Source organism: Aethalodelphis obliquidens, unplaced genomic scaffold (genome assembly GCF_003676395.1).
Source record: "Aethalodelphis obliquidens isolate GAN/ISIS:26980383/991018 unplaced genomic scaffold, ASM367639v1 scaffold2, whole genome shotgun sequence".
Taxonomy (NCBI): Eukaryota; Metazoa; Chordata; class Mammalia; order Artiodactyla; family Delphinidae; genus Aethalodelphis; species Aethalodelphis obliquidens.
Genome location: NW_020837946.1, coordinates 29,141,870 through 29,286,048, shown reverse-complemented (window position 1 = coordinate 29,286,048; position 144,179 = coordinate 29,141,870). Strand labels below are relative to the sequence as shown.

The 144,179-nt window shown below is 38.4% G+C and overlaps 3 protein-coding genes across 3 annotated transcripts in view; 2 read left to right on the top strand and 1 right to left on the bottom strand.

Annotated features, from left to right (window-relative positions):
• The window catches only part of ADAM23 (ADAM metallopeptidase domain 23), a 165,997-nt gene extending 103,790 nt beyond the window's left edge, over nucleotides 1–62,207 (top strand). The window contains exons 7-26 of the mRNA XM_027123202.1: nucleotides 1,289–1,361; nucleotides 2,167–2,243; nucleotides 3,932–3,997; nucleotides 10,994–11,065; nucleotides 13,223–13,386; nucleotides 14,406–14,490; nucleotides 15,256–15,346; nucleotides 17,679–17,727; nucleotides 20,035–20,134; nucleotides 23,450–23,521; nucleotides 24,116–24,205; nucleotides 25,517–25,597; nucleotides 30,524–30,574; nucleotides 31,264–31,327; nucleotides 32,602–32,707; nucleotides 35,616–35,735; nucleotides 37,297–37,465; nucleotides 39,459–39,570; nucleotides 51,267–51,357; nucleotides 58,530–62,207. Of these exons, the coding sequence (XP_026979003.1) occupies nucleotides 1,289–1,361; nucleotides 2,167–2,243; nucleotides 3,932–3,997; nucleotides 10,994–11,065; nucleotides 13,223–13,386; nucleotides 14,406–14,490; nucleotides 15,256–15,346; nucleotides 17,679–17,727; nucleotides 20,035–20,134; nucleotides 23,450–23,521; nucleotides 24,116–24,205; nucleotides 25,517–25,597; nucleotides 30,524–30,574; nucleotides 31,264–31,327; nucleotides 32,602–32,707; nucleotides 35,616–35,735; nucleotides 37,297–37,465; nucleotides 39,459–39,570; nucleotides 51,267–51,357; nucleotides 58,530–58,578 (1,782 nt within the window). The 3' untranslated portion in view covers nucleotides 58,579–62,207. The remainder of the gene's footprint in view (nucleotides 1–1,288; nucleotides 1,362–2,166; nucleotides 2,244–3,931; nucleotides 3,998–10,993; nucleotides 11,066–13,222; nucleotides 13,387–14,405; nucleotides 14,491–15,255; nucleotides 15,347–17,678; nucleotides 17,728–20,034; nucleotides 20,135–23,449; nucleotides 23,522–24,115; nucleotides 24,206–25,516; nucleotides 25,598–30,523; nucleotides 30,575–31,263; nucleotides 31,328–32,601; nucleotides 32,708–35,615; nucleotides 35,736–37,296; nucleotides 37,466–39,458; nucleotides 39,571–51,266; nucleotides 51,358–58,529) is intronic.
• A 22,256-nt stretch (nucleotides 62,208–84,463) lies between these two features.
• Nucleotides 84,464–88,840, top strand: FAM237A (family with sequence similarity 237 member A). Its single transcript, XM_027114758.1, has 2 exons — nucleotides 84,464–84,879; nucleotides 88,701–88,840. The coding sequence occupies exons 1-2, from the start codon at nucleotides 84,468–84,470 to the stop codon at nucleotides 88,838–88,840; spliced, it is 552 nt and encodes a 183-aa protein (XP_026970559.1). The 5' UTR covers nucleotides 84,464–84,467.
• Nucleotides 88,841–91,807: 2,967 nt separating this feature from the next.
• Nucleotides 91,808–142,577, bottom strand: DYTN (dystrotelin). The gene is made up of 12 exons (XM_027114746.1): nucleotides 142,559–142,577; nucleotides 133,702–133,776; nucleotides 130,724–130,925; nucleotides 128,804–128,889; nucleotides 128,193–128,293; nucleotides 123,810–123,881; nucleotides 123,367–123,530; nucleotides 119,092–119,203; nucleotides 117,517–117,665; nucleotides 101,242–101,401; nucleotides 98,221–98,728; nucleotides 91,808–91,911 (listed from the first exon to the last, which is right to left on the bottom strand). The coding sequence occupies exons 1-12, from the start codon at nucleotides 142,575–142,577 to the stop codon at nucleotides 91,808–91,810; spliced, it is 1,752 nt and encodes a 583-aa protein (XP_026970547.1).
• Nucleotides 142,578–144,179: the final 1,602 nt, after the last annotated feature.

The window sequence follows — 144,179 nt, the reverse complement described above, 5'->3', positions numbered from 1 at the left end:
ACTCTTCGTTTTGGTGCGCGGGCTTCTCATTGTGGTGGCTTCTCTTGTTGCGGAGCACGGGCTCCAGGTGCACAGGCTTCAGTAGTTGTGGCGCACGGGGTTAGTTGCTCTACGGCATGTGGAATCTTCCTGGTCTAGGGCTCGAACCTGTGTCTCCTGCATTGGCAGGCGGATTCTTAACCACTGTGTCACCAGGGAAGTCTGAATTTAGATGTTTGATGTTTAGTTTATTATTAATTTTAGTATGCTTTATAATAAGTCCAGTAATATGGATCAAGTATTTATAGTAAGAATTCATGTTATTTCTCAAGTAATAAATAAAGAGCAAAACTTTTCATTATTGTAAGTCTTTTATGTAATCTATTAAGAACACTTTTAAAAATAACTTTTCTGATTATAAAACACTGTAAGGAATTTGGAAAAGCAAATTAAGCAAATACTTAACCAAATAGTAATTATCCATTATCCCATCCCCCAGAGATAACTTCTCCTCACCTTTCAGTGTACATTCTTCCAGTTTTTCAATGTTATGTTCCCATATTTTCAAAAATAAATTAGATCATTATTTTGTAATATAATTTTAACTCAACAATGTATCTCTCTGAGCCTCAATATTTTAATTTGTAAAATGGGGATAAAATATGCACTGTATGGAGTTCTCGTGAGGATTAAATTGGATGGCACACACTATGCACTCAGTAATGGAAGCTAATAGTAGTGATGGAAATAAGACTTTTCTAAAAGTATAGTATCTAGGGCAAAGGATATGAATATTGTCAAGATTGTTGATAGAATTGCTAAATTTCTCTCTGAACTATGCTACCAATTTACTCCTACCAGCAGCGTGAAAGTGTTTTGCCTTGCAACTATAATTGACTAGAGTTATCATAATTTTTAAACCTTTGCCAACTTGATGTCAGTAATTGGTATATCTTTTTATTTGCATTTTGAAGGAGCGTTCAAGTAGTATTTACCTTTTAAAAAATATATTCATTGCCCATTTGTATTTTTGTCTTGTGAATTTCCTATTCATGGCTTTGAAGAAAGCCAAAGTTTAAGAGTAGCTAATGAAACTATGCTTTTATCTAAACTGGGGCAACTGGATGATGCTCTATTTTATTTAAAATTCAAGTTTCAATAAACCATCTACTTTTCATTTTTGATAACTAACACATCAGCATATAAGTGTTTCCATTTTAGGAAAGATGTTATAGAAAGTGCTAACACTGTGCCGTAGAGGTGTGATCACATCTTGCTTTTTAATTGACTACAATTGTTTTTGTTTCAGAAAAGCACAGGTCGACCACACATCATTGAGAAAACCTTGGCAGGACAATATTCTAAGCAAATGAAGAATCTCAGTAAGTTTTAATTAAAGAAGCCACTCTATTTTATGTACTAGGAGCCTTGACTTGGAGCTCAGTGGCACATGCAGGCTTGTTGGGAAATGGAGTAGGTTTCAGATCTGGAGTGAGCAGTGTGGGTGGGCAGTGGCGTGAACTGTGGCTTTAATGTAATGAAGCATGGAGAGTCATTTCTGATGGAAAGACTGAAATATGAAGCCCAGAAGTAAAGCTGTGTTAGGAACTGGAGAGTGTGGCCAGATTTAACAGAGTGATTTACAGGGAGGTCCATCCTTAGATTTTCCTGGAAGTTTGCTGCTCTTTAACCAGCTTGGAGTGTCTTATGCTCTTGTCCTGTGGCATCTCAAGCATGCTGATGTGGCAAAACCTTCTTCTGGATGATTGGAGTACGTGATGTTACTTCTGTATATTAATACCCAAAATCTTTAGTAATTTATGCAAAAGCTTATGCCAGACATTATTTTTAATTCTAAAATGAATTAAGCATAGTAGAATTCTTCTAAATTTTCAGATATCCAGGGTCAGGTGGTTGTAGATGAAATACGCATACTCCAAGGAGTCTTGAATAGCTCGTAAAGTTTTTCATGAGGTTCGGAAGAAAATTATACCTTTGAATTATATTAATATTTGTGACTAAACATGTGAAATATTTAATGATTGGTGTGCTTTTTTCACCTTAGTTTATTTTGATTTTGAGATGACAAATGCTATCAGTGCTACTTTTCCTTCATATATTTTTAAAACATTCTCCCATCGAAATGCAGTCAAACATAAATTTGGGTATTTTTTTTCTTTTGCACAGGTATGGAAAGCAGTGACCGGTGGCCCTTCCTATCTGAATTACAGTGGTTGAAAAGGAGAAGGAAGAGAGCAATGAATGTGAGTGTGGCGTTGAGTCGTAGGCCGGGCTCTTTCACTCAAATTGTGTGCCTGTCATCACACTGTGGCTAAGTGTACCTAAAACGGTTTAGATTTGGGCAATTTCCTCTTACAAACAAAACCCAAAACAAAAATACCCTATGACTTGAGTCTTATGGGCATGGTGCTTTTTATTCAGCTTTCCCTGTAAGTGATACAAACTGATTTTGATGTTCTATGAACCCTGAAGGCATCTGAAGAATGTATTGTTTTCAAAGCATTTTTCTTATGAAAATTGCAGTGCATTTTTTCTGTTGAAAGTAGAGCAGGCTTTTTATTTGTTTATTTTTTTCTGGTATGACTTATCATATAAAATGATCTACTAACAAAAAAGTAGGGGAAGAGTTAGATTTTGAAATGTTGACTAATCATGCCTATTTGTATTTCTTTTCAAATTAAAAACAGTTATACCACACTTTGAAGCTGGATGTGTTTTTCTGAACAGAATAAATCTCTTTGACCATTAGTATCATGATAGTTACTAAATAAGAATCATGTAATTATATAATCAACAACTGTCATAGAGCTCCCATGTATTGATAAATGTATAGGGGCTTTGTAACTGAAATTATCTTCCTAGTCTATTTCATAATAGATTAGAAAGCTGTAATGATGGGGACTGTTTAGTAATTACATGGTGAATGCTATGTAACCGAAAATTAATTCCATGGCATATAGATTACATGGTAATTTGCTAGATAACTTAATGAGTAATTATTCTGAAAATTGCACACTTTAGATAATGTTTTGCTGAATGTACTTTTGTGAAAAAATTAGACCACCAGCCATCAAAAACTTGGTTGTAGGTCAAATCATCCTCTTTTATGAGCCTGTCTTTGTATTATGGTGATTATGGAAACAACTTTTTTTAACTTAGAGATCTCTTTTTGCTTACTCTTGAAGATGCAGTTGGTAATAAGTTTTATATAGGCTATTGATGTTTCACTACAGCCCGCCCCTATCAAATACAACTGATCAATGCTCATGTACTCTTCCAACTATGAAAAAGAAATAGAAGTCCAAACGACAGCTAAAATCCTTAGCCCTTGCTCTTAAAGGATTATCTAGTAGTAATCAAAATTTAGAAGAATTCAGAATATTGTAACTGTCAACATTTGTTCCTTTGAGAAGTTGTGTGGTTAAGAATTAATACATTATTATGAGAACTTCACTCCACTGAATTAAGGTTTCTATATGATTACATTGGTACCTGTTCCAGATGTACTGTGCTATTCTAATTAAAGTTTTGTGCAGTTTTTCTTTGAAGTTTTGAGTAGATGTGAATATTTTTATCGTATCCTAATGCCAAAGAAATTGAGATTTATTTATTTTAACAGAATTACACTGAAAATTTTTCTCTAGAATATTTTTACATATAAAAATCAAATAAAAACAACATGAGCTCTCTCTATCTGGATGAATACTTTAATGATAATTAAATACAGTTCTTTTCTGAATACTTGTATGTTTACCCACACTTTACAGTCACTATTTTTTTCATTTCCCTGACCAAGTTTCTTTGAGGATGTTCATAAAGTGAGCAGCAAAGAGTTCTTCTGAAATTCAAAGTCAGTCTACCGCTGAACAGTCAGCATCAGAGATATTTTCTATCAACCACCATTCTGACCACATATTTTTATTTTCCACAGCCATCCCGTGGTGTGTTTGAAGAAATGAAATATTTGGAACTTATGATTGTTAATGATCACAAAACGGTAAGAATATAGAATCAATGAATTTTAGACCTGACAGCTTACTTAAGAAAGAATAATAATCTTTTGTTAACTTTGGTCAAAATAAAATGTGATTCAGTGCTTAAAAGACATATGAAAACAATTACTGTCCTCCATTGGCCCTTCTTGAAGATAAAGTAGGAACTTTCTTAACCATACTCTGCTTAACCATTTCCCTTATAAAATATCTTGGTTGATACCATATGACCCAGCAATCCCACTACTGAGCATATACCCAGAGAAACCATAATTCAAAAAAACACTGCACCCCAATGTTCATAGCAGCACTATTTACAATAGCCAGGACATGGAAGCAACCTAAATGTCCATTGATAGAGGAATGGATAAAGAAGATGTGGTACATATACACAATGGAATATTAATCAGCCATAAAAAGGAATGAAATTGGGTCATTTGTAGAGATGTGGATGGACCTAGAGAGTGTCATAAAGAGTGAAGTAAGTCAGAAAGAGAAAAGCAAATATCGTATAATAACGCATTTATGTGGAATCTAGAAAAATGGTATAGATGATCTTAGTTGCAAAGCAGAAATAGAGACACAGACGTAGAGAACAAATGTATGGATACCACGGGGGAAAGGGGTGGGGTGGGAGGAATTGGGAGACTGGGATTGACACATATACATTATTGATACCATGTATAAAATGGACAACTGATGGGAACATGCTGTATAGCACAGGGAACTCACCTAGAGCACTGTGGTAACCTAAATGGGAGGGAAGTCCAAAAGGGTGGGGATATCTGTATGTGTATGGCTGATACATTTTGTTGTGCAGTGGAGGCGAACACAACATTCTAAAGCAATCATACTCCAATAAAAATTAATTAAAAAATAATAGAGTTAAAAAAAATATCTTGGTTGAAGCCTAGAGCATTCTGAAGGGTCTTGGTCAGTACGCTATTTGCTAATATAGTTGTATCCACAGAGGCAGATGGCCGACTGAATCCATTGTAATGTACTGCACCAGATTATATAAGGCTCTTGAGCGTCAGTGGATTTTGGCATCTTTGGGGCTCCTGAAACTAATCCCCCTCGGATACTGAGGGACAGCTGTATACTCAGTACTTGTGCTGTGCTGGTAAATGTTTAATACCTGGCTCTCTGAAAAAAAACCCCTTGATTTATAATGTTTGTTTATATCCATGGTGTAAATACTCCCACCATGGCTGATTTCAAGCTACCAAAGTGAGGTCGTTAAATGAGGACCTGGGAAAAGATGCATCCAGTTGAATCCTGAACTGGTGGGAGCTGGCTCCAGCAACCCACTGCCCCACTTTCCAAACTGTTTAGGCCACTTGTAATTTTTGTTGTAATTACATAATTTAATTTTTTAAATTGTATAAACTAAGACAAAGAGTAATTTGCTTTATGAAAACTAAGTTACATTTCTGGAGAGACTTTATAAAGGTGAGACTCTTAAGACATACCCAAGAGTCAGGTATAGGTGAAAAACTTGTGAAAGATTGCAGCAAAAATTCTGATTGCTTTGCAAATATCTTGAAGTTCTTGTTTTTCTTTAAGGAAATCAAAATTAGATTAGTAGACTATAGAATAAGGTTGTGTTTCATACAAAAATGAAAAAGTGAAATTCTAATCAGTAGAAAAGACCTTGAAACCATACATTTTTTAAAATGATGATTTAATTTATATTTAAACTTTTGTCTCTACTTTAGCAGGTGTTTTCTCTTAATTACCAAGCACTGGCTCAATTATGCTGAACATGAAGTTATGCAATAGCATACCTCTTAGTATGGTATGCAGATTTATTTTCTGTACCAGTAGCTTTTAAGTACATTGCTTGAGATATGTCAGTAAGAACCAGAATTATTGGAATTACATACAATTTAAAAAAAAAAGAATTACATACAATTTAGGACAGATCTTCCCTGATAGGAAGGAAAACCAAATGGGTAGGTAGCCGTTTTAGATAATGAAGGCTAAACTATGAGTTTCTGATGGACATTAATTTCCTTGAAACCCCAAGATAACTTTTTCATCTGAATTATTTTTGGTGATTGGGACATTGAGATTTTGTCCAGCTACTTCTCAGTCCTTAACATTGTGGCATGTTGTGAAATTATGGCTTTAGAAGGTTAAACTTTTTCCAACATCCAATATATACTTTTAAAGTAGTGAAAATAATTAAGATATATACAGTGCCTTTAAATTCACAAAGTGCATTCACATACAGCTGGTAATTGTTAGAAGAATTCTCCAACCCATGACTTGTAATTCCAAATCTCTTGTTCTACCAAATCTCTATTAGGAAAATACATGAAGCCATTAATCAGAGAGCAGATTTCAGTAACTATACAAATAGGAAACGATAATTTTTTAAACATTATATATATTTTGAATTTATTTGTAAATCTTTTAAAATGGGAAGCATTTAAATAATCTTGTCTTTATCTTATGAATAGTAAAATAATGCCCTCCTTTAAAATATTGTTTTTGTAAATAGAAAATTTCTAATATTATACCGTATAGTCTGTGATAAAGTTACATTATTTAGGCTACCAGATCTTTTAATGGTAAATTTTGGTAATTTGTTTTATTATTATTATTAAAATGAGTGAGAACTAGGAATGTATACATTTATCTTTGAAACCAGAAAAAAACCCTGTAATTTGTACTGATAAATCTGGAGGGAATACATGTTAGGAAATGAAAAAAAATGAAAGCCTTTATTATTGAGTGATAATAATGCCTAAAGTAGAAGGAAATTACCTAAGAAGACTTCTATTTTTTTTTTAATTGAAGTGTAGTTGATTTACAGTATTTCAGGTGTACAGCAAATTGATACAGTTACACAGATTCTTTTCCATTATAGGTTATTACAAGGTATTAAATAGAGTTCCCTGTGCTATACAGTAAGTCCTTGTTAGATTTCTACTATTTTAATACATATTGCATCAATGCAATAGAACTAAATAGATTCCTTTTCCTTTAAGACCAGGTTATACTCTAGTCCATAATAGTCCCAAATAAGTGTGTCATTTTATAAGAATTTTTTTTTCTTTTGAGAGTTGAGAAAAGTTCATTTTTAAAGGTGTGCTTTATATGAGATGAAGATTGTTTCTGAATTTGAATGCTTCAAAGAAGGGATGGATCAGAGTACTTAAATTCATGTGTTGAAAGTAAAACTAAACTAGAATAATTGACATCTATTCTTTAATAACTGGAGATTTGCTGTTGGATTTTAAAATGTCATCCCACTGACAGTACTCATTTTATAATCTTTGTGCTAGATGAGGCAGCACACTTATTTTGATAACTATCACCCTCAGGTTGAAAGTCAAGCTCTAATTTTAATTTTTTTCAAAAAGCAAATACCTTAAGGATTGTGTTTATTCAGATAGGAAAGGCAAATTTGGCACTTTAAATGTAAATTACTTTCAGTGATCGGAAAATGTGGAAATAAATTCTATCATAAATGGAGATTTCACGTTTTTCTTTGTAAAATTAATTCTCATTCATGAAGACAGTAGAAACATTTTGCCTACGTTTACATTCACACTTACCTCTTTAATTCAGAGTAACCTTTCTGAAAAAATGCAGATATCTTATTTTGAACAAGCATCATATATCATCAGTAGCTTTCAATTAGAAAAGAAAAATCCCTCAATTTTGTATAAAGCATTTTAGTAGCAGGCTGGCAGAGTCCAATTTGTGAGCCAATTAAAGCCTTATAGCGGTCTGCCAAACATTTCTTTGAGCCATTTCGCCTCAATATAAATATTAAAAACCTTATTCTATTAGAAAATTAGTTGAAATATTTTAAAGTGCATGAAAAACAAATGTTTTTCTTACATTGTTGCTATATCCTTATGTATATAGGTGCAAATAGGAAAGGATAGCTCATATATTTTTAAATTTAAACCTCATTTGGTTTTCCTTATTTGAAAGCCACTATATTTTATAGGAACCCAACATATTATGATTTCTCATCAATAATCATGATTTACTAGGAGCATACATAAACTATTTTATATGACTTGTTAACTGAACAAGTTTATCTCCTGTGTCAACCCAGGGTAAGCATTGAATTCCAGCTTTGTGATCTTGGATAAGTTATTTGTCCTCTCTGAGCCTCACTTTCCACATTTATAAAAATGGGGATAGTAAAATCTACCTCACTGAGTTGTGAGGAGCAAATATTTGTTGTAGGAGAAACACTAATGACAGACCCTAGTAAATCCTAGGTACTCAATTATATGGAATTTCAAGTGAATAAATCTAGTGGTTATTCTTTGCCCTTATCGTACTTGCCTTCTCAGTAGCATGGGACACAGCTGATTACTCTTTCCTGTTTGAAACATTTTCTTAATCTTTTAGCTTCTATGACACAATAGTTTTCTCACCTCACTGGCCATTTCTTCTTAGTCTTTTATGTCTGGCCTCTAGAGTTACGGGAGTGCCCCATAGTTTGATTTGGGGCTCTCTTTTCTTTCTATAACTCTTCCTCAAGTGATCACTTCCAGTCTTAAGTCTTTAAAGTATATCATGTCTTAAATTCATCACTCTCAACTTTATACTCTAGCCTTCTGTGTTCCATAGTTCTATATTCAACTGCCTACTTGACATCTTTACTTCAGTATTGAATAGGCAACCCACATTTAACATTTCTGAATCAGAACTCTTGGTTCCCTAGTTCTAAAGTGCCCTCCCCCAGTCTTTCTCATTATTTTAAATGGCACCTCCCCCACCCCCAGCTATTCAAGTTCAAAACCTAGGAGTCATGTTTTTTTCTTCTCTTTCCTTACCTTCCAACATCCCATAATGATGTCCAGCCTTCATTATTTTTTAACCTGGACTCTTGCAGCAGTTTCCCAACAGGTCTCTCTGCATGCATTCTTGACCCTTTCTAATTCACTCACCTCACAGCAGGCAGAGTGATCTGTCTAAAAAGAAAACCAGAGGGAATTCTCTGGCGGTCCAGTGGTTAGGACTCTGCGCTTCCACTGCAGTGGGCACGGGTTCGATCCCTGGTCAGGGAACTAAAAAATCTCGCAAGCCACGTGGCCAAAAATAAAGAAAATCAGAGAATTGGAAGTTATAAATATGAAATAAATGGAAAACATCACATTTTAATAGACTTTTAAAGTCCTCATTGTTTTTAACTTACATGTCATGTTTTCCATGACCCTTATACTACAAAAAGACATATCCCAAAAGGACAAATAAATGTTCAGAAGCAAAATAAGATTCATTTGAATAGATATGTAACACCACTGCATTAGAATAGGTGTCAGCTAATATTTTCCCTTTCTTTTTGTGATAAGCGCTTCTTCATGTCAGGACTTTTTTTTTTTTTTAAAGTGTACAATTCAGTGACATTTAGTACCTTCACTATGTGGTGCAATCATTACCTCTGTCTAGTTTCAAAACATTTCATCACCCCAAAGAGACTTAATGTGGAGACTTTTGCGTTTACTGTGTTGGCCAAAAAGTAAGATGTTACAGAAAGACCCGAACGAACTTTTTGGCCAACCCAATATTTTAAAGGATAGCTTTGAAGTTTTTCAGCTTGTGGAGTTTGCTAGGCAACTTAAAATGCTGAGCTCTTTACAACAACTTCTTTATGCTAAGTTTCAAAAAAGCTGTTAAAAGGTCTCACTGTGTCCTCACATGGTGGAAGGGACTAGGGATCTCTCTGGAACCTCTTTTATAAGGCACTAATCCCATTCATGATGGCTCCACCCTCATAACCTAAGTACCGCTCAAAGGTCCCACGTCCTAATACCATCATTTTGAGGGTTGGGATTTCAGTATGAATTTTGGGGGCACACAAACATTCACACCATTGCAAATATTATAAATATTCATAAATTAATGAATGCTACTAATAACACAATACTAAGTTATTGCACATTTATCATAGGTTGTCAGTAGGCTCAGCATTATTAAAAAATATACATCAGATCTATAAACATTAAGACATATTCTTCATTTAAAAAACAGAGTAACAGGGTTAAAGAGAGAATGAAATGAAGGGGGTCTGACAAATTTATAATGTGAAAATGGGCAAAGGAGAAGAAAAGAATATCATGATATTCTAACGTGGAAGTAGTTTTAATCTTTATGAAGACGCATTATTTTTATAATTATAAATGAAGTCAAGTTTTAAAGACATGGTGCAAACCTGATTCAGTAGTTTTGAGGATGTTTTTCTTTTTCCTCAGCAGAGGGCATTATCCCCCTGTGGTAAACTTTAGTTTTTCAATGTCCTCTCAAAGCCATATTCATTGCAGTACTCCTTGCTAAAACTGTAGCCCTTCAGATGTTATGTAATTATTCTATTAATTTACTTTATTTTCCTAAGTGATCATAAATAACCATAAGCAACTATACACTATCGGCACACTTCAGTTCTACTTTTTGTCTCTTCTTTGTTTTGACTTCTGAGCCGTCAAAAGCAAAAGGCTTCATTTGGAGAAGGCATTCTTCTGAAAGAATATTCTAAACTGTACGACAGACGCGTTCCACATCATGGACTGAATCTGAAGTGTTGCCTAAGAAATTTTCTTGATCTTTGTATGCACTTGAATTCAAGTGAGGAGGGTGTCCAGTTGGGATTAAATTTCTTGATCTAAGCTCTTTATAAACTGGTAAAGTTCATTTCCGTGAAACAAACAAATAATAAAAAAAAAGGATTGCATTTGTTAGACATTGAGACTGAATTAACAGCTTACTTCTCAAGTGTAAAGTTTCTCACTCAGAATCACTAGGCCGTCTCCGTTACCTGGAACATCATGGGTATTTTAGACAGCTATAGTTTTCCTGCCTAACAGAGAAATAAATAAGAACATCACTATATCCAAACACAGCACAAACTAAATTCTGTATTTTTAATCCCTATTTCTACGATTGCTGTCAGATTTCTGTTTTTACAGAATTTTGAAATTTATCATTAAATTATGGTTTGACAGTGACTGGTATATCTTTCCCCCTCCCAGTATAAGAAGTGTCGCTCTTCTCATGCGCATACAAACAACTTTGCGAAGTCTGTGGTCAACCTTGTGGATTCTGTAAGTATCCTGGTTTTCTTTTTTTTTTTTTTTTTTTTTTTTATCCTGGTTTTCTTGAATCTCTTTTTCCAAAGTGGAATGGTTTATATCTCTATTTGCTTACTCGCTGCTTTAGTTCTTTCTGAGACAAAAGTAAAAATGCTATCCTTATCTCATCTGGCTAATAAGAAATTATAGAGTGGTCTGCTTCATAAAGGGCAGTGTTATCAGAGTTTCAGGGGACTGTTGAGTTATTCTTGGGATCCCAAAGATGCATTGATATTGCTTCTAAGTGATGTCTAGATATTATTGTCACAAGAGTTTAGTTAGGACAAAAATACTGGAGAAAATTAGCTACCGAAAAGAGTGTAAATGAAACTTGGCAAATGAGATTTCATGAATAATAATCAGTTGAGCTTATCTTCTTAAATATAAGGTAGAAGAACAAATAGATTGAGGTGGATTATGTTTGGAGGATATAGGCAATACAAAAAAATTTTTTGTAAAAGAACCCAAATTTACTTTCTTCGTGTCCCCATAAGAATGCTTCAGACTTTATTTTTAGATGACAGAATTAAGTGCAGTCCCAAAATAAAGCTAATTTAAAACAGTAAAATGTATATCTTCTTAAAAAGACTTCTATAAATCTTTCTTATTGAGTCTTTTTCCTCCTCTCCTTCTGTCAGTTACAGAGAATGATGGTTAAGATTTTCTTCCTTTTTCCTTTAGATAGGAAATCCGTAAATGTGAATATTATTCATTACGTTCCAATAAATAATTCAATTTGACTAGTCATAAATATAGCATAGTATTTTGTGTATTCTAATGTAAAGTGCTGTTTTGCTCAGCTAAATGTATGTTTATCTGATATTTATTGTATGTTCCCTCTTAACTGGGAAAAAAACCCTTTATAAATTGCTTAATATCTAAATGATACTTATTTTCTCTAAAGAACTGCCTTCTTTTTTGCCTTTTAAACAGTCCAAAAGTCTCCAATCATGTAAACACTCATAACATATAATATGTGGTAGGCACAGCTGAGCAGTATAAAATGGGTGCAGGGTAATAGAATAGCATGTAGCGTTAGGGTTGAATTTCTGAAAGCCAGTTATCACCTCCTTTATTAATTTTCTTTAATTTCAGCCCTTGTCAGTCTTCTCAGAGGAAAACTATAAATGGATATGAAAAAGAGAATATTAAACACACCTTTCCCTCTGCCCCAGCTGTTTACTTGGTAGAATCTCTGTGTTTGTCATTTCACCATGATTGAACAGAATCACATCTTGCAAAGTGTCTTTTTTATTTTGATTTACCATACAAGGTTCTGAAGCTGACCAACTAATTTTTTTTTTAAAGACATTACACTTAACTCACTCCCTATTGTAAAATCATTATAGCTTCACGGTGATTTAGGCATGATAATCTTTCCTTTCCTCAGTGTGTTCTAAGATCATCCATTCTTTTCTTAATTAGCTTGAAAATAGGACAAAATGACAACATTCATCAAAATTGCTTACATGTGTGAATTATTTAGCTACTGGGCCAAAAGCAGAAAAAGAGAGCAGAAAATTACAATTTAAATATTGTGAGTGATGTCACCCTGTGGTGAGGGTGACATAGGTCATGTAAGTCTGCTTTTCCCTCCTTTGGCCTCAGATCGTGATTCTCTTCCACTGTTATTTTACTTTTCATACAGCAAGGCTTCCAAGGGCAAAAGCCAGCCATGGTGTTAGTGCTTGTCCAAGGATTTAGTGATCTGTCCCAATCCTGCAGGAGTAACTGGTCATATCACACTTACTCAGAACCAGTATATCAGGCTCCAACCTGTTACCTCCTATGAGGTTTGGAAGGGTGATTTTACTAAACCCTGTTTTGAACTTACATCCAGACTTTAGAATCGTGATACTCCTAGTATAGATCCCCCAGTGAAATGCCTGGCTGCTAAAGATGCTGATTTGGGATTGAAGTAACTTTATAGGAGAGGCTGAGTTGTATGATTGTTCTTTCTTTTTGCTCTTGGAAAAGAGAAAGGAAAGAAGATTCTCTCTGATGAGCTGATTCTGACGTCGTGTTCTCCTCTCACCTCCCCTTCCTGTCCTTCCGCTGACTCTGAAACACTGATTGTGCATGTTTGACCCAGTGTTTTCCTCCTGCGCCTGTCCTGTTGTATACCCTCAGATTTACAAGGAGCAGCTTAATACCAGGGTTGTCCTGGTGGCTGTAGAGACCTGGACTGAGAAGGATCATATTGACATCACCACCAACCCTGTGCAGATGCTCCACGAATTCTCCAAATACCGGCAGCGTATCAGGCAGCATGCTGACGCTGTGCATCTCATCTCGTACGTATCCCCAGCCCTTGGCCTGACGTTGATCTTTATCCCTTTATTGTATCAGTTAGGTTATATATCAATAAATCAATCCTGAACAAGTTTGAGGTTGATTCCTCTGTTACATAAGAAGCACAGAAGTAGGCTGCCCAGTGCTGGAATGGTGGTTCCACAGTCATGAGATTTACTTTCAGAGTACATCTGTACCTTCAGACCTTCCATCCTCAGGGTCAACTCATGATTCAAGACAGCTGCTGACACTCCAGCCTTCACCACAGGCAGCAGGCATGCCAGGGAGGGAGGATTGCGAAAGGGCCCTCCTTCCAGCTGAGTTAGCTCCTTTAAAGCAGATTTCCTGAAAGCCTGCACACATCACTTTCACCAACAAATCATTTGCTAGATCTTTTTTTTAAAAATTTTTATTGGGGTATAGTTGGTTTACAATGTTGTGTTAGTTTCAGGTGTACAGCAAAGTGAAAATGAACTATTGACTGAAATTGACGTTTCATCTCTAAGGAAAAGGGGTGCTTTGCTCACTTTTGATATCATAAATTGCTCCCTTCCCCCCCTGGTGGCTAAGCTGTTTTCAGACAGTCCTCTAAGGTTCTGTCCTGGGATCAAACCAACCAAAGTCCTCCTTCCTTTCTTCTCACCTGTTACTCTTTGCTTTTCTCTCAGTGTTTAATCACCAATTTACAATCATCAATATTTTGTGTAACTACTATATAGTCTCTACTAGAAAAAAGTCAAGGGCTGTGGTCTGTTTATCTTTGTGTCCTCAGTTCCTGTGCCAGTACATGATGCTTAGTTAGGTGATCAATTGATGTTTGCTCAACTGAGATTATTTAACAGAACATCAATCTAAAGGTATTTATGATAACATACATTTAAAGGTATTTAAAATACAGTTTTTGATTTTCTAAAGGAGGGTTGGTTTGGGGTATTCAGTGTAGGACAATAGACATATTTGCAGAGAGTTGAAATACAATGGTCACTACGTTGGTTTCCTAATAGCACTTATTTTTCCTAAGGCGTGTGACATTCCACTATAAGAGAAGCAGCCTGAGTTACTTTGGAGGTGTCTGTTCTCGCACAAGGGGAGTTGGTGTGAATGAGGTAAATGTTATCAATTGTCCTAAAGTAGAGCTTTATCTGTGCATCTAGTCTCTTTCTTCCCCATGGCCTAGCTTACTTCCCTTTTCAGGCCTGTTTTAGAATGATAATGACATTGAGACTATAGTATGAGTGGTTCCTATTAGTAAATAGAACCCGAAGTGGTCTTTGGGTTTAGAAAAGAGGTAATTGTTTCATATCATAATGATAGTTTTTCATATTTATCAGGCAGATGCAAGCCAAAGATTGGCCCAGAAATTTCTTGGCCTCTATAGATACGTTTTTATAATATAAGCTTGTTTATCCTTCTTTTATGACTTTTTAAAAAAGTTATTTGCTCTTCTGCCTATGTTAGGTTTAACACATCCCAAAAGTCGAACCAACCAAATCTAAACCTTGGTCAATACCTGAATCTAGTATACCAGGTTATCCCAGTAGCCATCATTCAGTGGAGACCTCTCTTGACAGATTTGTAGTAAGTTGAATTTATTCTTGGTTTGGTATGAACTGAAATGGGGCACAGCCTTTTATGATTTTATGTTTCCATGTGAGAACATCAAGTTCTGAGAGATGCCACATAGTAAGAGAAGTTTTCTGCTTCTTGGGCCCAGTTGCAAGGAAGAAGTGATAAGGAGCATAAGCTGTCTTTTGATGCTGTGAGGCTCTACTTAGGGGACTGAGATGAAATGTGGTGATGATTAAGAAATAATAACTAGCTTTGTGCCCTCTCTCAAATGTTTCCCACACACTTTCAACTCTGAAAAACAGTATGGTCTTCCAATGGCAGTGGCACAAGTATTATCGCAGAGCCTGGCTCAAAACCTTGGAATCCAATGGGAACCTTCTAGCAGAAAGCCAAGTATGTACATTGACCTTCTTACTTTCATGTGCCATTCTGTCTGTATAATGCATGTCCGGTCAATAAAGAAATATTTTTCATTTCTAAGTCATAATACCTTAACTGTAGTGTGTTCCTCCCTCTAAACAATGATAAGATGAGCAATTTAAGGTAATTCTTAATCTGTATGGGTTGGAGAAATGTCCCTTTCAAAGTCCATAAAATCATACTTTCTCAGGGCGTGATCAGCTCTTTCTGACACTGCAGGGTGTTGGGGTGGGTGGTGGTGAATACTCGCCCTCTGGATTCTAACCAGTTGAATGTAGCCACAAGATGTCAGTGAAGCTCCACCGCAAGTACAGTTGGATCAGAAAATAGCTTAGGCCTAGAGTTAAAAGGAGCTAAACTCTAATTAAACGTACCCGTCTACTTACCTCAAATTAAACTTACCCACCTAGTACCATCAGAAACATTGGAGAAGCTTCCTGTACAGGCAGTCCCATCCTGGAACTTGTAAACATGGGGACAGATGATAGAGGATAACTCTCCTCTACTGGGCAGGCAGGCCAAGAGAAGCAGCCACAAATCCCATCCAGCAGGAAAACACAGCTGGTGACTGCTGGGTGTCACTCTCCTCTTTGACCAGAGGAGATGCAGATGGAAAGACAGGGCTGAGATTCTAGTGGCGAAGTGTTGAAGGCCCACAATAATTTTAGGGGGCCCTTGAACATTTTTAACTTCCTTTAAAATCGATATAAAATCCAACTTGGATTCGATTCCTCTTTATATCAATACACTAGCAAAATAGAATTTCTAACACACTTTTGTGGCAGAAGGCAAAAGGGCCTAGGACACACACAACGAGATCCTGTGGAAAGAAAAACCTGAGGTATTCACTCCTAATCTGTTACCTAGGGATTAAGTGGAAATCTACTCCCCTCTGTGAAAATATCAGATGCTAGGAATAAAGGTCCCCCTCTCCACCACAGCCTCCCTAAAGAAGAAGAGGACAAAAATCTACCTTAACATTATCCTGTATTTTATACTTTTTGACTACTATCAAATAATTATCATTAATACATAGTGTTATGGAAACTTGAAGCAAAAATATATATCCAGGGTGTCTTGATTCCCTTTAAGGGCATATTAAGTCATCACTTTATGGGTACATTAAGTCTGGTGGCATTGAGCAAATCTCCACAAACTTTCATCTATTAATTTCTTGCTCAGAGTATTTGCTTTCCCAGGGAAACACATGGTACACATTAAAGGAAGTGATTCACGTTTCACTGGCTGGCATCAATACCTGAAAACCAGGAAGGAGTAGAACCAGGTTTATGTCCTTGTTTGAAAAGCCTGGAGCCAGGAAGAGGCCAGTGCTGGGGGCAGCTGAGAGATATCGCTGAGTCAGGTGACGGAGTAGGGTGAGCGATAGGCTTCATTACTAATGCCGGGCATAATTCCTTCCTAAAATTCTTTATTCCTTTGTGAATTGTTTGTTTAGGTAGATTCATTCTGTACTTTGAATTTTTAAAGATCCATTTGGAAGTCTTTCTTTAAAAATATCTTTGTCTATCGTAGGAAAGAGAATAGGAAAAAATAAATGAAAAGGACAGCCCGTCACAATACCCATATGTCCATCTGTCGTATCTATGTTAAGTTTATGGTTGTTATTTAATTTAGATGATTTTACATTTCTATTTTAGATTTCTCTCTTTTGCTGAACCTTTTCGCTTAGTGTTCTTCAAGTCTCTGGCTGATTCTTGCTTTGACTCCAGCAAATTGAATTCTCTCCTCTAACGTCCGGTGTGGTCTGTTAGCAGGACTTCAGTGAGGGCTCATTGCATTTGTGCAGTAGAGCTTTGTAGTTCCCAGAGAGCACACAGACTACCATCTCATGTGAGCCCCAGAACCACTCTGGGAGACAGAGAGATGCATTCACATTTTAGAGGTGGAAACACTGAGACCCAAGAAATGCTAAGTCACTTGCCTATGAAACTCTCTCATCACACAGAACTTGGACTAAAACTCAGGCTTTACAGTCTCTAGACCAGGTACTTTTCATTAAACATTGGCACTAGGAACTTAATTGAATTCTCTGAGTTACAAAAATGGAGAGGCGCAATTTTATTTCTTGTAGCTGTTGTCTTAGGAAGCAAGCTATAGTGTTGGAAAGGGAAAAGAAATCTTGATTTAAAGGAAATAGGTTTTGTTTGGTGAGACTTCACATTCTGTACCTGTCTGACATGGAATTGGTAATAAGGAACTATTTCAAGAGCTGTGATGCAAATTAAAGATGTAACTTTTGTTGTTTCCCTTTCTTTTGTTGCTTTTTATTGTTTCATTGGACTAGAATGTGACTGCACAGAATCCTGGGGCGGCTGCATCATGGAGGAGACGGGGTAAATTTTCATTGTAAACACATTTGTTATATACCTTTTACTGAAATTGTTACCTATAATTAGATACACAGTCTCTCAGGTACTGGTCTTTTAGGCTAAGCCTTAGAATAAATTCAATAATTCATTGTCTGATACTTTAAAAAATGAAATGGCTAGTTTACTTTATACTTTAATTTTTTATTCAAAGTTGGTAATAAAAGTAAAATAAAGTAACCACTTCTACATCTATTAACCCTTAAAGGAAGCACATGATTAAATGCTTCTAAGTTTAGTGGATGCATTAATTTTTTAGTACAGTTAGGATAAAAGCTGGTTGTCTAAACTGTCAGTGAAAACCAATTTAGTCCACAATTTATATTTTAAGGAACTCGTAAGTAGACATGTTTACTGTAATAAAATTGTACTGCATTCCTTATATAATCAATAAAGCTTTTTTAAACAAATTAAGACAGATTTATCGTGTCTAGGTGGTCTTCTACTGCTAGACATTTGAATAGTTGCTCACCTAACTCCTGTCTCCTATTGTAGATCATTTGGAAACTAGAGGGTTGCTGTTGCATCTGTGAACCAAGGCCTAGAAACATTGCCCTCTTCCCCAGGGACCCCTGCCTCATGGGAGCCACTGCCGCAAGGCCTCCTAAGCTAGAGCCCACTCCTAATAGATAGAAGAGGTTTCCTCATTCATGTGTCTCTCCCACTTCCTTTGCCCATGCCAGACATCTGCTCAACACATCACCGTTTCTGGTCCTGCCCCCTCCCTGTGATCCCCAGTTGCCAGAAGCCCTGACCTACTTTTACAGAGTCCCTTCCTTATTTGTGCACCAGGAGTCCAGGGAACAAGAGGTGTGTGAGCATGAAGGCTTGAGGAGAGAGTCAGCCTTTATGCTTGCTACCTTAGAACACATATTTCTAGAAAAGTAATTTAAACTTGAAACCGTTAGCTTTCGTGCTCCCCCTCCCCTGAGGCTTCCTACAGACGGTAACACCATTCATAATACAGGTTTTATCCGGAGAGGCCTTCTGTCTTCTAAACTTCCAGTTTCTAAATAGATTTTTAGACTGACTACCCATAGGATATAATAAAATTATTTAAGCTTAATTTGTATTTTCTCAAGTATATGTTTCTACATAGTTCTTGTAAGAGATCGCTGTCAACAATGGTAGATTCTACCTTCCATACACTACCCTCATACATAAGGAAATATAAATCTATTGGATCACATCCTAGAATAAGTGACCTAGTACTCTCAAATCAAGTACTATGACAAATATGTCCAAGGAATCAATGTGTATGACTCAGTTTAACCTTGACCATACATATAATATTCCCCTATGTACTGACACAGTGATAGTAATTTGATTAACTCACAAAGAGGTTCACTGTATTCCTGCAAAATCATGAATATTACCAAATAGTATTTGAATTTGAGAATAAGGAGCTATTACCTAATTCTAATTCAGAAGGCGCTTACCCTAATTCTGTTTTGACTGTGTGTATATACACATAAAAACATATATAGTCTAACACATCTCTTTAGGGTTTCCTTGTTTACCTCAGTTGTGTCGCTGAAGCCTGCAATACATAATCTTTAATCAGTTGACCCTCACAACTTCCTTCTCCAAAGTAAAATCTAGTAGGTTCCCAAGTTCCTTTTATTCAGGACAGAGGCAAAAAATCCCCCCAAAAAACCCTGCTTATCTTTACTGAGACAGAGCGAATAAAAGTGACTACATTTTTTTTTTACATCTTTATTGGAGTATAATTGCTTTACAATGTTGTGTTAGTTTCTGCTGTATAACAAAGTGAATCAGCTATATGTATACCTATGTCCCCATATCTCCTCCCTCTTGCATCTCCCTCCCCCCCCCCCCATCCCACCCCTCTAGGTGGTCACAAAGCACTGAGCTGATCTCCCTGTGCTATGCGGCTTCTTCCCACTAGCTACCTATTTTACATTTGGTAGTGTATATATGTCAGTGCTAGTAACCACATTTTAATATACAGCCTAGATGAAGTTTGGGGATGAACTTTTCAAAAACTCTTTCAAGCCTGAGCACAAAGGGGCTTGACTGCTAAGGAGATTGTAACCTAGCCCCCCAAATCTGTGATTTTCTTTGAATTTCTATTTTTACAGAGTCTACCACACATACTTACTTAGCAGTTTGAACATAAGTGCCTTGTCAAAGTTTGTGTAGAATCATCTGGATCCACAGTGATGATTTTATTCTAATTCAAGGGTTTTAATTTTCTTCTCTGATGACTGCTTTTGGTAAATTTTTTACATAATTGATTCTTTATTTCCTCAGGGTATCCCATTCCAGAAAGTTCTCAAAGTGCAGCATTTTGGAGTATAGAGACTTTTTACACAGAGGGGGTGGAGCCTGTCTTTTCAACAGGCCAACAAAGGTTAGTAATTTAGAAAGTGTAATTATTTCTCCAATTTTTTTACAATGGAATTATGCCAAATATCAGATACTTGGCTTGGAAAGCAGGTTTCTTTCCAATCAGATTAATATTTAGTTATAAAAGTCTTTATCACGTTAAAGATCAAGTCTCGTTTAAATGAATTACAAGACCATAGTTTCACTGTTCTGAAACTCTGGTGTTTCAGTGCCAGCTGTACCTCCTCTTGGCCCTCCCCTCCAAAAAACAAACAGATAGTCCTTCAATTAAAATATCTTTGAAATGTTCTTGTTGGTGTCTTCATTTGCTGCTAAGAGATAGTGGGTTAGATTAAGATACATTACTTTAGCCCATTTCTCTGACAAAAATTCTATTTCCCCTTGACATTTTCTCTAGGGGTATAACTAATTTCTAGGCTTTTCTTACTTTCTTTTTTATTTGGCAGGGGGCGGTATGTGTGGTCCATTCTCCCAGATAGAAAGCATTACTAATATCAGCCAGCCAAAGTATTTATGGACCCCATAAATACAGGCATATATATATACATATATGTATATATATATGCATATATGTATATATATATGAAGAGATATATATATCTTTACTTGGGAAGGTCCACATTGTCAATTGACATTTCATTAAAATTTATATACACAGTGTCATATTCTCTTATCAACAATTCCTTAATTCAAAAATTCTGAAAATTGGAAGTATATTTTATGAGTTTGCAGAAAACATAGTGGACGGTACAACTTATCCTGAACTGAAAATCTTTATTTATCCCTCATAGTGTAAGTATTCTTAAGTCTTACTGCACAAATGTTACTGCACGTGTTTGATTATAGGGTGTATACCAGACCCCTCAGGGCTGTTATATAGAACAGGGTAAATGCATCATACTTTTCTAAAATCCAGCAAAGCCAGAATTCTTAAACTCACAGGCTATAGAGCTTTTGGATATGGGACTGTCGACCAATAACATGTTTAGAAACGAAGTTGCTTAACAGGCAAACGGACAGGATTGATGAGAATTAGAAGATGGCATAGACATTCTAACATTGCACATTTCATATTTCTTTTTAAGATACTACATCATAAGTCAAATATAATCCGTTGCTGTACAAAATGTTTAATAACTCTGCAAATTGAGAGAGCAGTGAAATCATGTTAGCCTTTTTTTAAAACAAATCAGTGTCTGATGTCGATAACTGTCAGAATAATTTATTCCTATCCCCATAATTAAGTGATACTGCTAAGTTAGGGATGATACTTTGATGCCTGACAGCTGTATAAAATTTCAGTAAGGCTGCAGAAAAAGCAACAGGAATTTTAAAGTGATCTTGCATCATTAAACTCAGCTCCCTGCTTTTCATGGCATCGATCTCAATGCAACAGAAATCTGAAAGCTTCAGAGTGTTTAAAATGGGTGCAGTGAGTAATAATGAATTAATGTGAGCTGTTGACATTTCTGAACTGCAAAGTACATGGCTAATTTTACCTGCCTTGCAGCTCACCAGCTAATTATAAGCATCATACCTGAGGAAACAACACTGAGTTGTTTGAAACTACTAAGATCTCTAGTGTGTGTATAAGGATCCATCATTAGATTTCTGAAATTGCCTGTGAGTAGAAAGCAAATTATTCGGATAATGTGGAAACTAAATAAAAATACACATACATCTTCAATTTTAAAAATTAGTAAATATGGAATTCTTTCTTTCTTTTTTTTTTTTTTGTGGTACGCGGGCCTCTCACTGTTTTGGCCTCTCCCGTTGGGGAGCACAGGCTCTGGACGCGCAGGCTCAGTGGCCATGGCTCACGGGCCCAGCCGCTCCGCGGCATGTGGGATCTTCCCGGACCGGGGCACGAACCCGTGTCCCCTGAATCGGCAGGCGGACTCTCAACCACTGCGCCACCAGGGAAGCCCTGAAATTCTTTCTTTTTAAACAACATATATAGAAAAATTTTTTAAAAGCTGCTATGGATTACAGTGGAATAATTTATATGTATGTGTGAAAGAACTGACTTTCTTCCAAGTGTTGTAGTCAGTGGATGTATGTTTGCAGGTTTTATGTGTTATTTTCACATTATCTAAGTGCATCTTTTCTGTGCTCTGGGAACCTTCTCAACTGCCATGTTTGCCATATGGTTTGTGATAGTGACCTGTCTCGGGATGGAAGAAGAGTCCTAAGAATGAAATCGAACAGTGGGTTACATGGGAGTCCTGATAGAAAGCACTACTCATGTTCCAGTCTGTCTTTCCCTTTTCCATTTTCTCCTCCCTCTTGATCAAAATACCACAGAGATGAGGACTGTTGATTTTAGTCATTGGATATTCCCATGGGGAAGTCCCACCCAAGTATCGTGGAAAACTTCCTTGCTCCTTATAACAATTTTCCTTTCCTGGAAGTGGAAGGAGGATCAGCTCTTTCTTTGGTGGACTCAGTGGAGGGCAGCTGTTCCTTGGGTGTGTGCTGCTGTCCCTCATATATATGGCTCTGAGCATTTGGGTTGGGATGTCCTGTTCTAATCTTCACCTGAGTATAGTAGATATACACAGAAAAATCTTGCCCCAGGTGATGGGAAATAGGAATGTTTCTTATAAATAATCAGCTGCCTCAACAACTGGTCTGTAATACAGTTTATTTGGCAAGCAAGTTCATAGCACCAGTAGGGTGGGTTATTCTAGAAATTTGACTCTACCATTGCTCCAGGAATGATTGAGAAATTTCTATACATATGTGCATATGTCTGCACATTTACTTAATATGATTCAGCCAGTGCAGATTTCTTTTCACTGAGAATGATGGGCATGGATTTCCAGCAACAGTTTTTTCCCCTAAGTTTATTTGCATTTACTTGATGGCATATATCAGATTTAGCTGTGAATGAAGCATTTTTATCTTCTTGACAGTTTTTATATCTTCTCAGCTGCCTGGTTATAAGTCAACAAATTAGGTATCTGTGAGTCTTATTAGCGTGCATTTTTAGCTCCATTAGCAAATACGAAAGTGATCTATTCCTCCTGACAGCTTATTTCTCTGAAAAGTAGCTCTAATGGTAAAGGTCATCTCTGGAACCCACTACCGGAGAATCCTCCAAGAGATAATACCCCATTTAAAATATGTTTTTTAGAAGTGTTATTAATAAATTAACAGTGATTCTCACACAGACACATTTGTAAGATGCCATAACAACAGATCACAGAAGAATACCACATGATGGCTGATTACAAGGCCATGTGTGTAGCCTGATTGGAGTGTTGATTTTCTGTGATGAATTAAAATGGTTCCCCTTTATCTTTCTAATCTCTTTCAGCTATTTGAGCCCACAGAATGTGGAAATGGATATGTGGAAGCTGGGGAGGAGTGTGATTGTGGAATCCATGTGGTAGGTATAAGAGATCTTTTCTACCTTCAGCACATCTACCCAGAGTGCAGAAGAATAGCGTTAGTGGGAAGTCTGCCCCATCATTCATTGTGGTCTTAGTGCCTTTATTCTGAGCTCTCTCATCAATGCTTAATCCTAGCTCAGACACGTTAGAATTAATCATTGGCTCTGTCTGAAGAAACCTAATGGATTCTTCTAATCAAATTCGTATCTCTTAAAAATTCATAGCTCATATTCATCTCAGACAAATTTTACTAACTCATGAAAATTCTTTCTGTGTTGTATATTAGTTTTGTCTTTGTAAAACTAGATTGAGTATTAAGAATACAACAGAGCTAACCTAGGGTTGGGTGCCTGCTAAAAAATAAGCTTACTTTTTGGTAGAGAAGCCCCTTCTTAGAAGATCGTACTTTGCTGAGAAGTATAGCCGGAAGGAATCTATCATTGCTTAAAGTGGTTCATTCTTTCCTAAAAGATTTGCTTACTATTATATACATCTCCTCACATGGATTACGCATAAGTTACATGTGGAGAGCATGTTGAATGACCAGTGGGTAGGTTTCCTCACTTACTCACGTGAAGTGTTTTCTCCAGGAATGCTATGGACTGTGCTGTAAGAAATGCTCTCTCTCCAATGGGGCCCACTGCAGCGACGGGCCCTGCTGTAATAATACCTCATGTCTTGTGAGTTCTCTGACGGTTTCATCTTTCTTACCGTTGACATATTAGCCAAATATCTCAGTGTGTACATTGAGTATTTGTACAACTTGTCACAGACTTGTTGATCGACACTGTGCATATTAGCCTGGCAATTTTGTAGAATCAATAAATCTATCCAGATTCTGTGGGTTACAACGATTATCTTTACTATGATTCACTACCAACCATTCTATTCTCTGGTACCTCCCTAAGAAAATATATCTATAATCCTTCCAAAATAAACATTGAGAATTGCTCTACTATCATGAGTGAAAACCAAATTAAATAGTTGAATAGAAGAGGGACAATTCTTGTGGTCTTTTTCTAATAAGCCCTACTTATAACCTTTTTCTTTAAAACTCATCCTAATTTATTTTAGACCCTGAGCAGAAAACCTAGTGCTCATGTTTTTACATTTGATATTTAAAATCACTTATAAAGGCAAGAAAGCTAGATAAGGAGGTAATATATGTATGTATGTATGTATGTTTCTATATGTATATGCACAACTTGTGTATGTGTGGACACACAGTTACTTCCATCTTTAGAGACCTCTGGTTAATTTTTTAAAAAAACATTTTTAAAATTTTCCTTTTTCTCATCTATAAAATCTCTAATATCCTTTAAAACCATAAAAGTATATGATTTAATTTTATCCAACACCAAAGGGATATTATGCATGTGGTAATCTAGGCGATTCTAGCTTAGTTTGTACTTGCTTATGTCCCCAACCAGATTAGAAATTGCTTGAAGATGATGGACTCTTTCCTTCGTCTTTTACCCACCCACCACCCAGAGAAACAAAATGCCTTGTATTCAGTAGGCATTCACTGGCATCACTAAAGGAAATTCATATGAATTAATTGAAATCTGCCTGTGTATATTTAGGTAAAGCAAGACTAATATCCAAGCTAGTTGGTAAATCAGTGCAGGTTGGGTGTGCATATCAGCCTTCAGAGAGATCCTAAATGTTTATATTTTAGTGTTCTGTTCTTTTGTCTTAAGCCACACCGGTGTTTCTTCTTTGCATGATTGTCATCGCAATGTTTCCCAAAAATAATACTCTGAGATAGTGGGTTTTGAAATCTGAACATGTAATGCCTTGGTTAATGATTCATATTTACTACACAGAGTGGTATTTGGGTCTTATCTTTATCCTGGAACTATCTTGCTGATTCATAAAAAGAGTTTGGCGGTGGTTATGAAAGGATGTCATGATTGTTGGTGAATATAAGAACGTTAACTCTTTGAAATATTAATTAATACTGGTTCCTAACATTGAGTTTTGATTTGCAGTTTCAGCCGCGAGGGTATGAATGTCGGGATGCTGTGAATGGGTGTGATATTACCGAATACTGTACTGGAGACTCTGGCCAGGTATGGCAAACTGAGTTTTAGGTAATGCATCTTACTTGCAAATACATATTGTAAAGCTTTCAGTTTGGATTACGTGTGTGAATATGATTTGGTTCTTTTGTTTTTGTTTTGTTTTGCTCTGTTTTCTAGTAATTTCTAGCTCCTCCCATGCCTTTATTTTAGGAACGTTTATTGTGGTTTTTTGGACCTAAAAAATCTCTTTTCTTCCAAATTTCCCCTTCGTAATTAGTTCCCTTTATATTGCTCATATCCAACGAATTGATTTTTCTTTCCTGGTCCCCACATCTAAAACAGTACCCTCACACTGATAAAGCTATTTTCAAGCATTTTTAAGCCACAAAACCCTTCCTTTTTTTTCTTACATCTTTATTGGAGTATACTTGCTTTACAATGGTGCGTTAGTTTCTGCTGTATAACAAAGTGAATCAGCTGTACGTGTGAATATATCCCCATATCCCCTCCCTCTTGCGTCCCCCTCCCACCCTCCCTATCCCACTCCTCTAGGTGGTCACAAAGCACCGAGCGGATCTCCCTGTGCTATGCGGCTGTTTCCCACTAGCTATCTGTTTTACATTTGGTAGTGTATATATGTCCATGCCACTCTCTCACTTCGTCCCAGCTTACCAACAAAATTTTGGATGGAAGCCCAATGTAGAAATCTGGGAAGAGTAGCACTGCTGTGGTTGAAATGGGATTGGGAGCAGAAGTCTCCCTTCCTGAGCTCTGTCACCGTCTCGCTCCACTTATGAAGCCCTGGCTTCATGGCCCACACACTTTGGCATGATCTTCTTCACATTAAAATTCACATTATCATTAAGGTTGCCTTCTGGCATTCCTTCTTTAATTTTTACATTTTTAAACATTTATATTGTGTTGTTTTATGTCTTTATTTGTCATTCAAATGATCATTTGTGGAGCCCCTGCTCTGTGACAAGCACTGCTGTGAATGCTGGGGTATGGGAGGAATTGAAATAGAAAAGTCCTTGCTCTTACGGGGCTTGCATTCTGCTGGATGGAGAAAGGCAAATAAATGAACAAAACCCCAGTGAGTACAGAAGCATGGCTTCTTCAAGAGATGGAATGAAAGCAGGGATAGCTGGGGAATAGTGGAAACAATTCAGAGAGGAAATCAGGAATCAGGCAGGGAGGGGCTTGGTAAGAATTTTTGACTTCATTCTACCTTCATTTCTTTCTAACGTTATTTCAAGAGCATTTTCTCATGCTGTGACACAGTTTTTATAGATATCCTCTTTACAGTTGCATGAAAGTCTGCCATGTGGATTTACCAGTCACTTCTCCATCCGGTGGTGGTAGATATTTAGATTGTTGGCAGTATTTCATTATTATGATTAATATGGTCGTGAATCTCTATGCAGTTTTAAGAGTGTTTCTTGTTTGGAGTTAGCACCTTAGGACAAGTTCTCAGGAGTGGAGTTACCTATTGCCAGGTAGGGCTTCTGGTAGAGTACAGTTAGAAGCCAAAATATCATCTTTGCTATTGCAAATAGCCAAGTTGAAAGCCATAGCTTAGTGTGAGGGCTAAATGGGCCTCTTTATAGATCCCAGACTCAGGCTATAGCAACACGTTATTGACAAAATTGGGCCTGGAATGACCTGTCGGTGCAGAGCCAGCCCTTGCCTTGTATGCCACGGAGGAGCAATAGAGAGAGGATGATTTATGTGAGTAGGCAGGAGAAGGATGGCAGGACCAGGCCAGAATGCCAAGTTACTCTTCTCAAGTTTATCAAATCAGCCAGCCAACCAACCCAACCGTTCACTCTACCTGCCTGGAGAATCGAGTACAGGAGCAGAGAGTAACTGGAGTTACACTGAGTTCCCCTCCCTGGAAGGAAACATGACGAGAGGAAAACGAAGGTTCCTAATTAACCTTTTTGAAAGGTTTTGATATGTATCATCTGAGGCTCGATTCAAGTGGATATGGTACAAAGGAATGGTACAGTGAACTCTATTCAGGCTGTTATTCTTCTGTGATTTTTATGCGTATCTGTTCTTATATATAAATATGTAAATAGGTTTCTCTGCAATTTTTAAATAATATAGTGGCAGAATGTAAGAATTGTGGATTCGGTGTTTTATGACAAGTGTACTGACATTCTTGATATACTGTTTCACTGAGTTATATTTTTAGTTTTGTAGAATAATGCTATTTTTATACCCATCATATATGGTTTTGGTTCTGTGTGTTCAGTTCTTTTAAAAGTACAGTTTTTTCATTTCAACCTTTAACTCTTGAATTGCCATAGACTTTACAATAAAGATATTTTTTTAAAGATGTGGGGAATGTGTTTTGTTAGTACTATGAAATACGTCATCAAAATGGGAGTATAGCACAATTTAAAATAAGTACATTTAAAGGCTATTGCACTGTGAAAGCCGGCCTCAACTGGACCTTCCTGCACAGCATAAAACTGGGGGTCAAATGGCATTTAGAGACCGAATCCAGAGCTCTGCTCACAGGCAGAATAAAGTACACAGATTTATGGTCCCTCTGCTTTAAATATCTCCAGACAACGAGAGACATCCATAATTTCCTTTGTTAAACATTTCAGTGATAAGCAAGTGGCTTTTATTAGCCTAAACGAAAAATAGATTGATTAGAAATCTTCTTCCATGTAGCTGTGACAGTTTATAACAAGAGCTTTTTTTGTCTAATCAGTGACTCCTACTAGTTTTTTCCTCTTGAAACATCGCAAAAGTCAAATATGAAAATTGTTTAGCCCCTGATGTACCTATTCTAGTAGCAACATTTCTTTTGCATTTTTGTCCAGCGTGGTTGTGTTCATCTTGGAGTAAGTGAATAATTAATGTTAGTTGATTAATAAGAAAATGATGGTGTTTTGAGTGGATTTGGATGAAAGAGGCCCAGGGATCTCTGTTTCTGGGCACTTGGTCCAGTAAACCAGCTTCTCATGCTGATAATTACATCTTTTGAAGAGTTACCATTAGGTTGAATGAAAGCTTGTATGAGAGTCAGTTGTTCTTTAGAAAGGTGTAGAACCAAAGCATTTAATCTCAATGTGTTCCTTAATAAGTTACTGCTTCTTCGCACTTCTAAATTAGTTCTGTTACCTTTCTGTAGTGGCGATGATAAACACCTTGGTGTTGCAGAATAGAATAACTTAATTGTGTCTGTGTGGGTCATTTATTTATTTTCTCAGTCAGCCAATAGTCATTGAGCACCATCTCAATAATAATTGAGCCAGTTTTGTTCTAGGTGCTGGGGAGGCAGCAGGGACAGAAAATCCCTGCCTGCATGGTGCTCGCATTAGGATGCAGACAAAAGACAAGCAAATATGTAAAATACACGGATCCTCAGTTGGTGATACATGTTATGGAGAAGAAAAAAAATAGGGAATGGGGAACAGAGGATGCCAGCATGGGGAAGGAGGTTATGGTTTTGAAGAGCACGGTTAGAGAAGGCTTCTCTGAGATGCTGATAGTTGAGCAACGTCCTAAAAAAGGTGAGAGAGCAAACCAGGCAGAAATCTGGGGGAAAGATTGGAGGAAGAGCAAGGACAAAGGCCGTGGGGTGGCAACATGGCTGGTACATTCACGTAGAGTCAGGTATTTATGGCAGAGAGTAGGAATGAGGTCAGAGAGATGAAGGTGAGGTGGGGGCCGGCATAGGAGCAGATCATGATGAACTTGGAAGGCCAGTGAGTAGATGGGGAAGCCATCAACAGAGGAGCAACATGAGGTGGTTTAGGTTTTTCAAAGGACACTCTGGTGGCTCTATAGCCTATAAGGAGAGTAGAGTGGAAGTAGGGGAATCAGTTGGAGGCTGTTGCATAATCAGAGAGATGAGAGATGGTGGTGAGAGATGGTGGTGGTGTGGACCCGGCATTAGCGGTGGAAATGGAGAAAAGTCACATTGCAATTATATTTTAAAGGTAGAAGCTACCAAGATTTGTTAATGGCATAGAAGGAGAGTGTGAGAAAAAGAGAGGAACATAGGATGACTCCATGGTTTTGGCCTTGAACAGTTGGAAGAGTGGGACTGTCATCTACTGAGAAGGTGAAAACTAAGGGAGGACCTCAGTGGGCATTGCTATGTTTCTTATTCACTTGCCACACCCATGTATTTTTTTTTCCTTTTGGTATTTGTTTTGAATGCTGTAGCAGAGCCTTGACTTAATTTTTTTAGCTCTCTTAAATGTGGTAAATGAGATGCACAGAAAGTAAAAATTTTAATTTACTCAGGGTAATGTTGGGGGAAAATGAAATTTTCCTTATTTTTCCTTATAGAAAATGATTTGATAAATAGACCTGGAAAAAGAAAGAACTGTCACATCATGATTGCTCTAGTAACAGATCTGTAGTTCAAGAGGTCAGAAATGTAATGGAGACACAGCACTTATATTGAGTTGAAGGGCCGTGTCTTTCTTCTTTCTCAGTCATGTGGCCTAGAGGTGAGCGTCATGGGTGCCACATGCAAATCTGACATTTTCACAGGGCTGAGCGAAGTCTTGTAAATGAGTTCCTGAACGTGTCCACTCCTGCATAACAGGCTGATTTGTTCCCTTCATTATCCGTTTTAATCCCTTCTACTTTTAACTCCACGGGCAAGTGAACGTAAATTATTATTTTAGCCCATCTCATGGAAAACGGAGAAACATAAAAAGCACCCACTGTATGGACCTAATTGATTGATTCATTTTTACCAATAATTGCAGAATAAATTTGGATAACCTACTCAAAGAGTTGCTCATGTTTTCCTAATTATAGAGTCACCATGCTTGCATTTTTAAAATACTTACTATAACTTTTACTGATATGAATGGTCCGTAGCACACAATTCACAATAATAAAATCATGCTTACCTTTTTTTGCATTTTAATATATTGTACACATAATCCGAAGATACTTCACGTGCTGAATGTTAACTAAAAAGGTTATATTTTTCAGTGCCCACCAAATCTTCATAAGCAAGATGGATATGCGTGCAATCAAAATCAGGTATGCTGGGCTCTAGGTTTTAAATGGGATTTTATAAAAAGATTAGATTTCAAGGTTTTTTTTTTGATAAATGTAATTTTGATAGGGAATTGCCATTCAAACAACAGTAAATTATTGCAGTGGTCTTCTAATTCAGAGTTGCTTAATGTCATGTAAAATACAAATATGTTATATTTATCTCTGGGTACAAACTGTCCAGATTGAGGGTGAGGAAAAAAATGTAATGGCTGAAGAATTAGAAATCTAATTTATGGAGTTGTGACTATCTTTTAATCATTTCAGCCTGTCTCTGATGGGAAAATATGGTAATCTGTTGTAATGTGGGTTTTTTTTTTTTTCCTGAAGCTATGTTATAACCTAACCATTCACATGCAAAAAAAGCTAAAAATCATATTGGTATCACCCAAAGAAATGTCTCAATTTTTTTCCATAAAATTAAAAAATTTAGATAGTTAGTTGGATTTAAAGAGCTGTACTATGAGGTATGTTTTTTGTTTTAAATTTTAACTGTCATTCTTATGCTTCTCTTAAGATGTTTATGTTTTTTATTTTCACTGTGAAAGTATTAGGGTACCGAATGAAAAAGAAAACAATTTTGTTTGAAACAATGAAAAGGAGACCTTGCAGTGAGAGTTTGGGGGGAAATGGAACTGGCTGCATGTGCCTCATGACATATGTTCTGTCCTCAGGGCCGCTGCTACAACGGGGAGTGCAAGACACGGGATAACCAGTGTCAGTACATCTGGGGAACAAGTAGGTCATGTTTCCTGCTTGCTGGTCACACACAGGTTTCTCTTAATATTCTTCACTGCCTGTCTTGCTGAAAGAGATGTACAGCTTGGGGTGATTAAAAAACAAACAAACAAACAAACAACTAGAAAAGGCTGAAGAGAACGGTGAATCTTAGTCACAAAACCACAGCAAACAACTGCTAATGTTGGGGACTTGTCATCTGAACCAAAAAGTGCCAATCAGTGATTGTGGCTGTGACAGAAGGGATGCTACACCCACCTGCAAAGACTGGGTTGAGTGCAGTGGTCATGCTTATTATCCAGCCACTGGCTGATTTTCTTTGTACCTTGGATTTAACATTCACCCCCTCAAGTTAGCTTTCTGTTCTTTTACCCTAGGATAGAACCAGACTTTTGTTGTTTTTTTTTTAATTCTATAATTGATTATCTCAGTTTGAAGTGAAGAAACACAAGTACTTTGTGAGACGCAGACAGATAGAGATTCGGGTACATGGTCGTGCTTCTCAGTACATTCCCTACATGTCAGTACACATATTCTCTTCCTGACATTTGTAGTGCCTCGCCAGTGAACTTCAGTTCATGAGGGCCAGGCCGGAAGAGAGAGAAATGGCTCTGCCTTGCTGGCAGAGGCTGGGTCACCCACCAGGAAAAGAAAGCACACAAAAGGAGATTAGGACCCATGCACAAGTGATTTCAGTGTTTGGCAAATGTCATTTAACTGAAAGATTTACTTTCAGTGCTTCAGTTTTGACAAGGGAAAGATAATAGAGGCATTTTTGTCTTTTAAAAAGGTTTAAATATCAAAATCCATGTGCCAATGTGAGATCTCAATGAGCTCAGACTTTATAATGCCTACTGATATTAATAGAAAGCAGGATTAGGAATGATATTAGTTGTCTCTGTGTCACTTCACTACTTCCTGCTGATGATTAATCCTACCTCCCACCCTCAAACCCACCAACAAGAATTGGGAATAAATTTGTCTCCCAAGTTAAAAAGAATGGTGTGTTGGAGCTGTCCTGTCTTAGCTTATAAGAGCCATTGGTTAAATTTTCAGGAATTTTAGAAGCCAGTTGACATCATAGTCTTAGTTTGAAATTAGCCATGTATTACACTGTGGAAATTTACACTATGGAAATTGGCAAGTGCTACAAATTAGGAATTTTTTTTCCTTTTTCTGAAACACCAGTTATTAAAATATTTACTGGTACACTCCCAGTTATGGATAGCAAAGAGAACTAAAATTAATTCTCTTTTCTTGCTCATCTCCAAAAGAGGCTTCGGGGTCTGACAAATTCTGTTATGAAAAGCTGAATACAGAAGGCACAGAGAAAGGCAACTGCGGGAAGGATGGAGACCGATGGATCCAGTGCAGCAAACAGTGAGTGGTCAGCTCTGGGAGTACAGTGAGTGGACTTGGAAACCCTGGTCCAAATGTAAAATGAGCACAAAATAAATGTTACCGATTTTTTAATAAATATTCAACTACTTAAAATTTTAAAGTATGGATTTTAAAAATACATTAGTATAGCTAGAGGCAAATGGCTATGAACTAAACTATTTCTGTGGTACAGACTCACACCATTTCTGTAAAATTCAGAAAAGTTCTTGCATGCTGTATTTTACTTGAAGCTTGTTTTGAAGAGATACTTTGCCAAGGTATTTTAAATTAATAGTGGGTTTTAATTCTCTACTTTTGCTAGCAGAAAAGGCCTATGAAAGTACTAGTATACATGGAATTCTACAAGCAAAAGATATAGCCTGTATATATAATTTGAGGGACCATTTAAAGTGAAGTAATATATATACTTAATTATTTCTCGAGTGTAACACCATTTGATTTAATTAAACATCTAATGTCTGTATTAGAGTTTTGTTTTCCCTTCTAAAAAGTAGCTAGTCAGTGCATATTGGAGGCATCTTTACTCAGGAAATGAGATAACTTTCAGAGCACGTTGGTAGTATTTTCCCTTGATTTGGTAAGGAAAGTTAAAATTGTGATTTAATAGTTTATTAAGGTTAACTCAATGACTTGGATCTATGGGACCACTAAGTGATACACCAAAGCTCCTCCGTTTTCCTTCCATAACAGTGAGGATTCTTCTCCCATTTTGAAGCAGAGCAAGGATTTAAGGGAAGTTTTATTTCTCTAGTTAATGGTCTCTAACGTACTTTAGGAAACTTTGCCATTCTATGTAGTCTTTGATGGTAGATGAGGCCTACTTTTAAATTTAAAGTTAAACCAAAATAACAGAACAGAACTTCCCATCTGATGTCTCATGAGTGAGTTATAGATGTTCTGAGCTGTTCAGTCCTCGAGGTGCCAGGGAGGAAATGGGGACTAAAATAGTCAAAATCCATGGGGTTGGACACCTCTGGATTTGATTAGCTTCATTCATTAAATCAATGTCATAGACAAATCTGATCATTTCTCTGTGCTTCTGTGAATTCAGAAAGTTGGGAGGCATTGTATCAGATCATTGTAGAAGATAACTTTTGAATATTTGGCAGTAGAATAGCCAACCACCAATGAGTTAAAGAAAATAAATGCATGTTTTTTTAAACTTTAAAAAACTGGGAAATATAACATAGAAAAGTGATTAATATACAAATATACATTTTGTCAAATAAATGCGAAGTGAACTCTCATGTAACCCCTATGTGGATCAATAAGTACAACATTCCAGAAATGTATTCTTCCCCCTCACAGTGCCCGTGTCTCTCTGCTGGAGGTATTGTCATCCTGACTTTTCGGGCAATTGCTTTCTTTCTTTTCTTTAGAGATTTACTGCCCAAGTTTTCAGCCCTAAACAGTATATTTTGCCTAAAGTTTCAGTAACTTTATGTAAAAGGAATCATATCTCAGGTATTATTTTGTATTTTGCTTAAGTTCATTATTTTAAGAGTTTTCCATGGTATGTGTAGCTGTTGGTTCATATTTATTGTTCATTTGTTTCATTTTCATTCATATTTAAATACCTTGATTTGTTTCTCCATTCTATGTTGATAGACATTTAGATTGTTTCCATGTTCTGGCTATTAGGAACCATGCTGCTGTGAACATTCCGATACATGTAACTTAGCACACATTTGCACATACTTTTCTAAGGCCTTTCCTGGAAGAAAAATTGCTAAGTCATAGGGGATGTATATTTTCAGTGCTCCCAGATGATGTGACACTGTTTTCTAAAATGGTTGTACTAGTAAACCCTACCATCGAGAATTTGTATATGAGAATTTTGTTGTACTTCATTCTCACCAATACTTGGTATTATCAGACATTTTACTTTTTTTTTTTTTTTTGCGGTATGTGGGCCTCTCACCATCGTGGCCTCTCCCGTTGCGGAGCACAGGCTCCGGACGCGCAGGCCCAGCGGCCATGGCTCACAGGCCCAGCCGCTCCACGGCATGTGGGATCCTCCCGGACCGGGGCACAAACCCGTGTCCCCTGCATCGGCAGGCGGACTCTCAACCACTGCGCCACCAGGGAAGCCCCAGACATTTTACTTTTATATATTCTGCTGGGTGTGAACTGCTTTATTATTGTGGTTTTAATTTGTATTTTCCTGATTACAAATGGAAGTTAGCACATTTTCATGCATTTCTTGGACATGGATGTCCTTTTTTGTGATGTGCCACTTTAATTCTTTGCACGTTTTTTAAGGAGTTCATTGTTTACTTCGCTGGAGGTAGGTGCCCTCATGGTGGGTGAGTCGTTTAACAATGTCGCTTAGGACCCAGATGATTTCTGCCCCTTTTCTTTGTAATGCTTAGCATGTTCAATTTGTGTCTTTACATTTGTGAATTCACGATTGCAAGGCGAATGCAAAGGCTCCACACTCAGAGGCAGGAAGCAGAGGTAGGAGCAAAAGGTCTTCTCCCTGTCAGGCTCTAACCTTTCATCCAGAGCACAGAATTCTCCCCAGCAATCCCTAGCTGCCTTTTCCTCACATCTCAACACCCAGGGGCCGCTCTTAGCTCCAGGAGGTGGGAAGGAGGGATGGCTAGGAAAGTGGGTGTAGCAAATGGGGGTGCCATGATGAACTCAGACACCAGTCATGAGCCATCTTTCAGGGCTGGGCACTTTGCTACACCGAAGAAACTGTGATCCTGTTAGCAAGGAAGGAGGGAGTCCTTACCAACCAACAATATCTGAACAAATGCTTTTATTTAGAAGAAAAGGGAATATTTCCCATTTAAAAATATTTATAGACTGAATAGTTTCGATTTTTTCAGTTTGATTCCCCCTGTCTTGTTCTTCTTTTTTGTTTTTTTTTTAATACGTTCAGCGATGTGTTCTGTGGATTTTTACTCTGTACCAATCTTACTCGAGCTCCACGTATTGGTCAACTTCAGGGTGAGATCATTCCAACTTCCTTCTACCACCAAGGCCGAGTGATTGACTGCAGGTAACACATTAAATGTTGGAAAACCTAATGAATCGCGAGAATTACAAATTTAGAAAAATCAAGGGAAATGATAACTTAGATTTTATTATCACCTTGCGTGTTTAAAGTCATTTAAAAAACAAAGTTATATACTGATTTGCAAATTATATTTGCTTAAAAATTATACCAGTTATTAGTAGGGAGACATTCCTTGTAATTATAATCTTAAAAGTAGAATTTTATGGTATTCATGTTGACACATGATTGAAGTTTTGAGCATTGAAATATGTCACTCTCTGAAAACTGTGTGTTTTATTTTTTGTGACAAAAAATAAAGAATTTAAGCTATACTCTATGTAGCATGTGTCTGGTTTAGAAGATGGCTTAATTAATGCCTAATCACATATAGAAAATATGCACTAAAATATTATTTATAGCTGTAGTCAGACATTTGATGTCCGGTTATCTGTGAGTACAAGGCACAGAAGATATGAGGCTTATTTTTGAACACTGGGAGTCATATTATATTTTAAATAAATATTGTTCCCATTAAAGTAGTCATAATTCTAAGATGCTATGCCCTCATTCAGATGATAAATGTCGTTGCCCAAAAGACTTTTGGGATTTCCCCCTACAGAATTGCCTTCAGGGTCTGCAGTGTTTATCCCTAGTATTCCCCAAATAGCAAACCTTCATCTTATATGAGTGAATGAAAGATTTGGAAACATCCCAAAGTAATTTTGAATAGAATTTAGTAAATTGATTGGGTAACCAAATTGGATATTGCTGTCTTGGTCAAATGGTTGCTGATTTTCTGTCTTTTAAATGGCTCTAAAGACTATTCTAACAGTGTCATAGACAATAAGATCCTTCCTGGAATAAATTTGTAGTCCTCAGATCTAGTTACTTTGATGCACAGAAGCTTCCTTTGAATGTATAAATTTTTGCATGTCTTTAGATACAACAACCTTGTTAAATTATATTGTTTTATTCTAAACTAGCATATTTTAAAAATATTCAGCAAGGTACTTAATTAGTAATTATAACATTGATTATTATTCAAATTCAAGCTGTCCTTCGTTTTGAGATTTTAGAATTATATGTATCAATAGAGAGGAACCGGCTTATTTTTTTCAATCATGAATAGTCCAATCCTCTAAAGTAATAATTTAAAAAATATTTTCATTTGCTATTTATGCTCAACATCTGCCTTTTTGCATCGTGAAACAGCTGAAAGTCTTGAAGAGCTAATGATAAGATTGCTCGTCTTGTTCTTATGCACACCTCTCCCCTAGTTTTAATGTTGGTCTTGAAAACAAGGGAAGTTTTAGAACACACTTTGTGCAAATGACATTTTTTTTGTTCTGATGAACTGCAGTGTAATAATGATAGTGAAAGACAGTTTCTTTTATTTAGGGGAGGTGGGGAAAGGGGGAAAGGAAGAGAAAAGTAGAGAAATGCTAGAAGAAATCCATGTCCTCTGACAGCCTCTTCAGTTTCCTAAAGAGCAAACCTCATTCATGCTGATGTTATATTTCTAAGTCTGGTGCTAATGGTTGTATGACTATTCTTCTCTTTTTAGTGGTGCTCATGTGGTTTTAGATGATGATACAGATGTGGGCTATGTAGAAGATGGAACGCCATGTGGCCCATCTATGATGTGTTTAGATCGGAAGTGCCTACAGATTCAGGCCCTGAATATGAGCAGCTGCCCTCTCGATTCCAAGGGTAAAGTCTGTTCCGGCCACGGGGTAAGTAGGCATCGGTGTCCAGCCCAAATCTGAAGTTGGAGGATACCAAACATTGTCTGGCATCCTCCAGCTTCACAGTGGTTGGACTTCCAGTTCAGCCATTCTCCTTCCGTGACTGTTGTTAATATCTATGCACTGACTATGATTATTTCCTTAGTATCCTTATCTGCTAAGAATAACTCCTATATGTGTTGACATGGTTTTATTTTTGTTGTTTCTTTTACCACTGGCTATTTGTAGTCACTGCAGTCTCTAGAGATAGCTGGGCATCCAAGGAGTTGGAAGAAAATGGATGTGGTTCCTAAAGAAGCTGTAGACCCCATGTGACTGCTTTGTACCATTCACAATAATATACACCCTCTCAGTAACTGCCTTCCGGCTACTCAACATGCATACTGAGTATCTATGTGTGCAAGATCACACTAGACTAGAGGTTGGATCACAGCTGTAATTCACGTGTTTAAAGTTGTACGGTGATGCTTGGACCGTTGGCAGCCAAAGAGAAGATGTACTTTCTATGACAACTGCATGTAGCTTTAATTCTATGCACAAAGTGTTTGGGCAGATGCTTCCTGGCAAACCGAGGTTTAATACTTAAAAGCACATTTTAATAATTATTTAAATTGGGTTTAGTAAAAGAAAAGTAGTTCAGAATTTAAACAGCCTTCTGAAATGGAAAAAAACAGACATGAAGAAACTCAGAGTGATCATCTCAAAGGAAGATGCTGCAATGAAGGTAAAAATAATCCAAAATATAGATAGCTAAACAGGTGATACGTCGTAGAACAAGGTAGAAAGACATAAGAAGCTTATGCCCAATGACTATGATTTCGTGTTTGGTTGAAATCATAGGCTCACTGGGAGGCAGTACAGCCTAGTGGTCAAGAACATGGATTTTGTGGCTAGAAAGAATCCTGGGTTTGAATCCTGGCTCTGCTTCTTTCTATCCCAGTGACTTTGGGCAAGTCACTCAACCTCTCTCAGCCATCAGGGTGCTAGTGTGAGTATTAAATGAGATGCTATACACAAAGCACTGAGCATAAGTACCCAGCACATAGTAAATGTAGTAAATATTCAATAATTGCTACAGTAAAGTAAAAGCACTGGGCAGACCTCTCAGTTATTCAGTTATTGTTCTGAAAGCATTATAAAATTTATTGCTTTAAAAAGGCGCGTGAGTCTGCACTACCCCCCCCACTTTTTCATCTTGTTAAAAAAGGGGTTAAATTCAGCCTGTTAATCATAATCATGGTGTTATGTCATTTCAGATTAAAAAGCTCTTATTCCAATAAGCCTAAATTCGATTTTATCATCTCTAAAATAATCTATCTGCGAATGTATTTCACAGGCAGATGAGGATTTAACCTACTCTGTCTCTAGTTTGTGGATGTATTTATTTCATCTAAATTACACATCCATTCCAGAATGCTGCTTGGTCCCCAGAGGAAGAGAAAGGGACAGAGATCGCTCTAGGATGGTCTTCAGCCTGGCTGACTGAGACAGGAGTGATACCGCGGGCAGGCAGGGAAGGTGGGAGGGTGTGTGTTTGGCTGGCAGAGTGCCCCCTAATGACTTCTGTGTTGAGCGTGGTGGGATAATGCAGTGCATTGGTGATTTATGCCTCCAGGTATTTCATCTCTGGCAATGCCTCTTAAACCCAGTATCGCTTAATTTCTTGAGTTAAGCATATATGTTTCTACATTGTCAGACATTTGTGTACTTAAATAATATCAACACGAGTAATTAACATTTAATTAAAAAATTTCTTCCTTTTATTCTTGATTTTTCTATAATTAACTGAAAAAAACCATCATCCAACTATTGGATCTATACATTGTTTCCCCTTGTCTAGTATTCAAAACCATGGGAAATTTTAAAAAATTCCCAATGGGTTTTAAAGCCTCTGCCTTGTTCCATGTCCCTTTTACATTTATCACCATTATTCCACCAAGTGCAGTGAAAATGGCGCATCTCTGTTCTTTGTTCTTCACAGGTGTGCAGTAATGAAGCCACCTGCATCTGTGATTTCACCTGGGCAGGGACAGACTGCAGTATCCGGGATCCAGTTAGGAGCCTGCACCCCCCGAAGGACGAAGGACCCAAGGGTTTGTGTGATTTCGGTTTCAGTTCCTTGCATACTGAATTCATTGGTACTCTTCCAGTGGCACCAATATAACAACTTCATAGATTTGACAGGAGACACATAAGAATATCTCTTTTTGCTGTTAAAATGTATGATTCATATCACTACAGAATTAAGGGTTCTTGTAATATAACATTGAAAAAAAATGTTTGTTACCTGTTAGCCTAGAACTGAGATTGGGAAGAAGTAAATATACCAATTTCCTTTCTTTCCTTTAAACCTCATTTTTCTTCCATAATCACAAATGTTAATCATTTTATAGTTTGTCTAAGCTATGCCAGTGTTTTTAATAGATAAACTCTTTTTCACTGACATGAGACTCTGGTCATTCCTCACTACTTGAGTCCTTCCAGAAGGAAGTTGTAGTCTTCCATGCTCTGTTTAAGCACACTTTTGATTAGGAAGAAATTGGAATACTTCACAGACCTCTAATACTTCAAAGAGAAAACGTGAAAGATCTGGAACTTTGTTTTAACCAGCCATTAAAAGGAGTTTAGAGTTAGAAGGAGTCTCAGTGGCCATCTAGAACCACCCTCATTTTTTTTTTTTACATCTTTATTGGAGTATAATTGCTTTACAATGGTGTGTTAGTTTCTGCTTTATAACAAAGTGAATCAGCTATACATATACATATATCCCCATATATCCTCCCTCTTGAGTCTCCCTCCCACCCTCCCTATCCCACCCCTCTAGGTGGTCACAAAGCACTGAGCTGATCTCCCTGTGCTATGCGGCTGCTTCCCACTAGCTATCTATTTCACATTTGGTAGTATATATATGTCCATGCCACTCTCTCACTTTGTCCCAGCTTACCCTTCCCCCTCCCCGTGTCCTCAAGTCCATTCTCTACGTCTACGTCTTTATTCCTGTCCTGCCCCTAGGTTCTTCAGAACCTTTTTTTTTTTAGATTCCATATATATGTGTTAGCATATGGTATTTGTTTTTCTCTTTCTGGCTTACTTCACTCTGTATGACAGTCTCTAGGTCCATCCTCCTCACTACAAATAACTCAGTTTTGTTTCTTTTTATGGCTGAGTAATATTCCATTGTATATATGTGCCACATCTTCTTTACCCATTCATCTGTCGATGGACACTTAGGTTGCTTCCATGTCCTGGCTATTGTAAATAGTGCTGCAGTGAACATTGTGGTACATGACTCTTTTTGAATTATGGTTTTCGCAGGGTATATGCCCAGTAGTGGGATTGCTGGGTCATATGGTAATTCTATTTTTAGTTTTTTAAGGAACCTCCATACTGTTCTCCATAGTGGCTGTATCAATTTACATTCCCACCAACAGTGCAAGAGGTTTCCCTTTTCTCCATACCCTCTCCAGCATTTATTGTTTGTAGATTTTTTGGTGATGGCCATTCTGACTGGAACCACCCACATTTTGTAGATGGGAACTCTCAGCCCCTGAGGTCAGGTGACATACTATGGTTACTCAGGTAACCAGAGGCAGGGCTGGGACCGGGACCCAAGTGCCCAAACTCAGGCCTATTCTCTTTTTTTACATCGTGTTATAATGTAGCCTGTGTCATCATAAATATGATAGTCACTTTCTCACTATTCTTCCCATTCCCAACCCATTTTATGATTTTCAAAGATCTAGAAAAGTCATCAGTTACAGTAGGCTTACTATAGCATCTATAGCATTGTACCTGAGAAACCAAAAAATGACTAGAACGAATGTTGTACACCAATGGGCATTGTATATCAGGTTCTTCTTTTTCATGGTACTGCTAACAGTATTTTATGAATAACTATCATGCTTTTTTTTCCCGAAGGCAGGAAAAATGCATATAGAAATAGTGTCATTTTGATGTGCTTAGTTTTGGATGAAAGTGCCTTTAACCTCTCTGAGCTTCAGTATTGTCCATATAGGAAACTATGACTTCGAAAGCGTATGAAGTTCCATAGTCCTCAATTCCTGAAGAGATTTAGGCTGATTTGGGTGCATGTGTAATGTTCAGTAGGAGTGGGTGTGTTAAAACACTTCTCATGAGTTTGCTTAATATGCCGTGATATTAAGATTCTATAAGAATCACAAGCACACCCTCACAGTCTATTTCTGTTCTCCTTCTATTTCTAAAAAGGAACCAATTCCACTTTTACATTTAGTCTTTCGTTACTTTAAAATTAGTACAAAAAATTCTTGGATCCACCTTCAGAACTTAGATTTAGAGAAGATTTAGGCTCTGACAAGAAGGAGAGATTCATTCTTTCCAAATTTTCTCGCCATAGCATGTCTGTGATTCTCTGAAAGATCTAGATGCTGTTTCCTCAAGTGATGTATAAGGATGCCTGAACAGATGAGCAGACCTAAAGTGACTTCGACTTTGTCCTTTTTCATTATGTAGGATAGGGGATAATTAATTGTCTGGTTCTCTCTATTCCCCGTTCCTTCACTCACCTGTGCCTAGAAAACTTACTTGGAAGCATAAAGTAAACTACATTCTAGAGAAGAGAATATCCATAGCTGCCTTTTGTTTTGTTTTGCTGTCTTCCCATTTCATGTGGTGCTAGTTTTCATTATCTTCTGAAGATAACCTTTTTGATCATTAAAGTTTATTGTAGGAAATTTTGAAAATACAGAAAAGATTAAAAAGAGGATAAAAACCATTCTTAATCTGGCCACTCAGAGGTAATCAATGTTAGCATTCTGGTAAGTTTCTTTCCTATTGCATATTTTCTTTTTTTTTTTAAATTCTTAATGAAGACAGTGGAATCATTTGAGTAAACCTACCAATTGGCTCTAAAATTTCTAAAATCCTCATGAATCTCTAATAATCTTGATTCATTTGAAAAAAGCCATTAATTGATATAAACAAAGAGCAGTTATTATTGTAAATTATCAGATTTCCAGAAAAGTCAAGCAATTTTAGAACAAAGAAATAATGGCTCTATCCATAACGGTCGCTTATATCTTTTCAGCCTCTATAGGAAACTCCAGTAATACACTAGGAAAATGGGAAACAACAGAAATAAAAATTTAAACACTTGGCTGTAGATTTTTGATATTCTGGTTAAAAGAAGATGGTAAAAGAGAAACTAGGTACTTTTACTTCTATTTTTTAATCCAGATAGCAAATATTTATTGATTCTCTACTATTTAAAAGTCAGCACATCCTTGCACATAGTAGGCACTCAATAAATATCACATTCCTTCTCTTTGGGAATATATAAAGGAAGTGAAATGGTGCATGGAGTGCTGATTTTCCGTTTTTCAGAATCCATTTGTTGTATTGCCTTGCTGAAGAGTAACAAGTAATGAACTCAAGGTATTGAAACAATCAGTACTTCCTTGACTGTAGGTTCAGCAGCTGTATGAGGTGCCAAAGTTTTTCTCTATAACTTTGTGCTCTACATTCTTTCTCATGATTGAATTGGTCTGGTGTTGGATCAAGGCCAAATTAGTAAAAAAATAAAGGTGAATTCTGTGACTCTGTTTCCATTGATTTGAGGAAGTCAGAAATGAACCAATGTGTTTTGGGTATTCCTTTCATTTTAACTATAGGTTCCTGGAAGAATAAAAATTCAACTTCTCTATCTAGGTAGGGATGAAAAACACACATGAAAGTATTGCCATTGAAGTCACTCTGTACTCACTAAAGTTGTCCACTGTTAACCCACTGTTTAAAGCATGCTAGATTCTTTGCTCCAACTCTCAAATCAAAATTACTACAAGACAAGAAATAGGATCTCAGTGCAAAAACCATGTGGGTGAGGATTTTTTAAAAAAGATTTTCTATCACATATTACTTCATTCATGTTTTCTACATTGTCATCCATTTTACATATGAAGACTTTTCTGGGTCCCTCTTCTCCCAACCTGTTTCCACTGAACTCCCTGAAAGAAATTATTTTGGTTTGTTCTACAAGGGTAAAATATGTTGGAACTCTGTTTAGAAGACCTAGAATTTCCACCTGCTGTAAGGAGAACCACGTCAAGTACCAGTAATTTTTGTAATGTGTAGGCATCGTTGCGCAGTGCTTATTATGAAATACAGTGGAACTTTTCTCACTGGTTGGTTTGCAGCACCATTGTAGGAGGAAAGAGAAGAAACTGGAACATATCAAATATTTTTATTGATATATATAAGGACAAAGAACGGTCCTGGGAAGCTTTGGTCAGAGCCTTTCATCATGACAATAGTCATCAGATCAGAGATGGAAGGGCCTTAGTGGCAATTCAGTTCAGACCCATTGTTTTAAAAATGAGAAAACTAAATTAGCAAGGTTAACGGCCAGTTAGGTGCAGAGCCAACAATAAAACGGAGATCACCTGATCTTCAGCCCAATGTTTTCTTTCTGTTATTGCACACAGCCTGAGTTAAAGCTGGGTGTTCAGTTATGCTGCTAGTTTTCATAGCAGTACTAAGTAGAAAGGGTGAAAAAAATAAAACAGGTAATGATTAAGCTTATTAGCTGATCCATTATTGTCAAAGCAAGCATTATATTATTAACATTTAGCAGTATGTTTTCATTTTTGTTTTCCTCTTTCTGTTGTTGGCTGGATTATTATTATTATTTTTAATCTTGGTCCCTGCTATCATATGTGATAAGAGGTAGAATTTTTGAGACATATATAATATCAAGATACGAACTATGAAATTTTTCCTTTTCTTAGGAATTTCTATTTTATATGTAGAATTCTTCCACAGACTAGTCATGCTTCAGACACTTTGAAATTGTGTTTTTGAAACTGAGCGATTGGCTTTTTTCTTTTCTTGCTTTTAGAGACTTTCTGAAACAAAAAGCTGCATTATTTCATCTATGTGATTCCAATGAACCAAAAGGGGCTATAATCCTGCATCCTTTAATACTTCAAAGGCAGGAGGCATCAAAGCCATCACTTGTACTCTATGCACCAAAGTTCCTTCTGCAGAGATTTATTATCTTGTTAAAATTTAAGATTAGAAATAAATACTATACTTAATCTTTAACCAAACTGTGTTGTTTGCTCCCTTACTCTTACACCGTATTTTCTGGAACCCCCAAAAAAAGGCATTTGGTAGATAACAAATGAGTGAGTGAATGAACAAATACAGTCACATAATAAATAAATTCTTACAGAAGTGAAACTAGATCATAGGCCCCTAAAGATCCAAGGAATTTTTTTTCAATGAGAAGATATATTCTTTGTAGCTGTGAAGAGCAGCTGAGACCTTGGTTTCTGAATATTTCCCCCTGTACAAATCCACCCACCTGTGAGCCACTCAGTGAATTCATGCCAGTTTGAAAACACGTTGAGTTGCTACCTACTGAAAGAGATAACCCTGTCAAGTATCATGATAAAGAATCAAATGCATTTTACATATATTTTTAGTACACCACCATTAAAAGTAGTGGGAGGGAGGGAGAGCAAAGACGGGAGAGGATACCTTTGAAAAAGCTATTTTTCCACTTACTTTTATGTTGCTTTGGTGTTGACTACTCATCAGTTAAGAACTGGAGATAACTGTTCTTGCTCAGGGGAGATTAAAGACTATATCTGTTTATCTTGAATACATATTTGAAGCATCTGTAGAAGTCTTAGTCCTCTGGTTGTTTCTAACACCTGCATGATTGATTGCCTAATTCTCTGGGTTCTGCAGTGAGAAATTACATCCATAGCAAATACAAAAAGCCTTTTAAAATAGCTATTTTTAGTCATCATTCATACAGTTACTATAAAGATAACAAATATTCATTTATCATTATGTTTTACAGAGATGTGTGTGTGTTTCTTGTAATTTAGCACATACAGCTTATATAAGAATTAACGAGGTAATAGTACTCTCACGTACTTCGGGTCTGAGGGCCAATGCCTAAAACTTAAGCAAAAAAAGCAAAAAAAAAAAAAAATGGTAACATGATGTATCCTGGTTAATTTAGTATTCTGAAAGCAATGATTTTCTAAGGACTCAAAAAAAGAAAAAATAAGGCACTCGATCTAGAATACCCTTCATCCCAATATTTACCTCCACAATTTGGAAATCTGAGCCATCAGTTAGGTTATTTTGAATTATAATGTACTGTCATATTTGGAAAACATTGCCACCACCTTATATGTTGGTCTTCTTTCTTTTCCCCTCAATGCTCTCCATAGACTTTCTCTGTTTTCTGTTGTGTCCCCCATCTTTTTCGTTATTTTAAGAACAACTCAGGTTGTGCTTAGTTAATGATAAAACTAGAATCTCTCACTCAGATTATTTGCTCTGTGATAAAATGAAGCAATTGTACTGTTGCTCACCAAGGTCCCCTCTCTTCTTTGGGAGAATATTTAGCTCAAAATGTTAACAAGCCCAATATTAAGCCTTAAAAAATTGTGACTTCGAGTCATAGTTCTTTGTTTCCCATAACACACAATCTGTGTGAATGCAGCCTTGTGGAAGCTAATTTCGGTCTTCATCGGTAAAGTGATTGAAGCCAGTACTTTTGATTCACATAGAAATGTGAGTTAAAGTGCATTTTTGTCCACAGGTTTGCATGTATAGTCACAGCCGCACAGACACATTCAACCCTGAATAACCTGCCTCCCTCCTTCAATGCTAAACTTCATCTTGCCCATGCAGAGAACGCTGGGGACCTGTGCTCATTCCAGGCCCATTTTGCAACCTGCCAAAGCTATTCACAGAAGTCGTGATGTGCGGGGATGGAGTGTCTCCACTCAGCCATCCGCTACTGCATGGTTTGAAGCAATTAAGACAGTTTCCCGGAGACCCTAACTTTCTCTCAGTGCGTAGTTTATACACTGGAGACTATAAACAAAAACTAAATGTCCCAATACAATGTGTGTCCCAAACATTGCAGGTTATTTGAGATACACTTTTCCAGATAAAGTAAATTTCCAGGTAAAAATGTGGTTCATTTGAAATATATTCTGTTTTAAATTTGTAAGGATTTTCACAAAATTGGAATAAGATCTGAATTTCAAAAAAGATATAGCTTCTTAGGCATATTTCGTGGTTTGAGAAGTTTATAAAAAGCATAGTAATGGTTTATTACTTTCATAACCAAAATACAGATTTGCTGTTATGCAATTAAAATTACATTTTAATTTTATCTCATTCCGTGTAGGACCTATAACTCAAATTGGATTATTTACATGTTTAAAGTATTTATAAAAGATTATGTTTTTAAGTAGCATCTGTGGAATTTGAACATAAATTCAAAATCATCCTCAAATATTTGCAATGTGTATGTAGATCTTAACTTCAAATCTTAAAGCAAAGATCTCAATCTTTAACCGACTTTCAGAGCATTTCCTGAACGGATTATGTGTATGTTAGTGAAATCAGTGTGTAATTAATTTCCTTTGTTAAAAAAATCTCCGTTTTCCCTCCACACAGTGAGCATGGCCACAAGCAGGCTAATAGGTGCTGTGGCCGGCACCATTCTGGCCCTGGGGTGATTTTTGGAGGCACAGGGTGGGGAATAGAGTAAGCATCTATCTGCGTTTCAGAGTGTTTCTGTTTGGTTCCTGGCGTGTGAGCTGACCCTCGGCATCTGACTCCCTCATGTGTTGTCTCATTGCTGTGTTCCCCGTGGTAGTGCCCCTTGTGGTGTGATTTGGATGTGTTTGTGTCCTGTGGTTTTCTCGTGCAGTGGAGAACCTTCTCCTGTCTGGAACAATGTGGGGCATAAAATAATATTGGGGTGCTTATGATGTCTTCACAATTAAGGCAATGGTCCAAAAGCTTCCATTGCTCCTCCATTTGTAAAAGTAATTTTAAGATACAGACTTTTTTGGACAAACTATTGACAAAAATGCTTTTATATGAGAGTTTGTTAGGATTCTTATAACAAGTTTAATCTTCACCAGTCAAATAGATCCATGTATACAGCTAGGAATTATCAACAGCTGTAGCTCCTTTTAAAGATAATCCAAATGTAGCCACTAATATTTCCTCCATTTATTTAGAGTGATACAGGAGGCTTCAGCTTAATTTTTTTTAAAAAAGAAGATATTCAGGATACTGCCTTTATTTTCTTCTTATAGAATAGGTTAATCATTCAAATCAGAAGTTTACATAAATATTTGGAAACAAGGAGCCTTAAGAAAGGGAAGATATTTAGTGCAAACCTTAAGTGAACAGTTGCAAATTATCTGGTGCGTTTGTCTTAAAAATAACGAGTGTATAAATAAATATATTGTGTGCCACTTGCCCTACACAGAAATACAGCTCTTCTCATTGGTGCTTTAATTTAGGTTGCTCTGTACTTGATCCACATCCTCACAACAGCTGTCATTTCTCCATGGGATATTGCTTTTATGAGGTTGCCAATCTGTAGACTAAAAGATTATCCTAATATTTTCCCCCTCTAATTACAGAGAAAGCATTTACAAATAACAGAAATACCCCACATATGCTGTCTTTTCTATTCAGTGTAGTGGTGGTAACCCTCCCCAGTGGCCCAGGAATGATTTCCTAGTATCTTAAGGAAACACCAGATAAACTCTATTCAACCTCCCCAAACCACGGGCTTGTTGCTAACATCACACATGTTCCTCCTTAGTGCCATTAGTTGCTGCACACAGTACAGTATGGGCCTGGGAGACCTCGGCACCAAAATAGCATTAAGAGAGGAGGAGTCCAGAGGTGTCACTTTGTGTTGAAGATTACCTAAGCTTTCTCTCCCCGGACTGAAGGGCTTTGACTAGACTGGGATCTTCTAACTCACATCCCATCTGTATGGACTGTGAAGCTAATTAACCCAAGGGAAGCTAAAATACTGGAAAAGATACTTTATTTCTCTTTACTTGTTAGAAAATAAATATTTTATTTCTCCTTGCTTACTTGTATATGACAGAGGTAAAATATTTAGAGAAAACAAGAACTTTGCCCTGTAAAATTTCACTTTGGGTCTGTTAACTGGATTATATACAGAAGCAACATTCCTTTTCCAGGAGAAATTCTGTATACATTTATGTGAAATTCCTCCTTGAAGAAAGGTAGTTTTCTAAAAAATCATCCCAATTCCATTTTTTATATTATTTTATAGTATATAAATTCCATTTTATATCATTTTATACTATTTATTGGCCATAACTGAAATGTACTAACAGAAGGGATGAATTTTAATAAATTTCCCTTGGAAAAATTTAGAGCTGGGCAAAATCCAAGGCCTTTGCTGTAAGGCATAGTCTTTGTTACCAACCTTTGTTTCATCTACCCTTCCACTGTTGTTAGCTTGTGGCTTTTTCTGGTTGTGACAGGTAAGTCCGTATAAGCATATATGTATTTCTTCAAAATAGATTTATTTATTTAACTTGGTTTCTGCACTCTTTTTGTCTATTAGTTTACTGGTTTTTTTCCTTCCAATTCTAAATTTTGCCATAATTGCTAAAAACAGAAATATAGCTTTTTAAAAATAAAATCCACATAGTAGGATATAGATGGTTTTAACACTTTTTGGTTCAACTGATAGTATTAATGTTCATTTAGTCACTGAGGATTCCACAGAGCTTTTTTTTTTGGGTTTTGTTTGGGATTTTTGCCTTTACTTCTACTCCTTAGTTTATAATTGTAAATCAGGAACGGAATGTAGACGGCAATACAAATTTTTTGAAAGTTTGTTTCAAAATTTGATTCCTTATTAAAATGTGGGAGTTTGGGATTGACATATACACACTGCTATATTTAAAATAGATAACCAACAAGGACCTACTGTATAGCCCAAGGATGTCTGCTTAATATTCTGTAACAACCTAACTGGGAAAAGAATTTGAAAAAGAATAGATACATGTATATGTATAACTGAATCACTTTGCTGTACACCTGAAACTAACACAACATTGTTAATGAACCATACTCCAATATAAAATAAAAATTTTTAAAAAAAGAACAAAAGCAGAAAAAAATGTGGGGAGGAAATACAGCTAAATGGGATAATGTTTAGCAATCTTAAAGATAGTAAATTGTTTTGGCTTTGCAGGCCGCAGGGTGTCTGTCATAGCCTGTGCATACCTCTGCTGTCTCTGCATGAAAGCAGCCATAAACAGTATGTAAACCAATGAACGTGGCTGTGTTCCAATAAAATTTCTTTGCCAAAAAAGCATCGGGGGCATATTTGGCCTGTGGTCTGTAGTTCGCTGACCCTCAATTTGTAGCATAAGCTTGAGAGTCAGACAAATTTGTGTTCAGATTTTGCCTCTGTCACTTATTAACTTCTAGAAGCCTCTGTTTCTTCATCTATTAAGCAGGGATAATCATAGTTCTTATCTCGTAAGGTTTTTGTGAGGATCAAATGAAATAATATTTGTCAAGAGCTTAGAACTGTACCCGGCATGTAGTAAGTGCTCAATGTACAGTAGGTAATCTGCTTTTCCTGCACTCATTATTATTTATTATTTTCAGTGTGTCTCTACAGGCCACTGAGATTTATGTTCTGTAGAACCTCAGTGGTTAGCCTGTGAAGACCACATCCCCCAGCCTCCCATTGTCCCCCAGACTCACTCATCCTCCACCTCCCCACTCATGCCCACAGCACTGGGAGGTCTCCGAGTGAAAACATACAATGCACACAATTTTGGTGCTGCTAAAATGGCATCCATTTATGTACACAGTTGAGGGCACTGATGTGAGCAGAAAAGAGAATTTTTTACACAGAAATGAATGTATACACAAACTCAGGATCTTAGGGGAACTATGAAAATTGGCCTCGTGACTTCTGAAACAGAGATGTATAGTTAGGACTGGAAGTGGCTTGCCGTTAGCAGCACTGGACCTGCATATTAGCATCCTGGAGGTTGTGATACTTAGAATAATTCGTTTGCTGAAGTTAGCGTTTCTTACATTTAAAAACAGTGAGCTAAAGTATTTTCCATGTGGGTGGAGAGGATTTACTGTATGTTTCAACTCTTAAACAACTGATAGAAGCTCCACCTTGCATTTTCTTTCTTGCTGTCTTTCCGACTCTCTCTCTCTCTCTCTCTCTTTTTTTTTTTTTTTAACTATCTCTAAGCCTCAGATTTCTCTTAGCAATAACTGGAAAATTGAAGATAGATTCAATTTTCAAAAGAACCTAAGGAATCTTTTTCCCATTTCTACTGAATTACCCAAATGAATTTTATGCTTCCTTTATATCTTGTCTTTGGAACCCCATGTTGCTGTGTAAACACTGTATAGGTCTGTACAGTGAAGCTCTTTGAGAGCTTCAACGTTTCTATTTTTTGATACCCTCCTTCCGACTTCTACATTTTAACTGTCTCCAACGGGGGATAAAAAATTTAGCATTCAGACAACTTTATGTGCTGCTTGAAAGAGCATTTCAGTGGAATAGTTTTCCTTCTTTTCATGCCCTCATTTGCCAGTCAGATTGAATGAATTCTAACGCAGTAGTGTTCTTTATTCGCTCTTTTACTTGTTTGATTCGTGATACTGGGAAAGGGGAGGAGAAGAAAGATGGGCAACGGCAGCTATTGGGCATCCATAATTTGCTTCAAATTCTGAAAAAGGTGAACGGAATGAATTATTCTGTCAGTGGTGCAGAAACTTTGGATTTCCAGGTAGATGAATCCAAGCAGTAGCTGTCTATAAATAAAGGCGATTTAAGTGTTTAGCGATCTTTTATGCAGGGGACTTACTTCCTGAAACTGCTTATGTGCCTGTCCCTGGTGGTAATGAAAGTGGTCGGCTCATATGACTTTCTTCCCATGATCCTTTGTCACAGGTCCTAGTGCCACCAATCTCATAATAGGCTCCATCGCTGGTGCCATCCTGGTAGCAGCTATTGTCCTTGGGGGCACAGGATGGGGATTTAAGTAAGCAATGCCGCATGTCTTCTTCTCAGTGGCTCTGGTACTTCTCTTTTCTGCTTACATAACTAAGTTTTGAGTTCCTGCTACCAGATTTCGAGTTTTAACAATAAAACTGCTAAAAATAAATATTTTTGTTCAGAAATGGGTCAGAAATGAAGAAACATGGAACCTCAAATTATCATCTTCAGGCAAGTGGGAAAACATGAAATGTAGAAGGCATTCACGTGCACTGCTTAAAGGAGAAGTTCTTTGATAAAATAACTTTTAGGAGCAAGCATCCTGAGAAACATTTATTTATATGCAGATAATCTAGGAAACTATGTCATTGGAAATAAGTGGATAAAACTGTTTAAAACTGGTGTATATGCCATTGACATTTTGAAATTTTCACAACCTAAGTAACCATTTGGTTCTTATTTTTCACATGTAACATGTATAGCTTTGTGATTCGAAAAGCTTCATTAATTTTATAAAAACAGATGTAAAAAATAGTTTGATTAATTCCCTAACCTACTGAATTGGTTTCTCATTGGAATTTGAAGTCTGTGGCTTTGTGACACTTCCTATTTTCTAATGAACTGTTAATATTGACATGACTGGCAGGCCTTTGTGTTTTCATATGACCTTTCAGTTTGGATTGTACATTGATCACTGAAGTAAGTTTGTTTAAATAGACACACCAGATAATCACAAACAAACCTTAATTGTGGTCCAAGTTTTTGGACCTAATTTATCCAGTTTGGATGTTTCCATACCTTGGATTCATTGGATAATTGCCTTTTATACCTTTTCGTGCTGTGACGACTTGATTATTGTGGTTTGTAGATAAGACCTCCTGTGCCAAACACTCCCTGTGATCAATTCAGTTTCAATTAGATCTAGGGAAACAAATTTAAACAGGAAATAAGACCATTACCCAAATTCAAAACCCACTTTGCCTCCTTCTGGTTATTTAACAGAGGAAGTTTTTGACCTAAATTGAAAGTTTCAATTGAAATTGAAAGTTTCTGACCTTGAATTATCTGAATAATTGCCTTAATTATGAACTTTATTCTATTTTATGTTTGGAATTCTGAATTCAATATATTTAAACCAGGTAAAATGTTATTATTAGAAACTGATTATGAAAGAAAAACAAACCAATAGATGATTTAAATAAATTCAACATTTTCTGCTAATTTTGTTATTATATTAAGATTTAATGCATAAGCCTACAAGGTTTTGAGTGGCTTCAAGTTGGAAAGGTGTTATCAGATGGGATGTCTTTTCTACAGGGATATTTATAAACTTGAACTTGTTTGGCGAAACAGTAATTTTGGCATCGAAATACTTTGAAAAACACACACAAAGTAAGCAAGTCCTGTTTAAATTTCTTGTATGGTATTACCAAAATATTGCCCAGATGGTGAGTCTCTCACATGGTACCTAACAAAAGAATATATGTTTGTTTGGGCTGACCTAATTCCAACAAAAACTTTTCAGTGTCTCATTACTGTAAAAATGTCATTGTACGTTGCAGTAGTTCCAGGATCTGTTATCATTCTAGAATGCTCCTTTGAACTTTTTCAAAAATATGCCTCAAGAAAAATAAATTGGGCTCATGCCCAGGCTTATGCCTCCTTAGTGTTAGGAAACCTCAGTTTCAAAGGCCTGGAGAAGAGTCTCCTGGGCATCTTTGCCATCCAGCCACCTGCAGTGACAGATGTATCACTTCAGCATTTGGAGATAAGAGCACTGTTCTGTAGCAGGACCTCAAAACAGTGGCCTGGCCTAGCTCACAGCTTGAATTGCATGTTTCTTTGGGGAAAAACAAAAAAGCCTTTATCACTGTGTATATAAGTGGATTAGGCCCGTACAGTTTATTTATATCTGCGAGAGATGTCTAATCATCAGAACACACACACACACACAAAAAGAGGGGAGAAATGGATACTTAATGAGGTGAGAAAAACAGCCTTTCTGGGGATGCTGTGCAGACACGTGTACGGCTGGGCTGTGTCAATACCCCTTCCCATCCCTCTGACCCTTATAGGAAGACATTGTAGCAGGCACACAGTAGTGCGAAGTAAATATTTGTATGCCCTGAAACAAAGAAAAAAATGAAGGCAGAATTCTCGAACATGTCGCTTTAGCCGTTTAAATTCGGAGAAGCTGCTACTCTTTGTGCTATTGGTTTGCTCCATGAGGAGCTTTATATTTTCAGAGTTTAGATCTTTAGATTTTAATAGTAACCATGTGGTTTGTATGAAACTTTAAATAACTGCTTACACCTTGCAATAAAACGCTTTGGGTGCTGAATGATAAAGCTTAGGTTTTCCCACCATTTGGACAGTTTTGGAGATGATTAGTCTAGAGGTGATTTGGAAGTAAAATTATTTGCTAGTTGAACTGAAACTTCGAGTTTTTTCATTTAGTTCAGTGTAGATACAAAAGAGTTTTCTTTAGAATCAGAAGTTGAAAACAGTTTTTAAAAAGGATTGCTCTAAATAAATACCTTTATTGGAAATCCCTCCTGAAACGGGTTTTTATTACTAGACGGGAAATTGGCAAAGTAGCCTGAAGAATCTGAGGGTACATAAACTTTTAGATTAAAGGAAAATATATTAACTGCTCAGGGGAAGTACTGCTTTTTCCTAATGTCACATTTCTTTAGGTATAACACTGAGTAACATAGATGTGGAGGAAGTATCATACCAAACATAATCTGTTAGAGTATGCATGAGAAATACAGCTGTGCTCTGACTCCTGACACTGTCTGCCGTTCTTTATGGTTCTTTTTTTTAAACCATATTTCCCCTGAAATAGGTGGTAAAGCATAAGCATATGTGAGTGTACATGCATGTGTGAATGTGTACATATTTGTGTATGTAAAGTGATAATGAAGCTTTATCAAGATTGCTGTGGTCAAAAAAATAATATGAATTTAGATTACTTCTTTTTAGCAGAATAGTAGAGTCTGAAAGTTTTGGTTAACGTAAGTAAGACTTGCATGAGCAAGGTTGTGAAACTCTTAAAAAGAAAAAAATGCTTAATTTGGTAGGTTATTTTTTTTTTAATATTCTGATGTATTGGATAATGTGGTAAGCATACCTTAGTAACTTCAGTTAATTGCATATTCCAAGTATGAAGATGGCTAAGGGATAATTCAGTCTATGAACTCACAGTCTTTGGGGGTGTCAGGATTTTTCTCTGAGAAATCCTGTGAAAACTGAACATAGGCCCTTGGCACACCAATTTGTCCAACTTTCCACCACGTCTGCATCGATTTACACTCACCCCATGCTCTTTTTTTCTCTCCATCCCTACACCCACTAAATAAAGCTACGAATTGTGCTGCGGAAGATTGCAAACCTCTGTCCTGGTTGACTCCTGGAGACTCATGGCCCCTATCCAGTGCTGAATAATCATGCTGCTCCACTAGGTCATTAGAGCTGTTGCTTTCCCTGGACTTTGGAAAAAAATTGAGAAAATGAAGGATCGTTTTAGTAGCATTTAGGATCTAAAGCTTAGGAAAAGTGACAAATATATAAAAAGAAAATTGCATCTCTCCATCTAAAAATGAACAGAATTGCTGTTATTAACCTAGATATGGCTTTTTAGCTGAATTCCTTAAATTTGAAGACAGGAATTTTGATGTGAACAATATGGTCATTTATATGCACATAAAGTATATCAACATCATAGGCAATGGTAGTAGAAAAGAGGAATTCTAGGTGATGGTAGGAAAAGAACTTGAAGGTAATAGATGATGCCATAGTTTGTTGGCAATTCATATCACAAGATTTTAGGATGAATATTGAGTTCTTCCAACCATAGTATAATCTCAGTCTGTGGAAGACTGTTGCCATGTCCCATTATTCCGCTGCTTGCTCTCTGCATGGGATTTGGTGGCAGGAGTGGCCGTCCTAGCCTGGCAGAGCTCCTCCTGACATTAAAAGTGTTAATTTAATAAGTCTGTGGAATTACATATGTGGTTTCCTCTCTATGAGAAGTTACTTGGGATACAAGTCCTTACTGAGCCTGACTTGAACTCTAGGAGATTCTGTTTGGCTTGTTCCTTGTCATTGGAAGTGCTAAAGAAAGGACTGTTTAGGTGCTTGCAATAAATGAAATTTATTTATGATATCTGGATTATCACAAGGAAAGTTAACCGAATTGTTTGAATGTCACATTGGATGAAATTTGAAAGGAACTTAATATTGCTAATTACATTTTCTCAAAAAAGCAAATGTCCTTTTTTCTTTGTTTTGCTTTTCATTTTTATAGAGTTAGGAAATGGGATCAATTTTAGGTAGTCTTTCCATGAGGAGGATAGCCAGACTGCCGCTTATCTTAATTACATGACCATATCCCAGTGCAAAATAAGGAGCCCTGTTCCTCTAGTACCTGCGACTCCTGGGTTAGGCACTTTCTCACTCAGACCTCACAGGTGGTGTTGGTGTTGGGTTGGCCAGAAAGACCCACTTCAGCTCCCTGACTCAACCCCCTGGGGAAGGGAACTCAGTCTAAGGTGACCAAGGAGGCGGGGTTGGGCAAAGGGTTCTTGGTGGGCAGGTGATGACTCATCATGGAAAGAAAAGAAGGTCTTAGTGGTGGATAGACATACCCTTAAAAGAAGACCTGAGACTTTGCAATTCCAAGATGGTTATTGTTACCTGAAGTGCTTTTTAAAAATTTTGTATAGATGTATATGTAGTATAATATATAGTAGACAAAAGTACAGGTTTTTCAAAAGTAGTGAAAATGGATGAAAACTGGGTCAATGCAGGGTTTATGGATTACACTAATATTTTATAATGATCCAGAAATACCTTGCAGGTTATGATGAAAAAGTGAGCTGCCTTCAGAATCTAGTGAGCAGAGGTATTCAGAGGAAACACTGTGGAAGAAAAGCAGCAGACATCTACGCATGAGAGTAGTGCTTTCTCATTAAAATAGAACAAAAAGACTTGACAGGCAGTTCTCAACGTACAGTAGCCCATAGTGGTTTTACAGTTTACCCCTGAGGAACCCTCAAAGTCAGCCTGCTGCAGGAGTATCCCTCTCTGTCTTCATCACGGGGCTCCACTTTCTCCCTGCTGGGACATCAGTGGAGGAAACATGGGCCTGGAATTCCCCATTGGTTTCTAGAGTCCATTTTCCCATAGACAGGAGGGTGGCTTGGCTTCCTGGTCTGGCCTGGGAGTCCAGTCATACTGTAGAACATTTTTTGTATAAAAAATGCAATCTAAGCTTCAAAAACTGACTTTTAAAAGGAGCACAAGCTTCTGGACACTAGACGTTGCCTGTATGCCAGGCTGAAATGGAATTTCATATCTCCATTTTAAAATGAACCAGGGAATTCCTGGTTAGGACTCAGTGCTTTCACTGCCGTGGGCCCGGGTTCGATCCTTGGTCAGGGAACTAAGATGCCACAAGCTGCACGGTGCAGCCAAAAAAAAAAAAAAAGAACCACATTGTCATGATGACCGTAAACGTGGCTATTTATCTGATGTTCCCTGAACTTGAATGAGGGCAATATAGTCATTTACATGGGTAGCATGAGCACACTTGATCTTTCCTCCACATCCGCTTTTGACGTTAGTTTGACATTTCTCATGAGTTCCAGCAATACATATCTAAATAGGTTGGGGCTCCTAGTCCGTCAGGGTCATTTCACAAGGTCAAGCAGTCCCTGTTTTTCCCCACCTGACTCGCAGGGTGTGTGGTTCCTTATACATCTGCCTTCAAGGGCAGTGAACATAGGTAGAGACACAGGTCCTGTGCTCTGAAGTAAACTAGCTCAGTGACAGATACATCACGGGAGACTTCCTGTTTGTTCTCACCTCTCTTTCCTGGGCAGCTTCAATAATGGCTGCTTTTAAGAATACTGACCCAAAAGAGGGTTGAAGGGTTGGGGAATGGTGAAGAGAAAAAAGTAGCACTGTTGGAAATAGTGTTTGCACTACATGTTAGCCAGTGATCCACATGCTTAAGCCATTAATGAAGATGCCATAATGAAAAGGTTAAAAAAGAGAAGGGAGATTTTCTTTAAAGATGTTTATTTTTGCTATTTCAAAAGAGAAGCATAAAAGTGGTCATCTCGGAAAAAAATAAGAACTTTGCAGGGTGTCTTTCTACATATTTTGAGCTTTGGTATTGTTCTGATTTTGAATTACCTCTGAGCGAGGAGGAATATACTGTAATCCTTTTGGTACTTAGAGCTGTAAGGGTATCCAGCTGGCCCCAAGTGAGTGGGCAGGGGGATGAGGGATCCTGGGGACTCGTTGGTCTCCAGGTTTGCATGATGCCGCGGTGGCAGCTGCGTTGCACCCGCTCAGTGTGCAGACTGAATGCATGAGCCCCCTTGCTCGATGCCCCACATAAAGCCAGACCACGGGGAGGTTGCAACTAACTTTTGTTGTTGCCTTGTAGTGTCTTGCTGGTTCTTTCTTTTCTCTTTTTAAACATAGGAACCTCTTTTTAGGAGACCGGACACCGTGAGCAAGGCATTTTAACTTGCTTACTTCAAACTAAGCTAAGCTGCTGCATTTGCTTAACTAACCCAAGCCTGTGTCCATTCTCCCTTGAGTGTACTGTCTTACTGTGCACTCAGGTTTTCAACTTTCTAGGTAAGAAAAATGCTTGTTCCAGAGTAGGGTAAGAGCTCACACCACCAAGGCAGCAAGATAACTGAGTAGAGCAAAGGTATTTTGTTTTGTTTTTGTTTTTTCCACTTTGACAAAAGCGGATCCACTGATATAGAACTCTCAAGTTCTGGAAGGAAGTAGCTATAAGACCTGCAGAATTTTTCTTAGTTTTGCTAATAGCCCCCTAAGTGGGAGAGCCTCCCTGGAATAATTTACATCTAGTTAAAATTAGCCATGTCATTTACTTCTGAAACAGACAAATTGGGCTGCCTGTGGCTTTCTGTGGTTTACAATGAACAACTTGAAGCTTCTTTTGGTATTCATAAATAAATATACACTGGCAGGGAGGTTGTACCAACAGCCAAAAGTGTGAGCTGTTCTGTTTCAATTTCAAGTTATTTGGGAACATCTGCCTTGGGGCCAGTTGATCACTTTGCTCTGGAACTAGCATTGTTGTCATTATCATTACCCTTCTCTCATCACTATCTGATTGATATTGTGGATTTTTCCCCTCTGCTTGCATCTTCTTTTGACGCACTCTGGAAGAAATGTCAAGAAGAGGAGGTTCGATCCTACTCAGCAAGGCCCCATCTGAATCAGCGGCACTGGATGAATGGCATCTTGCACTGTTGGATTCTGGGTATGACATACTTGCAGCATCGTTGCCAGAACTCTTAAGTCTGTAAACAAAAACACTGGGTGGTAATGACTACAGAACTAAAGTTGGGGTGACAGGGATGGGGTAAAAGAAAACTGTCCTTTTTGGAAATAATTTCAAAGAACCTCCTCCCACCACCTGTCAATAAAAGGGAGCAAAAGACAATGTTATAAAAAGAACGATTTCAGAATTTTTTTTTCCAATGAAAGGAAGAAGGAACAACAACAAAAATTAAGTGCAATAAAAGAACCATTAAAAAATAGCAAATGTTTTTTTTTCTTTCCTCAGCCTGTTGGCACTTAATATCTTCTAAATGGTTTGGCATGATTTTTTTTTTCTTTTCCTACCAATGACACACTCCAGTGGCATGAAGATCAAAGGGTAAAATCTGCATGGCATATATACAACAAGCAGCTAGCAAGCCAACCACAGCAAAACCTGCAACTGAATTCCTAAGGTGAAGGTGACAGATGAGCCCATGGAAGCTGCCTGACCCCCAGCCCCCTAGTCTAGACCAGGCCACGAGGAGCTCCACACACCCCTGCTCTTGTTGATTCACTTTCCCGTTGTCTTTTCTCCTGGACCGAGCATCCTTTGGAAATGGGAGCTGGAATTTGAACAATGAAGCTATTGTATAGTTCTTTTATAAATGTAAATATGGAAATAAGAGATTTTGAAACATCGTTTTCACTTGTCTGTACTGAAATATTTCTCTTGTAAAGGTTCTCTGTAAATTTGAGTTTATTGTTTGCTCCCCATCTTTTTGGGTTCTTTTCTCTATTTCTTTCTGTCTCTGTCCTTCTCTCTTGTAACATGTTGTACAGTGATTCTTAGGTTTGCTTCAAAAAAGACAGATGTGGCCACAGATTCAGGGATTTGGGGCACAAAACAGGTGCAATTAAAAAATGAAATGCTTGAATGAGACGAAATGCTTGAAACCAAAAATAAACAAAGTGTGGGGGACACAAAGAACAAAATAACCCATATGAAAAATATAAAAATTATGTAAATGCAAATATATGTACTAAGTCTCTAAATTTTTTTGGATGTCATTATAAACATATGTATATAATGTAAGAAAGTAGACACCCTCTCAAATTAATCACAAAAGTGCCAAGCTCACGGTTTTAGCTTTTGGTTCTGACAATTTTCTTTCCCTGTCTTTAATGTGAAAGGAGGATAAACTTAAAGCCTTAAATTAAAAAATAATTTTTAAATGTTGAAAGCTTGAGGAAGAAGTTAAGCTTTCCATTTTATTCATATCTATTATTGTCAATATTTCATTCATGCTTTCAACTTCCTGCCTCAAAATATATATGGTAGATACCCACTGTAAAGCTGGTCATGGGGACAGAAACAACAATTACCTTCTTGTGAGCATTGTTAAAACAGGCTTTACTTCTGTGTGTTGTATTTTCAACAAACCTTGTTTGGCCCACAGTGTATGGCCGGTCGGTGGAATGTTGCGCTGGATTACAACGGGATTCTACTATATACAAATTCACATCCTTCTTTCCCCTGCTGGCAGATTTGCAGATGTAATCTGGGTTCCCAGGTCCCTCTAAATTTAATTCACTGTCATTGAATTCTTCTTCCATTTATGGTCAAGATAGCTTTTGTTCAAGTGTTAGGTATATACTTTCATAAAGAAATTTGGTCCCAGCTTTGTTTTGAATGTAAAAACTTGTACATGATCCTTTCAGTGAGCAGCCTTCTAGAGATGAGTTTTACTGAAGGCCCCCAAAGAGCCCACACTTCTTTAATGTCCTGTTTTTAGAAACAGGACATCCAATTGTACTAGTCACTTCTTCATGACAACCAAATTAGTTGCTAGATCGAGCTTTAAATTCCTCTTCGGCGAGATTCATGACGCTAGTCTCACCACTCTTGCTTGGACTTTGCAAAGGATTAAGTCCGAAAAATGTACTGCTGAAACAGTGGGGTTTTCCCCAGGTTATCTTTAATTGTGGAAGTATCGCAATCATAGAGCAGAAACCTTAATTTCTCTATGCTACAATAAACCGTAACCTAACATCTTAATCCTGTTACTGCTTTCTGAGTCCTAGGTGCTACACAGGTAGGCAGTCTTTCTCTAGAACTAGCTGTATGTTTATATCGTACTCACAGGGCTACCTACAAGGTTTATCAGCCGTACTCTTGGCTTCCTAAGACACAGGGTGTATCCCTCTACCAAGCGGCACGGGCCCTTAGAGGAAGCTTGGAGGAAACTCAGATTACTCGGCATCTCTTCCTGTCACCACATCGTTTACATCTCTCTGTTGCTGGGTCCTATTCATTAGTGGATACTCAGCTGCTGCTGAGTCCACCGTACACATTTCACTGCTGTTCCAGAGGCACCACGGTGACTTAATAGATACAAAACCATGGTAGTGCAAACAAGTTAAATCTATTGTTAACTTTTGAGCATTTCACAAACAACATTGTAAATGTGCGATGTTATGTTTTAAATCAGACCACAGTGGTCCCCAAATATTATGTACATATGGCAAATGTCAGTGTAACTTTTTGTTACACTGGCAATTTCATAGGTAATGAAACCTATGCTCCAGTGTTAAATTATTTGTGTGTATATGTAAAGTACACAAGCTTTAAGCTACCTGTGTATGACTATGAAAGATAATGCAACCATACCAGTTGTGAACAGTGGATTATAGTTATTTTTGATGGTATTAGGTTATGTAGTTTCAAACTCTGTTGTATTTTCTCTTGCATATGCCATTCATTTGCTGATTCTTGTGGTGTGAATATGCCTTTTTATTCGTTTGAGCTCAAAACACAAGCATATCACTGTTTAATGTTACCCAACAAGAGTTAGTGTTAAGTGATGACAAGTTCCCATTTCACCTGCTTACTTTTGCTACATTAAGTAATAACACATGGATGAGGAGATGTGCGCTGACTTCATTGCTCACCCTGGGATACTGCATGAGCCCATCAAATTAGAGCTACTCCTATTAGATAAATGAGCAGTACACATAAGTGCATGTTATAAAACATGAATCACATAGAGCTGTGGAGTTTTACCAAGTGGAATGTGTGTGGGTTTAGTTTCTGTTTTTCTTTTTTTACTATGCAAAGATGGGAAATGTACAAACTTCTCAAAGACTGGTGTCTGAAGATCTTTCCAAACAGTACTTGAACCCTTTCTTTAAAGTTATCCCATCATATTTTATAGCATTGTTGCTTCCATTGTTAATTTTTATTTTTAAATAGTTTCCAGTTTTTTAAGTGCACAACCTGAAGTTTTGTTGGAAGTTAATAAATTCATTCATACCTTGTTGGCTGTCTATGGATGGAGATTCAGTAGTCATTGTATGCATCTGTAGTCAAGTGTATATTAAAACTTTTGTTAACATTGAGTGTTGTAGCTTTTTACTTTGATCATTTTTCTTAAACCCTTTTTCTGTGTCCTCTTGTATTGTTGGTTAAGTGGCTGTGCGCCTGACACGATCAAGAGTTTTAGTACTGGTCTCTTAATCAAAGGCTCACTAAAAATTTGATCAGTCAATGGAGCAAAATAAAATCTCTGATTAATGATAAATATATTGCTGATTAGGATTCAGTTTCAGTGGATTTATTGGAAATGCTTTGCTTTTAGTAAGTCAGGGGGAAAAAACACCTTAGGACTATATCATTACCATTTTTTTTTCTTTAGTGTCTCTCTACTGGGTTTAAAGAGGGGATGGCTAGTCATAGCATCCACACTTTTGACCTGGTACCATTAGAATCAAACTAAAAAGAAAAATAGAAGTATTTGGTTATCTAAATTGTATGATCAGAAACATTCAAAGAAGGAAGGTATTTCCTCACACCTTGCATGGGATTGGTCATCAAATAATATTCATTCTCCATGAAGGTCTCTCAGTGTTTCCTCTCCCTCCCCAGTGCCATGCTTTGGTGTGTGCTCAACAGCCACATGTATCTCACATGTACCTCACATGTATGTACTGCACTAACACGGAAAGAGCCTAATCTGACCACATCATTCCTCTGGTAGAGTTTGCAGGAGCTCTTCATTTCCTATAGGATAAAGTCCAAACTTAATAATGTAACTTAAAGTGCTGGCTGCCTTTCATGGCCTCACTCTTGTTTGTTTTTCTAGTCTTCATCAATTCTTATCCTCCCCTAGTCACTCTACTTACAGTTCCCCTCAAAGAGCCTCTTCTGCCCAGGTCTGAACAGTCTTATGTAAATTTTATGTCCACTCACCATAGTTCATTTGTTTCTATGTCATTTCATGTAATAAAAGAAATATGAAACACTTAAAATAACATGAATATTATACTTTAAATAAGAAAGAACATTAGAGTACAATTCATATTTGACTTTTAAAGGAATTATCTGATTTTTATATGTTTTCCTTTCTCATTCTTTTTTTGAGTTTGACATTGTATTGAATTCTCCTTGCTCCCTTGGTAACTGACTGTGAAAGGTGACCCAGAAACCAAACACTTCCTAGAAAATCGAACAGCAGCCCTAGAGTCAAAACTTTGATATGAATAAATAGGTAGATAATTCATATGCTCACAGTGGGATCCTAAGTAACTTTTCAAATTTAATGTAGGCCCCCTTTAGGTTCATGTACGAAAGTTAGGGATTTCTACTCATTAATTTATTCATTCGACAAGCATTTATTAAGCCTCTATGCCAGGAACTCTTCCTGGGAATTGAAGGAACAAAAGAAAATTCTTGGCCTAAAGTTGTTCACAATTTAGCAGGGAGAGATACGTGTTGAAAATCACAAAATCAAAAACCTTTGAGCCCAAGGTGATAAGTAAACTAAATCATGTAGGAAATGAATAGAAGAGAACTGATGAGGGAAGAGGGAGGCGGGAAGGCTTTCCAAAAATGAGTGCTGAACTATCTTGAAAGATAAGTTCACTAGTCTAATAAAGTGGGAAACACTCAAGGCACAGGAAGCAGCGTGCTTCAAGACCCAAGAAGAAGAGCTCAGACGCTTCGGGTAAGTAGTGCTAAATGTCTGTCTCCTTCCACCTGGCCTGTGTTTCCTTCCATTTTGCTAGCCCGCCAAGCCCCCTCTCCCATCCCAGCCCCCACCTTCTTCTCTCCTTCCTACCTTTCCTGAACTTGATCTATGAAAATTCTACAGTACTGTGCCAGGTCTCAAGGACACAATGACTCTGAGCTCTCAATCTTTTAAATGTAACATTTAAATTCGATGTGATAAGTGCCCCAATAGACGGTAAGTAATTAAGTGCCTCAGAAGAGAGGAGGGAGACTCTATCCCTGCCCTTGAGATCAAGGAGGGTTTCACAGAGGAGGTGGCACTTGAGCGAAAGGCCGTGTAGTTGGACCTTCAAACCATGATCACATATTGTTATGTTTTTCTTTCTTTGTTTTTCTTTTTTGTTTCATTGTTATGTTTAACCAGGGCTCATTTTGGTTGACAGAAGGAAGTCCATCTACAAATGCCGTGGGAGTAGAATAACCTGTAATATTCAGATCTAGTTTTCTGCTTCAGATACCTGGATTTCTTTTGCTTGAGTGATGATGATGATTATGAGGTTCTCCGTCAAAGCCTTATATTTTTAGATATTTTTCCACTGATGAACTCATCATGGATCAGTCTTTAGTACTTGGGGCTGTCATTAATGACATAGAGGGCTTCTTGACCTGACCTGTAAACCTTTAATATTTTCTTAGCATAAAAATCCCTGGCTAATCTCAGTCTGGCGTGAGAGGGTGGATAAGAACCATAAATGCTTTTAAAGTAACATTTAGTAAGTCCTTCAGTTAATGAGGGGTCAAAATCATTTTCCAATTTCAGCTTCACTTCCAGTCCACCAAAGTTAGTGTTTATCTATCTTTTATGCCTTGGAGAGAAGGTTAACCTTCCTCAATCTTTTCAAAAACCTATTAGCCTCTCTGGCTCCTTGACTAGGACAAGTTATGGGTCACGTACCTGACTTCCGGAGAGAAAGGAAATGCCATGATCCCTCATTACCTGAAAGTAGTTGTCCTGCTGGGATCTGCTGATGCACCTTTGCCAGCTGATTCTGTGAGCACGCACATTGCCCCGGTGTGGCGGCAAAGGCTGCACTTGTGACCCCATAGAGTTCACTCGTGAGAACATTTATCTGACTGTGATGATCACTGAAAGCCAAATCGGCCCAGTAAATTGAATGGTCCTACAAAAACAAGGCAAAACAAAACAGAACAGAAAAATCTTCATCCTGAATGATCAGGAGGGTATCAAGAGTTCTTCAGATCTCTTAGGAGCTTTAAATAGCTTCCAGCCTCAGGAGGTAAATGAGCTTACAGCAACGCTCCCTGCTTCTTCAGACCCAAGTGTCAAGGAGAAAACTGAAAATGGTAAATGACATCAGGGAGGCCTCTGCCCTACAGCAAGAGACAGCGCTACTGCTACCGAGCCAATGTCACTCCCGTAGAGATAGTGAATGGACGGCACTCAGTAGGTTTAAACTGCTTTTCCTACATGGGTGAAATGGCTGTGAAGCAAGGGTGAACCGTTTAACGTCTGCAGGAGCCAGTTCCCCAGACGAGTAGGACAACTCAGTCTAGGAGATGAGAGAGTGAAGGAGCCTGAGCTGAGCTGGAGAGTACACACCCTGTCTCTGTTCAGCTCCAGCAATGGTCACCGTGTAGAAAATTGGACCCTTGGTTGCCCCTCCCATTTATCTTTCTAGAGAAGCCCTAAGTCCAGATATGTATCTAAAATTTCCTATTTTTTAAATCATGCAGCCAATTCATATTTCAAAAACACTGTGTGGATAAAGGCAGTGCAAACAGAACTTGTCTTTGCACAGGATTGAGCCTATGGCCCCTAGCGGGCCCAAGTTCTGCATCAAATAATGAGACGTTTTCACGTGTGGCCCCTGCAATCGTCTGATAGTTCCAGTGAGTGCGCAGACGTGGCCTTGACCCCAGTCAGGGCTGCAGGTGGCTGTGTGAAGGGTCACAGAGGCGTTCTCATGAGTTGCCACTTGTATGTCAACTTATTGCTGTTTCATGTGGATGTGAAAGCCACAGAGGATCAAAGACAGCCTGCCTGAAGCTACTTCCTTTTGGTGCTGCTTCGTGTGCTAAGCTTCTTCAGATGTGCTCATCTGTGGGAGATGAACTGGTCCAGTGTTGGCAAATAGGCGTGTCTCCATGCTTGCTAAAGCAGCTTGGTGGCTGCCTGGCTCCTAAGCCATATCTACCATTGGTTAGAGAGGGTTCTGAGGTTTCTGCCTATGTTTGTGGGCTGATTCTGCTGGGAACCACTACTGGAACCACTGCTGCCGCCACTAGAAGAGAGTGGGAGTGGCCCAGTTTAGAGGATCTGTATTGTAATAACTTCACTCTCTAAATGTACCTTCTGGCCATTTGTTAGAACTAGAGAGAGAGAGAGAGAGAGAGGGGATAGCAAGACCAAAGGAAAAGGTTAAAAATGTATTCCTACAAAATTTACTCCACCTGAGAAGGAATGTGTTAATCAGCTTGCAAATCTGCAGGATGTCAAGTGAGAGAAGAAATGGGATTTTTCTGTTACCTCTGTTGAGTTAAACCATTTTCTGTTACAAAACTAAGTGAAAATTGACACAAATGTCCCTTTTCACCCTACATTTTAAAAAACTTCACTGAGTCAACAAATAATACAAACGTCTACTAAATAAAAGATCTTTGCTAGATGCTGGGTCAGAAAATATGACACCCAGATGCTGGACATTATAGTTTAGTACAGGAGCTGAGAATAGGGAAAGAATGAGCGTTTCTTTTCTTTTCTTTTTTTATTGAAGTATAGTTGATTTATAATGTTTCAGCTGTACAGCAAAGTGATTCAGTTATACATATATATGTACCTATTCTTTTTCAGATTCTTTTTCATTACAGGTTATTACAAGACATTGAGTATAGTTCCCTGTACTATACAGTAGGTTCTGTTGTTTATCTATTTTATATATAGTAGTGTGTATATGTTAATCCCAAACTCCTAATTTATCCCTCCCCACCCTTTCCCCTTTGGTAACCATTAAGTTTGTTTTCTATGTCTGTGAGTCTATTTCTGTTTTGTAAATAAGTTCATTTGTATCATTTTTTTAAGATTTCACATATAAGTGATACCATATAGTGTTTATCATTCTCTGTTTTACTTAACTTAGTATGATAATCTGTAGGTTCATCTGTGTTGCTACAAATGACATTATTTCAAGAGTGACCATTTATGATAAAAGTGTCACACTAGGTAAAGGAAAAATAGATAAACTACGAAGGGAGAACAGCAGAGGAAAATACTACTTCCTGCTTTGGGGTGTAGGGAGATCAACAAGGTTCTCTGGATGAGGAAGCGTTTGAACTGATATCTGTATAACTGGTGAACTATGGACATATGGAAATGGGGAGAAAAGTGTTGCAAATTGAACTAGGTAGATGTACAATTTCAGCTGAAATAACAAAGACCAAAAGGCCAGTAGCTTAAACAAGATAGAAGCTTTTGTCTCTCGCATGAGCCGTCCAGAGCTAGTAGATGGCTCCACGCACCCTCCATCTTCTTGCTGTGAAATCCTTAGCACACATCTTGCCTCTCATGGAACAAATTCTCTGCTTCAGCTCTGATCAGCCTGTCTACCTTCCAGGAAGCAAAGGAAAGGAGGAGACTTGGAAGGCCTAGCAGTTCCTCTGGATACCAATCTGGCAGTTGCATACATCACTTTTACTTTTCAGTTCCCATTTCCCAGCGGCCTTTTTATTCGCTTGTTGTAACAAATTCAGTATTTGTGAGAGTCTGGTCAGAAAAAGGAATATTCGTTTCTTTCAGTCTACCATGCAAGATGAGGGAAACCAAATAAAAGTGCTGAAAAGAACACTGGGCTTCGTGGTGACAAACTAGTCACTAATTAGCCAAGTAATTGTGAATAGCTTTCCTAACCTATTTTTAAGGTCATAAAGTCCAAATATAAACCTGTAATTACAAATCAGCCTGATAAATACCCAGGTGTCTGTGAAAACAGAAAATTGAGCATTGAAAAGTATGCTATGAGAAATTGGAACTTAGTCACACCTAGTTGCAAAGGAGACTAGAGATTTAACAGGGGTGGAGGCATATTATTACTAAAGAAAAAGTTTAGAAATGGGCACTGAGAGACAGCTCTCAGCCTGCCACTGAGCTTCTAGAAAAGTGCCCTTGGGCAGGTGCATGATACACTGCTCAGATCTGCTTGGAGAAATAAAGAGATTATATAAAGGGTTTATTCCTCTATCTGCTGGGAGTGCTGTTGGAAGGCAGACATCAGCTGTTGGCCCTTTTAGAGGTTTCCCCTAATGAAGAAAACTGCCCTCAAAGTGGGCTACATCCAAAGATGAATCAGTGTGGGCTCCTCAAGGCCCAGCCTTCTCACGCCAGCTCAGGACCAGACAGGTGCCAAAAACTCCTCCTGTGTTGGGCCTTCATGGAAGCTCGTCTTCCTCTGTCCAGTCCTACTTCCTTATGACCCCTTTCACAGCTGTAGAAAAGCACTCCCTAATAAACATTCTGTCCACTAACCTCTGCCTCGGAGTCTGCTTCCCAGGGAACCCCACCTGGGACAGTCGCCAAGCGACTGGTTTGATTTGGAGCATAGAGTGTATAAAAGGGACAGCAGGAAGAGAGGAATGACCTGAAGCTCCAGGTAAAGTTGTAGAGATCTTGAGTTGTTGTGCATGAGCTTTGCTGCTGCAAGCAGGTTTCTGAGGCTTGGAGGAATGGAAGCTGTCCGGCAGCAGTATATACGATGGACTGTGGGTAAGAGAGGCAGGAGGCGGGCAAACCAGTTAGGATACCAGGATCACACCACAGATCCAGGATAATGAAGAACTAAAACAGGGCTGTGGAAATGCAGAAAGGAGTGGGACAGATCACACAGGTAGAATCAACAGAACTGGGCAGCTGGTTGTGGAATGTATGAAAGAGAGAAGAGTAAATGCTAAAGGCCACGTTTGATACTTGTTGATTAGGGGACCGTTTTTCCTCAAAAAATTTTGAGGAGGGACTTCCCTGGTGGCACAGTGGTTAAGAATCCACCTGCCAATGCAGGGGAGACGGGTACAAGCCCTGGTCCAGGAAGATCCCACATGCCATGGAGCAACTAAGCCCATGCGCCACAACTACTGAGTCCACGTGCCACAACTACTGAAGCCTATGTGCCTAGAGCTTGTGCTCCACAGCAAGAGAAGCCACCACAGTGAGAAGCCTCCACCTCACAGAAACTAGAGAAAGCCTGCGTGCAGCAACGCAGATCTAACGCAGCCAAAAAAAAAATTAAAAAAAAAATTTCCTCCTCAGGTTAATAAAAATACCTTTAAAATTTCTTTTGAGGAAAATTGGGATGATGATACTTAAACAAACTTTTGGCTATATCTCTGTGTAGCAAAAAATGAATTAAAAAAAACCTCTTGGGGCTTCCCTGGTGGCACAGTGGTTGAGAGTCCGCCTGCCAATGCAGGGGACACGGGTTCGTGCCCCAGTCCGGGAAGATCCCGCATGCCGTGGAGCGGCTGGGCCCCTGAGCCATGGCCGCTGAGCCTGCGCGTCCGGAGCCTGTGCTCCGCAACGGGAGAGGCCACAACAGTGAGAGGCCCGCGTACCGCAAAAAAAAAAAACACCTCTTACTTCCGTGACTATAACCATAGATATACTATTGTGGGCTGAAACTGAAATTGTAAGCGTTCAGCATTTCAGAAACAAGCGATGAGAACCACACTCCCATACTTATTAGGAGCCAAATATTGATTCGTCAGCAGAGTAGCTATTTATTAATAACATCATGGTAGCTCTCCACAGAAAAATATTATTCTTGAGCCATCATGACCTAAGGTGGAACACAAGAAAGGTGGTAACTGTTCTTGAATCTCAAAACTACATTTTCAATGCCATGCAGAGAGATAAGATGCTTAAGGCATTTTATCAGGCATTTGATATTTTGAGACATGTGAGTTGAACCTAAGAAACAAAAGGAGCCAATCCAAGTAGAAACTCATGGTTACAGGTGATCAAAATGGCTCCATACTTCACTGAGGTCTCAGAAAGTTGTATAACCTCTCCTTTCTTGCTGATGTGTTGCCTGGAGCCACATTTCATTAGTTATGGTTAGAAACAAAGAAATAATTTTTTCTTTATTAAAGTTAAAAAAACTCTGAGAAAGCCTTGTACTCAAATATTTATATGGACCAAACACTCGGATGAAAGGAGGAAAATGTAGACATTCAGTCCATTTTTGCTTTGTTCTCAGGGTCTATACCGACTAGGTAGCTGCCCATATGAAATAAAAAGCCTTTGACTTTTTACAGACAAATGAACTACAGATGAATGTTTGTGGAAGAAATCCTTTGACTATCAAAGTCTGTAGGATTTCCAGTTAGTTACCCAGAAAGGCAAACAATTCATATGTCCACAAATTACATAACACTTATGTTAGCAGACTATTGCAAATATTTTGTGACATAAATCATCTCTCTGTTTGGGTGACTTTCCTGCAATAATTTGAGAGTTAGCTAAATAGCTTTGCAATTAGTTTGGTTAAAAAGCTTTATATATATTTACTTTTATTATAGTGAAAGAGAAGGATAAGTATTGAATTCCTTGCACAAGAAAGTGATTGCCATCTAAAACTGAACTTCTTGCACAAAAAGTGGTTGACAGCTAAAAATGATGTTGACATCTTGCTTTGGAAACAGATTTTGTTTCTATCATGGAAAAATTAAACCCTGAAAGCATCCCTAGTGGAATAATCCCAACCCCTCATAACACTGTCCTTCCTCTTTTATAGATTCTCTGAGGGCCTGAGAACGCATTAACCTTTCTATTCAATGTGAGAGAGACTGTTCTATACAATGTGTTAAATGGCGCTAACGCTTGTTCTGGGAACCATTTCAGAGAAAGGGAGAAGCATGGTATCAGAAACCTACTGACATCCTGGTTCTGGACACTGGTTGAACTACGGTGATTTAGAAATGAAGTGGGTCATATTTGTAAATATGAGTTTTCAAAAGTGGTGAGAGACAGTTTGGGTCTATTAGCAAATGAGCATGACTTTTCTATTTCGTTTGCTTGGATTCTCTCCCGTGGTCTAAGGTTTTCTGCCTGAAACACTTGTAACTGGGGAAGGTAAGGTAGGGGTTCAACTGTCTTTACAACCAGCAGGACACTGGAGCATTTCCAGACCGGCTGGGCATTCAATAAATTGTTTAATGCAAATGCTTCCAGAGTGTGGTTTGTTGCTTGATCTTTCTGGTCTTGAACTGGATCGATGCAATGGTTGTATAATAGATCTTTTGGACAATTCTCGCACTTATGCCTGTTACCTAGTGAGGAAGAGGTATTGAACTGGAAACTCAAGAAATCTGTTCCAAAATCAAATTTCTTTTTCTGCTGGTGATGACAACCTATGTTCGGTATCAAGGGCAGATGTCATGTTTGAGAGCAGAGGGGGTCAATTTTCTGATAGCCGCTCTGGATCAGTCTTACAAGCTGAAAAAAATCACCAACTTATATATGAGAATTTGTAAACTTCTCACTAAGATTTAATCAATGACATTGCTGATGTCACACATTTGTTGGAGTCTAGATATTTTCTTGCATGATTAGTCATTCAAAGCCATGTGTAAATGGATGCCCCAAGATGTGTGTTAGGTATGAAACTTCGTCAAAATATGGGATCCCAAGATAGGATGGGTATACATACATACAAACATAGATATGTGTATATATATTTGAATATGTAATATGCTCTTCTAAATCTATGCCTATAAAAATTATGTATAAATTTAAATTCTCCTAGGATATCGCCCTCAGATATATCAGAAGCATGGGGCCTGTTAAAAGAAATTTACTCTGCTTCAGCAGCTGCTGGTCATTACAAGAGAGGTGGTCACCTCAATTTCTGAAGGTTTTTAAGGAAGGGGTGAGGGGAGGGTTAAAAAGGAGCCTGATTGCAGAGTGGCTGAATGGTGAAGCAGTGTGTGCTCTCCACATATTTTAGTAGGTTTCAGTAGTTTCAGATATGTGTGACTAACGACACATGAATTTGGTCGATACAAGTGAATTTTATAAGCATAAGGGGCTGAAGTTTTGTTCTAATGAATACTGATGCAATTTCAAAGCTTGCATGGATTGAAGATCGTAAAAAGTTAGAAGTCAGGGGCTTCCCTGGTGGCACAGTGGTTGAGAGTCCGCCTGCCAATGCAGGGGACACGGGTTCGTGCCCCGGTCCGGGAAGATCCCACATGCCGCGGAGCGGCTGGGCCCGTGAGCCATGGCCGCTGAGCCTGCGCGTCCGGAGCCTGTGCTCCGCAACGGGAGAGGCCACAACAGTGAGAGAGGCCCGCGTACCGCAACAACAACAACAGCAACAAAAAAAAAAAACCTCCTCTCTGCGCAGGAAGATGCCGTGGATGGACCCTCATATCTCACTGTCCTGACCTCACTCCAGAGAAGGATCACAGGGATGAGACTGGTGATAAAAGAGAATAGTGACTGTTGTCATCCTTAGAGGGACTGGATTTCAGGGGAGGGTGTGATATGCTTGTGATTTTCTTCCTTGTTTTATTAGCACTGATTAAAAGACTAGGTGGTCTAATAGAAGACATCATAAATAACCAAAATATTCTACTATTTTTACGTCATTTGTTTTCTATACGGAATGAAAACATGAGCTTAAAGTTTTTTCTAAAATAACTTCCATAGATGATATGGACTTATATTTTTTTTTTACTTGAAATTTAAGTAAACAGAATGGGATTAAGCGTAATCCTTTGTTCTTGATATAATCTATCAGTCCGTTGGCCTTTTGTATGCAAGTATGTATTTATTTATTCACCTACTTATTTATTTAAAATCCTATACAAATATCTATGAATCTACTAATCAGTGTGACATTTAGAGCATTGACAGTAGTTAACATTATCTGTGAAACTTTTCCATCTTATCTATTGGACTCTTCTCTCTTCCCTTCTAATGTAATTACTAACTTGACTCTTATAATAATAATTTCATTGCCACTTGAAAACATACTTAGTTTTATATTTTTACATATTTCTAATACGTGTGTTGTTTGGTTTTAGTTATTTTTTAATTTATTTTTATTTTTTTTGCGGTATGACGGCCTCTCACTGCTGTGGCCTCTCCCGTTGCGGAGCACAGGCTCCGGACGCGCAGGCTCAGCGGCCATGGCTCATGGGCCCAGCCGCTCCGCGGCATGTGGGATCCTCCCGGAGCAGGGCACGAACCCACGTCCCCTGCATCGGCAGGCGGACTCCCAACCACTGCACCATTAGGGAAGCCCTTTAGTTATTTTAACTTTATAAAAAGGGTATTGAAATTTTATATATAATCTTTGGAGACTAATTTTTTCTTCTCAATATTATATTTATAACACCATACGTGGTGTTCCAACTAGCTGTACTTCATTTTAACTCCTGTGATAGCCAATTGAGTGAACATACTACAACTTATTTATTTATTTATTCCCTACTTTTTTGGCATTTGAATAGTTTCTGGGTATTTTCCATATGAATGGTATCTCTATATGTTTCTTATATATATTTATATATATATTTATTAGTGTACAAGTGAAAGAATTTCTCTGGTGTTTATACTGAGGGGTGTAATTGCTTACTCATGGGGTATATCAATGTTTAAATCCTTTCTACAGTGATTGTACCACTTTTAATTCTTAATTTGAATAATTTTCTAAACTCCAGGATTTCAAGACATTTATTCGATTAATAGATTATTACCACAAATCATAGAATAATAAATTGGTAAAGCAGAAAAGAATTTTGAGATTATCCATTTGGACCCATTTAATTTTCAGAGAACGTTGATATGTAGGAGAGTTGAAATTATTTGCTCAAAGTTCTAGAAAGAAGGGGCTTTCAGATCTATCACCAAGTAGTTTATGCAACCATCATTGTATTCTTTTTTTTTTAACATATTTATTAGAGTATAATTGCTTTACAATGGTGTGTCAGTTTCTGCTTTATAACAAAGTGAATCAGTTATACATATACATATGTCCCCATATCTCTTCCCTCTTGCATCTCCCTCCCTGCCACCCTCCCTATCCCACCCCTCTAGGTGGTCACAAAGCACCGAGCTGATCTCCCTGTGCTATGCGGCTGCTTCCCACTAGCTATTTCACGTTTGGTAGTTTATCATTGTATTCTTACCAGCATTTTCTGTTTCTCAAGTATGCAATGTTTGGTGAATAATATTAAAACTTCTATTTTTAAGGTAAAGAAGTTAAGATCTAAGAAAATAAAGATAAACAGCAGTGGAGTTATTTCAATGTAGCGTTAAAGTTGAATTTATTCAATGCACAGTTTTCCATCAGGTCACGTTGCCTTACGGGATTGACTTTGCTGATTGCTTCCCCAACAGCCATTCCCAACTCCCTGGACAAAGTACTTTACTGTCTTACTGGAGCCCTTTCCCTCAGACTTACTTGTATCTATAAATGACCACGTAACATCTTTGTAGTCCATGAATTAAGACTTAGTCCACTGATGAAGGTCATAGAAATGTTTTTACTTTCTTGATTAAAAAATAACAGATGTGTGGGGACTTCCCTGGTGGCGCAGTGGTTAAGAATCCGCCTGCCAATGCAGGGGACACGGGCTCGAGGCCTGGCCCGGGAAGATCCCACATGCTGTGGAATAGCTAAGGCCGTGTGTGACAACTTCGGAGCCTGTGCTCTAGAGCCTGCGAGCCACAACTACTGAGCCTGTGTGCCACGGCTACTGAAGCCTCCATGCCTAGAGCCTGTGCTCCACAACAAGAAAAGCCACCGCAATGAGAAGTCCACGCACCGCAAAGAAGAGTAGCCCCCGCTCACTGCAACTAGAGAAAGCCCGCACGCAGCAACAAAGACCCAACACAGCCTAAATAAATAAATGAATAAACTAACAAATTAATTAATAGAAAAATATAACATATGTGGCTGGGCTGAAACAACGCTTTCACCTACTTCCTGCCTTGAATGTAGATGTGATGTCTGGAGCTGCAGCAACTAACCTGTGAGTCCAAGGAAAGGTTAAGGGAATCATAGAAACATGGGCCTGATATCCTTGGGCCACTGAACTAACATCAGCGGCCACATGTTTCCAGGTTTCTTATTAGGTAAGAAAAATAAACCCCTTTTCATTTAAGCTAATATATATATATATATCTATATATATATCTATATATATCTGGTAGCTTAATGAATTCCTAGTTAATACACCATGTTACAAAAATGATCTCAAACTAGATTTCGAATGTTTCCCTTTTTCCAACAACTGAACATGAAAATCCTGTCACTGGATGAGCAATGTTTTTTCCCTCAGGGGAAATGATTTTATACTTTTATTCTTAACTTCTACTTTTAGATTATAGTCTTTCAATCAAAAACCCCATTTCAGAGGATGTGTCCATAATCACATCAAAGCAATATTTCCATTCAGCAAAAGCATGATTTAAAAAAAAATGGGGCACCAAATAAAGAAAAAAACTCTAAATTGGCTGACGGACGGACATTTTGATTTCTTTTTCCAGACATGAAAAAGAAATTTCATCGGTGCAAAGTTGACTAATGACACTCACTACTCCAGCCTTGGGTTCAAAATGAGACTATTCTCACAAATAAATTCAACCAATATGAATTAAGAAGTTATATGTGTGTTGGGCTCTAAAGCTGAGAGGAGTCAGACATGATTCCCAGTCTGAAAGAGCTTTGCTGCTGGTTAGGGTAGGAGGGGGATGGTGAGGACAGACAGATAAGCATATATAACAAATAGAGTATAGTAAGCATATAATGGAAGTATGCACAAAACTGTGTAGGAATCTAGAGCAGAGTACAGCTAACTCCCCTAGACACACACAGTCAAGGAAAAGTTTCTCATCCCAGGAGCCCTTCTCATACTGTAAGATGTTTTATGCCTTCAACATATAGGTCTATGTCCTTATTTGTCCTTTCACAGATGTTTTCTTCCTGGCAGAAGTCCTTAATTGTCAGTAGACCTCTGGCTTTCTGAGCTGTAAGTCCCTCTGCTCCACCGATTATGTTGAAGTAGAGATTATATGTTGTTTTTTGATACTCCATCATAACTGAAGCCTTAGGGAAAAAAACTTACTATTGCTAAAAGCTTAGATCTTGTCATTGTTGCCGTGGTATGTAAAACAAATAGAAAACAAATCACTTGTAGTCTCCTTTGGAAATGAGTAGCCCAAAAGATGGGACAATTCTGAAAAGCCAATACTTACAGTAGTCACTCTTAAAGTGCTGGGGTTATTGCAAAGACATACACTCATCTCTTGACAAAGCCACAGGAATCCCTATGGGCTTTGCAACCTACTGGAAAGAATGGGCGAAAGATGAATGTATCTTGAGAAGTACCCTAGAAAGAAACCACCACTAAACGTGTTATCATAACCATAGTATTTTCACTTGTATAAGTAGGAAAAATATGAATGAACAATTCTTGTATTCCCGAGTAGCTTTCCTTTTCTGCACATTTTAGAATCAATGTCCAGTACCATCTGACTACTTACTTCAACTTGTCCTTATGAATTTGATGACACTTAAAGACTGACTAATCCATTTATCCCAATGGGCATTCCAGGAAATTGTCCTTGTTTATTGCCATCTTCAAACGATGGAAAAGCATAAAAAAATGAGAGAAAGTAATTATTTTTACTATCTGATCCTAAATGTTAAAGAAGCACCCTATTCTTAAAGGCTGGCCCCATCATTTGCAAATTAATGCACTGCTGAAGATGCAAACTATCTATATAACTGCTCTCAAATTTCATTAAAATTAATTGGAAGTCCTTTTTTTTTTTGCTGTACACGGGCCTCTCACTGTTGTGGTCTCTCCTGCTGCGGAGCACAGGCTCTGGACGCGCAGGCTGAGCGGCCATGGCTCACGGGCCCAGCCGCTCTGCGGCATGTGGGATCCTCCCGGACCAGGGCACGAACCCGTGTCCCCTGCATCGGCAGGCGGACTCTCAACCACTGCGCCACCAGGGAAGCCCCGGAAGTCCTTTTTAATGTCTTTGAGAATTGCTTCAAGTGGCAAAAATCAGAAAATCTACCCATGGGTCACATCAGCTAATTGCGATTTACTTCTCCACTAGTCATTCTTTCAGCCTAGGCTGCAACCACACAAAACTGAAACAACTCTCCGGACGACAAATGCCAGTCAAACCAGTTATTTAGCGTCATGTCATTTTAAATGACCCATTGGTTTCCTGAATATTTTTTAACAAGTCAGAATGATGATGTAATGGATTGATTCCAGATGTAACTTGTTAAAATTATTCTGTCAGTAAGTTGTACCTGCCATATGCTCCCTCCCAGTTGGTATTGGGGAGCCAATAGGGGAATAAGGATAGACTACTGTGAAGAGAATAGAGAGTGACAGTCAGTGTATGTGTTTGTGCAAGCACACTGTTTAGGACAGATAAATGACAATGTGTAAAGCTAAGTTTTGGAAACAGAACCATGTTCTAATTCTTACCAATTAACTTACTCAAGGAAAATCCCTTAGCAGCAAACTGGGGGGAAAGAGGAGAATAAATGTGAGACCTTATATATGAAAATAATGTTTGGTAAAATGTAGGTGCTAATCAAATGTGTGTCATTGTTAGAGAGAGGCTAGTCTGTGGAAATGAAACCACAGGGATAAGATATCAAACTAAGCAAACTTATATGTTTAACAGAGTATTAAATGTTTCATTAAAATGATTTGATGGTGGCTTTCTTTTTATTGAAATGCAAGAATTAGTGTGCCATTTTCCTCTTGCAATTATTAGTAAGGCTCAGATTAAAGATACATATTTCTTTCCAAGAATCTCTCCAAATTGCCCTAAGCAAGGAATTCTAAATGTATGTTACAACAGAATATATAGTTATTAAGATCTTCTAAATAAAAATATTCATAAGATGACTACTTAAATTTCAAGTGCAAGTTGGTAAATGGTATTTAAGAGAAATGTTTAATCAAAGCAGTATTTTCTAGACTGGCACTATAAAAAGTTTTACTAAAGGTCAAAACTTCCAGTCCCAAGTAATTATATTGAAAAGAAAAGAAAAAGAGTATATGAGCAGACACTAGCTAGGCCTTTAAAAATATATATTTTTAAAGTCTTAGCTCCCATTGGCAAGAGTTGTCCTAGGATTTCTGGTTGGGATGGCAATGTCACACACCCTCAGCTGCTATAAAGCTGGGGTGACCATTTCAATTTATTATCTTATTATACTTATATCTTATTATCACTTATAGTACAGCTGGAGCCCAACTACAGTGGTCTTTACCTTCACTTCTCTTCAGCCACTCACTTCAGAGGCTGTGCTCAGAATAGAGAACTGCTCCACCTCTGAAATCTGAAGCCTGAATATCCCTCTTCCCGACTAGTACCTTTCAGTGTCCCCTTTTTTACTCCTCTTCCATGTGTTTTTTTCCTTCAACAGGGCTTCAGTTTTCTTCATTTCCAACCAGTCTTTCATCTCTCTACCTCTCGTCTCTTCTTTTTTTCTAACCTGTGTATACCTTGATTCCTTTGCCTCCCTCTCCTTCATCAGCATTTGCCCAAAAAAGTTCTAACACAGGATCAATATAATCATGACCATTCTTTTCTCCTACATTCAGTCAGATGAGCACTGAAGGAGAAAAGTAATAACTAGCATTTAACAAACACTTTGCTACATGCAGCACCATTCTCAGTGCTTTGCATGTATGAACTCATTTTATCCTCACTAGCCCTAGGGAGATTTTTGCCCATTTTACACGCAAGAAAACTGTTTCATAAGGGTTAAGTAACTTGTACAAAGTATTACATCAAATAGAAGACACCGTCAATGTAGACATCTCATTATCTGAAAAAAAGCAAAAGAAAATATTGCAGTTCTGATTGTAAGGTGCCTTCAGTTGATAGATAAACCTGATTTCAGTGGTGTTAAACGTGAAAATTTGCATCTAAGAATCAATCAGATATGACACATGAGGGAGATATGGTGCAAACCCAGGCTTCATGCATATGCTATTCTGCCTCATAAAAACCAAACAAGCATGCAAAATTGTCTGTTACAAATTCATGGTCTCAAAATTTGCCTGGGCATTTAGTACTTCCTTTAGTCTCTTTCTCTCCCTTCTCTTATCTCCTCTCTTCTTTCTCTTCTTTTCAAAGATTATTCAAAGCCTTTTCACTCTCCTTAAATTCCTTACTTAATACCTCCTCTCATTCACTTTTTGTGAATGACTACGGACCTTAGTTCATTAAGAAATTGAGACCATTGGTCACCATCTCTCTCAACTCCTGCTCTCCACCCAACATACCATACACAGATGTATCCATATCCAGAGGGAGCCTTTCTTTCTCCCTGTTCAGAGAGCAAAGCTATCCCTTCTGTGTAATGCTGACTCTTCCTTATTCCCTTATCCCTATTGCTTCTGTGTCTTCTGAGATTGTTAGTTATCCTTCTGTCTTGAATTTAAACTCCTCCCTGTCTCTTGGTTTCTCTCCCTCAGCTTGTAAACATAACAAAGACCCAACCCCTAACCTCCTGTTCCAATTCTTCTCCCTCTTCTTTTCTAAACTTCATAGAAAGTGTTTCTCAGGGGCTGTCTGCATTTCCTTGTTTCCATTTCTGCCTCAGCTCACCATTTCTCCCCCAACACTCAGTAAAAATTGTTCTTAATAAGAAATTTGGTGATGTACTATTTTTTAGAGCCAATGGAAAATTCTTTGTCTTCATTTTATGGACTCCCTTTTCTGAATCTGTGTGCGGTGGTTTATTTCTTCCCTCTGTGAAAATCTTTATCTCATTGGTTTCCAAGGCACCACATTCTCCTGGTTCCTCTTAACTCTACTTTTAAATCATTTAGATATTGGCATTTCCCAGATTCTATCCTTAGGTTACTATTGTACCCACTTTACATACTTTCCTATGAGGTTTTGTACTATTGCCCACAGGTTGACAAAATCCTGAATTTAGACTTCTTTCTTGAGCGGTATGTGTGTGTTTATCTTTAGTTCCCTCTTCTTCCTTGACTATTCAGCTTCTCCATTTGGATGTCAGTCATCTCAAACTTAACGTGTTGAAAAGCAAATTCTTTTTTTTATTAGTTTCAGGTGTACAACACGGTGATTCAAAATTTTATCTATTTTAGTCTGTTTGAAGTTATAAAATATTGGCTATATTCTCTACACTGTACAATATATCCTTGTAGAAAAGCATATTCTTGAGTTCCCTTTCCCAAACCTATTCCTCAAACCATTTTTCCTCTCTCAGCTCATGGTTCCAAACCTCCATTTGCCTAGCCCCCAAAACTTGAAGTAATCTTGAATTTTTCTCTTTTTCTTGCACAATACATCCAGTCTATCAATAAATCCTGTCCTTTCTACCATCAAAATATATTCAGAATCTGATCACTTTCACCAACTGTACTGCTACTACCCTTATCTAAGCCACTATTACATCTCATCTGGATTATTACAGGAGCTCCTAACTGGACTCCCTGCCTCTGCCTTTGCTCCCCTCTAGTCTGTGTTCTACTGAGCAACCAGAGTGGATTTCTGACCACCTTTCTGACCTTATCTCCTACCACAATACCCAGAAAACACTCTTATCACACCATGTATGTTCCCAGGCAATTATGCTTCCCCTATGCTCTACCTGGAGCATTCTCTCACATACATATGCACGACTCACTCTTTCACATTAATAAATCTTTACTTAAATATCTCTTCCTCAGGAAGGAATTCTCAATATTCCATATAAAAAGCTCTTCCCCCATTATCCTTTCCTAGTCCCACTTTACTTTTTCTTGGTGATCCTTTGTTTTTTTCTTACCATAACTGACACATTACACATATACTTTTCCTCAGGCTTCAGAATTATAAACACTCATTATTGACTCATCACACTATTTGTTTATTTAATTAACTAGTTGTGTGTTTGTTTTTGATACACAGCTGTAAACTCATCATTTAACCCAGAAACTAGAAACACAAATCATTATCCATATATAATTTTTAAATTAAAATATAAATTTTCTTCTCCTACCCTCACTACAGTATAAGCTCCACGAGTACAGGGAATTTGTTTTATTCCTTCTGTGTGCACAGCATCTAGAACAGTGCCTGACACACAGGCACTTGAAAATAAAGTAAGCACTGCACATTTATATACCAATATTTTCAAGGGTAGTGTAACTTTCATCATGTCTAAAACCAGAATTAAATCCCCACATCTTTACCCCTGTTCTCCTTTCTCTCTCTGCACTCCTTCCCTTGACTTCCCTTCTTCCTACCACTTGACGTTTTTCCCCAGAAGCACAGGACTGCTCCCGCCCTGCCTTTGATCATGCTAACTTCCCTGCCTGAAGGAGACCATCCGCCACTCCCCCACCCCCGCACCATGGCTCCGGGAAAACTATAACTTTTTCTTCAAGAAGGTCACCAGTCACCTCCTCAAACACACTGTCTCTGCCCCCTCCTTCCCCTTTTTCTTTCTCAGGGTTCTCCCACACCAATCTCTATCCCTTGTGCTCACACACTATGCTTCTGTAATTATCTTTTCCAAGAAGCTGAGAGCTCCTTGAAGTTCAGGAAGCAAGTTGAAGCCCTCATTTATGATCTTTTCCCACTTCCTCAGAAGATAAATAGAAGCAGACATTAGTATGTTCAGTTCACAGATTGAGAAACTGATTTCAGAGGAAGAGAAAAAGCCCAGAACCCCTAGGAATCCTCTTGAGATCTCTTCCTACCACTTGGGTAGAGGGAATGTTCCTCGTGTCTTTGGTAAACCTTGCTGTAAGCCTGGGTTCCTCCCTGTGCCCCTCTGGAAGGTAACCATGGATACTACTGAGCTGGCACAAAAGCCTTCGGTTAGTGGAGACTACCAGTGGTTTTCAGGATGCTTCAAGGGTTTTGAGGTGAGGGGACAAAACCTGGAAACCGTGGCGAAGGTAAGACTTTTGCCTCAGGCTCTTGGTCTGGGTGTATTTCAGTTAGGGTGGGCCCTAATTCTCAGCAGAGCCCCTAAAAGGTGACCGGACTGACTAGGATATTAACTAGCTTTGAGTTGAGAACCAAAGAGAATCCCAGACGTCTCCTCTTCTTGGAAAGCAGGAACCCCTCTGTGAAATCTTGAGCAGTGGGCTGACTCAAGCAATACTAGCAGCAGCTCGGGCTCCTGGGGTGATCCAAGCCACAGAGCCTGGAGACAATGGGGTCTCCTGTCCCCAGTCAAGGGGAGCTTCCAGTGGTGCCTTGTCCCTACCTGCGTTCTTGCCTCAAGGGTGTGTTTCTTTTCGGAGCACTGGACCACAGGCAGGCAGGAGAAATTCACACCGAGGATGTCACTGGGATGCACCTTAATTTCCTTACTGACCGCTGTGAGGGCACCCACGTGCATTCTCCGACCCTAGGAGTCCTGAGTCTTCGCTGCTATCACTTTACTCTCAAACAAGGAACGTCTGGAGGGTAGAGATCTAGGGAGCCCCACTTGCTCCTTGAAGGGCGAGGGACTGGGCCCCAACTTTCCAGTTCCCGCCAGCAGTGTCACGCCTCCCAACGTAGGACCGGGAAGCCAACCACACAAAAGATTCAGTTCCGCTGGTGGAGGGGGAGGTAGGGGTCAGTGTCAATGAGGTGTGTGCGGCTAAGCCTCCTTGTTTTCTGAAACGAAATCTTCAGGGGAGGGAGGGAAGAGGAGGGTGCAGGAGATGGACTTGGGGGCGAGAGGTGGAGGTGGCGGCCGTTTCCCGGCGTTTTGACGTAGACTTGAAGAGGCGCCGAGCACTCCCACTGCTTAAGAAGAGGCACCGTAACCTTCAGGACGCTGAAGGTGGGGACCGCCGCTTGCTCAGGGAGCAGTCTGGACATTTTCTCTCCACGCACTCCAAGGAATCCAGAAAGGGCTGCGCAGGTAAGTGCGGAGGGGCTCGCTTCTGTGACCTGGGAGTCAAGCCTCGGAGTAAGGAGGCTAATGGGGCACGAAGGACACAGGGTGTTCCAGGCAGCTCCGCCCTGAGGAGGGAGAGGTGGTGGAACCAGGTGCGGGATCGAGACGTACGGAGCACAGCGCGGGGCTTATGGCAGGACACACGCAGGATCCCAGGGCTGAGGAACTTCCAGGCTTGGGGAAGACTCTCGGAAGGGGAGGGATCCTGACGGAGCCAATGTGAGCGCTGCGGCGCGAGCGGGCAGCGAGTCCCGGACTCTCCAACTTCAGCACCCTGGACAGTATCCCGCCCCTGCTCTTCTAATAAACTTAGCACTGACAGCTTCGACTTGTCCCCTAAGAAAAAACTTTTGCGGCCCCTCGACTTTGATATTTTAGTTCAGAAGAGGACATATTAAATTTGATTTTGTTCAGGTAGGTATCCTGTGTAAATAATCTGAAATATAGAGGAAATATTTTTGAATAATTTTGTATCTCAACATGCCTCTTCAGGAATGTGCCTGTTCAAAGACAGTTTCTGAAATACCGGTTTAAGGGAGACTCAATATGTTTTGCTGCTGTACAGAAGAGAAAGATTCCATCTCATGGTGTTATCATGAAATGTTTCCAATATAGACATATTCTCATGAGAATTCCCATGAGCTGTGCCATGCTTGCCTTCATGATACTAACAGCTAAAAGATTTGGAAATATAAAACTGAAAGTCAGCTGTATATGCCCTCCTGCTTTTTCTTTACACTAGAGTTGTTTAAGTTTAATATACATTTTGTATATCATATACATTTGTGAAGATTCAGGTAAACCTTTTTTCCTGGGAAAAAAATTGGTTTGTTTTTATTATTATTTTTTTTTGCGGTACGCGGGTCTCTCACTGCTGTGGTCTCTCCCGTTGCGGAGCACAGGCTCCGGACGCGCAGGCTCAGTGGCCATGGCTCACGGGCCCAGCAGCTCCGCGGCATGTGGGATCTTCCCGGACCGGGGCACGAACCCGCGTCCCCTGCATTGGCAGGCAGACTCTCAACCACTGCGCCACCAGGGAAGCCCGGTTTATTATTATTTTAAGTACATCATTTCTCATTGGACTTGTCTGAAGTGTAACATAATAATTTCAAAGTGTATATGGATGTCTTGGTTTTATTGTAACCGGCTGTGAAAGCCAGAAAAGCTGAATGAGAGGCAAATAATTTTTGTTAAAATTCTTGAGATTTATAGCAAGATGAGAAAAGATCATCTTTATGAAAATTATGTCAGAATTGCAGAACATTTCAGGTGTTTATAAAATGTTTATTAATTCTACTCTAATGGGTTGAATATACCTTGGTTCCCATACGTTTATCACACTACCTTGTGTTTATTTTTACTTATAACATTTTACAATTCTTACGCCTTTTTTTAATAATAAAAGGAACCATAATAGGAAAGCATCCAAGGGTAAAATATGTTCAAATTCTTAATTGCATGGGAGTCCTGGTTTAGGATAGCTAGGCTAAATTATGCAATTATAGAATAATAAAAGCCATGTAGCAAGACGGAAAAATTTCACTTAATACTCTTTTAAACTATATTTCTCTGTACTAGGGAAAAACAAGTTTGCTTATTTATCTTACAAAAGAGCACATCTTAGGAATAAATCTTTCTTAATCTAAGCATCTTGGTTTTGTACTACCTGGCTTGACAGTGCATCACTTTAGATAGAATGGGGCTTGTGAGATGGGAGGTAGGATAAGACTTTTCCCAGAGATGATGGTATGTTTCCTTTGCTGGCACCAAAGTTCTTAAAGGCATAATTATTTTCTTTACTGAGTGGAGCACAAGCAGGAACTCATATGAAATATTTCCATCTTGCACAGTTTCAAGGCCATGGCCAACCCTGGGAACAGAGGAGGGATCTACCGCCACTTGAGTCTCACCTGCTCCCTGCTCATTGTGGGAATATGCTGTGTGTCTCCTTTCTTCTGTCACAGCCAGACAGATCTGCTGGCTCTTAACCAAGCTGATCCTCAGTGCTGGGAATCTTCCTCGGTACTCCTCCTAGAAATGTGGAAGCCTCAAATTTCCAACACTGTTTCAGGTTTCTGGGATTTTATGATCTACCTGAAGTCATCTGAGAACTTGCAGCATGGGGCATTGTTTTGGGATCTGGCCCAACTCTTCTGGGACATCTATGTGGACTGTGTCCTCTCCAGAAACCATGGCTTAGGAAGGAGGCAATTGGCTGGAGAGGAAGAGAAGATCTCAGCAGTGCATCCACAGCACGCAGGGAGAAAAAAAGGTGGTCAACCCCAGGTCCCATGTCTTTTGAAAGGATCAATCAAGTGTGAATGTGCTGAATTGTGAGGAAGAGGGAAGTGGCTTTAGGGCAATCCATTGCCACACATAGCCTCCTCAGGGGTGAGCCCAAAGAGTACGCAAGTGATAGGAAGATAGATAGCACTTCCTTTTGTAATTTACAGTAGCTCTTTTTATCAGCATATTGTCCTCATCTTCATACTTCAACAGCAGCAAAGAAGAATCAGAAAGACAAGTAGGAAAAGACATGATCCCTAAAATACAATATCAAGGTATAAAGGGATGCCCCCAAATTAATATTATTTTTTTCAGTAAGGCTGAACATTGGTAGTCATAACCTGTGTTCGCTTGCTATGGAATTGGGAAGATTTGAATATAAGCCTGGGGAAGGCTCTTGCCCCTTTTAAATAGAAAAACAAAAACAGAAACAAAAACTAATTGCTTTCATGTAAATGGGAAGGACTCCTTGAGATGTACTTACTTAGCTGATGGATAAATGGTAGAAAAATCAGCTGGCTTGCAAATTCACTCTTCCTTGTTTTCTGGAACAAATTGCAAATAAGTAATTAACTTCCAGCAAGCTGAGTAATTAATTTTTAGAAATCTGGAACTTCCTACAAATTTAGAGATTTTTCACTGAAGTAAATATGGTATTCAAATGCAGTCTTCTCCAGGGGCACTAGAATATCCTTTATAGAATTAGAAGGAGGGTGAATAAATCACTGTAAGCTGAGAATAACAGCCTTATTCATACTGTTTTTGTTCCTTTTTTGGTGTTGTTTCAACCAATGTGCTTCTAAAGCTTGCAGCAAGGGCTGTTTGGGTGGTAGTAACTATTTATGCACTAGTGGAAAACTGAAGCATAAATAATTTTTGCAATTGTACATTTGATTGTGAGAACTGTTATATGTTCCTGTAAAACATCTATTAAAATAGCAATTAACAGTAATAGTTATAGATCAATCTTTTCCCAAGATATTGTAGAACCTTTAAATATCTGGTTTGTTTTAACCTCAGTAACAAAAAATATTATTAGCTGATCCATAAAGCCAGATAATCCACTGCAATTATTTATAGATAAATTTATTAATTTGGCAAGTGTTATTGTCACTTAAACCAATTTCATTTTTTAGAGGAAATATTCTTTTAGCAGTTTAGCTACTAAAGCAGAAATACAAAATGACTATCTTTAAATGTTGGTTACCAATATTTTAAAAATATTTTGAACAGAGGCTTCCCAGGCATCAGCATCAGTAAGGACTGTATATTTTCTTCATCTGCACTGTAGGCTCTTTTTTCCATTCTTTTTTTTTTTTCCATTCTTACTCTACTTAACAGTGGTACTCAAATTACTACCACTATTTCTTGTTTTGTATTTTGCACTCACTTTGCACTTTAAGTATCTATAGAATAAATGAAAATAATGTTTGTGTTCAACTTAACAGGAAAATAATTATCTATAATTATATATTATAATTAATTAAATTATATAATTTAATTGTATATTAAAATTACATATATATATAATCTCAAAAACAGCTTTCAGTTTGCTTGCTTGCAACAGGCTACTATAATAGTCTGAGACTACATGTAATTTTCTGAGCATACTTCAACATGGCATTTCTATCTTCTTTTTTCAAAAAAAAAAAAGTAGATTTGTCTTCAGCTTTGGAAGTCACTTCCTTCATCTTGCTACAGAGTTGCTATTGACCCAGCTGGTCTGCAAACTTTACTAGGAGTTGCTTTGCAAATATTAGGGGTAAACATTTCACTTTATTGAAGTTATTTTAATGTTTGACATAATTGTTGCAGACCAAGAAATAAGACTTTCCATTTGTATTGTATGATCAGTCAAAGAGGGTCTTGGGTCAAGAAGACACCCTGTCTGAAAGTTAGTTTCAGGAACATCGAGATATCATCTCAAGAGGCTTGATTGAATCTCTAGTGGCTCAACTGGGCTCTGGATGTACCTGCACAGATTCTTCACTAATTTTTTCCTTTGTCCCTGGGGAATTAATATTCTACTAGGTTGGGATGGGGGTGAGGGTGAAGAGGTGTTTGTCTCCATAGTTCTCAAGGAAATCACATCATCAGAGCAGAAGAGAAACACTAAAATAAGTGTCTACATAATACCTGGAAAGGTTCTTGCTATTTTGATGTCTTCAAGTTAAATAGTTTAAATTCACTTGAGAAATGTTGCAATGAATCATGCCTTATTAAAAACACAAAACTCCTATATAACTTTGTATGTTAATATATTTGTTAATATTGAGTCAGTAACTATGTAAACAAGAGCTATCAAATAGCTACGTAACCTTGGGCAAGTTAATTGACTTATTTAGCTCTCAGTTTCTTCATCTGAAAACGAGGGATATGGGAAGAATTAGAAGGCCCTTAAAGTCTCTTCACATTCTGTGTTCTGAAGTTCTGTGATTCTATAAACAATAAATGTATGAAAAGCGTGGATTTAACTACAGAAAGAATCTGGAAGAGCCTTACTCCAAGGAGAGCTTACCGAGCTGAGTGATGACCTAGACATTGTGGTGGTTTATAACTTTAATAAGCAGAAACAGAGGTGATCCAGAAATGAGAATTCCAAAAATTCTGAGGGCCAAAGTTATCATCGTTTGAGAAGACTCAAAAGAGCATTGTTATTTTGTCTAGAAAGATACAAGCTAACAACTGAGTGCCAAAATGGTCAGAAGGCTGAAGAGGATATACCCAGGCTTCACTACTAAATTATGATGGATTCTGTGAAGGCAGAGAGAGAGAGAGAGAGAGAGAGAGAGAGAGAGAGAGAGAGAGAAATTGATTTAGGAAAAGAGTAGGCTGATAATATCTCCCAGATAGAAAATAACAGAGTTGAGGTTAACACAAGGGTTAGTAAAGGCTTTAATACAAATGAAACGATTTTGAAGTATATCCTTGTTTGTGTCAAAAATGATGATCTCTTCCTTCAACAAATCTTGCTCTGCCCCCGAGAGGAACAGAAAAACTTACCTGCCTGAACCTGGCAGTTTGGACGGTCTAGAAAAATTGTGAGTCTTTGCTTTCCTCCGTGACGTGAAAGTTAAAATTTAGATTTATAATTTGATGATGTTTGCAGTCAGTGTATAACTAGCTGGCAAATGTTCATAATGCTTATTTTTTAAACATTAAGCAGAAGAGAAAACAATGCTTCAGAAATATAAGTTAGATTCACAAATGCTTGATTTTCTACTTTACTCACTCTGAGAAATTTTGTAAGCAACATATTCAGAAATTACCAATCTAGAAATCTATTCTAAAGGATCGTTCAGAGCTGTAACCAACTTTGCAGTATAAGGCTCTTCACTGCAATATTATTTATAGCAACAGAAAATTGGAAATAATCTAAATGTCCCATAATAGGGTAATGGTAAACTAAATTATGGTATAAAGTATGTATGTGTAAAACTATGGTTCTCTCTGGAAGATTATATTATGGGTGGTTTAAACATTTTTCTTTATATTTTTATATTAAAATGATATGATGACAATTTTTTACTTTTTTAGTCAGAAAAATATATTTTAATACATATTAATCAAATAGGAAATATATTTATTATAATCTACTTAATTCATATTATATAATTAAACTTCATAGGACACAAAGTTTTGCATAAATAAAAATTTCAAATACACCTCTGCAAAAAATCTATACAGAATATTAAGAGCCGAGTGGCAGAAACAGCAAACATTCTTTTAAAAACCAAGTCATTGATACTTAATTAGCCTGAAAATAATTTGGTGACCTAATGACGAGTTGCTTTTCTCTACTTTCAGGTGTATATCCTCAGCAACCAAGAATCCCTTCCCTAAAGAAGAAAGAGTTGATTGAAGGCTTGATAAACATGCATGTACATAGGAGTGGGTCTAAGTTCATTGGAAAAGTGACCAGTAGCCTGGAAATAAAGAGAAAATAAATCGAACCTCAGACTTAATGCACATCTTGGAATTTAAATATATATATTTTTTTCTTGACTACTGATCGTTTATTTACTTGAAAGGGTGGGAGCATCCAGAGATGCTTAAGCCACATTCTCTGAGTACTTAGTTTCATTCTTTTAGGCTGCTAGCATGTTCCTTCAGGTGGCGACATTACTGCCAGATCATCCCACTGTCTGAAACAGTTAAAACAGCTTCCAAAGATGAGTAGGGGATTGTGCTACTCAGATTCTTTGTATTCATCTTGATCATTGTTTCGGGATGCTTGACGTTGTTAATGAACTAGAGTGCCACACATTTAACTTGAATACACTGCATGACTTTGAAATATTAACCACTGGATTGTTTATGCACAGGCCAATAAGAGACTATATTTATTAATTACCAGTTATTGGTGGTAGTTACTTGAATTTTGTTTGAAAGAATATTTTTGAATATTTTGAACTGAGTGAAGCAAAAAACAAAACACGAAACTGGTGAATAAAGCATTCTTCTAATAGAAACAAAATGAATAAAAGCTCTCGACCCCAAGTAATGTTATTGGAGTCTTTTTATTTCAATATTTAATGTGACCATTAATGATAATCCAAACTCTAATAAAATAGCAGTAGGTATAAATTTTTTCTCAGTTAGCATATTTTCTATTGGATTAAATATTAAGATTATAACTGGTTACACTTTACATTGAAAAGAAAAGTAAAAATCAAACGAACAGCATTATGAGAAAAGAACCCATAAAAATATTTGCTCTCAAAATGACCAGGCTTGAATGAGGTTCATAGCAAAGAAGTCCAATTAACAAATATATTTGAGTTCCAGACACAATGCTATTTTTATCTCTAATTACGCTCATCTCTCCAATCATTCTATTATAATTGATGGTTGACAACCAGTTTGAATTTCAGATATGTTAGCATTTCACTTGCTTTTCCCAGGTCCAAAGGAAGCCTCAGTAAGTGTTTTCACTGAAGGTTTATGGCCCTCCTTAAGTGAAAAATCTTATCCAAAGGGTTCTTATTAGAAGACACAGATGCATCTGAAGATTAGCCAAATCTTAACAATAGGGGAAGCAAGTCTGGGGAAGGAACTGGGGAGGGGGTCCAGCCTCAGCGTTAACTTGATTAGAAGAATAAGCACATTAAAAGCTGCCACTCTTTGACTACCATTTCTACAGAGGCTCATGGTTTTGCTTCTGTACTACTTTCTCTAATGTCTTGCATCATATTCTTAAAAACTATTATATAAACTCATTACCTCTTATAAATCGCTGAAGAGATGCCTGCCCCTTGCTCCTCCCACACCTTGGTACTACACAACGGGGGCTGCCAATTTTTTCTGATGCTTTGTGGGCCATCCAGTCTCTGGTGCAACTAATCAGTTCTGTCTTTGTAGAATTAAAGCAGCTGCAGATAATATGTAAATACATGAGCACGGCGGTGTTCCAATTTTAAAACTTTGCTCGCGGACACTGAAATTTGACTCCATGTCATTTTCAACTGTTACAAAATATTACTCCTCATCTGATTTTTTCAATTATTATTTTTTAAATGTAATAATTTCACAGGCTGCACAAAACTGGCAGTGGGCAGATTTGGCCTATGGGCTGTAGCTTGCTGACCAGTGCTCTGGGGCATACTTAACAAACTTGTAAGGAACAAGCTGGAATGAAGTAAGAAGGAGAGTGAATATGTTGAAAAACAAAACCAAAATAAAAAATTCATGATAGGCTGAAAAACAAATTCAAAAAGATTAGGATGAGACTGAACAGGTGTAACCTAGTCTTAATCCTACCCAGTTGGACATTATTTCACTTTGGAAACATTACTAGTAGTTATGGATCATATAAATAAGAGCCCAGAGCCTCTCTGAATGTAATATGGACTGCACATCAAGAAAACAGGTGAAACAATGGAACCATAACAATATTTATTTAGAGAAAGTGCAAGCAGTGGTTAGAATACAGGCTTAGGAGCTGGGTTCGAATCTCAACTTTGTCAAGTAGTGACCAAACGACTTTGGACAAGTTACTGACCCTCTTTGTGCCTCAGTTGTCTCATAAAAAGAGATATCTACTTACCAGGTTTGTTGTGAGGTTTAAATTAGTATTAATACATACATGGGGCTTAGAAGCTAAGTGCTCTCACAGTCAAAAAATGTTAGCTACTACTTTGGACATTATTAAGCATCTATACCCTAGTCATACATACAGAGGATGGAGACACACAAGTACTTTGGCCAAATTCAATGAATGTGGGGGTTTAGTGAGAAACATTCATGTTTTTAAAATAAATTTATTTTGAGATAATTGCTGATTCATATACGTTGTAAGAGATAATACAGAGACATCCTGTATACCCTTCATCCAGTTTCCCTTCATAGTAACATCTTGCATAACTATAGTACAATAACACAACCAGAAGATTGACATTGGTACAATCCACAGAGTTCATTCAGATCTCACCAGATCTGCATGCACTCAAGTGTGTGTCTGATATGCACATATGTGTGTGTGTGTGTGTGTATGTGTGTGTGTGTGTGTGTGTGTGTGTGTGTATTTAGTTCTTTGCCAAGCCTATTCTCCAGCAGGAGCATCTAGATAGAATATTAGGTCATCAATTCGGTAATTCAGATATTGAAGAAGATAGTTGCATGAATTCCTGTAGATCACACACTTGAATATTACTACCAATGTATTCAAAGAAAGGGCCTCTATTGGAAATGCAGCACATCTGGATTTGACTTGGGTCCTTCTTTCCATTTTCCTCTATCACTCCTCATTCCCAAGGCTTTACTCTGAAGAACAAAGACACATGTGTAGAGACGTTAAAAAATAAAATTTTCTTCATGCTTCATGCCAGACTATTGAGAAAGAGGTAGAAGGTTTAGTTCTTTTAGTACAGATTTTGAAAACACGTTTCGTCATCACCACAAGTCTGGACTCTTTTTCACTTCAAGTTGGGCAAAGTGATCTGATCAACAAGGGCAGAGAAGGCCCTGCATACTCGCTCAGCTCCACAATACAGGTCCATATTTACTGAAGATTGCAGGTCTGAAAACAACAAACAGGAAAGTCCTTCAGAGAAAGCACCTGTAGGTTCTCAAGCTGATCTTAATAAAGCTCTAGCACAGAGAAGAAATAAAATCCATCTCTCTGCAGTTCCTGATGGCAATGCCCTTTCTCTAAGCTAGCTTGCAAATGAGATGGGTATCATTTACCATGATCAATTACTAATTCAACCAAGTTTTGGGTTCTTTTTTTTTTTTGCGGTACGCGGGCCTCTCACTGTTGTGGCCTCTCCTGCTGCAGAGCACAGGCTCCGGACGCACAGGCCTAGCGGCCATGGCTCACGGGCCCAGCCGCTCGGCAGCACGTGGGATCCTCCCGGACCGGGGTGCGAACCTGTGTCCCCTGCATCGTCAGGCGGACTCTCAACCACTGCGCCACCAGGGAAGCCCAAGTTGTGGGTTCTTAAAGAGCATTTTCCCATAACTTCAAGCACGAATCTGAGTAGCCAGAAAGCCCAGTCTAGAGCAGTGGTTTTCAGACTCTGGTGTATGTTAAAATCATCTGGACAGTGTTAAAATACATTGCTAGGTCCCACCCTCAGAGTTCTGATTCAGAATACATGATGGTTAATTTGATGTGTCAATTTGATTAGACTGTGGTGTCCAGATATTTGTTTAAACATTATTCTTGGTGTATCTGTGAAGGTGTTTCTGGATGAGGTTAACCTTTGAATTGGTAGACAGAGTAAAAGCAGATTGCCCTCCCTAATGGGATGGACCTTGTCCAATCAACTGAAGGCTTGAATAGAACAAAAAGTCTGAGTAAGAGAATTCCTTCTGCCTTACTGTATTCCAGGCGAGACATGTTTTCTTCTGCCTTTGGACTCAAAAGGAAATATCAGCTCTTTCTAAGGCTCGAGCCTGCCTGCTTTTGCATTGGAACTACACATTGGCTCCTCTGGGCCTCCAGCTTGCTGACTACTGATCTTTAGACTTGCTAGCCTCCATAATTATGTGGGCCAATTCCTTAAAATGAATCTCATTCTATATCTATATATACATCCTGTTTGTTCGGTTGCTCTGGAGAACTCTGACTACCATAATACATCAGGGATGGGGCCCAAGAAATTGTGCTTCTCATAAGTTCCCAGGTGATACGGATGCTGCTGGCCTAGGGAAGATGCTCTGAGACCTCTGCTCTATAGTTACTGATTAATGGTTTGAGTGGTCCCCTATGACCTATTGTAATAGGAATTGTGTTGTAGAAAGCTCTACAATTTGGCAGTTATTAACCAAAAGTTGGATACGCATAATTTTTAAGCTAAAAGTTCCATTTCTAAGAATTGATCCTACAGAGATATTTACATATGAATACAAAGATATATGCTATAAGAATACTCACCGAAACATTCTTATGATAATAAAAAATTGGGAGCAACTGAATTACACACCAATAAATAAATTATGGTATATTTATACCCTGGGATATTATGCAGCACTTAAAAAAATCACACTGCCCAATGTCTAAGATATTTTGTCAAGTGGAAAAAGCAAAACAAGCACAACCTAACTTATGTTGAGAAAGTAAAGACACATATATGCAAAGAAAAAAAGTCTGAAGGAAAAACTCACTAAACTGCCAACATTTTTTACCTCTGAGAAACAGGTGGCCGGGAGTGAAGGACATGATGATAAATTCATTTTTGAAAAACATGTGCACTTAGGCATTTTAATTCTACAATGAGCATGCTGTATAGTATTGTTTGTATAATAGTTTGTTATACACTTTACATGATTTATTATGGCTCCATCTGTGCTGTTTTCTGTTGAACATAAGAGAGGGTTCATGTCGTTTTAATGTCCATTCTCTAACACTGCCCCAGAGCTACAAGGACCTTGAAAAAATATTATTTTATTGCCTGAAAAAAAAACTTTGTCCAGAGGCAAACTTATTTTAGGATATTCTATTCCTCAGCCCATAGTTATAAAAACTTTAAATATAATAAAGAAATAGAGAAGCAATAATTCATTTCATATATCTGTTCTTTTTTTCTTGTTTGGTTGTTTTATTTTTAAGCTCTAGTCCCTTGAAATGTTAAAACTAGCCAAAGATATGCACCTAACACCAAGCATGTTGCTTGGCATAAACTTGGAATTCCATACATATAGGGACTGAATTAATATAGCGTATAGTCAGAGGCCTAGTGAGATGTTAGATAGACAAACCTGTGAAATCAACAGTCCAGAGGAAATCACGATCGGAGAATAATTCACTTGAATGTAGTTAACAATCTATCTGGTCTCTGAATGAATTTGGGATGTGAGAGAAGGCTATCAGAATGATGGGTATAGAGGTTTAAAAGTATTAGATTAACTGCTCTATGATTACTCTTCCGGCAATTGAAATACTGAGCCCATGTCTTCCTTACAATAATAATTAATGAAGCAAACCAATATGTATTGAATATCTACTGTGGACTAAGACCTGGAGCTCCCGATTGTACCTGTTGACTGTCACTCTGTTATTTCCATCTGGATGTCTCCAAGCACTTCACACTCAATGTGTTCAAAACAGAACTCTTGATTTGCTGACCTCCCTCCATCTCAGCTTTCCCAGCTTTCCTTATAGCAATAAGTGTATGACACTCTACCAAGTCCAGGCCGCCACCACCTGTCCTTCTCCAAGCCACTTTCTACACAATGACAAAGTGTTTTAAAAACATAAATTTACCCCTTTCAAAATGAATGCCCAACGGCAAGCACAGCTCTTGGCACATAATTAAATCTTGATGACTATTTGTTGAATGAATGAGTGAATGAAGGATGAACCAACTAGGCATTTTTTTCTACCTTCATGGAGCTTAATGCTGGAACTCTTGTGTATCTTTTCCCATCAAGAAAAATTACTTCTACTTTTTCATATATATATGTGAGTGTATATATAGGTACATATATATATCAGAGAGAGAAAGATTCACTAAGCGTTCAGTATATATCCTTAGGATTCCCAGGCAGCATTTGAGAAGTCTACCTTCTAAATAGGTGAGATAAAGATCCAGTGTTGAACTTCTCTTACCTGTGGTTACTAAAGCACTGCTCTTTCTTTTTCTATAACCTGCTAAAGTCCAAACTTTATCTTCTGATTATTTAAAATAATAGTTTAGATGATGGTTGCAGGTGGGGAAGAAAGGAACAGGAATAATTCTTCCACATCCCCACCCTCAACCATGCCCTGCTAATCCCATCATCACTCCCTCACCTTCCCTTCTCATCCTTGAAACCTACTGTGGTAAACGGATGGCAAAGAGGGATGGAAGAGAAGCTGGGGAAAGAATTTCAGAGATATAAGTAGGAAATTTCACTCAGAAACGGAAAGAAAATAATTTAATGAGAAAGTAAGACTAGAGCATTAAGTTTTTTTTTTTTTTTGTCACCACAGAAGCAAGTAGTGTTAGATGTTCTTCCAAATCTAATTCCTTTACTGCAAATTTGAACAAAATGTTTGCTACTGATTTTCAGTCCAACATGTGGAATTTAAAGAGGTTTGGGGAACCCCTTCTACACACTTTCTCTTTTCCATTAAGCTCTCAGGGTCTCCTGAGATCCTATTATCCTAGATCTTGATATTGAAAGACTCTATTCAGTTAATGTCAGCAACTGCCCCCAAATTGACCATCATGCTTTGCCATTTTCGTCTTATTAAGTCTTAAGTCATATAAAGTTCATGTTAATTTCCAAAATGTGTTGACTCCTTAGCAAAGCTCCAATTCAGAAAACTAGTCAGCTACTAGGATAATCACACACTGGGTGAATAGGTTGACAGTCTGAGCAAATCTTAGTATATTACAAACATTAGATCTTTCTAATTTTTCCAACAATTCTCAAATTAAAAAATAAAAAACAGGGGCAGTAAAATGATTAGAAACTTCCTGCTGTTATCTGATGCATCTGTAACAGAGATAGAAATAAAACAAAAATGACCAATACCTTAATTTAGTTTGTTTGCCTTTCCACATCTTCATATATGTGGTTATCACATTTCTGTCTCTGATTACGTTTGCCGTGATTTTGATAAGCATGCATAAGTTATGGGGTGTATTTTTATAATCCATATTGCCAGTGGCTAAGTAGAGTTTACAAACAGAATCATATTCAATACCTGATTGAATAGGGATACAAACTTAGTAAGAAATATTTGAGTGAAGAATGGCAATGTTTAATAAATGTAGATATTAGCCATGAAGATTAACATAGATCCTATGCTTAAAAGCCTCAAAGAAATAAAACTGATATAAAAGAAATAACTATAAATTTAAATCTTGTCAATTAGTACTCACTGAATTATCACAAAGTATACAATGCAGTATAATAACAAAAAGGGAAAGATGCACTTCCCTGCTAATATCATAAGCACTTTTGTATAATAATGCATGCTACCTACAGAAACATCTCAATGGTTCTATTTAAATTGTAAATGGAAGCAGAGGTAAATTTTTTGAGAATATATTTTTTATATTATCTACAAGATTGGATAATGCTAACTGCATCTTTATACATTATTGCATTATCTGAATTTAAAAATAAACTTTGCCTTCTCATGATTTCCCTTTAAATGATATAATGATGGGTGTATATATAGATACAGATACATTTATATGTATAGACCTTGATAAAGTTACTTAAAATATGCATGGATCTTTTAGGTATCAAACTGCATGCAGTGCTGGGATATTGTCTCCCAAATACGTGTAGTAGACCTAGTCTATTAGGAATCTGAAATGTACAATATAGCCTGCTACATTTGTGAGGGCTGACCCAATACAATATTTTAAAAATCAACAGCTTTCAAAAACTCAATTGGAGAAACAAAAAATAAAAATGAGATGAATATGTGAAATCCTAAAATAGTTTCTAAAATAAAAGTCAAATTTTTATGTGAAATTTTCCTAAAAAGGTCAAGTGGATATTGACTTTGCTTTGAATACTCATCATGACCCCACTGATGTTTAGATGGAAATAAGTGGGTGGAATCTTGTGTTGGCCCAAGAATCAGGCACAGGGAGTTCTCATCCAGTCTTTGTCTCAGGCAGCCTGAGCATGCTTCTGGTATCTTTGTGATCTTGTTTTCTCTAATACAGGATTATAATTCCAACTCTCTTCACAGTAGATATTTTTAGAATCACCAAGTAATTACTTCATTGACTTGGCGCTACCAAGTTCAATATATAACTGACATTATCATGGTCCCATTTTATAGCTCACCAACTATTATGGGCTGAATTGTGTCTCCCTCCCCAAATTCATATACTGAAGTCCCACTTCCAGTAACTCCAAATGTGACTATATTTGGAGATAGAGTCTTTAAAGAGTTAATTAAATGAAATGGAGTTTACGTGGCTGGATCCTAAACCAATATGAGTAGCGTCCTTATAAGAAGAGGAAATTTGGATAGGGACATGCACAGAGGGAAAATGGTATGAAAACACAAGGAGAAGACAGCCATCTACAACCCAAGGAGAGAGACCTCAGAAGACACCAACACTGCTGACACCTTGATCTCAGACTTCCAGCCTCCAGGAGCGTGAGAAAAAATTTTTTTAAATTGGTTAAACCACCCGATCTGTGATACTTCATTATGGCAGTCTTAGCAATCTAATACACCAACTCAGAAATATTTTGGGAAGGCCTTCTTTGATGCAGAAATGCATGAGAATGTTATCCTTGTTTTATCACCAGTCTCTATATGATCACTCCAACATAAAAGATCTTACACTTTCTTAAAAAGAAATGGATACAGATATAGATATATTAAGATGACAAAATACTCTATAAATAAGACAATGTCACTGTAAAACAGGATAGCTATAATAAAGAAGTATTAATAAAAAGAGCCTTTAGGTTTAACAATGAGACATAACTTATGAAGGTGATGATGATGAGGGTATTATTAATCATACAGAGACCTTAATCAATTATCTAGAAAGACAGCATCATTCTTATCCCATTTTTAAATGGTAACATCAGGCTGCCCAGTTATATATGTTTTAGTACTATTGATAATAACAATTGCAATAACAAAATAATAGGTATTTATTGAATTCTTGGTATGTGCCAGGTGCTATACTAAAACTTCATATGGCTTATCACTTTTAATTCTCACAATAACCCCATCAATTAGGCAACACTAGAAATCAAGTTCAGAGAGATTACTAATGTCCAAAAGACTCACAACTCTGTTACCCACTAGATGAATCGTAGCTGTAGGGCTAATACAGAGCTATAGAATCAAGTGTTTTAAAAGGCAGCCTAACTCCGTGGCCATCACTATCTCTAGTGATTGTGTAAATCTTACCTGAAGGCATTTCTAGAGTGAAGGCATCCATGAGTTTTGACAACAATTCTTGCAGTTCCTCTTCCTCCAGCTCATCCTTTCCCTCCTGGATGTTAACTGCCCCTTTCCTTTCCACAGGTGCCAGGGCAGGACTGTTCATTTCAGCAGGAGCAATTTGGGAGGCGTCCTGCAGCAGTCCTTCCTGGGAACTGGGTAGGGAACTAAAGATTTCTTTCGAGGTCTTTTGTGCTTGGCTTCGTGCCCTGGTGCTTTGCGTTGACCTTGGCTGCAAAATGGCCTCTGGTGATTCTGAGTTTGGTAGAACATGTTCTGCATGTGCTGGACCTTGGTAACTTTCATCAGTCACAGTGGACTTAGGAAGTGTTTCCTCTTCTGAACCATCCTCAGTGGCATCCTTGATCTGGGAAGACTCTCCTCCCCTCTGAAAACTTTCTTCACCATTTCCATGGTCACGCTTGGCAACCGTATTTTGCCAGGAAGATGAAGGATGAAGGGGCTGCAACACTGCCTGGGTAAAGAAAACTTTATTTATGAAGAAATGAACATTTATCTTACTTTTTCATTATGCATTAAATTTTAATATTCCAATAGGAAATTTTAATGTAAGATTTTCTTTTTTGTCTCTAAATACATTTATATTAATTTTATTTTATGCTGTTAATTCAATGTCAAACTAAAGGTAGAACAGCTCAGATTCTGAAACATCACAGAGAATAATCACAAGGAATTTGGGAAAACGCTAGGTTCTGAAAGCTCAGGTTCTAAAAATATCATAAGGAATATCTGGAAATGTCAGGATATCTTGGATTGCTAGCTAAAAAGTATTACAATAGAACATTCATAATGATCCATTTAGGTAGGTATGTTGTGAGGGGTTTCATAATAAGTCATAGGAATAATATATGGGGGGTGTGCTCTCTACAAAGCACAGCCCTCAAAGTGTGGCCCACAGACTCCTGGAGGCCCCTGAGACCCTTTCAGGGGTCCATGAGGTCAAAATTATTTTCACAATAACACTTAGAGGTTATTTGCCTCTTCGTTGTGTTGACATTTGCACCGATGGTGCAAAATCAAGAGTAAGTAAAGCTAAAGTTGTTGGTGTTTACCGCACATCAAGGCAGCATCACCAAGCAGTGCCAGTAGTGATGGTATTCCTACCATCGTGCACTTGCAGTTAAAAAAAAAGGCAGCTCCTCTTAAGAATATCCTCGACGCAGATGAATGGATAAAGAAGATGTGGTATATATACACAATGGAATATTACTCAGCCATCGAAAGAATGAAATAATGCCATTTGCAGCAACATGGATGGATCTAGGGATGATTATGCTAAGTGAAGTCAGAGAAAGACAAATGTCATATGACATCATTTATATGTGGAATCTAAAAAAAAATGATACAAATGAACTTATTTACAAAACAGAAACAGACTCACAGACATAGAAAACAATCTTATGGTTACCAAACGGGAAGGGGGGAGAGGGATAAATTAGGAGATACACACGACTGTAAATAAAATAGAGAAAGAGCAAGGGCCTACTATATAGCACAGGGAACTATATTCAATATCTCATAATAACCTATATGGAAAAGAATCTGAAAAAGAATATATGTATTTATGTATAACTGAATCACTTTGCTGTACACCTGAAACTAACACAACATTGTAAATCAATTATACTTCGATAAAAAAGAAAAAAAAGACTATTCTTGAAGGTGTAGCAAAAATTCTTATTTTTCTTAGTAGCCCATGTCTTCTTAATATTATATGTGATGAAATGGGAAGTATGCATAAAACACTTCTTATGTTTACTGAAATATAAAAGTTGCCTCTTGTGCAAAAGAATTAGATGGTTATTTGGCAAACATTTTTTCAAAAATGAATGAAGTGAGACTGTGACAGTAAGGAAAACAATGATATGTGTTGCCAATTTTAACAGTTGAGCTTTTAAGCAAAAATTAGAATTTTGGAAAACTTGCATCCACTACCATGAGCTTGCTTGCTTTCCAATTCTTAAAGACTTTTCTGATGAGATTCATGGTAGTATTAATGAATATGACTTTTTATGATTTTTTAATGACTTTTAAAACTCTTGTATAATGAAATGGGTGAGCATTAGGAAGTTCGGCATAGCTTGGTGAACTTGCAAATGACCAGTGTATGATGGTATAAAATCATGCGTGGATAGAAGATTCATTCAAAAAGCACAACAGAATATTGTATTTTAATGAAACACGGTGTGAAAGAGATATGGTTTCAGATTCAATATTGCAACCATCCTTTAAAAAACAATCATTGATCATGTTTTGGTGTAGTATCAAAGAAGGTCTCCAATTATCTGAAAAGGCTGTTAAAATACTCCTCTCTTTTTCAACTGCAAATCTGTGTGAGGCCATATGTTTTCATATTCTTCAGCCAGAACATCTTGCAACAGATCAAATGCTGAAGCAGTTAGGAAAAATGCAGCTGTCTTTTCTGAAGCCGGCCATTAAAGAGATTTGTAAAAAACGTAAAACAATGCCAGTCTTCTCATTAAATATATATAAATAATTACTATTTAAAAACGTTCCATATATAATGGATTTATTATTTGCATTTTCAAATTAGTTAATAAATTTATTTTAAAACCACTTATCAGTTTTAATTTTGATTAGGGTAAACAGCAATAGATATAACCCACAGAAGCTCCTTGGGATCCTCAAAAAATTGTAAGTCTCTAAAAGGGATGCTGAGACTAAAGGTTTAAGGCTCAATGCTATAAAGAACCCCTTTGCCCCAGGTCTATTGTTTCTAAATGGTACCGATGCTGTTCTCTCCCAATGGCACTTCCTTCGCAAAAGTGGAAGATATCGTCTGGCTGATGAAAAGGGGAGCTGGTCAGGGTATGGAGAGAAGAGGGAAAGGGAAGAGGCTGATCAGAGTGAGGTGCAAAGCCTCAGGCTGCAGCCGACCCTCAGCCAGAAGATTCTAGGTCAGACTTCCAGATGGCCCAGATGGCCAGTGTCTCCCACATTCTATACCTGTAGATTCTGTCCCATTAGCTGTAGCTTCGTCCACAGACTGTCCTGGTTGGTTGTGAGTTCGTGAATCTTTGTTTCAAATCTGCAACTTTTTTCTTCCTGGCAGGCATATATGGCTTGCAACTTGTCTTTGTATTGGTTTAACTGTTTTTTAAGGAGCCTGCAAAGAGGACAGGTCTGAGTGGGTTGGAAGGGCAAGAGATCAGCACAGCAAGATGCAAGAGCCCTAGCGAGATGTACCCTGGGTCCTCTCTGGGAGAAGATGCCGGAGTAGCCTGCGCCTCGACTATTACCTAACATTGATCAATCCGCTTTAAACTGTTCGTTCACCATGTACAGCTGTCCTTCGTGTCTATTATATACACAATTCCCCCAAGAATTTCATTGGTTTTAGAGGTGTTTTCAAAAACTCATCGTGCATGTTATGGATTACTTTTGACAGCATACCTTCAGCAGCTCCTTAAATGCGAATATTGACTTTATTCGTTATCCTTTTGTCCAGAAACACTCCATTTAGAATGATAGCATACATGTCATGGTTAAATACCTAAAACCCGACCAAGACCACAGGGAGGGAACAATGATGCAATTTGTGAATTGTGGGTCTTGGTTTCTCTTCCTAAGTCTAGTTGTTCACTGGTTTCAGAATGAACCAAGTAGTCAGGGTAATTCTTTTAAAACATAAGGCAGGGGACTTCCCTGGAGGTGCAGTGGTTAAGACTTCGCCTTCCAATGCAGGGGATATGGGTTCAATCCCTGGTCAGTGAGCTAAGATCCCACATGCCTCGCGGCCAAAAACCCAAAACATAAAATAAGCAATATTGTAAAAAAATTCAATAAAGACTTTAAAAACAGTCCACATCCAAAAAAAAAAAATCTTTAAAAATTTAAAGAAAAGAACCACAAAGAAAACCCATAAATCAGATCATGTTACTCCTCTGCTCAAAGCCCTCCAATGTTCCCCGCCTTATTTAGAATAAACCAAAGTCCTTATAGAGGCAGCCAAAGCTGAACAAAATGGCCAAGACCCTCCGCTTCCCTCCCTGACCTCATCTCTGCTTTCTTTTACTCACTGTCTGTCCTTCAGCCACACAGAGCTTCTGGCAACTCTTCAAACACACTGGGCATGTTCTGCCCTCAGAGTTGGCTCTTTTGGCCCCCAATGCCTCCTTCCCTCAGGTTCTCGCCCAGCTCATCCCCTCATCTTTAAGTCTTTGGTCACCATCATATTCTCAGTGAGCCTCTCCCTCACTGCTCTACTTGAAACTGCAAACCAGAACTCCTAACCTCGCCTCCATCACCTCCCATCTCCTTCCCTAGTCCTTCCCATCTCCTTGTCTCCATGGATTTTTGCCATGTCTAATTGCTACAGAACATGATGCGATCTTAGATTTTGACTTAGTCTCGAGCCTTCACACTACTGCACAGTCACTTTTTATGACATGCTACCTGTTTTACTTGTTATTTTACTTATATCTTACTTACTCTATTACTTGCTCTATTACTTACTTACTCTATTACTAATTGTTTATTGTCTCTTTATTCTGGCAACTTTTCTTCTGTTTTGCTTCTTGCCATATCCCCAGGCCCAGGCCTAAACTAGTTCCTGTTACAGTGTATGTATACAGTGAAAATTGGCTTTCTAAAGTACAGTCTTATTCTTTGACCAGTGCTGTGGTCATATTTGTAGAAGTTGTAGAAATGGGCTCCCTGGTAGGAAATGCAACAACATTTCTCAATGTTAGAGCCTTTGAAATTCTTAATTGCCACAGATCTTGGAGAGGTCTTGGAATTTAGCTGGGGCTCCTATCCAAAGCAGGCATCTCTAAAAGATGGCTGTCAAACTTCCAGGCAACCACACAGGTGAAAGAGGAGTCTGATTCTAAAATCCTTGATTGTAATTGGAGTTTCAAGCACTTCTTTATGATGGACTTTTCAGAAAGGAGTCAGCCCAGGGATTTTATATAGCAGACAACAAAGAAACATTCTCAGAAGGCCTCTCTAGACAGTATTTTCTATACTTAGAGTGTTGTGCTTGTTATGACCAGTAGTGACATCAGTTTATCTTTCTCCCATGCTGTCTATCACCCACATCCCCTTCCTCCTTTCTGGCCCATCCACCATGTTTGAACATCTAGAAGACATGCGTTCCCATCCTTCCACAATCCAGGTGAAAGTAGGGAAAGCCCTATGAGAAGTGCAGCTCTTTTCTACTCTATTTTTTGTTTGTTTGTTTGTTTTAATGGAGAAATCCTCGGAGAGTCTCCAGTGAACATGATTTACCCAATGCCAATATTTCCAGCAACTGGGAGCCCCATACTTTCAAGGTAAATATCCACTGTTAACAAAACAGTTTAGATTGTTTGAGAAATAACTCCTTTCAAATGACCTGAAATCTGTCTTTCCAAACTTTTACATCTTTATATGCAGTTCTGCTTCTTGGAGCTAAGGAGCTTGAATCTCCCATGTGCCAGGTCTTCAAATAAACACAAAGGCAAGTTAATTCACCAGGCGAGTTAATCGCACACAGAGCAGTGGAACATTACTTTTCTTGATCAGCACCTAGCATAGAGTAATAAATAGATAACTAATAATTGAATGATACTCTTTCTTGTAATGTAGTCTGAGACTGCATTGCTTTTTAAATCATCAGTGACAAATTGTGGGCTGTAATTGAACTTACAGTTGACTATATATCTCAGGTCTTTCCACGCTATTTGTTGTGAACCTGGGCCTATAATTGTAGGATTTGCATTTAATCTTTTAAAATTTGGTCTTTATTAATTGTCCCACTATTCCAGACTATGATATCTTAGTGATTCAAGACTGTCATTTAGCTTATTATCTATGCCTTTTGGTATCATGTCATACACATTTGAGAAGCATGCTCTCTACTATTTTAACCAAATCATTGATAAAAATAATGGGGCAGACAGGAACAAGGATAAAGCCTTCACATGGATTTTACTCACGAATCAGGCTCACACTGGTATTCTTTGTGTTGATAAATATCTTACTAGGAGACCAATGGTGTATGTAGTGGGTATGAATTATATAAAAGGGAATCATCTAGTTTAAAGTAATTGTTTGAAGTAATTATTTTAAGAATTAAGTTTTAAAGAATTAAATTTCAAAATTTCCTTTTTATTTCTACATTTTAAGTTTCAAAATTGCCTTTTTATTCCTATACTATTTTCCTTAATTTTATTTCTAATTTATTTTTCTTATACCATGAAAAAGATCAAAATTGTTTTTAACATTTAAATTATTATTAAATTACTTTAAAAGTGTTATTAAGCTTCTTTTCATGAGTTATCACAGAATTTTAAAATGTTCGTTACCTTTCATACTTTTGCATTATGAAGCACATCTCATCATATATATATATATATATATATATATATATATATATACATACATACACATATATATTAGATGCTCGGTAAATTTATTGATGACCTATTTTTATTTTAATACATATTTATTAGTATATATTTACTCATTAATTTATTGAGCATCTACTAGATACCAAGCATTGTGCCTGCAAACAAAGGTCTTCCCTCAGGGGGACCTTCTTATTGAGGAGCCAGGAATGTTGTCTTCTAAAGGAATGACAACATGATACAGGAACTCAAGGGATGATTAGTCCTGGGACTTCCCTGGTGGTCCAGTGGTTAAGGCTCTGCGCTCCCAATGCAGGGGGCCTGGGTTCCATCCCTGGTCAGGGAACTAGATCCTGCATGTCGCAACTAAAAGATCCTGCATACCACAACTAAAGATCCCGCTTGCTGCAACTAAGACCCAGCACAGCCAAATAAATAAATAATTTTTTTAAAGGAATAATTAGTCCTTTGAGACACAATAAGATGGTAGACAGTTTCCAGCCAGCCTAGTAAATCTTTAAGAAAGTTAGATACTGTTGGAGAAATGTACTGATTTATTTTAGAAGCCATAAGACACACACAAGACACACACAATACTTCACTGAAAATGCTTAACCAAATTTCAAGGAATAAAATCACTCAATCAAAACCCCAAACTTAATGTAATTATCTGGGTGGTTTTAGTTATACTTAACTACTCAAATAGAGTCAAAGCCCCCTTTTACCTTCATACTGGAGTCATAGCATTTCTCTGTTTAAGGAATGTCTTCCAATTAAAGAGAAAAAAAGAGCACTGTAAAAACTTTGTAGAATTTCTTCCTCTAAAAGCGAAGCAAAATGCTATTGATGTGTCTCTGCTGTTAGTATTTGTCCACACGTGGTTCCTACCTTCTGTCCCTATGGAGAGCATTAATGGATTCGTGAGTCCTCCACAGTTCATTCCTAATGCTGACTATGGTCTAGAGAAGCGAGAAATAGAGAAAATAAGTTTTTGGGTTGAATTTAACCCATATTCCTAAAAATTCATAATAACATGATAATGATATTTCAAAAAAATTTCTTTTTCAAAAAGTGACTGGTGGGCTTCCCTGGTGGCACAGTGGTTGAGAGTCCGCCTGCCGATGCAGGGGACATGGGTTCGTGCCCCGGTCCAGGAAGATCCCACATGCCGCGGAGCGGCTGGGCCCGTGAGCCATGGTCGCTGAGCCTGCGCGTCTGGAGCTTGTGCTCCGCAACGGGAGAGGCCACAACAGTGAGAGGCCTGCGTACCGCAAAAAAAAAAAAAAAAAAAAAGTCACAGTAGTCTTTTGCCCGAGTTAGGCTGCTGCTCAGAACGTCTCCTTCTCTAAAGGCATCTGCAAAAAGCAGTTGGGTTATTTAATTTCTCTTGGTTCAAGAAATCTTTCACTTCTACCATCCATCTTCTACTGAGAGTTTCTTATCTTTCCATTGCTTGTGTACTGGGACTCATCACTACTCTTTGCATTCACCGAGTCTCTTTGAGTTAATAATGATCAGCTCAGTTCTCATTTAGGATTTTCTCACCAAACCTTATCTCTCAAATCACAGTCTGGTTCCTGAATTGCACCCCAAGAGCAAGTCCTGACCTGACCCAGCCTGGCCCAGGCTCCTGGGGCACCATGTACCAGCCCGTGGCACCCATTCATCTGAATGGGAGGTTGGATTTCATTACTCTACATTTATAAGCAGCTGTGGCTTTACTCTGTGGCCTTTTCTCCTCCCTACAAATGATCTGAAGAGGGACTGGCCACCTTGAGAACATTCTTCCATAGGGACAGCCTACAAGAGGAAGAGAGTAGGGAAGGGAGAAAGAACATTCTTCCATAGGGACAGCCTACAAGAGGAAGAGAGTAGGGAAGGGAGAAAAAGTGAGCTACAGACTTGAAGTCACATTCTCTGGTTGTTACATGCTCTTTGTGGCCCTTCTGAGTGACCAGTGCCTGCCTGCCTCTTCATTCAAATATTCAAACAGTTTCTACGTGCCTAGCATAGATCACTTTGAATCAGTGAGCTTTACATCATTAATATCAATGTTATCATATGGTACATATCGTTATGCAACTGAGAAGCATTTCAGGTTAGCACATATGGACCTACCATGGTATACCCAGAGAATAGATACCATGGTTTATTCAGTCATTTGCAATGGAAGGACGCTAAGTTATTTTCAACTTTTCAGAATTATAAGCAATGTTGCAATGAACAAAGTGGTACATGCCTCCTTGTGCATACATGTGCAAGGTTCCCAGGTTTTAAGTTTAATAGATACTAACAATTTGCCCTCTTTGGGCACACACACGTACGAATATTTGAATATTTGGATGCATAGTATAAGGTCTGCAAAGATATACCCCAAAGAGATTACCTCTAGAAAACTCGGGACCAGATGTGGGCTGGGAATTATGGCTGAAAAGGACTTTACCCTTATCTGTAATATTTTAACTTTCTTTAAGGCAAACAGATTCAGGTCTTATTTGTATAATTAAAAATGTTTTTCTTTATAATCAAAGAAAGAAATGTATTACATACAAAAGATAGGCTGTAGCAACTTTAAAAATGAGAAGGAGGTGACAGGGAGTAAAAAGAAAGTGAAATAAAGGAGGGAAAGCAAAACCTCTTTTAAATTTCTTGCCTCAGAACAAAGCAATGTTAAAGTGAAACAAACTGTCGCATTGTGAAAATGGCTTTTTTTCTTTTATTCGAAGCAGGAAATGGAGCAGCTCTTCATTTGTCCCCGCACATGTAACTCCTGCTCTCTGCCCAGCACTCCAGCCAGAGGCGTTCTTGGATGTGCAGTGAGGGGTGTCTGAGTGGTGCAGCTGCATGAGCTGCTGATGAAAACGCACACAGACCTGAAAAACCTCACCCAGAGGCAGCGCATAGGCTGTTCGTTCCTGGGTGGTCACAAGACTTACTCTCCTCTTCACACTTCTACCAGGAACAACTGCAGTATGAGAACTCTAATTTCTCTTTGATGATTGAAAAACATCACAGATGATCATATTTTGAAGACCTCCCTTAGGATCTGACTGTACTGATTACAATGATGAAGGGACACCTACAAGTGGAGTTGCACATGGGAGGGCAAGTCAACAACTGATTGAAAACATGATAAAGGAGTTGCAGACTGTATGCTTAAAAAAACAAAAAAAAGAAGCATTTCTAATTCCTTTGATGAAAAAAATTTCACTGGGATTTTTAAAAAAAGTTTCTTCCCTCTTATGTTTCTTTCACTTTCCTCTCTCATCTCTTCCCTTTGAAAATTCCTGAACGTTTTCTTTATGTACGGATGAACTAATTTTCTCTTTTTCCCTACTTTTTAATTACATCGAATCTTAGATAGTGAAGAGTCAAGTTAAGGTATTGTGGGCAGAAGAAAGCCTTGTCTGTAAGTAAGCTATATTTAAAAGTTTCGGGCAGAGACTTAGTATCTACGGACACTGGAGTAATTTAAAAATATCAAAGTTGAATACAGCTTCCCTTTAGGATGTAGACTTGGGAAGAGTCCCCTCAAAGCTACACTTTATCCGTTAATTGTGCCTTAATTGTTCTTTTCCCCTTCGGACTCACCTGATGATGTGTGCTACTGCCGTTGGTTTGTTGAGCCAGAGATACTCTTTGAGGTATTTGTTTGAAGGCCTCTGTGGCTGCTGTTTCTACTGGTCTAGTTGGACTTACATACCTCGGTGTTTCAGATCTATTGTACTGAATGGAGAGCCTGTTACAAAAATAGAATTTTATGAGAGGTTGTAATAATTTTTAATGATCAGGTATGACATTGAGGAGAGTCTTTTTAGAAAAAATGTCAAATCAGCTAGTCAATTTAATATCCAAAAATAGCAATAAAGTAGTTCAACTTTTTCCTCTGTGCTCTTTTCCAACTACTTAGTTGATATAGAGCTAAATAGCCAATAATAGGAACAAAAATTCCATTTCCCTCCTTCTTGATAATCTAAAAATGAGAATGCAGAGAAGTTCAGGGATGACTACAGAAAATCCCCCAGGTCATCTTGTCCAGGTCAGATACTAGGGGTTCTAAGTGCAGATGTGTGTTTATTATGTCATATCTAAAAGAGCATAGAATAGAGTAGACTAGTTTAAGGTCAGGCATATCCATTTTATACAATTCCATTTAATTTCGTTCCCTTATTCAAAAACTATTTGAAGCATCTTACCATCTTGAGTTATTGCAGATAAAAAGACTTCTTTTAAAAAAAGCAGAGAACTCCCTGCTCACAGAGACTTTACATGTAATGAACAGACAAATACACAATCATTTCTGACCAAGTGCGATTATTTCTACAGAATGCAAAGAGAGTATAGGGAAAGAAGCGATTACTCTGGTACACTTTAATTATGTGTTTAAGGAGTGGGCACTTTGGGGTAGAAAAAAGCGTAACCCATGACTTCTTTGTCACACAGCTTCTGAGTAACACACTCTATTCCTACCCCGTCTCAAATCATTTTAACACCTTGGGGTTGTTCAACACCATTTTCTGCATTCACACAGATGCTTACAAACAGCAAAGTACATATTGAATTTGTTTTTGAAACAAAAATGGCATCATTCCATACACATAATTCTGCCACTTGCATTTTTCTCTTAATGTATGATGATGAATGCCCTCTAGTATAGTAGATAGGTACTAAAATTTGTCCTTAAGTAGATTCACTATGTTCTCTTGTATGTTGTATCATATATAATCGACCATTTGTCTACCAGTGTATCTTCAGTTTGTTTATTTAGTGCCCCCCCCCAATGCTATAACATTTATCTTATTTTCTATGTAGTAATGCTCTTATTCGTATAGGACAGAGTTCCAAAAATGGATCAAGGGCCAAATCTTGTATACATTTTTATGTTTAGTAGGTACCATTCTTCTAAAGCCAATCTCTCCACATGTGCATAGATTCCATCCCACCTTGGCTGCCGAATGACATTGCTCCAACAATTCCCCTCTCTTGCACCAGATCATCAAGTTTTCCCTCTACAAACTCATCCCCTTCAGTATACTAACATGCCGTTATTTTCCCCGTCATAACCAAACATTTCTCTTAACTTCAGATACTCTACTACCTACACTAGCTCTTTGTTCCCTCTATAGTAAAAAAAAATCCTGGAAAGGATTTTCTTGTTTGGTATCTTGAATTCCTCAACTCCCATTCTCTCTTAAACTGCCTCTGGTCTGATTTTTTTCTACAACCACTGTCCTACAATACTCTTTTTGAGGTCATCAATGAGTTCCTCAGTGTTAAATCCAAAGGTCAATTCTTACTTGACCCAGCAGCAGCATTTGACACTGCAGACCATGCCCTCCTCCCTGAAACACTCTCTTTACCTGTCTTCCAGGATTCCTCATTCTTGGTTTTCCTCTTGCCTCATCCATCACTCTTTCTCAGCCTCCCTTGCTGGTTTTTCACCTTCTCTCCAACTGTGTCATGTGGAGTGTCCCATGGTTCAGTTCTCAGTTTTCCTCTCTTCTCCATCTACACTGTCTATTTGGTGATCTCATACAATCCCATGGCTTTTAAAACCATGTATGTCGGGCTTCCCTGGTGGCATAGTGGTTGAGAGTCCGCCTGCCGATGCAGGGGACACGGGTTCGTGCCCCGGTCCGGGAGGATCCTACATGCCGCGGAGCGGCTGGGCCCGTGAGTCATGGCCGCTGAGCCTGCGCATCCGGAGCCTGTGCTCCGCAACGGGAGAGACCACAACAGTGAGAGGCCCGCGTACCGCAAAAAAAAAAACAAAAACAAAAGAAAACATGTATGTCAAAAATTCACAAATTTGATCTCCAATAGACTTTCTCCCAAATTCTGGACACGAATGGAAAACTGCCTACTCAACATCTCCATGTGGATGTCTGAGAGACACGTCAATCTTAACATGTTCCAAACTGAACTCCTGATCTTCCCCTATGATACTGTTCCACCGATAGCCTCCCCCATTTCAGATGACAGCAACTTTATCCTTCTACTTAATATAGCACCACCATGACCATACATCTAGTATATGCACAAGAATTGACCTCTAGATCTGAGGAAGAGAATATAAATTTTATGAATTGATTCAAGTATATAAGGAACCCTAATATGTGACAAAGTTGGTATCTCATTGAAGTGGGAAAAGATAGATTGGCTATCCATCTGAAAGAAAGCAAGCTAGACCTTTGCTAAAATAAATTTCAAATGGGTTGAACATTTAAATTAAAATTCAAAATAGAAACATTAGGAAAAAATTTAGGAAAATATTTATATAGCCTTGCTTCTACGCTGCCCCCTTTAGGCTATTGTCAATATTTCCTCCTTCGTTCCATTCAGCCACACTAGCCTCCTTGCTGTTCTTTGGAGCTGCCGGGCACACTCCTGTGTGTGTCTCAGTTGGCAGTCTCAGTTAGCGGTATGCTTTTGCAGGTACCTGTAAGATTCACTCCCTCACCTCCTTCAAGGCTTTGTTCCAATGTCACCTCTCACTGAGGACCACTAAGACCACTCAGTTTAAATTTGCTACCAACACTCCCTCTAAGTCTTGCTCTCTCTTACCTGGCTCTTCTTTCTTTCTTTTACTTTAGTACTTTTAGCTTCTAATATATTATTATAATTCATGTATATGCCTATTTTTAATTGTCTAGTTTCCCCAGTAGAATGAAAGCTCCGTGAGATCTTCATCTCTTTTGTTCCCTGATATATCCCAAGTGCCTAGAAGAGTGTTCACTAAAGATTTATTGAATGAATTATTTTTCAGATTATTTTCTGAAAAGTCTATAGCCATTTGTACTTCAACCAAATGTCCAGCGCACCTAATTTCTTCCATGTTCACCAGCAGTGGACGTTATTCATTTACTCTTTGCCATTCTGTTAAAGAAAGTGACAATATCTCATTGTTCCTTTAATTGGCATTTTTCTAACCGCTAGTTAAGATGAGCATATCTTTGTGTGTTTCATGGCCATTTGGAATTCCTCTTCTGTGATTTTGCCTATTTATATACTTGGAGTCTTTTCCTCCTCGCCCTCGCTCTCCTCTTCCTCATTTTCTTCTTCCTTATTTCCGTTTCCTTCTCCTCTTCCTTCTTTTCCTCTTCCTCTTCTTCATCTTCTCCTTCTTCTTTTTCAGTTTTTCCTATCAATTTGTAGGGACCTTTCCATAGCACAGTTTATCCTCTTAGTGAAAATATTTTTCCAAGTCTGAGACTTAGTTTTGATTTTGTTTATAATATCATTTACCATGAGACAATGTCTACATTCGCATGTCATCATATATATGTGTGTTTCTATTACTTCATGATTCCTTATTTTGTTGTCTTGCTTCGAAAGGTCTCCTCCAACCCCAGGTTTCCTAAATTTTTCTAATATTTTTATTTTAAACTATGTTTACATTTAAACTTCAATCAATTTGGAATTTATTTTCATTTATGGGGCAAAACAATGGATACCTGATGGATAGCCAGTTAGGCATCTTTTTCCACTGAACTGAAATACCACCTTTCTCATATGTTAGGCTCTCATTTATGCTTGGATCATTAATCAAATTTTGTATTCTTATCCTCAGATCAATATACCCATTTATGATTTATACTATATTATTTGGTCATGGTGGCTCTAGAGTAAGTTTTAACACCTGTTGAAGAACAACCCTTCTCACAATTTTTTTTAACATCTTTATTGGAGTATAATTGCTTTACAATGTTGTGTTAGTTTCTGCTGTATAACAAAATGAATCAACTAGATGTATACATATATCCCCATATCCCCTCCCTCCTACCCTCCCTATCCCACCCCTCTAGGTGGTCACAAAACACCAAGCTGATCTCCCTGTGTTGTGCGGCTGCTTCCCACTAGCTATCTAATTTACATTTGGTAGTGTATATATGTCCATGCCACTCTCTCACTTCGTCCCAGCTTACCCTTCCCCCTCCCCGTGTTTTCAAGTCCATCCTCTACGTCTGCGTCTTTATTCCTGTCCTGCCCCTCTCACTATTTTTTATTTCCACAATTTTAAATATCCTTGTACCTTTATTCTTTCAACATGTCTTCAAATTTATTTTATCTTATTTAAAAAACATCATGATTCTGTTTGGAAATGCATTTAATTTAAATGCAGTTCATTCTTATTATCCATGGTAGCTATATTCTTTGCAGTCACGTGAACAATGAATTAGTGGAAACTGAACGATGGCTCCTGGGGGAAACACAGGGTTAGGATCTTGGAAGTCTCTGGTCAGAATATTTTCATCAACCTATCAATATATAACCTTGTTTTTCATGTGTTTCTTTTCTCTATTTTTTATTAGTTATCTATTTTATACATATTAGTGTGTATATGTCAATCCCAATCTCCCAGTTCATCCCATCCCCCACCCCCATGTGTTTCTATTTAAAGATATATGTATACTGTTTAATGTTTACTGTTGATTCAGTAACATTGAACCCATGTAACTCGTGTCTGAACGAAGCTTATTTCATACACGTAGTTTTTGTTAAGACATATCATAGCCTTCTCGCGCTAGGAACGCTAGCCAGCACTTCAGCACCATGTTTGGAGGCTATTTGCAATAGTGAAGTCACCAAGAAAAAGCACAAAAATGTGAAAAACATGGCACAAGATAGACTGTGTAAAGGACACGTGTTTATACTCTAAGGGCAGAAACCAGAAGGCAGGGTGTCACTCAATTCTACCTCAGCTGTGCATCAGGCAACTCACATTTTTTTCCCACTCTGTGCATGGCTGCAAATGACCAAAGAAGCATCGCGAGTACTGATTTTAAGGTTAATTTTTGAATCGTGTATATTGTTATGTTAGTGTCTTCTCTTTTAGGAATTTGCTATGGTTCTCCCTTTTGCTCAGGTCTTATTTTCTGTATATTCAATCAAATATTACAGCTTTCCTTATATAGGTTTTGTATATTTTTTGTTAAGTTTTTTCTAGTTTCTTTTAAAAATAATTTTACAGGTATTGTAAATGCAATTTTTATAAAATTTCTAGCTAGCTATTGCTGATATAGTGAAGAGCTATTTGTGCATACATATTTTATTTTCCACCACTCAAAACCAATTAATTCTACAGTTTTAGCTAGAGTTACTTGTGGTTTCTTGGGGATTCACAATCATATTAGCTGTAAATGGAAGTAATTTTGTGTGTTCTTTTTCACAGTTTTTATATTCATTTTTTAGTATATTTATAAGAATGTCCCAAAATATATAATCATAGTGGTAATATTTGGTACCTGGATTTCAGTTATGTTTTTGTAAGTGAAAATATTATCAGGGTAAGCTATTGCATGGAATCCACATTAAAAGGAAGGAGACTTATTAGGATGAAGAATGTTTGCTGAATCAATGAATGAATTCAATATTACCATTTGGCAATAACCATGAATCTCTTAGAAGATGGTCAGTACCAATGTGCAAACTTAATAGATAGCAAGGATATGATTTTGCCTATTATCACAATGTAAAATAGTAATATTCCACATTAATTTCCCCTTGACCAATCACTAATCAGAATTTTTGAATTCATCAGTATCTAGGCTAAAGTGCAAATTATTCCATTAGAATTTTACTTTGGTGAACAACTCAATTGTACTCTGGTGAACAGAATATAACACACCAACATTTAAAGAACGTTTAGCTTTGCGTAGGACTTGCAATTCCCTTTCCTCATCTTGTCTCCACAAATATTACTCTGGGAATAGGAAGGACAGGTTATCCCTATTCTCAGGTGAAGAAACCGAGTCTTAGAAACAGTCCCCAAGGCCACACACAGAGTTGGCTGAGAACAAGACTTCTGTGTCTCTCTGTCCCAGGTTCAAACTTCACTAACGTCTTCCAACACTGGGTAATTACTCCTTGAGACACTTTCATACCCCATTCTAAAAGACCCACTTTATCAATCAATCCATTAATCCCTCCATCATGCATCCATCCATTTTATTACTCGGTCTGTCAGTCATTCAACAAACACTTATTGAGCATTTATCATATTCAGACATTTTTACAGATTCTGGAAATACAACTGGAAACAATAAAAGTTTCTTCCCCCAATGGAGCTTACATTATCGAAAAAAAAATTTTAACTAAAAGTGAAATTTGTATAACGTCAGATGCTGATGAAGTGCTTTGAAGAAAAATAAAGCAAGGGAGGAGGATTGCGAGTGCCAGAGTGGGGACAGGGGCTAAAATGATAAATGGGTGGTCAGGAAAGGCCTTAAGGATGAGATGACATTTGAGCAGAACTTTTGCAAGTATTTAGGAGGTAGATGTCAAGTCATACAGAGAAGTGGTCCAGGAATATGAATTCTTTTTTTTTTTTTTTTTTTTTTTTTTTCCGTACGCAGGCCTCTCACTGTTGTGGCCTCTCCCGTTGCGGAGCACAGGCTCCGGATGCGCAGGCTCAGTGGCCATGGCTCACGGGCCCAGCCGCTCCGCGGCATGTGGGATCTTCCCGGACCGGGGCACGAACCTGCGTTCCCTGAATCGGCAGGCGAACTCTCAACCACTGCGCCACCAGAGAAGCCCTAGGAATATGAATTCTTTAAAGTAAAGGTTTACGTCTTAAGAGTGGGGGGATCTGGCTTAGTCTTATGGGGAGGAGGGAGAATCAGGGCTGGAGCACAGAGGTTGGTGGGGAGATGACACTGGAGAGGTTCCCAGGGTAGCTCAAACATGCAGGAGTTTTCTAAGTCATCTTACAACTTTTAGGTTTTAGCTTAAAAACAATGGGAAGCTAATGGAGGGGTTTAAGGCACAGAAGTTTGGGCAAAATGAGTGCGTGAGGAATGCCATCATATTTTGAATTTGTAAAAGATCAGGCAGGCTTCTGTGGCCAAAAGAAATGCACATAAGAGCATGGATCTTTGTGTTCTAACTATGAGAATGGAGCAATTTCGACAAGATCTCAAGTATTCAATAAATCCAGCTGATTAATTGTCCTAATTTACTGTCACTCTGTCAGGGAAAGGTGAAATAAATGGCCTGAAGAAGACAGATGAATTGGCATCTGATATCTTTGTTTCTATTTTAAAATTTAAATTATTTGTACTCTATTAAAGCTATACATCAAGATGATATCCAAATTCTCTAACTTTAAGAATACATTGGGGCTTCCCTGCTGGCACAGTGGTTAAGAATCTGCCTGTCAGTGCAGGGGATACGGGTTCGAGCCCTGGTCCAGGAAGATCCCACATGCCGCGGAGCAACTAAGCCTGTGTGCCACAACTACTGAGCCTGCGTTCTAGAGCCCGTGAGCCACAACTACTGAGCCCACTTGCTACAACTACTGAAGCCGGCACGCCTAGAGCCTGTGCTCTGCAACAAGAGAAGCCACTGCGATGAGAAGCCCGCGCACTGAAGAGTAGCCCCCGCTCGCTGCAACTAGAGAAAAGCCCATGCGCAGCAACAAAGACCCAATGCAGCCAAAAATTAAAAAAAAAAAAAAAGAATACATTGATAACCACCTGCTAGGAAAATGTGGTACAGGTATAAGGCATGGCATCTAATGCGAAGTCAACATGCATTTTTTTCCCTTTAAAGAGCTGTAAAAATACATTAAATTATACCAAACTGTAAAAAGTGACAAAATGACCACAGAAATAGGGTCTGGGATCAAGAAGGAAATATGCTGGTAGGTGTCTGAGAAAAGTTTAGAGAATTACAAAAAAATTAATAAATGAATACCAATTTGATTAAAGTGATCTATTCTTATACTTCCGGTAGATAAAATAAGAGTGAATGAATTATTCTGGGGTTTCTTCTCCCAAAAGTCTGATGATCATAATCCCATGGAAACAGTACCTCTTTCCTTTATCTTCTGAAATTTTAAATTATAAAGAAGGAGTTACTTCAGTAGTTAAGGTCATGAAGACTTTTTTTTTTTTTTTTGCGGTACGTGGGCCTCTCACTGTTGTGGCCTCTCCCGTTGCGGAGCACAGGCTCCAGACATGCAGGCTCAGCAGCCATGGCTCACGGGCCCAGCCGCTGTGCAGCATGTGGGATCTTCCCGGACTGGGACACGAACCCGTGTCCCCCGCATCGGCAGGCGGACTCTCAACCACTGCGCCACCAGGGAAGCCCCATGAAGACTTTTAAAAAGTCATCTTTAGGCTGGTGCTCAGGTATGTGATGGGCGATCTCAGATACCAGTGGTGCTGTGACATCCTTTGAGATGACCCTCTGAAGCATAGTTTGGCATTCTGAATTTTGAGGATTAACAAAATTCACAACTTTTGATGCAATGGTTTTACCTGAGAGAATTTATCTTAATAAAATATAAGAAAATGCGTGTGTAGGGATGCTGACTACAGAATTTTGGTGGGGGGCAAAATTTGAAAATAACCAAAATGTTAAGGGATTGCTTGTGAATTACGGCACTTCCTTATAAGGATAAGAGTGAGGTCATTGAAATGATATTTTGGAAGCTAATGACAGGGAAAATGCTCTCCGTTTAATGTAAATGGAGAAAAGGTTGAAAAGTTGTGTCTGTAGCATAATTCCTGATCTGGTAATGCTGAAATGTGAATAGCACTCATCGGTGAGTGATGGAATGTGTCTTTCTTTTCCTTTTTTAAAAAATAAGTATTAATTCTGAATTAGGCTTTCAAAAGTAACCCAACAAAAAAGAAAGATGTTGGAGAAAGTTATTCAAATACTCTAATACTAAAAATCTTCTGTGTCTGCCTGAGGTCTTTAGTTGGGATAACTCTAAATGATTGGATGGGCCACTTAAAGGTATTTTTGTCTCGCAGTCTACTTTAAAATTAAAGGTCGCTTCTAGAGGGGAACAGCATCTTTACCCCTCCCCTGCTTGCTGGCTTCATAACCTAGTACCCAGGCTCTGGGTTGCTAACCTTCACGACTGTCACTCGGAGACACTCACCTGGCCTGTGCCTGGTTAGCCACATCCCTTGGATTCACCTGGTCCAGCAGCCACTGCCTTCTCGCAGCTTCTTTCCTCCTACAGCGCCCTTGGAGCAGGTTGTTTCTGAGGGTCCTGAGGAAGAGTTTTGTATTGTCTTTTGTTGACACCTGCTGGAATGGCCAACAGAACAACGGGCATCAGATCAGTCTTAAAGTGGTTTTCTTTCCTTACGTGGGTGGATTGGCCGCCATGCAAGTTTCTGAAATTATTTCACTTACCGTGATGTCCACAGAAAAATCATCTTACTTCCTTACTACCTGAATTTCTTCACATCCTCTCTCTATACACATACATATAGTATATGTTTCCGAATTAAATACCCCCCAACTTCTACAAAAACTCCTGTTCCTTAGAGCAACCCAGGAATGGGGAAGGTGAAAGCTAGAAGACGGTATGAAAGAGGACTAAGCCTGTGGTTACTAATTTGGAGGATTCCTCTGAGATTTTATTTCCAGAAAAATCCTCATACATTTAGTCTTGTATAAGATATCAGTGGATTCTCAGACCACCTGAAGTCCCCCCCACAGGTAAGGCAAAAGGAAACAAAGCAACGAGACCTTTAATTAAAAATATTCAACCCTTGAAATCTAAAGTGTAATAACAAAATGACCACATGGTGTCAGTCTAATATCGATAAGCCCTATTTCTCCCCAGACTTTTAGAAACAAGAGGCTCATAGGCCAATGATCTGAGGATCTGGGTTAATAAAATTTAGTAAAGCAATATCCATTGAAAATTATTTGGCAAGATTGAGGCACATGACTTTTGTGGACCATTCATGGTAAAGAGAGAATGAGGGGAGAACTGTCCTCAGTAAAGGTAATTAATCAATATTTTTCACTATTGTGAAATTTGGGGATGAGGCCATCTGCATGGAGAAACGGATTCATACTCAGTGATGAAAAGAGAGTGTCCTTTCTGGAAAAATTGAAATGCTCTCTGCTTTAAAATTATCCTATTTCTCTTTCTTCTTAGCAAGAGCTGAATTCTCTTGCTGAGTATTATAATTTTCTTTAAAAAATTTTGAAAGTCAGCTACGAAGTCTTAGTTTTACACTTTTCCAGTCAAAACTGAGATAGAAATCTTTCTCTTTCCTAAGGAAAAAATTCCTTGAATTTTAGTGCTCAGGAAAAGACATGTTAAAAAAGAAAATTCCCGAAATGTACTGGCAACTAGAGACCTTGAGGCGTCATTTTACCAAACCAGGGCTTTTTCTTTTTAATCTGTGTCCATTTCCAATGCCTCTCCCCTCTTACCGCTCAGATATTTTCTAGTGCACAGTAGGAGTCAATGGTTTCACATTAGACTCTGGCCTTTTCTTATCCCCAAAAGGTTTATTAAAATCTACAGTGTAAAGAAAGTATATGTATATTGAGAGATATTTAAGGTTGAGCTTGCCACTTCCTTAGTCTTAAATATTATATGTATGAAAGGAGCAGAACCTGTGGTTTTCCAGGAGGAAAAGTTTTTTAATTGCTGTAGCTTTCACTGATAAGATTCATGAAGAGTTTGGTACACGGCATTAGATGTTACCTGGATGCAGTTCTCAATCACAGGATGAGACTTCTGGTGGGACTTGCTCTGAAGACCAGATAAGAAACACACCTGACAGATGTCAAAGTTGAGACACTTCAGACAGCGGTATCTGCCAATTAAAATGGAAGTGTGACTTACATCACTACTAGGAGGTGAGCAAAGAAAGTATCATTCAGGTGGAGAATAAGCACCCTAAAATATACAGGAGGTGTCTGAGCTATCGAGTGAGTACAAAGTTGTCTTCTTTTGTTGGCATTTTTATAACATGACATTAAATTAATATAGTTTTGTCAACAAACTATCATATAGAGGCCGGATTCATCCTCTCCACCCCGCCCCCCAAATACCAAGTGTCTTTTACATGCAGGGTATTATGTGCTACAACCTTTAGGATAGACCCTTAAGTCTGCAGCCACATTTGTGCAGCTGCATAATTCATTCAGCTAATTGGAATTTAATTGCCAACTTAAAGGAAACTGGGAGATTTCCAAAAAGTTTGAATTCTAGCTTCTCTGGAAATGTGTGAGATATGATGATATTGGACCTGTATTCTTGTGTGGTGTTGGGGAAAATAAAACCATAGATAAAGAATCTAAAATAAATGTGTCATTTATCAGAAATCTGTATGTAGGAAAGAATAATGTGGAAGAGAGGGAGTTCCTCACCAGCCAGGACTGCACTCAAGTTTCTAACACATCAGTGTTACAGGCTTTCTGTTATGGACAGTTACAATCTTAAATCTCCTGTGATCAGAAAGACAGGCGGAAATCTTGAGACACTCTGGTAGGGAAGCGTGTCTCTGGGCACTCAGGGAACACGTTGTGATATTGGGGAGGGCTGGTGAGACCTCATAGCCATGAATTAGTAACTTTTAAGGATGAGTGGGATCATATTGTTTGTCTGCAAAATATCAGGGATCTATACTTTTTTTCCTGCTTCAACTACAGAGGATGCGGCATAAAGTAGGGTCTTCCTCATCAACGGCAGCAATGGGCGAGGACAAGGGGACAGCTACACCTATAAGACAGTCCCTCCCCAGACTACTGCCCTCATTTATACTCCTTGCCTTGCCCCCAATAGCATTTGAGTTTTCAACCCCGGTCTTCAAAGTTATAAAAATTAAACTATGACAAGATTCCTATGCTCTTCAAATTTCATATCTGGCTGCAAAGACATGATATGGAAGCTTGAGGTACTAACTAGCAAAATTAGATACTGTGTGATGAAGTGCCGAGTAAGAGGCATGGAAAATACATGCTGTAGGAGAGATGGGGGACATCCCTGGGAGCTGGTATGGTCTGATAAATTTTTCTGGAAGAGCTGAGACTCATGCTAGGCATAGAATGCTGGGTGGGAGATTAAAGTAGAGGAAATCCCAGGAAGAAAGATGAGGAGTAAAGTAATGCAGACTGGGGTGAAGAAGAAGGGTTAGCACTTTTCAGACCTATCAGACCTACAGGTAACTGTGGAGAACGGAGGAATAAAAACTTGCAATGGGGCTTCCCTGGTGGCGCAGTGGTTGAGAGTCCGCCTGCTGATGCGGGGGACATGGGTTCGTGCCCCGGTCCGGGAAGATCCCACGTGCCGTGGAGCGGCTGGGCCCGTGAGCCATGGCCGCTGAGCCTGCGCGTCTGGAGCCTGTGCTCCACAATGGGAGAGGCCACAACAGTGAGAGGCCCGTGTACCGCAAAAAAACCAAAAATAAAACAAAAAAAAACACTTGCAATGTTCCTGAGGCCAGATGGCAGAAGGGCTTCTGACCAAAGTCATTGGAAGGCAGAGCAGGAGGGTGCAAATGCCATGAGACCAACTCTCACAGTCCTTGTTCACTGCCGTCCCTGACATCTAGTCCCAGGGTAGGATATTAATACAGAGTGTTGAAGGGCTATCACAGTAGCAAACATTTTTGAGCCCTTACTGTGTAGCAGGCAGTGGACATGCATTGACATAGTTAATCCCCATGAAAGTTCTTTAAGGCAAGGCATTCTTATTATTATCCTCATTTGAAGAAACTGATTCAAAGAGAGTTTAAGCAATTGCACAAAGTTACACAACTACGTAGTAAGTGGTAGCATTAGGTTTTGAGCCCAGGGATACCATCTAAATGGAGAGCCAGCTATTTTAACCCCTGTTAATAGACCACCAAGGCAGGAGACTTGAGTTTGAGTCACATGCCACTGTTACTAGGTGACCTTGAAATGGAAACTTAAGCTCATTGTTTTGAAGATACCTGGAACAATGCAGGTTTTCAAAGAACATTAGTTGAAGGAAATTAAATGAATGACAGTTTCTTCAATGAAGAAAATGGGGCTAGTAAACCCTGCCCTCTCGGCCTTGCAAAGTTTTTACAAAGCTTTGAAAATTATTCAGCATGCGTAACTGGGGAGACATGAAGTCTATAACATAAAGCATTTTTTATAAAGATGATTTGATGAGCCACCTGTCCTGGCTGCTTTATTTAGCATTACTGTATGGTTACAGTTGATTTGTTAGGACAATACACTGACCCTAATCTTGGCTTATTTCCTCCATGCTCTGAAACTACCGACAGGTGTGTGAGAAAGGGTGCAGTGTGGATAATGAGATTGGTCTGTTGTTGATGGCTTTACTCATAGAGAACCAACTTTTTCCCCCTAATTTCATTTCAAACTTACATGGCTATTACAGAGCATAAATGTGACACATTCTGCTAAAATCGAACACTTGTCTTAGGAACAAGCTCTGGGCTTTGTAGCTTCTCTTACTTTAGGAGGTCAAGTCTTTGCCTCTTCCTGCTATACTTCCAGATCTGCAAACACTTCTGCTCTAAAATGTCCTTATGAATCTCACTGAAACTAAAAGCCTTGAGGCTATTGCTGGAGTTTTCTGAGAGCCAAAAACATAGGTTTAAGGTTAGAACTGTAATACATTCAAGCAATTTCTAATAGACTCAGAAGGTTACAGCTAAAAGAAGTCTAAGTCATCATTTGACCCACCTCTCCTCTTGCTTACAAAGAAACCAAGGTCTAGAAAGGTTAAAGGCCATGCCCAGATCACGCAGCTGTCTGCATATATGAAAACTGTACGTTGCCTCAGATTTCTAGGAGAAAGGAAAAGTCACACAGCGGCATTTTTGTTTTTGTTTTTTTGGGTTTTTTTTGCGGTACGTGGGCCTCTCACTGTTGTGGCCTCTCCTGTTGTGGAGCACAGGCTCCGGACGCGCAGGCTCGGCGGCCATGGCTCACGGGCCCAGCCGCTCCGCGGCATGTGGGATCTTCCTGGACCGGGGCACGAACCCGTGTCCCCTGCATTGGCAGGTGGACTCTCAACCACTGCGCCACCAGGGAAGCCCTTTATTGGTGTATTGACAAGAGAACTACAACACCCTTTCCCTAATATGGGATTTTGACTGTCATCCTCAAAGCTGTGGAAAGGTCTGAATCTCCAATGTCCAAACCTAGCTTTCAAATCTGCCTTTTCCTCGAGGCCAGAGAAGCTCTGGCGTGAGCTGCTCCCACAAAGCCTCATCATTCCTTTGGGTTCAAGGAATGTTCTCCGTTGTCTGCACAAGGCGGCAGCAGAGCATCACGGTTGCAAAGCAGGCACCCTGGATTCGGTCGGTAGCCTCTGCCACTTGCTAACCATGTGAGCTTAAGTTTAAGTTATTTAGTGTCTCTGCAAATTAGGCATAATAATACCACATTTATACAGAGTTGTAACAGGCTTTACATGAAATGATCCATGTGAACTACACAACCTAACACTTGTTCAACATTTAACAAATGTAACAAGGTCCTACTATATAGCACAAAGAACTATAGTCAATATCCTGTGATAAACCGTAACGGAAAAGAACATGAAAAAGAATATGTATACGTTTAACTGAACCACTTTGCTGCACAGCAGAAATTAACACATTGTAAATCAACTATACTTCAATAAAACTTTTAAAAAAAGCAAAGAATGTAAACTATTGTTATTATTATGGATCTTTCCAAAGTATTTAACAGCATTTTTTGGTAACAAAAGACAAAAAAATTTCCCCTTAAGGAACAAAAACATCTAGCGGTCAGAGTATGTGTCAATAGAACTTAATATTCCCTTAATTATAGAAGGTAAAATAAAATGTATTATAAGCAGGATCACTCATACAGGAAATTATTGACCCCCCAAAATCAACTGAGTTCTAGATGTGCGAGAAGGACCACAAAAAAACAATCTGGAGAGATGCAGCTCCAACTCCAGACCCATTTGGAGAGTGACGGTCCATGTAATAGTGATGAATGACTCTACCTCAGTCCTGTGATGGGGAAGTTCCTGCAGATTCGACATCGAACAGGGTGAGTGACCATTTCAGTGGCTGACAGTCGGTAGCAGGTCGGGAGCCACAGGAGGATGGGAGGTTCAGATTGCAACCAAGATAGGAATTTCTCTTCTTTAATTGCTGAGCTCAACACCTGAAAAACCATGGCACACTCAGATGTGTTTGTAGGCAGAACTTTGGTCTCTTGTAGAGATGAAAATGTATTTTCATCTTCTCTTCTGGCTCTGTTTCTGTAGGCTCTGCTTAAGAAGTTTATCACATGCAAAGTCGGGGCAAGTCTACCTCTAAATTAGGTTGTCTAGGAGGCGGTGTAGAGTAGTAGGTCTGTGATTTAAATGGGTCAGCAGTGGTGTCTGCCCCTCAGCAGTGGTGTCTGCCCCCCAGGTCCAAGGGACATGTGAATGGCACTCACCCCTTGGAAACAGCTGCGTGTAGCGCTCTCCACAGAGCACAGAGCTCGACTTTCCCCCATGACAGTCGGGATCTACAAGAGGCAAGAAACCCCACGTCAGCGATCAAGAAATGGAGAAATAGGTGGCCACCAGTCATGCCTGAGCGGTGGCGCTTACGGCCATAGCGTCACAAGTATCTGGTGTCCGAGGCTGGATGAGCTGTCTCAGTCTAGGCAAACAGGACATGTGTGGGTTTTGTGCGGTGTATGAATAGAGATAATGAATGAACAAGTGGGAAGAAGTGGAGCTGGGAGGAGGAGTGAGAAGAAAGTCTGGCAGTGGGGGAAATACAGGGAGGGCTTGCATTGTTTCTCTTCTTTTGACCCCAGTCAAATATTTAATCTTTCTTTGCCCTTGTGCACCTATGAATTACAAGGAACGACGATACTGTATCAAAGTTCAGGGCAGTTTTAAGGAAACCTTTTCAAACACTTTCACGTCGTCTCCTTTTCACAAATCCCAATTTCTGAGGTAGGGCAGTCATTATCTTTGTTTAAAGCAAGGAGTAATTGAGACCTGGAATTTTGTCCAAGGCACAACAAACAAGCAAGAAAACAAACAAACAAATGCAAGTTAGCTGCAGAATTGAGATCTCACTCTAAGACTCCTTACTCGGTTGAGGGGTTCTCCCAAAGCTTTGTCACACCCAGTCCTGATGTGTATTCCAATGGCTTAATTTATACTACCTCACTCAATGGTTTCCATCTTTCAATCAGTCCCATTAAGGAGTTTAATGAAGGGACTGAGAACCCCTTGTGACTGCCGAGATGGCCAGGGACTTGGCCCTGACATTATCTATATGCACAGATACATGTACCTGTCACCTCCATTTATGCCCATTTGGTTGTGGGTCCCAGTTTCACATCTGATGTCTTCTACAGCACAGTCTGTCAGCAGGCGTTGCTCCCAAGCTCAGAAGTAATTTCAAAGACCCCCCTGCTGAGTCCATCAACTCGAATAAACATTCTTCTAATCAGGAAAGTGGCACTTAGAGCCACTTTGCTGACAATTAGCCAGACAGAAGTCAACAAACATTTGCGTAATCCTGACAAGATGGCTTGTACTTTAAATTGATAATAACCCCATCACCAGCTGAATAAGTACTATGCGTTATTTGGCTTTTGTCTGAAAAAATAACTCACTAACCATACTTTGGCCTGAGAGTGCTGATGAGCTAACTGGAGCACTTATTTGGACGGCGTCCTTGAGCCCTGAGAAAGGGGTTTAGCCTCGTTTGTAAAATAAGGAATGTGGATCAGATAGGACCCACTTGCCGGCTCTGTGATTCTGACACCAGTCAAAAGAAAATTCACTTCTGTAGTGGGTTCTAACCTACACTTTTGGCTTTTAAGTGTGTGCACAAAGATTTTGTGGATGAATTGCCCATTTGACTAATTTCTTGCAGGTGTTCTACGGAAGGATGCAGTGTGGCTGGATAGCGTGCCAGCACAGGCAGAACACCACTTGAAATGATAATGACGATTCTTGCGCGAGGGGTTGGGATTACACGGTAGGGCCTGGAGTTTTCTGTGGGAACCCATCTCAGTGTTCTTAATGGTAGTAAAAGGGATGATAATTTGCTGTGCAAATCTCCACCTTCCTAACAGCTTTCTCAGAAGCCTACTAATGCATTGGGGGGGAGACAGCGCTGCAGGAGCTGTCATGCGGCAGCTCATTGACCTCAGTTGAGCCTGAAACAAGGGCAGATTTTTAGGGCCTCTTGGATGGGGAGCGAGCCTGGGGCCGGCTGTAGTAGTGAGGAAGCAGTACAGGATTTCAGGAGGAGGAAAATGCCCCTCCGTCCATCTTCTTTCATTACATCCACCTCAACACCTTAGTGTAACAAGCCTGGTTGCACAAATGGATGGACAGATTTTCCCAGTCTCCCTGGCTCCCTGCAGCTTGAGTCCTAAGATGTTGGGATTGATGGGGAAGTAGCTCCTTAACATGCCTGGAGTCAGCAGAAAACAGGGCCCATGTGCTGCTGCAACCACCAGAGCGGCTCTTAAATAACTACATATGATGTTTGAACCTTAGGAATTAAAAAAAAAATCATTGCTCCACTTAAAAAATATGAACATCTTACATATTCTTTGGAATTTACAGAATACATTAAATACTAATTATTACAATCAATATGAACATAAACTATTACTATTAAGGCCAAATCAAAGCAAAGGTAATTTTGGATAGGTTTTTCTAAATCATATTCCCTGTCTGATAATCTCTTTCCTTACCCACTCCCACCTGTATCATAATTAACCTCAGTTCAGAATCCTCGGTTCTGAAGGGTACCAGAATAGGTCACCCCCAAATACGAGCCCTTGGCATACGTATTGTTTTGAACTAAAGACCATTGAGAACCAGTAGATGCAGAAAAAGCTATAAAAACAGGGCACAGGTTTTCCTTTTGTAAAGGAAATTTACATTTATAAAGGAAATTTCTTTTTACCAATAGTGTCTCCCTCTCCCTATCAGGAAGAGGAGGACTCTCAACAACACTTATTAATGGAAAACTCACAGACTTAAATCTGCATAACAAACCTTACTAAACAACCCTTGTTCACCATCTATTTCCCGGTCACTTTCTCATAACTTGCCTCCCCCCACCCAGAAGCCCAGAGCCCCCTTCCCTTTGTTTAATGTAAAATAATTTACAAGCCTGAGTTCCATCCACCTCTTTGAGTTACTCATCACTGGGTGTTCCCATGTGTATGCACCATACACATTTAAACTTTGGTTTGTTTTTCTCTTGTTAATTCTGTCTTTTGCCAGTCCAATTTATAGGGCCCCAGTGACAGAACTTAAGATGGGTCAAGGAAAAAGAAATTTTTTTCTCCCCTACAGTCCAGACCCAGGGGAAAAATGACAGAAAATTACTATGGCCTCACGGTGAGGAAAACCTAGTTTGGGGATTTTACAGGGGCTTGAAGAAGAATAGACACATCCTTGAAATAGGGGTAAAAGATACAGAAGGATGGTGACCACTGTACACAAGATAATCCAGAGCCTGCTTAACCCATTTGCAGAAGATCTTGCTTGGTTACATGATTTTACATCATTTTAATATTTAAGAAACATATTTACTTTAAGGGGGTTACATTCCCTTGCCTAGTATGGATAAAAACAACACTACATTTGTACATTCTTAAAGAATAGGAAATGATGGAAAGCAACTATTTGAGTATTCAGGGTTGCATTTCATCTATGTTCCCATTAAGCACCGTTGAAGGCTTTAGTATCAAGAACTTTTCAAGCCATAAAGATAAATGAGATAAAATTCTTGCCCTTGAGAAGCAGCCTAGTGGGAAAAGCATATACCTAGGACATAATTGCAACAACATTTGACAAGTGTTATAACAAAATTATGTACAAGAGTTAAAGGAGCTTTCAGCGAGGAGGTGACTGATATTTGAGTGATCTTGAAAGACAAACAGTATTTGTCAAGTGAAAGGAGAGGCAGTGGTGTTGCAGACAGATTGCACCTGCACAAGTCAGGCATGGAGAACTTGGTGCATGTCAGGTACAGTAACAATTTTGATACGCAAGAGTGACAATGATGGAAGGAAAACTTAAACACTGTGGAATACGCAAAAGAAACCACTGGATATTGTTTCAATGGGGATTATCTGAACCTATAGAGATATGCATCACTGTCTTTGACTAAGCTATTTTATAATTTTGTAGACATTAATGTTAACTTGTAGACAACTGATCACAATGCAAATAATTCTGACCTATAGACATGCAAATAAATTCTGTCCTGGTTGAGGGACAACCCTCCCCTTCAGCCCAAAGTCAGTCTTGGGTCCACCTGCAAATTCATTGTAACATTCTTAATCTATCAGCTTGTCTGTTCTTTGGTTATTTCTTTCAACTAGTTGTAACTTACTGGAGCCCTCTTCTAATTAACAAATTAAATAAAATTTTGAATACATGTTCATTTTATATTTGTATAAGTATCATGATTTACCTCTTTCTGAAAAGAGAAGGATTGAGTCAAATTATGAAAGCTTTGCCTGTGATGCTGAGTTCAGGTTTTATTCTATGACAGAATATGGCCAACGAAGAATTTTAGGCATTTACATTTACATTTTGGAAGAGTCACTGGCTGCTGTGTGGAGGAAGAGTTGCAGAGAGGAGAGGATTGAGTTGGGCAAACCAGTTAGGGAGCAATTGCAATAGATCAGCCTATATTCAGATAATACCAGGTAAAGAGGAGAGAGGTTGCATGGAGAGCTATATTAAGGTAGAACTGACACTGTAAAAATCAGATCCTTTTATAATAAATGTGACTAATATAACTGGAACAAATTTAGAATTCTTAAGTATTAGAGATTTACCTGTTGTAGATCTGTTAGTAGGTTTCTCAAAATCCTTCGAGTCATGCGTCCCCCAGAATTACAACCTCCCCTGTTATTTTCTGCATAGAGCTGAAAAAGAGCTAGACACATAAGGGGGGAAAGAAATCTTTAAACTGAATACTTGCTATATATCTTCGAAGAATATGTGCTTTGAATTCTAAACAGTTTATTTGTGGCTATAAAGGCGAAAGTTATAATTCTTGGTTATTTGCTTGCTGTTTTGAAGGCTTCCCAAACTAAATAATTTGATAATTAATGAAGACACATTCACATTTCAACTTTTTGATAATCTAGCACATCAATGACAAAGACCACAAGGTTGGTAAATGGCGATGTGAGCAGAGTCTGTCTTTAAGGGAATAATAACTACTGGTGTCTGAATAATCCCTATACAAATAAATATCAAGGATAACCAAATTATGAATAGTTAGAAAGCATAGATCAACATCTTGAAAAATTCTAAGTGTTGCTGAGTACTTGTCGAACCAGAGCAGTGTGGCGGGGATACAGGAGTGAGTGAAGCAGATAACGTGTTGGAGAGATTTGGTGGTCACCGCACTTCAGACATTCAAAACTCCTACATATGTTACCTCTGTATTTTGTAAGAGGACTATCCCCTGAGAGGGCAATCAGGGCGGCGGCTGCAGGTCCAAGCTTGAGAAAACCCGTTCCCGAGCTGCATGGCAACAAAACAGAGATACGAATGGGGAAGGCAGGGTTATTCTTGGTGAAGTGGTTTATAAAAACCATGACTGTGAATGGACATTTCTTTCTTTCTTTTTTTTTTTTGGCTGCACAGTGCAGCATGTGGGATCTTAGCTCCCCAACAAGGGATGGAACCTGCGCCCCCTGCAGCAGTAGCTCAGGGTCTTAACCATTGGACCGCCAGGGAAGTCCCTGAATGGACATTTCTGACACTGTGTTACAAGTTCACTCTTTTCATGGTCAGTTTTCCTATATCTAGAATTTGACAGAACTAAGAATTGAATGAAAATATTTCATCCTTCATTTATTCATTCATTCATGTGTTCAACAAATGTTTATTGGGTGCTTTCTCTGTACTAAGCACTGTCCTAGGCACTGGAGACACAGGCATCTTCCTGGGTCTTCCTGGGTCCTCCTGGACCAGGCAGTCTCACTTCCTTTAGGGCTCACAAGCTGGGAAACCAAACAACAGAGACAAGGACCAAAAGGCAGGCAGAAGGAGCAAACATTTATATTAAAAAAATCCACCCGTTCTCAGGCCCTCACTTAGAGCCTCATCACCCTGTGCCCCTTGGTTGTGCAGTTTCCAAACCTACAAAATACAATGTATCAAATGCCGGCGGATTGTTAGAGGCAGGCATTGATACAAGAAAGGGTAGCCAAGATCATAATGCTTAAGGAGACTGAAATCATGAAAAAATAACTTGAGAACATGTTTATATACTATTTGTACAACAACAAAAATAAATAAATAATAAACTAGTAAGGAATTTGCCTAGTGGTTAAACTGTGCTTGCCTTTGGGAGGCAGGCTTTGGGGTGGTATTTCTTCTTCTTCACTCTTTTCTGCACTTTCCAAATGTTTTATATTTACTGTGAGCTTTTAAAACTCCATTCTACAGGATGAAGGCTACTGGGTCAAGACCACGTAAGATAAACACAACTGAAGTGGGGCAAAAAAGTGGTAAACACACACACAAACACACACGCCCCCAACACCACTGACTTAGAGCATGCATAATCAAGCCTTTGACAGGGTGTAAGCTGTTTTATGTGTGCCTGTCCAAGTCATATGTTGAAATCCTAACCCCCAATGTGATGGTATTTAGCGATGGGGCTTGGGAAGATGATTAGGTCACAAGGGTGGAACTCTTATGAATTGGATTGCTATTATTACAAAAGAGACCCCAGAGAGCTCCCTCGCCCCTTTCACCATGTGAGGACACAGCCAAAAGATGGCCCTCTATGTACCAGGAAGTGGGTTCTCACCAGACCCACCTGTCTGCCGGTGCCCTGACCTTAGACTTCCCAGCCTCCAGAACTGTGAGAAATAAATGTTTAAGTCACCCAGTCTCCGGTAGTTTGGTATAGCAGCCCAGACTAAGACAATAGGTTAGCCATTTATGCACACGTTATTCACAAACAGAAACTGACAACTGGTTATAAAGGAATAAGCAAAGACATATACTACCGGGGACTCAAGAGAAAAGTGTAATTTATATATATACATAGATGCATAACTGCCCTAGCAAAAGGTGTGTGTGCTTCTCTAGAGTGGAAATGAGTCTGTATGAAAATGTGGATTTTCCCCCTTTTTGCTGTCCATGAATCATTCATATTAGTGAGGTTGAGAAGCATGTACTTCTTTGTTCCCCTCCTGAATAATACATTTGAGGAAAACAAACAAACAAAGAAGCCTTCTTAGATATCAAACCTTGAATAAATATTAGACAACCCCAACAGGTCAATGACCAGAGGCAACTAAACACCCCCTGTGAGGCCACAGCATGGTCCCCTCAGCCTCACCTGTCATACATTGTTGTGAGAAGGCTCAGAGTGAGTTCCGAAGCTCTGGGGTGCACCTGTCCTGGTTTTTCCACCCTGACTCTCTGAAACAGCTCCTGCAGAGCCTGAAAAAGCTGCTGCACAGAGACAGCACTTTCTCTTGCCTCCCAGAGACTCTGACGTAGTAGGACATGCTGAATCAGAGAACTGTCAATCAAGTCCACTGCAGGAAGCAAAGGAAACACTGCATCACCTCTGATCTGAACAAAAGGCTTCAAAAAAGTAAACATCATCTAGTCTTTAATGAAGACTGTTTTTTACGGCAGCTGTTTTTTTTAAGGGAATTACATATGGTCACTATTTGGATACATCTCTCTTGTATATAATTCAAGTGCTCCTATTCTAATAGTTGATTTGATTTTGGAAAAGTGCATCTGTTTGTAAAGCATAGTTAGAACATTATTCCCAGTATAACCTCTAGGATGTGGCTTTATAAAAGGAAATTAAAAGGGAAAGAAGTGAGAAACTTGAAAATAGCTTTCCGAGGAAGTTAGGACACTGGTGAAAAGTTGGGAAAAACATTTTTATACTGTTTATTAAGTGGATTGAGAAAATTCATCTTTCATGTTCAAATATCATTTTTTCTTGTCTACAGCCTAGCTCGAGAAGGAATATTGTGTATAAAAATGCAAATGCATCACTTAAAAAACTCAGTGATCTTTATAAAAGAGCAGTTGCTGAATTAGACTCCTTAGGTCTCACCCTTGTTTTAGTAATGTTTATTTTTTTGATCTTGGTCTCATCAGTATTATTATCCAGAAAGGCACTTAATAAAACCAAAGTTGCTTACAAAAAGTAATGGTTTATTTCTTACATATTTTTTATCACCTTCTCCTAAAAATGTTACAAGGCAATAAATATAAGGAAGAATGAGATAGAAGAAACCCTATGGTTTCTTGCAGATGGAGGATGACAGACAAAATGAATAAACACCCACTTGTGCCATCTGAGATGGGGATGTCAGTGGCACCAAGAGCTGCTGGCATTTAAAGCGCTTCAGACTGTGAAGTGATAAAACCCTGCACTTCTGTCTACTTTGTAAATCAACCTCACATCCACAAATCTAGCACGTATAATAAAATTTTTTATTTGTTCTCTGATACTGCTTTTAAAGGGAGAGTCTAAGAAAGTGAGGGGTATGTTTTGGGATGTGACTGAAAAAAACGTGGCCGCATGTGGTAGAGACTGCAAACTCTTTTATCGTTATTCAATCACAAAACCTATCACCTCGGCCTGGCGTGCTGTACACAGGATGCTGCGTCTTCTGCCGAGACTTCTGTATTACAGCAAAACAGATAATAGTGGTGTCCATTAATCTCACCACCAGATTTGTGCAGGAACGCTCTCCGGCTCTCCAGATCCTGCTGCCTGGAGCTCACGATATGTTTATCTCGGCGTTAGGGACTTTTGTTTTCCAATTTTTGTTTGGTTATCTGTTATAGGTAGAACTTTTCAACTTCTGATTTCGTGTACTGTTACTATTTCCCATGCATATTATTTATATTCACTGTTTCTGATGCAGGCGTAATAAAAAATTCAGAGAGGTACATCCTCGAATTACGCTGTATACACCCAGGCTCATATGAACAATGATGAAGGCTCATGTGAGCATTGGCTACTAACTTTCTTTAATAGGAGACATTCTCCAGGAAAGTAACATGATTGAGGGTAAATTTTTAGTGAGCATCTTCTGCCTTTTGCTGATTTCTGGAATAATATAAATAATTTGTCTATATCAGTGATTTAAAAAAAATTTTTTTTAAAGCCAAGAATCCCTTCTTCAAAGGATACTTTCACAGAAATGCAATATGGAAGATAGAGCAAAACAGAGTTGTTCTGGTAGAGGAGATAGCCTTTTGGGTTTTTCTACTTGCCTATTCTTCCTTTTCCCACCTTGCTGGCCCTTTGGGTTTTCTCGACTTGCCTCTACTTCCTTTTCCCACCTCGCTGGCCCTTTCTTACCCTACTTCACACCCATGTCCACTCTGTGAAACACAGTTTGAAAACCACTGGTCTATCTAACTTATTAGGCAGAAGCAAAATATTAAAAAAAATTCAACCTTTAGGAAAAATGACATATGTATGTGTGTGTGTGTGTGTGCGCGTGTGTATGTGTATATATATATATATAAAATACAATTTACATATATATAATACAATTTATATATATATAAAACACAATCTTTTTAGGTCTGCTGTAATAAATGTCATAAATTACACAAAGTGATTTTTTTAAAATGCAATACAGAACTTATTAGAAATCAGTAACTTCAGATATGCTGAATGCCTGTCATTTTTCACAGCCAGGACCCAAGTTCATTTTGGAGAATTTTTACAGGATAAAAATTTTTACTGTATTTTACCTAGATAACGGTATAGGAAAAGAAACCATGGCATTCAATCAGATAAAATTTAATGCAAAAGAGTAGTTCTCATGAAATTCTCAAGTGATTTTTAAACTTTATGGCCTGAGGATTATTCATCTGAACTTACTTTTGCAGGTTCAGAAAGAGATGGGGGTACAACTTAAAAATGCAAGTCTTAAGTAGTAGAAGGAATTTAGAAATGTTTATATTTGAATCTACAAGTTATATTAAACTAACTTATTTTGTGATTTTATTTTGCATCAATATTGGTATCCTGAAAAGGAACTAAACAAACAAAAAATTTGCAGAAACCAAGTAGGAACATTTTTTTAAAGAATTAAAATCCTCATCCATGAATTATTGTCTATTGTCAGTCAGCGAAGCTACATGTGGGTGGAACACAGGTGTATCTTCCACACTCCATCTTCTCTGTTACAAGTAGGGTAGATGCACAGGTCCAACCTTCCAGATCCAACAGTCACTCACATGGGCGGAGTTTTTGGTTTTCTATGAATTTTACATTACACATCAGGGTCAGATTATTTCAAGTATTTCAAGAGAACCTGTACTTACATTGGCACAAGGTTTGCACTGATCGTAATTTGAAGGCTGTTCTATAAATGGAATTCTCAATACTATTAAGAGCATCTGTAAAGAAAACATGAAATATCATAGATAAAGGACTGTCTCATTAGATAAATCCCGTATCCTAGAAGGAAATTCTAGAGCGCATGTAGCCCTACTTTATTTTGCAGGTGAGGAAATCAAGTTCTAGAGCTCTCTTTCCTACCTGGGAACAAATAATAATGGACTACGCTATCCTAGGCTGCAGGTGACCATAGAGAGCCTCCTCTGAGCCCACCAGACTAAGGAATCCCCCAGTGAGGAGACTCATCCATGAAGCTCTCCACTTTTTATATAAAAATGAAATAGCCTATGAAACAATAAGACAAAAAACTATTTGTAGAATGTAAATTCAGTTGGTTAATATATTCTAGTCATATGTACACACGTACTTATGCATCTATGAAAATGACTATCCATCCATTCATTCAGCAGATTTTTATTGAGCTCTTACTATATGGCCCTGGCATGATTCCAGGCTCTTGAAATATAGCAACTAACAAAACAGATAAAAATTCTTGCTCCGTGGAGCTTAATTTCTAGTGTCATTCATCAGATTGTTAACAGTGGATATCTTTGAGTGCTCGAATTCTTAGTTATTTTCTTCCTACTTGTCAATATTACCTAAATTTTCTATAAAGAGCACATGTTATTTTTATAATCAGAAAAAAATTATTAATATACCTTCTTTTACCCACCACCAACATCACTACATCAGTGGCTAGCATTTCTGAGCACTTACTAGGCACTGAGTATGTATTCACTCCTTTCACAGTGTGGAGAAGAGAAGAAGAGAAGAGAAGAGAAAGCTCTGGAGCCATATCTAGGTAATAGAAAATGTATATGTAATATACAAATGCCCTGTACATTTGTATATGTAATAGAAAATGTATATGTAATAGAAAATAGAAATGATCAAAACATATGAAAAAAAAGTTGAAAGACTAATTACTATAGAAGACTTTTTGACAAGGAAAAACAGTCATCAAAGATAAACAACCATAAGCAGAGATAGTTTTGCAGGCAAATTCCTTTAAACTTTCAAGGGATAGGGGAATCCCTGTTACTCAACTCTTCTAAAAACTGGAAAAACTCAGAAAACTTCCCAGTTTAGGAGGCTAACATAACTGTAATACCAACATTTGATAAAGTTTTATTGAAAATATTGTTATTGCTGAGAGAAACTAGTTAAATTCTGATTTCAGACTTTGAAGGAAATTGGTCTAATTGGCCAAGGAAAATTGTCCAATATGGGACGGTTTCAGCATCAACTCAAAAGTCTGAAGTTTGAAGTCTCATCTAAATACCATCTAAATCAGATATATAAATATAAACAAATCTTATTTAAGATGAAATCAAAGATAAAACATAATATATTAGCAAACATTTTCAAGAACATATTAAAGAATTATGTTCCATGATATGGAAAGATTTATTTCAGGAATTTAAAATTTGTTCAACAGTTAATTGATATATTAAGAGAAGGAAAAAAGTTACTGAACCAGTGGATTCTCAAAATGCATTGGTAAAATTCATCAGCCATTCTGATTTTTTAAAAACTGGTACATGATCTAGGAAGAGAGGAAACATCCTTAAAATGTCAGAAATAAAAGGCAAATTTCGTATAAAAGTGAGATAGACAAAAGACATCCCTGTTAAAGTCAGGAAAAAATCACCCCCATCCCCCTTTTCACCACTGTGATCCAACTCTAGTCTGAAGCAGAGAAATAAAATACAGGGCATCAGGACCACCCCTGTCCTCTCCACACTGTGCCAGATAGGGCGGAATCTCCTTGATAGACCTTGAAGGATAGCCCTCCAGGATGTCAGTATGAGTCCATTGGAGCTGGCATATAGTAATAGAATTGGAACTTATATGCTGTCCCTGTTTTGGAATTCTAATTCACAAAAACAAATAAAAGTAAGAGTTATAAATTTTAGGAAGGAAGAGATGTACAGATGTTCTGATTGCCTCTCTATCCAGATAATTCATGAGGATCATCTGCAAGTTGGCTGGATTTAGGACAATTGTATGAGAATCAATAACTTTCCTTTATATCAGTGGTTTTCAAGCTTTATCTTGCATCAGATTGCAGAGCTTACCCCCAGAGTCTGGGTGGGGGGGCCTGGGTATTTCATTTCTAATCCCAGGCGATGTTCATGCTTTTGGTCCAGGAACTATACTTTGAGTACCACCGCTTTATACCAAGAATAATCAGTTAGAACAGGTAATTTTTAACATCTAAAAAATGCCTAAAGTAAACAAAACAATGTGTAAGACCTTATAAAGCTTTATTGAAAGTTATATTAAAGATAGTATGAATAAATGGAGAGATCTATTTCCTCCATTACTGGATATTCCTGGATTAGGAATGTTCAATAGCATAAGGATATGAATTCTCCCCTATAAATTTAAAGCAATTCCAACCCAAATTCCAACTACCATTTTGAACTTGATAAAATAATATAAAATTAATCTGTAAGAATAAATGCAATGTGTGCTTATTTCAGGAACAGGTAGAGTAATGGAACAGGACAAAATCAGAAACTGACCTATGTATACATAGGGTTTTAGCATATGATAAAGATGATGTTTTAACTCAGTGAGAATCAACAACTTCCCTTTATATCGGTGGTTTATATCAATGAGGAAATTATAGATTATTTAATAAATAGTGTTGGGGCCATTGGATGAATAACTATTTAGAAAAATATAATATAGGTACTTTAGTTCAGATCATAAACAAAAATAACACCAGCATGTATTACAGAGTTAAACATGAATTCTTAAAACCCTAAGACAATTAAAAGAAGAAATTTTTGTCAATCTTGAGGTTGAAAGATGTTTTAAAGCATGATTATAAGCCCAAATCCACAGCAATGTGTCTATAACTTAGTATGGTCCTATTTTTGTAAATGATAAAAACTAATAGCAAGAAAGAACACAATAAACACAGTAGGAAAGGTTATATATCAAACTTCTGTTTATCTGGGTACAGGAGTACATCATGGGAGGGGTTTAATTTTTTACTTTCTATAACATGATAGTGATCTGAATGGTACTGGGGAGAGAAAATTGAGGGGAGATATGAGGCACAATTTTCTAGGGAAATTGACAGGGATTGGTGGCTGATTGGATGTGGGAGGGAGACCAAGTGTAGGAAATAATGGGGGAGGATAAAGTTTGTGCATAGAGGTGGAATGGGAATTCATTTTCAACATCTGAGTTTGAGGTTTCTGTAAGACATCTGAATGGAGATGTCCAATAGGCGGTTGAAACTACCTCCCAGACACTTGGAGTCCAGGATTCTGGAACTGGGACTTGTCCCCAGAAACTTGGGCTTGGAGTACAGGGAGTTGGAGGGCATGGTCCTTGGACTGCAAATCCTGGAGCTAAGGTGACCTGAGAGAATAGGCAGACATGTTGGTCAAGGTATCTTTCTGAGAAGGCTTGTGGATCAAGCAGAGTCCAGGTGAAAGGCAACAGGTCAGAAACTGGGAATGCTGGACTAGAGCCAGAGGGTTCCACATGGTGATGAAAAGGAGAAGTTTAAAGAGATTTCCCAGCATGGAGGGAGTAGCCATGAGAAATTTTTAGAGTATTGCTGTCCAATAGGAGAAATACAGTATGATTCAAATATGTCACCTTAAATTTCTAGCAGCTACATTTTAAAAAGTAAGAAGAAACAGGTGAAATTAATTTTAATGATTTATTTCATTTAATCGATCAGATTATTTAATATGTAACCAACATAAAAATTATTAATAAAACATTTTCTGTTCTTATTGTCTTCAAAATTCAGTATCCTTTTTACACTTGCAGCACATCTCAATTTGGACTAGCCATATTTCAAGTGCTCCATCGCCACATGTGGCTAGTGGCTACCAGACTGAGAGCTCAGTTTTAGAGAATACTGGCTGGAAGGGGGAGCTGCTCAGGGTGTTGAACAGGACTCATTTTTTGATTCTGTATCTGGGGGTCAGGGTTGCTATTTAGGATGGGATAGATATTTAGGAGTCATTAGTGCTGACTGTGGGCAAAACCATGTCCATCTACTAGGTTGCCTAAGAAGAGTGCTTTAAGTGAAGAGAAAATTAGGCTAAGTAACAGTACGCCTGAGAAACATAATCATTTAAGTACCAGAGGAGAAAGAGAAACCTAAGAAGAAGAAGAAGAAGAAGGGAAAGCCAAAGAAACCAGGAGACAGCAATGGTACAAAGGCCAAGGAAGGTGAGTTTCAGAAAGTAGAGACAAGCCAATAATTCAGTATGTGGAAGCCACAAGGAGATCAACTATGTGCTAAAAATTAGTCTCTGTTTTTGATTAACTTGACTATTAAAGCCTTCATAAGAGCACTTTTATGGGGATATGGGGACCCTAATCAAATTACACAGGATTGATCAATGAATGTAAGGTAAATAAAAAAACACAAAAGCAGACAACTCTTTCAAGATCCTTAATCTGAAGGGAAGAAAAGAGGGCCATCGCTAGAAAAGCACACAAAATCAAAACTAACTTTCAAAGGCAGGAGAGATTCTAAAATGTATGTATGGGTCATGGAGGAGGGGTCAGGAGAGAGGTTGAGGTTGAGGGTCCAGGAAGTAGGGTTCCAGGAGGTACTTGATATAGCAAAGTCTGTCTCAGAGGACAACATGTTCCCATAGCCACCCAACATCCATTCACATTTCTTCTGGTGAACCACCTTCCCCTGAACTTCGTCCGTGAAATTCTAGCTGGGTTCATTCGAATTCTCCTATTTCCATGGAGGACATGTGGCCCAGGCCTACATGATCAATGAGAGCATCATTGCCCTCCCCAGATGTGGACTCATAACCAAAGTCAGGCAAAGAATATACCAATGAAATTTGGATCAAGGACTCTTTGTTCAACTTATCAGGGAAGAAGACTTATTTTTTCCTGTTGGACTTGAAATTGGAATCATAGCTGGGAGCAGCAGTTACTCTCCTGTTGGGATGTGTAGCTTGAGCATGAAACCAACACACGAAGGAGAGTAGAGATGAACTTGGAGATGGAGAGAAACCATGTCCTACTGACATTGTCTGGGCTCAGAGCAAGCTAGTCCTCCCTAAGGTAATTAATTATATAAGGTAATAAAGCCTCTTTGAGCTAAGTTCTCTCTTACAAGTAACTGAAATGTAGCTAACTGATACAATCTCTGAGGTAGAGGCAATGGATGGGGGAAGATGTACAGGTGAAGGAATTAGCTTTGGCAAGAAGCCCCTGAGAGGACATCCCCTCACTCCCTGAGAGGAAGAATAAAAGGATATGATGGTGGGTGTGGGAAAGAAGGCATGTCTGAGGGTTTCTGTTTTCTTTATGAAGTTGGGGACAAGTTCACTCAGAATTAGGAAGAGATGGTAGAGCAGAAAACTTGAGGAATGGTAAAGATATGCTATTGTTACAGCAGGCAGTGAGAGAGGAAACCAGTCACACACTTTGGAAAGAACTGCCAAGCAACGTTGCATCTCTAATATTTCTTGTGATAACAAATTTCAATTAAATAGACTTTATACCCATAATGCTCACTTGGAAGCAAGGTTTCACATGCAAACAAGCTTTGAGCCCAGGACTTACTTGTGTTTATTATGCTGAAGGGAAGATGCCTTGAGGAAAATAAAGCTATTTTCAAATATATTGTCAGCTGATTACCATAAAACTCAGGCAACTGGGAGTAAATGGTTTGTGTGCTGGAGAAGTGCTTGTGACTAGAAACACAGCAGGCTCTTTAGCCTTTGCTAAGCAGGCCCTTAACAAAACAAAACAAGGGATTGATGGATTGATGGGGGGATTTCATTGATTCAAACATATGTGGCAGGATAATTTATGGTGTTATTAATTTCTTACTTGATCTTGCAGCAGTGGGAGAATTTAAAGAATGAAAAGGCAATGTTTCCATGTCCATTTCTGTGTATGTTCCAAGGTCTAAGCTCTTTTTACTCCTTTGGGAGACTTACCACCTTTTAAGGGGTCAGTGTTTCAGGGGCCACCCTGAATTCAACCCACTCAGGCTTTAGTATGAAAGGCCCATCAAAGAATCAATGCCATCCATGGAAATGGGAGAGTTGGGATCAACACTACTAGAATTTCATGGACTAAAATCAGGGGGAAGTTGTTCTTCCAAAGCAGGTGCACTGGTTCAGCAGAAGAAACGTGACCAGATGCTGGATGGCCAGAAGAGCAGGTTCCCTCTGAGAGGGGCTCTGCTGTGGCAAATATCACCTGGACCCCTCACTGCCTGAACCTCAACTTCATCCTCTGTCCCGGCCCCTCCTCCCTGACTCATACATACAGACATTCTGGATTCTCAGTTGCCTTTGAAAACCAATCTTGATTTTAGTGTTGTTCTAGCTCTGACTCTCTTTTCCCTAGAGCGGGAGAGACGCTGATACCTGGGCAGGAAAGTGGGAGATGCCTAACTGGGCTTCAAGTTTGAGGGCTGATTCCGGGGCTTCCCTTACCAGCAGTTCCCCGGGTGGAGGGAACGGCTGCGTTGTGTAACTAGGGAGACCAGACACTAGGCTTGGCAAGGATTTCTGTGTCCAGTCTTGACAAGGAGTCCCCTGTCTTCAAGTGGACCCCAAAGCCAAAGGCAAAGAGCAGAGTGAGTGGCAGCCACGATGGTACTTCAGGCCAGATATTCTGAACACTTCAGACCGGATGTTCAGGAAAAACCTGAAATGGTTTCTGTCTGTCTCAGGACGGCTGCTTCCCAAACTTAACTGAGTCTAAATTTCATACCAAGTGACAGTGACTAGCTTTTGGTTTGGAAAAGGCTGTTTCTTGCCCTTGAGTGTTGTGGCGTGAAGTCGTGGCTGTTCCACATATGGACATTGAGGGCCAGGCACTGTGCTAAGCCACTCAGGGCGTTACGGCGCTGAACCAAGTCAGACCCGCCCTTGAGACCTTAGAGCATAGCCCTGGCCTCTCCCTAAATATACCTTGATTCAATGATCAATATATGATCATGAGTCAAAGACACCTACCTGAGGGGAATGTGGGCTGTGCCTGAAAGTGTCATTAAACAAGAAAGCTTATTTAAAAACCCTCTATATTTTGTTATTCTTTTTTGAACAGGTATAACCATATCAGAGACCTACAATTTACTCTCTTTTGTTGTTTACTATTTCCTTATGTTTTAAAAATGCTTAGTTTTCAGATAAGAGTCCAATGTTAGAGTAGGGGAAAAGTCATACCTCTGCCCTAAGTCTGGAGAAGGAGAACACGTGGAGAGTAGCCACAATAGTGTGGAAATGATTTACAAAAATGTAACGCCCGACATTGTTTTTCCTTCTGGAAACTGGCCAATTTGTGTGCCCTGGTTCCGCTCAGATGCACCAAATGAACACAGAATCAGCAAGCTAGGGAGTCTGCAGGTTCCCAGATGCTGCTGTTGGTGGAAGAGGGATTCTGTGGCTGCTCTACCATCTGGCCCATCACACTCCTGTCAAGTTATGTTTTGCAGTGTCATCTGATGAAGTTATGCAGCATAACATGGCAAGCTGTGATACAGTACTTGGGGAAAACGAATGGGTATCCCAGGTGATTCACCAGCAGCCCTGCTTCCTGAAGGCTTTTTTTTTTCTCCTGCTGGTAAGAGAAGACTCAAGAAAGGAAGCAACTGCTGGATGTATCAGACCCAAAGCTATAAACAAAGTAATTTGAGATGTTCAAAAAAACAATAATATAAGCTTCAAAGCTACATATGGTCTTGTTCATGGAAGCAATTTAACTGGGAACCTTGTTTTGCTTTAAACGATTCATATTTTTACTTAGCCAAATCAATATGTGTCATTTTCTACAGATACTAAGAACGTAATAAAATTTCTTTCAACAGCCCATCATCTAGTTCGATGATCCAGAAAGAGATATTTTAGGCCAGTCGTCCTAAGTGGGCAGCATCAGCATGGCCTGGGAACTTGTTAGAAATTCATGTCCTTGGTCCCCACCCTGGACCTACTGAGTCACAAACCCTGGAGGTGGAGCCCAGCATTTTAACAAACCCTCTAAATGATTCTGATGCACACACACTACATTTAAGAAACACTCCTTAGGGAAAAAAGGGGGCTTTGAATGGATTATCTACTGCTTTGTGTTAAGCTTACTAATATGAAGGCCCAATACTGGGAAACCCAAAGATAATTGGAATCATTCCGAATGTTGTTTTAGATAAATAACTTGAGATAGTACAGAATTTTATATAAAACAAGCCAAGTTAACAATCTAGATCTCAGCTAGGGGAATAAGGCTGCCACTAGGTCCAACAATAAAAATATCACAAGCCAGTCCTGGGCCTACCCTAGCATTCAGAGGTGCTGGAAGAAAAGGAAATTAGTTTCCCTCTATCCATTTATCAAATAGTCATATAATAACAGCTGTGAGACTTTTCTCTCAACTTTGGCCTCAAATAGTACAGTGAACTTACCCCTGACATTAAAATATCTACAGTGATGTCATTTTAATAGTAAACTATGAAGATATATGTAAATAAGGTAAGCCGCTTTTTGTGTCTTTGAATAGCAATTTAAAGTGCAATTATATTGAGATCAAGTCTTTTGTTAAATTATTTTTTGGTGCTTTGGGGACAACAGACCAAATACTCGTCAATATGTTACGAATTTCTGTTTAGAAAACGGAGAAAGTCTTTTCAATCATCCATTAGTTTCTTTTTCAGCCAGCCATTTGCCAAATGTCTCTCCTCTGCAACTCGGAAGTCTGAAAATACAACGTCTGTGCCTGAGTTTTTTGTTTGCAAACTGTGCTCAAAAACTTAACAGTAATACTTACCTTGTTTATCTGGGTCCATTTTAGGAATTTCTTGGAATAACAGATGGCAAGAAGGTCCTTGTAACTGGAAATGAACCAATATTTTAACCAGGAGCTTTTGCAGTGGAATTGCCAGATGTATCAGAGATATTTTAGGCCAGTGGTCCTAACTGCTGGGTGGGGAGCAAAAAGGCAACTAAGCAAAGTCATTTCACCCGTGGGACGATGACTACAAGGTGTTCAGAGAGACTAAAAACTCCTGGGAGGGTATAAAATAAGGAAAGCAGGGAGAAGCTTCTTATACTGGTCACTTCTCTAGGGAAGCTGGAAACAAACTCCTGAAACTAATACGGTGAATACTTAGAACTTTTGAGGCATTATAATTTTAAGAGTGGACTGAACTCTCATTTCAAGAAAATGGAAATTTACTTGAATTTTTTTTTTTTTTTTTTTTTTTTTTGTGGTACGCGGACCTCTCACCGCTGTGGCCTCTCGCGTCGCGCAGAGCACAGGCTCCGGACACGCAGGCTCAGCGGCCATGGCCCACGGGCCCAGCCGCTCCGTGGCATGCGGGATCCTCCCGGACCGGGGCATGAACCCGCGTCCCCTGCATCGGCAGGCGGACTCAACCACTGCGCCACCAGGGAAGCCCTTACTTGAATTTTGAAGGACAAAATTTGAAGCTCTCAGTGCTTGAATTTCTAATAGCACTACAGTGAATCATTCTACATATTAAGTATCTGAAAAATACTATCCATTTGAACACCTTATCACATATATCTGTGTATTTCTGTGTGTCTGTGTGTGTATACAATCCAGTTTGCTTTCAACAAAAAGAATGGGTTATGCTATAATAAAACCTTAACACATTTCTAAGAATGACATTTCTTAATATGGATAGTTGAAAACTGCTTTTAAAAATTACATGGTAATTAAGTTTAGGTAGGACTTTTCCTCATCTTCTAATGAGTATATTAATTAAGGCACAAATTGTTGGGCACATAAGCAACATTTTACAAAGAGAGAAACTAAAACAAAATTGATTACATTAGTTCTTTAAAAATATGATAGCAATAGTGAAAATACCAGACTTGCCCCAAACCAGGAAGGTTCCAAATATATTCAAGTAAGATTTGTTTTGAAAAGCTGTAGCAAGGGCAATCAGGTTAGAATTCTTCTTGGTGTAGAAACACTTCCCCGAGCCCTTCCTGAAGTCCCCAGGTAGGTGCAGAAGGGTCCAGTCTCCCATCCTGTCAACAGTGCACCTGGAGATACAATCTACCTGCCTCCACTCCAGGTACTTACCTTTCTTAGTTTCCTTGGGGAAGCAGTTTAGTCAAACATTCTGTAGAGGTTACTCAGCAGTTTTGGAAGAAGGAAAAGTTGAGTACTAACAGATTTCCAGATGTGGCATTCCTATGGAGAGTGGATGTCTTGTTCTGACTGTCCAGCAACTACACACAAAACTGATATCACAGCTGCACTGTTTTTAAGGGCTCACAGAAGTACATTCATTAGTAATAGAGATGCTGCATAATTTAAGACTACTCCTACATCTCTGTTTCAAAGGGCTATTTCAGTATTGATTTCGTGTGTGGGAGAGACAAGTAAAACTTCTGGGTGCTGTTGAGAACAAGGGTTA

Coding starts and splice junctions, on each gene's coding strand:
- FAM237A (XM_027114758.1), top strand. CDS start 84,468: ATGGCCAACCCTGGGAACAGAGGAGGGATCTACCGCCACTTGAGTCTC. Junction 84,880..88,700: donor GCACGCAGGGAGAAAAAAAG/GTGGTCAACCCC, acceptor CTCTACTTTCAG/GTGTATATCCTCAGCAACCA.
- DYTN (XM_027114746.1), bottom strand. Junction 123,882..128,192: donor TACTAACAGATCTACAACAG/GTAAATCTCTAA, acceptor TGCCTCTTGTAG/ATCCCGACTGTCATGGGGGA. Junction 101,402..117,516: donor GCTAACCAGGCACAGGCCAG/GTGAGTGTCTCC, acceptor TCCTCTTTGCAG/GCTCCTTAAAAAACAGTTAA.